General features: G+C 41.0%; 2 protein-coding genes across 4 annotated transcripts; one reads left to right on the top strand and one right to left on the bottom strand.

Moving 5' to 3' along the window:
• Positions 1-35,248: 35,248 nt before the first annotated feature.
• Positions 35,249-85,258, top strand: LOC310878249 (uncharacterized protein). 3 transcript variants are annotated; one of them, XM_083792470.1, is made up of 13 exons: positions 35,249-35,356; positions 35,452-35,828; positions 42,993-43,079; positions 56,762-56,820; positions 62,335-62,513; positions 65,965-66,218; positions 70,575-70,937; positions 71,763-72,041; positions 76,945-77,109; positions 78,606-78,704; positions 80,110-80,247; positions 81,609-81,681; positions 85,011-85,258. In XM_083792470.1, the coding sequence occupies exons 2-13, from the start codon at positions 35,693-35,695 to the stop codon at positions 85,240-85,242; spliced, it is 2,064 nt and encodes a 687-aa protein (XP_083648596.1). In that variant the 5' UTR covers positions 35,249-35,356; positions 35,452-35,692; the 3' UTR covers positions 85,243-85,258. The 3 variants fall into 3 exon arrangements, with proteins under 3 accessions (XP_083648596.1, XP_083648595.1, XP_083648597.1); XM_083792469.1 differs by having other exon boundaries at positions 35,290-35,828; XM_083792471.1 differs by lacking the exons at positions 35,249-35,356; positions 35,452-35,828 and adding an exon at positions 35,926-35,948.
• Positions 85,259-93,942: 8,684 nt separating this feature from the next.
• fam241a (family with sequence similarity 241 member A) lies at positions 93,943-97,234 on the bottom strand. The gene is made up of 2 exons (XM_083792483.1): positions 97,025-97,234; positions 93,943-94,298 (listed from the first exon to the last, which is right to left on the bottom strand). Exons 1-2 carry the CDS (start codon positions 97,136-97,138, stop codon positions 93,954-93,956), a joined length of 459 nt encoding a protein of 152 aa, XP_083648609.1. The 5' UTR covers positions 97,139-97,234; the 3' UTR covers positions 93,943-93,953.
• Positions 97,235-144,179: the final 46,945 nt, after the last annotated feature.

Below are 144,179 nucleotides of genomic sequence, written 5' to 3'. Positions count from 1 at the left end.
CGTACGGTATGGGCTATTGCCCATGGTCAAAAATGGGATAAAAAACTTCAAAAAATAGACGTCTAAAACACGTCTATTTTTAGACGTGTTTTAGACGTCTATTTTTAGACGTTTTATCCCATTTTTAGACGCTCGTCTAATAGCCCATACTGTACGGCATACTATAGCACGCTGTTTTTCATCATTTTTGAGGATTAAAAAAAAAAAAAAAACGATGGGTTATAGCCCATCGTTTTTTTATTTTTTTATTTTTTTTCAAATCCTCAAAAATGATGAAAAACGGCATGCTATAGTATGCCGTACGGTATGGGCTATTGCCCATGGTCAAAAATGGGATAAAAAACGTAAAAAAATAGACGTCTAAAACACGTCTATTTTTAGACGTGTTTTAGACGTGTATTTTTTGACGTTTTTATCTCATTTTTAGACGCTTGTCTAATAGCCCATACTGTACGGCATACTATAGCACGCCGTTTTTCATCATTTTTGGGGATTTGAAAAAAAAGAAGAAAAAAAAACCGATGGGTTATAGCCCATCGTTTTTTGATTTTTTTCAAATACTCAAAAATGATGAAAAACGGCTTGCTATAGTATGCCGTACAGTATGGGCTATAGCCCATGGTCAAAAATGGGATAAAAAACGTCAAAAAATAGACGTCTAAAACACGTCTATTTTTAGACGTGTTTTAGACGTGTATTTTTAGACGTTTTATCCCATTTTTAGACGCTCGTCTAATAGCCCATACTGTACGGCATACTATAGCACGCTGTTTTTCATCATTTTTGAGGATTAAAAAAAAAAAAAAAAACGATGGGTTATAGCCCATCGTTTTTTAAATTTTGTATTTTTTTTCAAATCCTCAAAAATGATGAAAAACGGCATGCTATAGTATGCCGTACGGTATGGGCTATTGCCCATGGTCAAAAATGGGATAAAAAACGTCAAAAAATAGACGTCTAAAACACGTCTATTTTTAGACGTGTTTTAGACGTGTATTTTTAGACGTTTTATCCCATTTTTAGACGCTCGTCTAATAGCCCATACTGTACGGCATACTATAGCACGCTGTTTTTCATCATTTTTGAGGATTAAAAAAAAACAAAAAACGATGGGTTATAGCCCATCGTTTTTTATTTTTTGTATTTTTTTTCAAATCCTCAAAAATGATGAAAAACGGCATGCTATAGTATGCCGTACGGTATGGGCTATTGCCCATGGTCAAAAATGGGATAAAAAACGTCAAAAAATAGACGTCTAAAACACGTCTATTTTTAGACGTGTTTTAGACGTGTATTTTTTGACGTTTTCATCTCATTTCTAGACGCTTGTCTAATAGCCCATACTGTACGGCATACTATAGCACGCTGTTTTTCATCATTTTTGAGGATTTGAAAAAAAAAAAAAAAACGATGGGTTATAGCCCATCGTTTTTAAATTTTTTGATTTTCTTTCAAATCCTCAAAAATGATGAAAAACGGCATGCTATAGTATGCCGTACGGTATGGGCTATTGCCCATGGTCAAAAATGGGATAAAAAACGTCAAAAAATAGACGTCTAAAACACGTCTATTTTTAGACGTGTTTTAGACGTCTATTTTTAGACGTTTTATCCCATTTTTAGACGCTCGTCTAATAGCCCATACTGTACGGCATACTATAGCACGCTGTTTTTCATCATTTTTGAGGATTTAAAAAAAAAAAAAATGATGGGTTATATAGCCCATCGTTTTTTAAATTTTTTATTTTTTTTCAAATCCTCAAAAATGATGAAAAACGGCATGCTATAGTATGCCGTACGGTATGGGCTATTGCCCATGGTCAAAAATGGGATAAAAAACGTCAAAAAATAGACGTCTAAAACACGTCTATTTTTAGACGTGTTTTAGACGTGTATTTTTTGAAGTTTTTATCTCATTTTTAGACGCTCGTCTAATAGCCCATACTGTACGGCATACTATAGCACGCTGTTTTTCATCATTTTTGGGGATTTGAAAAAAAAAAAGAAAAAAAAAACCGATGGGTTATAGCCCATCGTTTTTTTAATTTTTTAGATTTTTTTCAAATCCTCAAAAATGATGAAAAACGGCATGCTATAGTATGCCGTACAGTATGGGCTATAGCCCATGGTCAAAAATGGGATAAAAAACGTCTAAAAATAGACGTCTAAAACACGTCTATTTTTAGACGTGTTTTAGACGACTATTTTTTGACGTTTTTATCCCATTTGTAGACGCTCGTCTAATAGCCCATACTGTACGGCATACTATAGCACGCTGTTTTTCATCATTTTTGGGGATTTGAAAAAAAAGAAGAAAAAAAAACCGATGGGTTATAGCCCATCGTTTTTTGATTTTTTTCAAATACTCAAAAATGATGAAAAACGGCTTGCTATAGTATGCCGTACAGTATGGGCTATAGCCCATGGTCAAAAATGGGATAAAAAACGTCAAAAAATAGACGTCTAAAACACGTCTATTTTTAGACGTGTTTTAGACGTCTATTTTTAGACGTTTTATCCCATTTTTAGACGCTCGTCTAATAGCCCATACTGTACGGCATACTATAGCACGCTGTTTTTCATCATTTTTGAGGATTTGAAAAAAAAAAAAATGATGGGTTATATAGCCCATCGTTTTTTAAATTTTTTATTTTTTTTCAAATCCTCAAAAATGATGAAAAACGGCATGCTATAGTATGCCGTACGGTATGGGCTATTGCCCATGGTCAAAAATGGGATAAAAAACGTCAAAAAATAGACGTCTAAAACACGTCTATTTTTAGACGTGTTTTAGACGTGTATTTTTTGAAGTTTTTATCTCATTTTTAGACGCTCGTCTAATAGCCCATACTGTACGGCATACTATAGCACGCTGTTTTTCATCATTTTTGGGGATTTGAAAAAAAAAAAGAAAAAAAAACCGATGGGTTATAGCCCATCGTTTTTTTAATTTTTTAGATTTTTTTCAAATCCTCAAAAATGATGAAAAACGGCATGCTATAGTATGCCGTACAGTATGGGCTATAGCCCATGGTCAAAAATGGGATAAAAAACGTCTAAAAATAGACGTCTAAAACACGTCTATTTTTAGACGTGTTTTAGACGACTATTTTTTGACGTTTTTATCCCATTTGTAGACGCTCGTCTAATAGCCCATACTGTACGGCATACTATAGCACGCTGTTTTTCATCATTTTTGGGGATTTGAAAAAAAAGAAGAAAAAAAAACCGATGGGTTATAGCCCATCGTTTTTTGATTTTTTTCAAATACTCAAAAATGATGAAAAACGGCTTGCTATAGTATGCCGTACAGTATGGGCTATAGCCCATGGTCAAAAATGGGATAAAAAACGTCAAAAAATAGACGTCTAAAACACGTCTATTTTTAGACGTGTTTTAGACGTCTATTTTTAGACGTTTTATCCCATTTTTAGACGCTCGTCTAATAGCCCATACTGTACGGCATACTATAGCACGCCGTTTTTCATCATTTTTGGGGATTTGAAAAAAAAGAAGAAAAAAAAACCGATGGGTTATAGCCCATCGTTTTTTAATTTTTTTATTTTTTTTCAAATCCTCAAAAATGATGAAAAACGGCATGCTATAGTATGCCGTACGGTATGGGCTATTGCCCATGGTCAAAAATGGGATAAAAAACTTCAAAAAATAGACGTCTAAAACACGTCTATTTTTAGACGTGTTTTAGACGTCTATTTTTAGACGTTTTATCCCATTTTTAGACGCTCGTCTAATAGCCCATACTGTACGGCATACTATAGCACGCTGTTTTTCATCATTTTTGAGGATTAAAAAAAAACAAAAAACGATGGGTTATAGCCCATCGTTTTTTTATTTTTTTATTTTTTTTCAAATCCTCAAAAATGATGAAAAACGGCATGCTATAGTATGCCGTACGGTATGGGCTATTGCCCATGGTCAAAAATGGGATAAAAAACGTAAAAAAATAGACGTCTAAAACACGTCTATTTTTAGACGTGTTTTAGACGTGTATTTTTTGACGTTTTTATCTCATTTTTAGACGCTTGTCTAATAGCCCATACTGTACGGCATACTATAGCACGCCGTTTTTCATCATTTTTGGGGATTTGAAAAAAAAGAAGAAAAAAAAACCGATGGGTTATAGCCCATCGTTTTTTGATTTTTTTCAAATACTCAAAAATGATGAAAAACGGCTTGCTATAGTATGCCGTACAGTATGGGCTATAGCCCATGGTCAAAAATGGGATAAAAAACGTCAAAGAATAGACGTCTAAAACACGTCTATTTTTAGACGTGTTTTAGACGTCTATTTTTAGACGTTTTATCCCATTTTTAGACGCTCGTCTAATAGCCCATACTGTACGGCATACTATAGCACGCTGTTTTTCATCATTTTTGAGGATAAAAAAAAAAAAAAAAAACGATGGGTTATAGCCCATCGTTTTTAAAATTTTGTATTTTTTTTTAAATCCTCAAAAATGATGAAAAACGGCATGCTATAGTATGCCGTACGCCGGTATGGGCTATTGCCCATGGTCAAAAATGGGATAAAAAACGTCAAAAAATAGACGTCTAAAACACGTCTATTTTTAGACGTGTTTTAGACGTGTATTTTTTGACGTTTTCATCTCATTTTTAGACGCTTGTCTGATAGCCCATACTGTACGGCATACTATAGCACGCTGTTTTTCATCATTTTTGAGGATTTGAAAAAAAACGATGGGTTATAGCCCATCGTTTTTAAATTTTTTGATTTTCTTTCAAATCCTCAAAAATGATGAAAAACGGCATGCTATAGTATGCCGTACGGTATGGGCTATTGCCCATGGTCAAAAATGGGATAAAAAACGTCAAAAAATAGACGTCTAAAACACGTCTATTTTTAGACGTGTTTTAGACGTCTATTTTTAGACGTTTTATCCCATTTTTAGACGCTCGTCTAATAGCCCATACTGTACGGCATACTATAGCACGCTGTTTTTCATCATTTTTGAGGATTTAAAAAAAAAAAAAAAAAAAAAAAGATGGGTTATATAGCCCATCGTTTTTTAAATTTTTGATTTTTTTTCAAATCCTCAAAAATGATGAAAAACGGCATGCTATAGTATGCCGTACGGTATGGGCTATTGCCCATGGTCAAAAATGGGATAAAAAACGTCAAAAAATAGACGTCTAAAACACGTCTATTTTTAGACGTGTTTTAGACGTGTATTTTTTGACGTTTTTATCTCATTTTTAGACGCTCGTCTAATAGCCCATACTGTACGGCATACTATAGCACGCTGTTTTTCATCATTTTTGGGGATTTGAAAAAAAAAAAGAAAAAAAAACCGATGGGTTATAGCCCATCGTTTTTTTAATTTTTTAGATTTTTTTCAAATCCTCAAAAATGATGAAAAACGGCATGCTATAGTATGCCGTACAGTATGGGCTATAGCCCATGGTCAAAAATGGGATAAAAAACGTCTAAAAATAGACGTCTAAAACACGTCTAGTTTTAGACGACTATTTTTTGACGTTTTTATCCCATTTGTAGACGCTCGTCTAATAGCCCATACTGTACGGCATACTATAGCACACCGTTTTTCATCATTTTTGGGGATTTGAAAAAAAAGAAGAAAAAAAAACCGATGGGTTATAGCCCATCGTTTTTTGATTTTTTTCAAATACTCAAAAATGATGAAAAACGGCTTGCTATAGTATGCCGTACAGTATGGGCTATAGCCCATGGTCAAAAATGGGATAAAAAACGTCAAAAAATAGACGTCTAAAACACGTCTATTTTTAGACGTGTTTTAGACGTCTATTTTTAGACGTTTTATCCCATTTTTAGACGCTCGTCTAATAGCCCATACTGTACGGCATACTATAGCACGCTGTTTTTCATCATTTTTGAGGATTAAAAAAAAACAAAAAACGATGGGTTATAGCCCATCGTTTTTTAAATTTTTTATTTTTTTTCAAATCCTCAAAAATGATGAAAAACGGCATGCTATAGTATGCCGTACGGTATGGGCTATAGCCCATGGTCAAAAATGGGATAAAAAACGTCTAAAAATAGACGTCTAAAACACGTCTATTTTTAGACGTGTTTTAGACGACTATTTTTTGACGTTTTTATCCCATTTGTAGACGCTCGTCTAATAGCCCATACTGTACGGCATACTATAGCACACCGTTTTTCATCATTTTTGGGGATTTGAAAAAAAAGAAGAAAAAAAAACCGATGGGTTATAGCCCATCGTTTTTTGATTTTTTTCAAATACTCAAAAATGATGAAAAACGGCTTGCTATAGTATGCCGTACAGTATGGGCTATAGCCCATGGTCAAAAATGGGATAAAAAACGTAAAAAAATAGACGTCTAAAACACGTCTATTTTTAGACGTGTTTTAGACGTCTATTTTTAGACGTTTTATCCCATTTTTAGACGCTCGTCTAATAGCCCATACTGTACGGCATACTATAGCACGCTGTTTTTCATCATTTTTGAGGATTAAAAAAAAAAAAAAACGATGGGTTATAGCCCATCGTTTTTTAAATTTTTTATTTTTTTTCAAATCCTCAAAAATGATGAAAAACGGCATGCTATAGTATGCCGTACGGTATGGGCTATAGCCCATGGTCAAAAATGGGATAAAAAACGTCTAAAAATAGACGTCTAAAACACGTCTATTTTTAGACGTGTTTTAGACGACTATTTTTTGACGTTTTTATCCCATTTGTAGACGCTCGTCTAATAGCCCATACTGTACGGCATACTATAGCACACCGTTTTTCATCATTTTTGGGGATTTGAAAAAAAAGAAGAAAAAAAAACCGATGGGTTATAGCCCATCGTTTTTTGATTTTTTTCAAATACTCAAAAATGATGAAAAACGGCTTGCTATAGTATGCCGTACAGTATGGGCTATAGCCCATGGTCAAAAATGGGATAAAAAACGTAAAAAAATAGACGTCTAAAACACGTCTATTTTTAGACGTGTTTTAGACGTCTATTTTTAGACGTTTTATCCCATTTTTAGACGCTCGTCTAATAGCCCATACTGTACGGCATACTATAGCACGCTGTTTTTCATCATTTTTGAGGATAAAAAAAAAAAAAAAAAACGATGGGTTATAGCCCATCGTTTTTAAAATTTTGTATTTTTTTTTAAATCCTCAAAAATGATGAAAAACGGCATGCTATAGTATGCCGTACGCCGGTATGGGCTATTGCCCATGGTCAAAAATGGGATAAAAAACGTCAAAAAATAGACGTCTAAAACACGTCTATTTTTAGACGTGTTTTAGACGTGTATTTTTTGACGTTTTCATCTCATTTTTAGACGCTTGTCTGATAGCCCATACTGTACGGCATACTATAGCACGCTGTTTTTCATCATTTTTGAGGATTTGAAAAAAAACGATGGGTTATAGCCCATCGTTTTTAAATTTTTTGATTTTCTTTCAAATCCTCAAAAATGATGAAAAACGGCATGCTATAGTATGCCGTACGGTATGGGCTATTGCCCATGGTCAAAAATGGGATAAAAAACGTCAAAAAATAGACGTCTAAAACACGTCTATTTTTAGACGTGTTTTAGACGTCTATTTTTAGACGTTTTATCCCATTTTTAGACGCTCGTCTAATAGCCCATACTGTACGGCATACTATAGCACGCTGTTTTTCATCATTTTTGAGGATTTAAAAAAAAAAAAAAAAAAAAAAAGATGGGTTATATAGCCCATCGTTTTTTAAATTTTTGATTTTTTTTCAAATCCTCAAAAATGATGAAAAACGGCATGCTATAGTATGCCGTACGGTATGGGCTATTGCCCATGGTCAAAAATGGGATAAAAAACGTCAAAAAATAGACGTCTAAAACACGTCTATTTTTAGACGTGTTTTAGACGTGTATTTTTTGACGTTTTTATCTCATTTTTAGACGCTCGTCTAATAGCCCATACTGTACGGCATACTATAGCACGCTGTTTTTCATCATTTTTGGGGATTTGAAAAAAAAAAAGAAAAAAAAACCGATGGGTTATAGCCCATCGTTTTTTTAATTTTTTAGATTTTTTTCAAATCCTCAAAAATGATGAAAAACGGCATGCTATAGTATGCCGTACAGTATGGGCTATAGCCCATGGTCAAAAATGGGATAAAAAACGTCTAAAAATAGACGTCTAAAACACGTCTAGTTTTAGACGACTATTTTTTGACGTTTTTATCCCATTTGTAGACGCTCGTCTAATAGCCCATACTGTACGGCATACTATAGCACACCGTTTTTCATCATTTTTGGGGATTTGAAAAAAAAGAAGAAAAAAAAACCGATGGGTTATAGCCCATCGTTTTTTGATTTTTTTCAAATACTCAAAAATGATGAAAAACGGCTTGCTATAGTATGCCGTACAGTATGGGCTATAGCCCATGGTCAAAAATGGGATAAAAAACGTCAAAAAATAGACGTCTAAAACACGTCTATTTTTAGACGTGTTTTAGACGTCTATTTTTAGACGTTTTATCCCATTTTTAGACGCTCGTCTAATAGCCCATACTGTACGGCATACTATAGCACGCTGTTTTTCATCATTTTTGAGGATTAAAAAAAAACAAAAAACGATGGGTTATAGCCCATCGTTTTTTAAATTTTTTATTTTTTTTCAAATCCTCAAAAATGATGAAAAACGGCATGCTATAGTATGCCGTACGGTATGGGCTATAGCCCATGGTCAAAAATGGGATAAAAAACGTCTAAAAATAGACGTCTAAAACACGTCTATTTTTAGACGTGTTTTAGACGACTATTTTTTGACGTTTTTATCCCATTTGTAGACGCTCGTCTAATAGCCCATACTGTACGGCATACTATAGCACACCGTTTTTCATCATTTTTGGGGATTTGAAAAAAAAGAAGAAAAAAAAACCGATGGGTTATAGCCCATCGTTTTTTGATTTTTTTCAAATACTCAAAAATGATGAAAAACGGCTTGCTATAGTATGCCGTACAGTATGGGCTATAGCCCATGGTCAAAAATGGGATAAAAAACGTAAAAAAATAGACGTCTAAAACACGTCTATTTTTAGACGTGTTTTAGACGTCTATTTTTAGACGTTTTATCCCATTTTTAGACGCTCGTCTAATAGCCCATACTGTACGGCATACTATAGCACGCTGTTTTTCATCATTTTTGAGGATTAAAAAAAAAAAAAAACGATGGGTTATAGCCCATCGTTTTTTAAATTTTTTATTTTTTTTCAAATCCTCAAAAATGATGAAAAACGGCATGCTATAGTATGCCGTACGGTATGGGCTATAGCCCATGGTCAAAAATGGGATAAAAAACGTCTAAAAATAGACGTCTAAAACACGTCTATTTTTAGACGTGTTTTAGACGACTATTTTTTGACGTTTTTATCCCATTTGTAGACGCTCGTCTAATAGCCCATACTGTACGGCATACTATAGCACACCGTTTTTCATCATTTTTGGGGATTTGAAAAAAAAGAAGAAAAAAAAACCGATGGGTTATAGCCCATCGTTTTTTGATTTTTTTCAAATACTCAAAAATGATGAAAAACGGCTTGCTATAGTATGCCGTACAGTATGGGCTATAGCCCATGGTCAAAAATGGGATAAAAAACGTAAAAAAATAGACGTCTAAAACACGTCTATTTTTAGACGTGTTTTAGACGTCTATTTTTAGACGTTTTATCCCATTTTTAGACGCTCGTCTAATAGCCCATACTGTACGGCATACTATAGCACGCTGTTTTTCATCATTTTTGAGGATTTGAAAAAAAAAAAAAAAACGATGGGTTATAGCCCATCGTTTTTTAAATTTTTGATTTTCTTTCAAATCCTCAAAAATGATGAAAAACGGCATGCTATAGTATGCCGTACGGTATGGGCTATTGCCCATGGTCAAAAATGGGATAAAAAACGTCAAAAAATAGACGTCTAAAACACGTCTATTTTTAGACGTGTTTTAGACGTCTATTTTTAGACGCTCGTCTAATAGCCCATACTGTACGGCATACTATAGCACGCTGTTTTTCATCATTTTTGAGGATTTGAAAAAATAAAAAAAAACGATGGGTTATAGCCCATCGTTTTTTAAATTTTTGATTTTTTTTCAAATCCTCAAAAATGATGAAAAACGGCATGCTATAGTATGCCGTACGGTATGGGCTATTGCCCATGGTCAAAAATGGGATAAAAAACGTCTAAAAATAGACGTCTAAAACACGTCTATTTTTAGACGTGTTTTAGACGACTATTTTTTGACGTTTTTATCCCATTTGTAGACGCTCGTCTAATAGCCCATACTGTACGGCATACTATAGCACGCCGTTTTTCATCATTTTTGGGGATTTGAAAAAAAAGAAGAAAAAAAAACCGATGGGTTATAGCCCATAGTTTTTTGATTTTTTTCAAATACTCAAAAATGATGAAAAACGGCTTGCTATAGTATGCCGTACAGTATGGGCTATAGCCCATGGTCAAAAATGGGATAAAAAACATCAAAAAATAGACGTCTAAAACACGTCTATTTTTAGACGTGTTTTAGACGTCTATTTTTTGACGTTTTATCCCATTTTTAGACGCTCGTCTAATAGCCCATACTGTACGGCATACTATAGCACGCTGTTTTTCATCATTTTTGAGGATTTAAAAAAACGATGGGTTATAGCCCATCGTTTTTTAAATTTTTTATTTTTTTTCAAATCCTCAAAAATGATGAAAAACGGCATGCTATAGTATGCCGTACGGTATGGGCTATTGCCCATGGTCAAAAATGGGATAAAAAACGTCAAAAAATAGACGTCTAAAACACGTCTATTTTTAGACGTGTTTTAGACGTGTATTTTTTGACGTTTTTATCTCATTTTTAGACGCTCGTCTAATAGCCCATACTGTACGGCATACTATAGCACGCTGTTTTTCATCATTTTTGAGGATTTGAAAAAAAAAAAAAAAAAACGATGGGTTATAGCCCATCGTTTTTTAAATTTTTGATTTTCTTTCAAATCCTCAAAAATGATGAAAAACGGCATGCTATAGTATGCCGTACGGTAAAAAAATGAAAAAAACGATGGGTTATAGCCCATCGTTTTTAGATTTTATTTATTTTTTAATCCTCGTTTTTCATAATTTTTGACCATCCCACTGAGCAATAGCCGGCTATTAGACGTGCATCTAAAAATGGGATAAAGAACGTCGAAAAATAGACGTCTAAAACACGTCTATTTTTTGACGTTTTTTATCCCATTTTTAGACGCTTGTCTAATAGCTCATATCGTACGGCATACTGTAGCACGCAATGGGTTATTGCCCATCGTTTTTTGAATTTTTGAATTTTTTTTTATCCTGGTTTTTCATCATTTTTTACCATCCCACTGAGCAATAGCCGGCTATTAGACGTGCGTCTAAAAATGGGATAAAAAACGTCTAAAAATAGATGTCTAAAAAACGTCTAAAAAAAGATGGATTATAGCCCATCGTTTTTTCATTTTTTTAAAATCCTTAAAAATGATGAAAAACGGCGTGCTATAGTATGCCGTACGGTATGGGCTATAGCCCATGGTCAAAAATGGGATAAAAAACGTCTAAAAATAGACGTCTAAAACACGTCTATTTTTAGACGTGTTTTAGACGTCTATTTTAGACGTTTTTATCCCATTTTTAGACGCTCATCTAATAGCCCATACTGTACGGCATACTATAGCACGCCGTTTTTCAGCATTTTTAAAGATAAAAAAAAAAAAAGATGGGGTATAGCCCACCGTTTTTTCATTTTTTTGATATTTTTCAAATCCTCAAAAATGATGAAAAACGGCATGCTATAGTATGCCGTACAGTATGGGCTATTGCCCATGGTCAAAAATGGGATAAAAAACGTCAAAAAATAGACGTCTAAAACATGTCTATTTTTAGACGTGTTTTAGACGTGTATTTTTGACGTTTTTATCTCATTTTTAGACGCTCGTCTAATAGCCCATACTGTACGGCATACTATAGCACGCTGTTTTTCATCATTTTTGAGGATTTGAAAAAAAAAAAAAGATGGGTTATAGCCCATCGTTTTTTAAATTTTAGATTTTTTTTCAAATCCTCAAAAATGATGAAAAACGGCATGCTATAGTATGCCGTACGGTATGGGCTATTGCCCATGGTCAAAAATGGGATAAAAAACGTCAAAAAATAGACGTCTAAAACACGTCTATTTTTAGACGTGTTTTAGACGTGTATTTTTTGACGTTTTTTTCTCATTTTTAGACGCTCGTCTAATAGCCCATACTGTACGGCATACTATAGCACGCTGTTTTTCATCATTTTTGGGGATTTGAAAAAAAATAAGAAAAAAAAACCGATGGGTTATAGCCCATCGTTTTTTGATTTTTTTCAAATACTCAAAAATGATGAAAAACGGCTTGCTATAGTATGCCGTACAGTATGGGCTATAGCCCATGGTCAAAAATGGGATAAAAAACGTCAAAAAATAGACGTCTAAAACACGTCTATTTTTAGACGTGTTTTAGACGTGTATTTTTTGACGTTTTTATCTCATTTTTAGACGCTCGTCTAATAGCCCATACTGTACGGCATACTATAGCACGCCGTTTTTCATCATTTTTAAGGATTAAAAAAATAAAAAATAAATAAAAAAACGATGGGTTATAGCCCATCGTTTTTTAAATTTTTTATTTTTTTTCAAATCCTCAAAAATGATGAAAAACGGCATGCTATAGTATGCCGTACGGTATGGGCTATTGCCCATGGTCAAAAATGGGATAAAAAACGTCAAAAAATAGACGTCTAAAACACGTCTATTTTTAGACGTGTTTTAGACGTCTATTTTTAGACGTTTTATCCCATTTTTAGACGCTCGTCTAATAGCCCATACTGTACGGCATACTATAGCACGCTGTTTTTCATAATTTTTGAGGATTAAAAAAAAAAAAAAAACGATGGGTTATAGCCCATCGTTTTTTAATTTTTTTATTTTTTTTCAAATCCTCAAAAATGATGAAAAACGGCATGCTATAGTATGCCGTACGGTATGGGCTATTGCCCATGGTCAAAAATGGGATAAAAAACGTCAAAAAATAGACGTCTAAAACACGTCTATTTTTAGACGTGTTTTAGACGTGTATTTTTTGACGTTTTTATCTAATTTTTAGACGCTTGTCTAATAGCCCATACTGTACGGCATACTATAGCACGCTGTTTTTCATCATTTTTGAGGATTTGAAAAAAAAAAAAAAAAACGATGGGTTATAGCCCATCGTTTTTAAAATTTTTGATTTTCTTTCAAATCCTCAAAAATGATGAAAAACGGCATGCTATAGTATGCCGTACGGTATGGGCTATTGCCCATGGTCAAAAATGGGATAAAAAACGTCAAAAAATAGACGTCTAAAACACGTCTATTTTTAGACGTGTTTTAGACGTCTATTTTTAGACGTTTTATCCCATTTTTAGACGCTCGTCTAATAGCCCATACTGTACGGCATACTATAGCATGCTGTTTTTCATCATTTTTGAGGATTTGAAAAAAAAAAAAAAAAAAAAAAAAAAAACGATGGGTTATAGCCCATCGTTTTTTTTATTTTTTAGATTTTTTTCAAATCCTCAAAAATGATGAAAAACGGCATGCTATAGTATGCCGTACAGTATGGGCTATAGCCCATGGTCAAAAATGGGATAAAAAACGTCTAAAAATAGACGTCTAAAACACGTCTATTTTTAGACGTGTTTTAGACGACTATTTTTTGACGTTTTTATCCCATTTGTAGACGCTCGTCTAATAGCCCATACTGTACGGCATACTATAGCACACCGTTTTTCATCATTTTTGGGGATTTGAAAAAAAAGAAGAAAAAAAAACCGATGGGTGGCCCATCGTTTTTTTATTTTTTTATTTTTTTTCAAATCCTCAAAAATGATGAAAAACGGCATGCTATAGTATGCCGTACGGTATGGGCTATTGCCCATGGTCAAAAATGGGATAAAAAACGTCAAAAAATAGACGTCTAAAACACGTCTATTTTTAGACGTGTTTTAGACGTGTATTTTTTGACGTTTTTATCTCATTTTTAGACGCTCGTCTAATAGCCCATACTGTACGGCATACTATAGCACGCTGTTTTTCATCATTTTTGGGGATTTGAAAAAAAAAGAGAAAAAAAAAACCGATGGGTTATAGCCCATCGTTTTTTTTAATTTTTTAGATTTTTTTCAAATCCTCAAAAATGATGAAAAACGGCATGCTATAGTATGCCGTACAGTATGGGCTATAGCCCATGGTCAAAAATGGGATAAAAAACGTCAAAAAATAGACGTCTAAAACACGTCTATTTTTAGACGTGTTTTAGACGTGTATTTTTTGACGTTTTTATCTCATTTTTAGACGCTCGTCTAATAGCCCATACTGTACGGCATACTATAGCACGCTGTTTTTCATCATTTTTGGGGATTTGAAAAGAAAAAAGAAAAAAAAAACCGATGGGTTATAGCCCATCGTTTTTTTAATTTTTTAGATTTTTTTCAAATCCTCAAAAATGATGAAAAACGGCATCCTATAGTATGCCGTACAGTATGGGCTATAGCCCATGGTCAAAAATGGGATAAAAAACGTCTAAAAATAGACGTCTAAAACACGTCTATTTTTAGACGACTATTTTTTGACGTTTTTATCCCATTTGTAGACGCTCGTCTAATAGCCCATACTGTACGGCATACTATAGCACACCGTTTTTCATCATTTTTGGGGATTTGAAAAAAAAGAAGAAAAAAAAACCGATGGGTTATAGCCCATCGTTTTTTGATATTTTTCAAATACTCAAAAATGATGAAAAACGGCTTGCTATAGTATGCCGTACAGTATGGGCTATAGCCCATGGTCAAAAATGGGATAAAAAACGTCTAAAAATAGACGTCTAAAACACGTCTATTTTTAGACGTGTTTTAGACGACTATTTTTTGACGTTTTTATCCCATTTGTAGACGCTCGTCTAATAGCCCATACTGTACGGCATACTATAGCACACCGTTTTTCATCATTTTTGGGGATTTGAAAAAAAAGAAGAAAAAAAAACCGATGGGTTATAGCCCATCGTTTTTTGATTTTTTTCAAATACTCAAAAATGATGAAAAACGGCTTGCTATAGTATGCCGTACAGTATGGGCTATAGCCCATGGTCAAAAATGGGATAAAAAACGTAAAAAAATAGACGTCTAAAACACGTCTATTTTTAGACGTTTTATCCCATTTTTAGACGCTCGTCTAATAGCCCATACTGTACGGCATACTATAGCACGCTGTTTTTCATCATTTTTGAGGATTAAAAAAAAAAAGAAAACGATGGGTTATAGCCCATTGTTTTTTAATTTTTTAATTTTTTTTCAAATCCTCAAAAATGATGAAAAACGGCATGCTATAGTATGCCGTACGGTATGGGCTATTGCCCATGGTCAAAAATGGGATAAAAAACGTCAAAAAATAGACGTCTAAAACACGTCTATTTTTAGACGTGTTTTAGACGTGTATTTTTTGACGTTTTTATCTCATTTTTAGACGCTCGTCTAATAGCCCATACTGTACGGCATACTATAGCACGCTGTTTTTCATCATTTTTGAGGATTTGAAAAAAAAAAAAACGATGGGTTATAGCCCATCGTTTTTTAATTTTTTAATTTTTTTTCAAATCCTCAAAAATGATGAAAAACGGCATGCTATAGTATGCCGTACGGTATGGGCTATTGCCCATGGTCAAAAATGGGATAAAAAACGTCAAAAAATAGACGTCTAAAACACGTCTATTTTTAGACGTGTTTTAGACGACTATTTTTTGACGTTTTTATCCCATTTGTAGACGCTCGTCTAATAGCCCATACTGTACGGCATACTATAGCACGCTGTTTTTCATCATTTTTGGGGATTTGAAAAAAAATAAGAAAAAAAAACCGATGGGTTATAGCCCATCGTTTTTTGATTTTTTTCAAATACTCAAAAATGATGAAAAACGGCTTGCTATAGTATGCCGTACAGTATGGGCTATAGCCCATGGTCAAAAATGGGATAAAAAACGTCAAAAAATAGACGTCTAAAACACGTCTATTTTTAGACGTGTTTTAGACGTGTATTTTTTGACGTTTTTATCTCATTTTTAGACGCTCGTCTAATAGCCCATACTGTACGGCATACTATAGCACGCCGTTTTTCATCATTTTTAAGGATTAAAAAAATAAAAAATAAATAAAAAAACGATGGGTTATAGCCCATCGTTTTTTAAATTTTTTATTTTTTTTCAAATCCTCAAAAATGATGAAAAACGGCATGCTATAGTATGCCGTACGGTATGGGCTATTGCCCATGGTCAAAAATGGGATAAAAAACGTCAAAAAATAGACGTCTAAAACACGTCTATTTTTAGACGTTTTATCCCATTTTTAGACGCTCGTCTAATAGCCCATACTGTACGGCATACTATAGCACGCTGTTTTTCATCATTTTTGAGGATAAAAAAAAAAAAAAAAAAACGATGGGTTATAGCCCATCGTTTTTTTATTTTTTTTCAAATCCTCAAAAATGATGAAAAACGGCATGCTATAGTATGCCGTACGGTATGGGCTATTGCCCATGGTCAAAAATGGGATAAAAAACGTCAAAAAATACACGTCTAAAACACGTCTGCCGTACGGTATGGGCTATTGCCCATGGTCAAAAATGGGATAAAAAACGTCAAAAAATAGACGTCTAAAACACGTCTATTTTTAGACGTGTTTTAGACGTCTATTTTTAGACGTTTTATCCCATTTTTAGACGCTCGTCTAATAGCCCATACTGTACGGCATACTATAGCATGCTGTTTTTCATCATTTTTGAGGATTTAAAAAAAAAAAAAAAAAAAAAAAAAAACGATGGGTTATAGCCCATCGTTTTTTTTATTTTTTAGATTTTTTTCAAATCCTCAAAAATGATGAAAAACGGCATCCTATAGTATGCCGTACAGTATGGGCTATAGCCCATGGTCAAAAATGGGATAAAAAACGTCTAAAAATAGACGTCTAAAACACGTCTATTTTTAGACGACTATTTTTTGACGTTTTTATCCCATTTGTAGACGCTCGTCTAATAGCCCATACTGTACGGCATACTATAGCACACCGTTTTTCATCATTTTTGGGGATTTGAAAAAAATCAAAAAACGATGGGCTATAACCCATGGTTCTTTAGATTTTTTTCAAATCCTCAAAAATGATGAAAAACGGCATGCTATAGTATGCCGTACAGTATGGGCTATAGCCCATGGTCAAAAATGGGATAAAAAACGTCAAAAAATAGACGTCTAAAACACGTCTATTTTTAGACGTGTTTTAGACGTGTATTTTTTGACGTTTTTATCTCATTTTTAGACGCTCGTCTAATAGCCCATACTGTACGGCATACTATAGCACGCTGTTTTTCATCATTTTTGAGGATTTGAAAAAAAAAAAAAGAACCATGGGTTATAGCCCATCGTTTTTTGATTTTTTTCAAATACTCAAAAATGATGAAAAACGGCTTGCTATAGTATGCCGTACAGTATGGGCTATAGCCCATGGTCAAAAATGGGATAAAAAACGTCAAAAAATAGACGTCTAAAACACGTCTATTTTTAGACGTGTTTTAGACGTGTATTTTTTGACGTTTTTATCTCATTTTTAGACGCTCGTCTAATAGCCCATACTGTACGGCATACTATAGCACGCTGTTTTTCATCATTTTTGGGGATTTGAAAAAAAAAGAGAAAAAAAAACCGATGGGTTATAGCCCATCGTTTTTTTTAATTTTTTAGATTTTTTTCAAATCCTCAAAAATGATGAAAAACGGCATGCTATAGTATGCCGTACAGTATGGGCTATAGCCCATGGTCAAAAATGGGATAAAAAACGTCAAAAAATTGACGTCTAAAACACGTCTATTTTTAGACGTGTTTTAGACGTGTATTTTTTGACGTTTTTATCTCATTTTTAGACGCTCGTCTAATAGCCCATACTGTATGGCATACTATAGCACGCTGTTTTTCATCATTTTTGGGGATTTGAAAAGAAAAAAGAAAAAAAAACCGATGGGTTATAGCCCATCGTTTTTTGATTTTTTTCAAATACTCAAAAATGATGAAAAACGGCTTGCTATAGTATGCCGTACAGTATGGGCTATAGCCCATGGTCAAAAATGGGATAAAAAACGTCAAAAAATAGACGTCTAAAACACGTCTATTTTTAGACGTGTTTTAGACGTCTATTTTTAGACGTTTTATCCCATTTTTAGACGCTCGTCTAATAGCCCATACTGTACGGCATACTATAGCACGCTGTTTTTCATCATTTTTGAGGATTAAAAAAAAACAAAAAACGATGGGTTATAGCCCATCGTTTTTTTATTTTTTTATTTTTTTTCAAATCCTCAAAAATGATGAAAAACGTCATGCTATAGTATGCCGTACGGTATGGGCTATTGCCCATGGTCAAAAATGGGATAAAAAACGTCAAAAAATAGACGTCTAAAACACGTCTATTTTTAGACGTGTTTTAGACGTGTATTTTTTGACGTTTTTATCTCATTTTTAGACGCTCGTCTAATAGCCCATACTGTACGGCATACTATAGCACGCTGTTTTTCATCATTTTTGGGGATTTGAAAAAAAAAGAGAAAAAAAAACCGATGGGTTATAGCCCATCGTTTTTTTTAATTTTTTAGATTTTTTTCAAATCCTCAAAAATGATGAAAAACGGCATGCTATAGTATGCCGTACAGTATGGGCTATAGCCCATGGTCAAAAATGGGATAAAAAACGTCAAAAAATTGACGTCTAAAACACGTCTATTTTTAGACGTGTTTTAGACGTGTATTTTTTGACGTTTTTATCTCATTTTTAGACGCTCGTCTAATAGCCCATACTGTATGGCATACTATAGCACGCTGTTTTTCATCATTTTTGGGGATTTGAAAAGAAAAAAGAAAAAAAAACCGATGGGTTATAGCCCATCGTTTTTTGATTTTTTTCAAATACTCAAAAATGATGAAAAACGGCTTGCTATAGTATGCCGTACAGTATGGGCTATAGCCCATGGTCAAAAATGGGATAAAAAACGTCAAAAAATAGACGTCTAAAACACGTCTATTTTTAGACGTGTTTTAGACGTCTATTTTTAGACGTTTTATCCCATTTTTAGACGCTCGTCTAATAGCCCATACTGTACGGCATACTATAGCACGCTGTTTTTCATCATTTTTGAGGATTAAAAAAAAACAAAAAACGATGGGTTATAGCCCATCGTTTTTTTATTTTTTTATTTTTTTTCAAATCCTCAAAAATGATGAAAAACGTCATGCTATAGTATGCCGTACGGTATGGGCTATTGCCCATGGTCAAAAATGGGATAAAAAACGTCAAAAAATAGACGTCTAAAACACGTCTATTTTTAGACGTGTTTTAGACGTGTATTTTTTGACGTTTTTATCTCATTTTTAGACGCTCGTCTAATAGCCCATACTGTACGGCATACTATAGCACGCTGTTTTTCATCATTTTTGGGGATTTGAAAAAAAAAAAGAAAAAAAAAACGATGGGTATAGCCCATCGTTTTTTTTATTTTTTAGATTTTTTTCAAATCCTCAAAAATGATGAAAAACGGCATGCTATAGTATGCCGTACAGTATGGGCTATAGCCCATGGTCAAAAATGGGATAAAAAACGTCAAAAAATAGTCGTCTAAAACACGTCTAAAAATAGACGTGTTTTAGACGTCTATTTTTAGACGTGTTTTAGACGACTATTTTTTGACGTTTTTATCCCATTTGTAGACGCTCGTCTAATAGCCCATACTGTACGGCATACTATAGCACACCGTTTTTCATCATTTTTGGGGATTTGAAAAAAAAAAAGAAAAAAAAAACCGATGGGTATAGCCCATCGTTTTTTTAATTTTTTAGATTTTTTTCAAATCCTCAAAAATGATGAAAAACGGCATGCTATAGTATGCCGTACGGTATGGGCTATTGCCCATGGTCAAAAATGGGATAAAAAACGTCAAAAAATAGACGTCTAAAACACGTCTATTTTTAGACGTGTTTTAGACGTGTATTTTTTGACGTTTTTATCTCATTTTTAGACGCTCGTCTAATAGCCCATACTGTACGGCATACTATAGCACGCTGTTTTTCATCATTTTTGGGGATTTGAAAAAAAAAAAGAAAAAAAAACCGATGGGTATAGCCCATCGTTTTTTTAATTTTTTAGATTTTTTTCAAATCCTCAAAAATGATGAAAAACGGCATGCTATAGTATGCCGTACAGTATGGGCTATAGCCCATGGTCAAAAATGGGATAAAAAACGTCTAAAAATAGACGTCTAAAACACGTCTATTTTTAGACGTGTTTTAGACGTCTATTTTTTGACGTTTTTTATCCCATTTTTGACCATGGGCAATAGCCCATACCGTACGGCATACTATAGCATGACGTTTTTCATCATTTTTGAGGATTTGAAAAAAAATAAAAAAATAAAAAAACGATGGGCTATAACCCATCGTTTTTTGTTTTTTTTTAATCCTCAAAAATGATGAAAAACAGCGTGCTATAGTATGCCGTACAGTATGGGCTATTAGACGAGCGTCTAAAAATGGGATAAAACGTCTAAAAATAGACGTCTAAAACACGTCTAAAAATAGACGTGTTTTAGACGTCTATTTTTTGACGTTTTTTATCCCATTTTTGACCATGGGCTATAGCCCATACTGTACGGCATACTATAGCAAGCCGTTTTTCATCATTTTTGGGGATTTGAAAAAAAAAACGAAAAAAAAACCGATGGGTATAGCCCATCGTTTTTTTAATTTTTTAGATTTTTTTCAAATCCTCAAAAATGATGAAAAACGGCATGCTATAGTATGCCGTACAGTATGGGCTATAGCCCATGGTCAAAAATGGGATAAAAAACGTCTAAAAATAGACGTCTAAAACACGTCTATTTTTAGACGTGTTTTAGACGTCTATTTTTTGACGTTTTTTATCCCATTTTTGACCATGGGCAATAGCCCATACCGTACGGCATACTATAGCATGACGTTTTTCATCATTTTTGAGGATTTGAAAAAAAATAAAAAAATAAAAAAACGATGGGCTATAACCCATCGTTTTTTGTTTTTTTTTAATCCTCAAAAATGATGAAAAACAGCGTGCTATAGTATGCCGTACAGTATGGGCTATTAGACGAGCGTCTAAAAATGGGATAAAACGTCTAAAAATAGACGTCTAAAACACGTCTAAAAATAGACGTGTTTTAGACGTCTATTTTTTGACGTTTTTTATCCCATTTTTGACCATGGGCTATAGCCCATACTGTACGGCATACTATAGCAAGCCGTTTTTCATCATTTTTGGGGATTTGAAAAAAAAAAAGAAAAAAAAACCGATGGGTATAGCCCATCGTTTTTTTAATTTTTTAGATTTTTTTCAAATCCTCAAAAATGATGAAAAACGGCATGCTATAGTATGCCGTACAGTATGGGCTATAGCCCATGGTCAAAAATGGGATAAAAAACGTCTAAAAATAGACGTCTAAAACACGTCTATTTTTAGACGACTATTTTTTGACGTTTTTATCCCATTTGTAGACGCTCGTCTAATAGCCCATACTGTACGGCATACTATAGCACGCTGTTTTTCATCATTTTTGAGGATTTGATAAAAAAACAAAAAACGATGGGTTATAGCCCATCGTTTTTTAAATTTTTGATTTTCTTTCAAATCCTCAAAAATGATGAAAAACGGCATGCTATAGTATGCCGTACGGTATGGGCTATTGCCCATGGTCAAAAATGGGATAAAAAACGTCAAAAAATAGACGTCTAAAACACGTCTATTTTTAGACGTGTTTTAGACGTGTATTTTTTGACGTTTTTATCTCATTTTTAGACGCTCGTCTAATAGCCCATACTGTACGGCATACTATAGCACGCTGTTTTTCATCATTTTTGGGGATTTGAAAAAAAAAAAGAAAAAAAAACCGATGGGTATAGCCCATCGTTTTTTTTAATTTTTTAGATTTTTTTCAAATCCTCAAAAATGATGAAAAACGGCATGCTATAGTATGCCGTACAGTATGGGCTATAGCCCATGGTCAAAAATGGGATAAAAAACGTCTAAAAATAGACGTCTAAAACACGTCTATTTTTAGACGTGTTTTAGACGACTATTTTTTGACGTTTTTATCCCATTTGTAGACGCTCGTCTAATAGCCCATACTGTACGGCATACTATAGCACACCGTTTTTCATCATTTTTGGGGATTTGAAAAAAAAGAAGAAAAAAAAACCGATGGGTTATAGCCCATCGTTTTTAGATTTTTTTCAAATACTCAAAAATGATGAAAAACGGCTTGCTATAGTATGCCGTACAGTATGGGCTATAGCCCATGGTCAAAAATGGGATGAAAAACGTCAAAAAATAGACGTCTAAAACACGTCTATTTTTAGACGTGTTTTAGACGTGTATTTTTTGACGTTTTTATCTCATTTTTAGACGCTCGTCTAATAGCCCATACTGTACGGCATACTATAGCACGCTGTTTTTCATCATTTTTGAGGATTTGAAAAAATTAAAAAAAATAAAATAAAAACGATGGGTTATAGCCCATCGTTTTTTTAATTTTTGATTTTTTTTCAAATCCTCAAAAATGATGAAAAACGGCATGCTATAGTATGCCGTACGGTATGGGCTATTGCCCATGGTCAAAAATGGGATAAAAAACGTCTAAAAATAGACGTCTAAAACACGTCTATTTTTAGACGTGTTTTAGACGACTATTTTTTGACGTTTTTATCCCATTTGTAGACGCTCGTCTAATAGCCCATACTGTACGGCATACTATAGCACGCTGTTTTTCATCATTTTTGAGGATTAAAAAAAAAAAAAAAACGATGGGTTATAGCCCATCGTTTTTTAATTTTTTAATTTTTTTTCAAATCCTCAAAAATGATGAAAAACGGCATGCTATAGTATGCCGTACGGTATGGGCTATTGCCCATGGTCAAAAATGGGATAAAAAACGTCAAAAAATAGACGTCTAAAACACGTCTATTTTTAGACGTGTTTTAGACGTGTATTTTTTGACGTTTTTATCTCATTTTTAGACGCTCGTCTAATAGCCCATACTGTACGGCATACTATAGCACGCTGTTTTTCATCATTTTTGGGGATTTGAAAAAAAATAAGAAAAAAAAACCGATGGGTTATAGCCCATCGTTTTTAGATTTTTTTCAAATACTCAAAAATGATGAAAAACGGCTTGCTATAGTATGCCGTACAGTATGGGCTATAGCCCATGGTCAAAAATGGGATAAAAAACGTCTAAAAATAGACGTCTAAAACACGTCTATTTTTAGACGTGTTTTAGACGACTATTTTTAGACGTTTTTATCCCATTTTTAGACGCTCGTCTAATAGCCCATACTGTACGGCATACTATAGCACGCCGTTTTTCATCATTTTTGAGGATTTGAAAAAAAAACAAAAAAAAAACGATGGGTTATAGCCCATCGTTTTTTTTAATTTTTAGATTTTTTTCAAATCCTCAAAAATGATGAAAAACGGCTTGCTATAGTATGCCGTACAGTATGGGCTATAGCCCATGGTCAAAAATGGGATAAAAAACGTCTAAAAATAGACGTCTAAAACACGTCTATTTTTAGACGTGTTTTAGACGACTATTTTTAGACGTTTTTATCCCATTTTTAGACGCTCGTCTAATAGCCCATACTGTACGGCATACTATAGCACGCCGTTTTTCATCATTTTTGAGGATTTGAAAAAAAAACAAAAAAAAACGATGGCTTATAGCCCATCGTTTTTTTGATTTTTTAGATTTTTTTCAAATCCTCAAAAATGATGAAAAACGGCTTGCTATAGTATGCCGTACAGTATGGGCTATAGCCCATGGTCAAAAATGGGATAAAAAACGTCTAAAAATAGACGTCTAAAACACGTCTATTTTTAGACGTGTTTTAGACGACTATTTTTAGACGTTTTTATCTCATTTTTAGACGCTCGTCTAATAGCCCATACTGTACGGCATACTATAGCACGCTGTTTTTCATCATTTTTGAGGATTTGAAAAAAGAAAAAAAAAACGATGGGTTATAGCCCATCGTTTTTTAAATTTTTGATTTTCTTTCAAATCCTCAAAAATGATGAAAAACGGCATGCTATAGTATGCCGTACGGTATGGGCTATTGCCCATGGTCAAAAATGGGATCAAAAACGTCTAAAAATAGACGTCTAAAACACGTCTATTTTTAGACGTGTTTTAGACGTGTATTTTTTGACGTTTTTATCTCATTTTTAGACGCTCGTCTAATAGCCCATACTGTACGGCATACTATAGCACGCTGTTTTTCATCATTTTTGAGGATTTGAAAAAAAAAAAAAAAACGATGGGTTATAGCCCATCGTTTTTTAAATTTTTGATTTTCTTTCAAATCCTCAAAAATGATGAAAAACGGCATGCTATAGTATGCCGTACGGTATGGGCTATTGCCCATGGTCAAAAATGGGATAAAAAACGTCAAAAAATAGACGTCTAAAACACGTCTATTTTTAGACGTGTTTTAGACGTGTATTTTTTGACGTTTTTATCTCATTTTTAGACGCTCGTCTAATAGCCCATACTGTACGGCATACTATAGCACGCTGTTTTTCATCATTTTTGAGGATTTGAAAAAAAAAAAAAAAACGATGGGTTATAGCCCATCGTTTTTTAAATTTTTGATTTTCTTTCAAATCCTCAAAAATGATGAAAAACGGCATGCTATAGTATGCCGTACGGTATGGGCTATTGCCCATGGTCAAAAATGGGATAAAAAACGTCAAAAAATAGACGTCTAAAACACGTCTATTTTTAGACGTGTTTTAGACGTGTATTTTTTGACGTTTTTATCTCATTTTTAGACGCTCGTCTAATAGCCCATACTGTACGGCATACTATAGCACGCTGTTTTTCATCATTTTTGAGGATTTGGAAAAAAAAAAAAAAACGATGGGTTATAGCCCATCGTTTTTTAAATTTTTGATTTTCTTTCAAATCCTCAAAAATGATGAAAAACGGCTTGCTATAGTATGCCGTACAGTATGGGCTGTAGCCCATGGTCAAAAATGGGATAAAAAAACGTCTAAAAATAGACGTCTAAAACACGTCTATTTTTAGACGTGTTTTAGACGACTATTTCTAGACGTTTTTATCTCATTTTTAGACGCTCGTCTAATAGCCCATACTGTACGGCATACTATAGCACGCTGTTTTTCATCATTTTTGAGGATTTGAAAAAAAAAAAAAAAAAAACGATGGGTTATAGCCCATCGTTTTTAAATTTTTTGATTTTCTTTCAAATCCTCAAAAATGATGAAAAACGGCATGCTATAGTATGCCGTACGGTATGGGCTATTGCCCATGGTCAAAAATGGGATCAAAAACGTCTAAAAATAGACGTCTAAAACACGTCTATTTTTAGACGTGTTTTAGACGTGTATTTTTTGACGTTTTTATCTCATTTTTAGACGCTCGTCTAATAGCCCATACTGTACGGCATACTATAGCACGCTGTTTTTCATCATTTTTGGGGATAAAAAAAAAACAAAAAACGATGGGTTATAGCCCATCGTTTTTTTAATTTTTAATTTTTTTTCAAATCCTCAAAAATGATGAAAAACGGCATGCTATAGTATGCCGTACGGTATGGGCTATTGCCCATGGTCAAAAATGGGATAAAAAACGTCAAAAAATAGACGTCTAAAACACGTCTATTTTTAGACGTGTTTTAGACGTGTATTTTTTGACGTTTTTATCTCATTTTTAGACGCTCGTCTAATAGCCCATACTGTACGGCATACTATAGCACGCTGTTTTTCATCATTTTTGAGGATTTGAAAAAAAAACAAAAAACGATGGGTTATAGCCCATCGTTTTTTAAATTTTTGATTTTCTTTCAAATCCTCAAAAATGATGAAAAACGGCATGCTATAGTATGCCGTACGGTATGGGCTATTGCCCATGGTCAAAAATGGGATAAAAAACGTCTAAAAATAGACGTCTAAAACACGTCTATTTTTAGACGTGTTTTAGACGACTATTTTTTGACGTTTTTATCCCATTTGTAGACGCTCGTCTAATAGCCCATACTGTACGGCATACTATAGCACGCTGTTTTTCATCATTTTTGAGGATTAAAAAAAAAAAAAAAACGATGGGTTATAGCCCATCGTTTTTTAATTTTTTAATTTTTTTTCAAATCCTCAAAAATGATGAAAAACGGCATGCTATAGTATGCCGTACGGTATGGGCTATTGCCCATGGTCAAAAATGGGATAAAAAACGTCAAAAAATAGACGTCTAAAACACGTCTATTTTTAGACGTGTTTTAGACGTGTATTTTTTGACGTTTTTATCTCATTTTTAGACGCTCGTCTAATAGCCCATACTGTACGGCATACTATAGCACGCTGTTTTTCATCATTTTTGGGGATTTGAAAAAAAATAAGAAAAAAAAACCGATGGGTTATAGCCCATCGTTTTTAGATTTTTTTCAAATACTCAAAAATGATGAAAAAAAAAACAAAAAAAAACGATGGGTTATAGCCCATCGTTTTTTTAATTTTTAGATTTTTTTCAAATCCTCAAAAATGATGAAAAACGGCTTGCTATAGTATGCCGTACAGTATGGGCTATAGCCCATGGTCAAAAATGGGATAAAAAACGTCTAAAAATAGACGTCTAAAACACGTCTATTTTTAGACGTGTTTTAGACGACTATTTTTAGACGTTTTTATCTCATTTTTAGACGCTCGTCTAATAGCCCATACTGTACGGCATACTATAGCACGCTGTTTTTCATCATTTTTGGGGATTTGAAAAAAAAGAAGAAAAAAAAACCGATGGGTTATAGCCCATAGTTTTTTGATTTTTTTCAAATACTCAAAAATGATGAAAAACGGCTTGCTATAGTATGCCGTACAGTATGGGCTACTGTATAGCCCATGGTCAAAAATGGGATAAAACACGTCTATTTTTAGACGTGTTTTAGACGTGTATTTTTTGACGTTTTTATCTCATTTTTAGACGCTCGTCTAATAGCCCATACTGTACGGCATACTATAGCACGCCGTTTTTCATAATTTTTGAGGATTTGAAAAAAATGAAAAATTTAAAAAACATTGGGCTATAACCCATCGGGTTTTTTTTCTTCTTTTTTTTCAAATCCCCAAAAATGATGAAAAACAGCGTGCTATAGTATGCCGTACAGTATGGGCTATAGCCCATGGTCAAAAATGGGATAAAAAACGTCTAAAAATAGACGTCTAAAACACGTCTATTTTTAGACGTTTTTATCTCATTTTTAGACGCTCGTCTAATAGCCCATACTGTACGGCATACTATAGCACGCTGTTTTTCATCATTTTTGGGGATTTGAAAAAAAAGAAGAAAAAAAAACCGATGGGTTATAGCCCAATGTTTTTTAAATTTTTCATTTTTTTCAAATCCTCAAAAATGATGAAAAGCGGCGTGCTATAGTATGCCGTACAGTATGGGCTATAGCCCATGGTCAAAAATGGGATAAAAAACGTCTAAAAATAGACGTCTAAAACACGTCTATTTTTAGACGTGTTTTAGACGTGTATTCTTTGACGTTTTTATCTCATTTTTAGACGCTCGTCTAATAGCCCATACTGTACGGCATACTATAGCACGCTGTTTTTCATCATTTTTGAGGATTTGAAAAAAAAAAAAAAAAAAACGATGGCTTATAGCCCATCGTTTTTTTTATTTTTTAGATTTTTTTCAAATCCTCAAAAATGATGAAAAACGGCTTGCTATAGTATGCCGTACAGTATGGGCTATAGCCCATGGTCAAAAATGGGATAAAAAACGTCTAAAAATAGACGTCTAAAACACGTCTATTTTTAGACGTGTTTTAGACGACTATTTTTTAACGTTTTTATCCCATTTGTAGACGCTCGTCTAATAGCCCATACTGTACGGCATACTATAGCACGCTGTTTTTCATCATTTTTGAGGATTTGAAAAAAATGAAAAATTTAAAAAACATTGGGCTATAACCCATCGGGTTTTTTTTTTCTTTTTTTTTTCAAATCCTCAAAAATGATGAAAAACGGCTTGCTATAGTATGCCGTACAGTATGGGCTATAGCCCATGGTCAAAAATGGGATAAAAAACGTCTAAAAATAGACGTCTAAAACACGTCTATTTTTAGACGTGTTTTAGACGTGTATTTTTTGACGTTTTTATCCCATTTTTAGACGCTCGTCTAATCGCCCATACTGTACGGCATACTATAGCACGCCGTTTTTCATCATTTTTGGGGATTTGAAAAAAAAGAAGAAAAAAAAACCGATGGGTTATAGCCCATCGTTTTTTGATTTTTTTCAAATACTCAAAAATGATGAAAAACGGCTTGCTATAGTATGCCGTACAGTATGGGCTACTGTATAGCCCATGGTCAAAAATGGGATAAAACACGTCTAAAAATAGACGTCTAAAACACGTCTATTTTTAGACGTGTTTTAGACGTGTATTTTTTGACGTTTTTATCTCATTTTTAGACGCTCGTCTAATAGCCCATACTGTACGGCATACTATAGCACGCCGTTTTTCATAATTTTTGAGGATTTGAAAAAAATGAAAAATTTAAAAAACATTGGGCTATAACCCATCGGGTTTTTTTTTCCTTTTTTTTCAAATCCTCAAAAATGATGAAAAGCGGCGTGCTATAGTATGCCGTACAGTATGGGCTATAGCCCATGGTCAAAAATGGGATAAAAAACGTCTAAAAATAGACGTCTAAAACACGTCTATTTTTAGACGTGTTTTAGACGTGTATTTTTTGACGTTTTTATCTCATTTTTAGACGCTCGTCTAATAGCCCATACTGTACGGCATACTATAGCACGCTGTTTTTCATCATTTTTGAGGATTTGAAAAAAAAAAAAAAAAAAACGATGGCTTATAGCCCATCGTTTTTTTTTATTTTTTAGATTTTTTTCAAATCCTCAAAAATGATGAAAAACGGCTTGCTATAGTATGCCGTACAGTATGGGCTATAGCCCATGGTCAAAAATGGGATAAAAAACGTCTAAAAATAGACGTCTAAAACACGTCTATTTTTAGACGTGTTTTAGACGACTATTTTTAAACGTTTTTATCCCATTTGTAGACGCTCGTCTAATAGCCCATACTGTACGGCATACTATAGCACGCTGTTTTTCATCATTTTTGAGGATTTGAAAAAAATGAAAAATTTAAAAAACATTGGGCTATAACCCATCGGGTTTTTTTTTTCTTTTTTTTTTTCAAATCCTCAAAAATGATGAAAAACGGCTTGCTATAGTATGCCGTACAGTATGGGCTATAGCCCATGGTCAAAAATGGGATAAAAAACGTCTAAAAATAGACGTCTAAAACACGTCTATTTTTAGACGTGTTTTAGACGTGTATTTTTTGACGTTTTTATCCCATTTTTAGACGCTCGTCTAATCGCCCATACTGTACGGCATACTATAGCACGCCGTTTTTCATCATTTTTGGGGATTTGAAAAAAAAGAAGAAAAAAAAACCGATGGGTTATAGCCCATCGTTTTTTGATTTTTTTCAAATACTCAAAAATGATGAAAAACGGCTTGCTATAAAATGCCGTACAGTATGGGCTACTGTATAGCCCATGGTCAAAAATGGGATAAAACACGTCTAAAAATAGACGTCTAAAACACGTCTATTTTTAGACGTGTTTTAGACGTGTATTTTTTTACGTTTTTATCTCATTTTTAGACGCTCGTCTAATAGCCCATACTGTACGGCATACTATAGCACAAAAAAAAAAAACGATGGGTTATAGCCCATCGTTTTTTTAATTTTTGATTTTTTTTTCAAATCCTCAAAAATGATGAAAAACGGCATGCTATAGTATGCCGTACAGTATGGGCTATAGCCCATGGTCAAAAATGGGATAAAAAACGTTTTTCATCATTTTTGAGGATTTGAAAAAAATCTAAAGAATTCAAAAAACGATTGGTTATAACCCATCGGGTTTTTTTTTCGTTACGTTTTACGTTCTTCCGTTTTTTTTTACGTTTTACGTTTTTACGTTTTTACGTTTTTACGTTTTACGTTTTTACGTTTTACGTTTTACGTTTTACGTTTTTACGTTTTACGTTTTTACGTTTCACTTTTCACTTTTTACGTTTTTCGTCTTCCGTTTTTCCATTTTCTCTATTGTTAGACATTTTTTATCCCATTTTTAGACGCTCGTCTAATAGCCCATATCGTACGGCATACTGTAGCACGCCGTTTTTCATCATTTTTGAGGATTTGAAAAGAATGAAAAAAGATGGGTTATAGCCCATCGTTTTTTGAATTTTTGAAAAAAGAATTATCCTGGTTTTTTATAATTTTTGACCATCCCACTGATCAATAGCCGGCTATTAGACGTGCGTCTAAAAATGGGATAAAAAACGTTGAAAAATAGACGTCAAAAAACGTCAAAAAATAGACGTCTAAAACACGTCTATTTTTAGACGTGTTTTAGACGTCTATTTATAGACTTTTTTTTATCCCATTTTTAGACGCTCGTCTAATAGCCCATATCGTACGGCATACTATAGCACGCCGTTTTTCATCATTTTTGAGGATTTGAAAAAAAAACGATGGGTTATAGCCCATCGTTTTTTTTATTTTTTTATCCTCGTGGCTCCTCCAGGCCGCTGTTGACCAGGACTGTTCGGTACGACCCGTTTAGTTTGGACACCTCTATGGTGTTTTGCTCACTGTCACACCAGTAGAGGTTTCCTCCCACCCAAGCCAGACCCTCTGGTGCACTGAGTGACGTGTGGAGGACCTGTCGATGAGACATACGTTCACTCTGGATACACTCAACCATGTGTTCGGTTTTTAGTGGATTAGACAGAGCTCCGACGGGCTCAGTAACAGGCGGACTTAACACGCATAGACTGAACTAAATGCTCCAATAATCGCTTCTCTTTACGAACTCAAAGCTTTTTATAGGGTTTAATTAGTTCATTATTAAATGTTTCACTCTCCCCCCAACACAAGATGAAACAGTACTCTGCCATGTGGCTTTTGCACACCCTAATAGTCTATTTTCTACACTGCTCTGTCGGTTAGGAGTTTAGCTCTTACTGGAACACTCTAAAACTGCCTTAGATCGTCTGTCTAGGACCATTCAGATCAGATATTACACGAGAGGGTGTGGGTTAACGTGATTATTGCCACGACAGGAACGAGACGAAGTCGAGTTCTGCAAGCATCACTGAATGCCTGGTGGAGACAACAATAATAATTATGCATTATCTGTTTACCTGTTGTGTTTTGTGATTCAGTCTGGAGAGCTGAGGAGACAAATATCAGAATAAATGAGTTCCACTGTAAGTCTGTACTAATACATTCTGCTTGGGTCTAGTTGTGGTTTATCTGTTGCACCAAATGCACTGGAGAAAAGCAGTTCATTTGGCAGCCATGCATTATGCAAGCAAGCGTATAAAGTTCACCTGCTAACGACTAATGACTAATGACTAAAACTAAAAAATTAGCTGCCAAAAACAACAAACACTGACCTGCAGCCACACAGAAGAACAGGAGAAGCAGCGAAGCGGTCTTCATTGTGAAGCCCAGACCAGACGACTACAACTCCCAGCATGCATCGTGACACCCTGTATTTACTGGAGGTTCAGAGACCCTATTGGTTCGTTCAGGTGGGGGGGAGTGACAGATATATTGTTGTATTCCTGTTTCTCATTGGATGGAGGCGTGGAGAGAAGCATGTTTGGAGCCAACCGATTGGATCATTTTGCGGGAGGAACGCACGAATACACACTTTTAGGGGAGGTGTTGTTTCCTATAATAATAATAAAACTTTATTTGTATAGCACCTTTCATGACATGAAATGCAGCTCAAAGTGCTTTACAGAACAATGGAGAATAAAAGAAAAGCAAGGCAACGACATTAAAAAACAAGCAGTAATGCAATACAGTGAAGACATGAATAACAAAAAATAAAAGATCAATTAAAAGCAATGTTGTAGAAGTGGGTCTTGAGCTGTGCTTTAAAAATGTCTACAGAGGCTGCCTGTCGAAGGTACAGTGGGAGTTTGTTCCATGCCGACGGCCTGTAGAAGCAAAAAGCTGCTTCCCCGTATTTTTTAGTTGCCATTTTTTTAGGCAAAGCGAGCAGGCCAGCAGTGGAAGACCTTAGGGGGCTATAAGAGCAGTGGACCCAGCGGACCCCCCCGGGGGTAACAATGGTAACGACATTGGACTTCTAAACAAATGTATTCAAAGCAAAATACTTGTGTTCAAAGTTCACATTTTTGGCTTTTTGTTTTTGCAATTTTTTCAAAAAAGTAAAAAAAATAATAAAAAAAAAACAAATTCAAAGAAAATCTAAAAAAGTTTTTAAAAATGGGGGTAACGACATTGGCTTTCTAAACAAACTTGTTCAACGCAAAATACTTGTGTTCAAGTTAAAAATTTCAAAAAAGCCCAGAAAAGTTTAAAAAAAAAATCAAATGAAGTCAAATAAACGGGGGTAACGACATTGGATTTCTAAACAAAAAAGTAAAAAAGACTATATATATATATATATAGTGGCCCGTCAAAAAAAAATGTTTTCAACATATTATATTCTTCTATACACCTGTTAAGGTTGGACACACTTCCAACACTACTTATAGTTTCCAAAAAAAATCTAACATTTTCAAAAGTTTTCAACATTTTTCAACATTTTAAATGTCAAATGTAAATAAAAAAAGCTGATTTACGATTGTATATCTGTAAAAATATTCTGTTATGAGGGTCTTTGGCATATGTTTTCAAATGGGCGTCTGCAGACTACGATGGACAGTGGCTGTGGTTTAAGATGATATACTCTTTTCACTGTTTTTTAAAAATGTTTTTATTTCGCTTTTAGTGTTTATTTATTTTTTCTCTTATAGTTGTTTGTATTTCGTTGTTGCCTCTGCCCTCCATGTAAAGTAGAAAAGTGCTAAATTAGTTTGAGATATATTAATATTATTATTCAAATCCAAACATTTGTATCAGGTAAATGGTGCATTTATATAGCGCCTTTATCCAAGGCGCTTTACAGAGATTGTGCATTACATTCACCCATTCATACACCGATAGCAGCGGAAACCATGCAAGGCACCAACCTGCAATTAGGGGTTCAGAGTCTTGCTCAAGGACACTCTGGGGGAGACCACAGGGTTCGAACTGGCAACCTTGCGGTTGCCATCCAGACACTCACCACCGGTCTTCAGTTAGAAGATGTTCTTGAACATACATGCCAGGGACCCCCCATAAGAGAATCATTTTACGGTTCTAGCAGTGATTCTCAACCTGTTTAATTTCAAGGACCCCCAGTTTGACATGCGTTAGTCTACGGACCCCGAATTTAATGGCATTTCTATCTCTGGAATTTGTAGCCTACAATCTCAGAGCTACAGACCCATAAGGGTCCATTTGGTTCCAAACTATCATTTAGCTGAGGGACCCCCTGGAACTCCCTCAAGGACCCCTGGGGGTCCCCGGACCCCACTTTGGGAACCACTGCTCTAGGGCTATGGACCTGAAGCTAAGGCTATGTAAACAATTAATATAGGACCTGTGTAATTTTGTAAACGACACACACACACACACACACACACACACACACACACACACACACACACACACACACACACACACACACACACACTATGTAAACACCATTGATTGAAGTATTTATTAACAGTTTGCAGAATTACAGTACATTTCAAGCACAACTCAATACAGAAATCTGTTAACTCAACTGTGAGTGCAGGATTCGTATCGAATAAAACTCAGTCGAGCAGCAGGGACTCGCACATCCTCCGGTGTACAGCGGGGGGCGCTGTTTTCCCCAAAAGCAACTGTCTTTGCAACCGGTCAACACAACAACAAGAAGAAGAAGAGGAGGAGGAGGAGCGGAAGACGGAAGCAGACAGTAGCAGCACAGTAGAAGAAGAACCAGTGTTGCCATCTCGGCTTATTATAAGCGACTTTGGGCTTCTTTATCAATTAAATTCAAAGGATCTTTATTGGCATGAGAAAACCAACGTTTACATTGCCAAAGCAAGTGTCACAAAGACAATACAATAAAAAAAAACTGTTGGAAATTATCTGTAACGTTGCTTGTAAGTATGTAGGTTGCAGGGTTTTTGGGGGCTTGTAATTGTTTCTTATGTGTCTTATTTTGTTTTCTAATGTCGTTTAAACCAGTGATTTACATTTTCAAGTCAAGGAGTCACAAGGACCCCCAGAATGGTCCAACTAAGGAGTCACAACTAAGGACCCCCAGAATGGTCCAACTAAGGAGTCACAAGGACCCCAGAATGGTCCAACTAAGGAGTCAAAAGTACCCCAGAATGGTCCAACTAAGGAGTCACAAGGACCCCAGAATGGTCCAACTAAGGAGTCAAAAGTACCCCAGAATGGTCGTCACAAGGACCCCAGAATGGTCCAACTAAGGAGTCACAATTAAGGACCCCCAGAATGGTCCAACTAAGGCCGGTGATGGGAGATTAATCAGCAAACACATCGTATCGGCCGATTTGAGTTGTTTTTAGATTAATCGGTTCGATTAATCAATCAGACAGATGAATTAATCGGTCCGATTAGGCTAATCGGTCTGTCTTTACAGATAAACATTTAAGCCCAAAGTAGATCTACAAGCTCACACTATTAAAGATAAAGGTATTTAAGTTAAATCTGACTTGCCTAAGCCCTGAAGTGCAGACACCCTGTTACATGTACTTTTTCAGAATGGACAAAAGTATTATAATATTTTCAATACAGAATGAGAGTAAAAATCGGTTATCGGCAATAACAGCACGTAAGTTCAAGTTTATTGGTAATTTAAAATACACACACCTTATACAATGTATTCAGGGTTTTCTTTTTTGGGGCAGAAGCCTCAGCTTATAATGCCAGCCCTTTCAATATTCAAAATAGCTATAAAAAGGAAGAATAAATACAACAAAAACAAAACGGAGAAGGACAACAGAAATTATAATAATAATAATGGTAATGATAATAAGGTAACAGGTTGCTTGCTACTTGTTTTTCTCGCACAGTCTGGCATCCCTGGTATCAGTGAGTACAGCAGAGCAGCAGCAGCAGAAGAAGAAGAAGAAGAAGACAGCCAAGGGGGAAAAAGTGTTGTTGTTGTTTTCGTTGTAGTTTAATTTGAGGAGCCTCGGTAGAAAAGCACACACACCCTGCTGTTACCGGGGTCAGTCTGTTGTTACCGGGGCCAGTCTGTTGTTACCGGGGCCAGTCTGTTGTTACCGGGGCCAGTCTGTTGTATACCGGGGTCAGTCTGTTGTTACCGGGCCCCCCGTGGCGGTCAGTCAGTCTGTTGTTACCGGGCCCCCCGTGGCGGTCAGTCAGTCTGTTGTTACCGGGCCCCCCGTGGCGGTCAGTCAGTCTGTTGTTACCGGGGCCCCCGTGGCGGTCAGTCAGTCTGTTGTTACCGGGCCCCCCGTCCCGTGGCGGTCAGTCAGTCTGTTGTTACCGGGCCCCCCGCGGCCGTCGGTCCGTCCGGTGAGGTCCCGTCAGAATGCACGCCGTGTACGCCGCGGACATCGTGAGCAGAAAGCCCGGCGTCCACCCGGGCTGTGTGGTCCGCCTCAAACAGCTGTGTGTCGACGCGATATGTCGGCACGTCAGCGACATGGAGGTACACACACTGCTGGGTGAGTGCACACACACACACACACACACACACACACACACACACACACACACACACACACACACACACACACACACACACACACACACACACAGCGACATGGAGGTACACACACTGCTGGGTGAGTACACACACACACACACACACACACACACACACACACACACACACACACACACACACACACACACACACATGTTGCAAGTATGTGTATAACAGATACCCAGGATAGATGTGCTGTGCTCAGTGCCTTTAATTATAATAAAGCCGGTAGCATACATAACAGCATTGCAATGTCAACAACAGCTTCATGACTAAGCGAGGTAATAATGCTAGAGAGGTAGTAACATCCGGGAACCACAGGGTGGGGCCGTAGCCTAGCTAGAGCACCCTGTAACATCTCCCTTCCTTTAGTAAAGTAACAATACTGCATCTCAGTATAACACCACAACAACACAGTAACAAATAATAACTTTTCTCTACATACTTATTTTCTTTCCCTTTTTTTTTTTTTTTTTTTTTTTTTTTTTTTTTCACAGCGTTCTTGTCATGTCCCTCTGTACACAGTCCCTGTGTGAGTGACTGACTGTGCGTGTGTGTGTGTGTGTGTGTGTGTGTGTGTGTGCGTGCATGTATGTGTGTGTGTGTGTGTGTGCGTGTGTGTGTGTGTGTGTGTGTGTGTGTGAGAGTCACAGTTCACGTGACCTAAAGGTCAAGTCTATCTGGAGGCCTAATCAGCCTCCCACTCCGGGAGAAGGCCCGGCCCTGCGACTCACCGCACGGTGCGTTCCCAGTCTGCGGGGAAGAAGACGACGGCCTCGGGGCTGATGGCTTTGGAGACTTTGAAGGGCTGCTAACGATCTCTCTGGTGCATCCCCCGCTCGCAGGCTGCTCCAGGGCCACTTCCGGACGAACTGATGGCTGGAGCGCGACCCCCTCCGCTGGTCGGAGATCGATCCTGTTGCGCCGGAATGTGGTCCCCTCCACGTCGACCAGATAGGATCGGAGCCCCAGCTGCTGCAGACACACCCCTCTCCTCCATCTGCCCGTCCTGTCTCCCGGGAGCGGCTTCATCCTCACAGGCTGGCCGACGTTCAGCTCCGGCAGGTCCCTGGCGGATCTGTCATATGACAGCTTCGCTGCTTGATGTTTCACCCTTAGCTTGTCAGTAATCCCTGTGACGACCTGAGGTGTCAGTAGCTGGTCGGCCACAGGGAGAAAGGTTCTCAGTCTCCGTGACATAAGCCGCTGTGCTGGGCTGCTATTCATACCCTCCGTGGGCGTGCTCCTCCAGTGTAAAATGGCCTTCCAGGGGTCCTCCTTGGCACGGTCTGCCTTTCTGCAGAGGCTCTTTACAATCTTTACAGCTGACTCCGCCTTGCCATTGGCCTTCGGGTGTCTCGGCGAGGACATGACATGCTCGAAACCCCACTCCCTCGAAAACGCCCGGAACTCTCCACCGGCAAACTGGCCGCCACCATCAGAAATGGCCCTGTCAGGGACACCATAGCGGGCAAACAGCGCCTTGCACCGGCGGATGGTGGTGTCCGCAGACAGGTCAGGGAGCAGGTCAAACTCCCAAAAGTCAGAATAGTGGTCGACAATGAGCAGGAAGTGCTGTGCTGCATAACTGTACAAGTCCATGCTCACCAGCTGCCATGGACGTGTGGGGAGCGGGTGTGACATCATAGTCTCTTTCTGCTGCTCGTGCGCATATTCATTGCACACAGAGCACTGCTGCACAAAGTCTTTAACCTCCGCTTGCATTCCTGCCCAGTACAGAGTGTCGCGGGCCTGTCTGTAGCATGCCTCGGCCCCGACATGGTTGTAGTGAATCCGTCGTAACATTTCAGGACGCATAGACCTGGGGATGATGATGCGCTGGCTCCTGAAGAGCACGCCGTCTTGCGCACTTATCTCATCCCTAATGCCCCAGTAGTCCCTGACGGCCACAGGGGCCTCCTCCTTGTGTTCTGGCCATCCCTCCAGCACGACTGACTTGAGTGTTTGGAGACACACATCCTCCTCCGTGTGTTTACGAATCTGTGCCAGGCGTTGGCTGCTGACGTTCAGATAATCCGCCTGCTGAATGGTCGCCGTGTCGCTCTGCTCCTGCTGCATGCTGCAGACCATTTGGCGCCGGTACAGCGTGTCAGTCCTCCGTGGTGGGGTGGTGGCCCTGCTGAGTGTGTCACTGATGTACATCTCAGGGCCCGGCTTGTATACCACCACAAGGCAGTAGTTCTGAAGCGTGAGGAGCATGCTCTGAAGGCGCTTCGGCGCACTGAGGAGAGGCTTACTGAAGATCGAGACCAGCGGGCGGTGGTCGGTCTCTGCAGTCACATCGCCCCTCCCATACAGGTAGTAGTGGAAGCGTTGGCAGGCAAACACGATGCTCAGGCATTCTTTTTCAATCTGCGCGTAGTTTTGCTCCGTTTGCGTCAATGCCCGGGAGGCGAACGCGACAGGCTGCCCCTCCTGAAACAGGCAACATCCCAGACCTGCTTGACTGGAGTCACTCTGAATAGTGACCGGCTTGTTGACGTCATAGTATCTGAGGACTGGCACCGCCGTGACCAGTGCCTTGATTTCCTTCATGGCGGTGTCATGCTTCGGCAGCCAGTGCCATGGCACGTCTTTGTCCAGCAGTCTCCTCAGTGGCTCACATACCTCCGACAAGCGAGGCATGAACCTGGACAGATAATTCACAAACCCGACACACCGCTGGACCGCTTTTGCATCTGTAGGATTCGGCATGTCCAAAACCGCTCTGACCTTGTCAGGGTCAGCCTTGAGGCCCTCCGCCGACAGTATGTGGCCGTGGAAGCGGACCTCCTTCACTCGAAACTGCAGCTTTTTCAGGCCCAGCCTCAGCTTCACTTCTCTGCATCGGTCCATCAGAGCGACAAGGTTTGTGTCATGGTCGTCATTGGCCTCATCCTCTGTGTCCCCACAGCCGACTATGAGGATATCATCAGCGATGGGCTCAATGCCCCTCAGGCCAGCCAGCAGTTCATGTTGCTTCCTTTGGTACAGCTCCGGAGCAACTGACACACCGAAAGGGAGTTTCAGCCAACGTTTTCTGCCCCACGGTGTCCAGAATGTCGTCATCAGGCTGCTCTCCTCATCCAAGCGGCACTGCAGAAACGCATCACGTGCATCCACCAGGGTGAATATACGTGCCTTTGGTAGCTTATACAGCACGTCATCCAAGGTGGGCATAATATAATGGGACCGTCTCAAAGCTCGGTTGAGAGGCTTCGGGTCGATGCAGAGTCTCAATTTGTCTGGCTTCTTTACTATGACTAGGTTGCTGATCCAGTCTGTGGGTTGAGTAACTGTGGTCAAGTGCCCATCCTCCTCATAACGATCGAGCTGCGCTTTAACAGCCGCCTTGAGAGCCACTGGAACGTTCCTAGGAGCACACTGCACCGGGGCCACAGTGCTGTCCAGCTCAAAGTGAATGTCACCGGGCAGAGACTCAACAGGGCTATTGAACACGTCGTGGTAGGTGTTAATAAGACGCTCCTTGGTCAGGTCACCCTTCCTGCAGTGCTCCACCTTGTTCAACTCCTCGGGAATGGTGAAACGTATTAGACCAAGTCTCTCACATGTCTCTCCCGAAAGTAAGGGCCTCTGGCCGGTATGCACAATTTCAAAGTCCAGCCTGTGTGTCTTGCCCCTAATAATGCATTGCGTGCTGTACACACCCAACGAGCTCATCCACTCACTGTTGTAGAGTTTCAATCTTGTGAGACTCTTCTGAAGAGGCGTACGAGGCGCCAGCCTCATCTTATCCTTGATGCTCATCACATTGCAAGTGGCTCCAGAGTCGAGCTGGCACCTCTGGGCCCCTCTTTGCAGCGGCAGGTTGACAAACCACTTTTTCCCTTGAGTGTTTACAGCGCCCACGCTCTCCGCTGCATACACATCTCTCTCATCATGGTCACTGCCCTCCCGGTCCTCAGGCCATGGGCCATCCACAGTGTTCAACTGGCGTGCTTGCTGGCCCCTTTTCATGCATACCTTCGCAAAATGGTTGGCAGTGCCACATGAGCGGCATGATTTGCCAAATGCTGGGCACAGGTCTCGCCCCCGTTTGTGCCGTGAGCCACAGTACTTGCAGTCACCTGCGCCTCTCATGCTCTGATGCTGTGCCGATGTGTTGGTGGGCTCAGACGGCCTGCTGGCAGTCCTCCGTTCGTACCGCTGTCCTTGTGTGGCATTAATGCTGTCCCCCGGCCCGGAGCTGCTCAGTGACATGGCTTTTAGCTTGCTGTCCATGACCTCAGATGCACGGCAGATCCTGATGGCATCGTCCAATTTAAGGTCCTTTTCTCTCAGTAAGCGACGTCTTGCACCCTCGTCAGCTATCCCGAGAACAACTTTGTCCTTTATGAGTTCATCCTTAATAGCTCCATATTCACAAGAGGCAGCCTTCTCCCTCAGCCTGGTAACAAAAGAGTCGAAAAGCTCTCCATCCTCTTGTTTAAGTTGGCCAAACACATACCTCTCGAAAGTCACGTTCCTGGCGGGTGTGAAGTATGTCTCCAGTGCCTCCAGTATAGCACCGACAACTTTCTGCTGGTCCGCCGTGAGTCCCAGGTTGTGTGTGTAGACATGGCGGCAGTCGTTCCCCATCAGCCTCCTGAGTGCTGCTGCCTGCACCGGCTCTGCCTTCTCACTGAGGCCGGTCGCAAGCAGGTAGTCCTCAAACTCTGCTCGAAAGCTCACCCAGTTGCTGTGAACATCCCCCGTCATCTTCATGGGCTCCGGAGGCGGTATGCTGGTTGCCATCGTTTCAGCGCGACGCAAATGCTAGCAGGCTAACCGAAGCTGCTAATCCTCACCAAAACAAACAAGCACACGCTGCTTTGGCGACGGACAGAGCGACGTTAACTTCTTATGATCCTATTTCCACTTCTGTCACCATGTTGCAAGTATGTGTATAACAGATACCCAGGATAGATGTGCTGTGCTCAGTGCCTTTAATTATAATAAAGCCGGTAGCATACATAACAGCATTGCAATGTCAACAACAGCTTCATGACTAAGCGAGGTAATAATGCTAGAGAGGTAGTAACATCCGGGAACCACAGGGTGGGGCCGTAGCCTAGCTAGAGCACCCTGTAACAACACACACACACACACACACACACACACACACACACACACACAGCGACATGGGGGCACACACACACACACACACACACACACACACACACACACACAGTGAGTGAGTGGCATGGATGTACACACAGACTGCTGGGTGACTGAGTGACTGTCTGGGACGATACTGTGTTTTATTCGATACGAATGGTGTCTACATTATAGCACCACACTTTATCATGTCTAGGACCCCCGAATTTACACTCATTATTAGCCCGTGGAGGTCCACTCCACGCGGGTCCCTAGCATGGGGGTCCCTGGCATGCAGGTCCATGGGGGTCCCTAGCATGGGGGTCCCTGGCATGCAGGTCCATGGGGGTCCCTAGCATGGGGGTCCCTGGCATGCAGGTCCATGGGGGTCCCTGGGGGTCCCTGGCATGCACTTGCAGGTCCATGGGGGTCCCTGGCATATCTCTTCAGATGGGCCCCATTAGAGAAGGGGTTTACAGTTCTAGCAGTGATTCTTAACCTTTTTAATCTCAAGGACCCCCAGTTTGACATGCATTAGTCTACGGACCCCCATTTAATGGCATTTCTATCTCTCTCTCAATTTATGTTATGAAATCAGTGTTAATTTTACTCTGAGAGTGTACAAATGGAACCAATTGGACCCGTTGGGGTCCATTTGTACACTCTCAGAGTTACAGACCCAACTATTTAGCTGGGGACCCCCTAGCTCTGGTCCATAGCTCTAATGCTCTGGCCCATATAGCTCTAATGCGTTGCATTTAGAGCTATGTTACTCTTGATTTCCGGGGCTCGCATGAATGCAGACCAGCCTCGTCTTTAGCTCACCAAAACAAAGGTGGGTTGTGTGATTAGAAAGCCTACTTTCCTTCACCTTCACCTGGCCACCACACGTATAAACAGTACTTTTTGGCCAAAAGGGGGTTTTGTCAAAGCTGTCACTACGACAGCATCAAGGCCCGCCAAAATACATTTTTACTCGACTAAATCGCATGACACTTAGTCGACTAGAACTAGACTATTAAATTAGAACTAGAACTAAAACATTCCAGGTGACTATTAATATGACTAAAACTAAATTAAGTTTCAGTCCAAAGACTATGGCTAAAAGTAAAATAGAAATGTGCTGCCAAAAACAACACTGCCTCTTTGTACTAACGTTACCCTGGTGTTCTGTGATTCTCCACAGAGCTGCCAACGCCGCTGATTTAGGAGCTTATATCTCTTTCACTTCTAGTGATTTTCTATTTTTCTAGTCGACTTTTCTATAATTTTCTATCATTCTAGTCGACTAGTTGTTTAACTAGGTCTACCTATTGTGTACTTTTTTATTATTTTAATAATATAGTTGTACTAAAACCACAACATGACGATTATAGCTCACTTTCTTGCAACTTTGTTTCTGATGCAAGGAAGCTAAGAGCAGCGCCGAAATAATGGCTGCAGCCGTGTCGTTCAAATTGTTGTCTCTATAACCTGTACTGCAATGAATGTCACAAAAACAAATTCCAATCAACTCTGTTGACATGGCAGTAAAATAATCTTGAATAGCTATAGTCACCAATTATGTACTGTTTACATTGGTGACTAGAAGTATAATCTAGCTGATCTTGAGGCCTACAAAAAAAAAAAAAACGTTTTTTATTATTATTATTTGTATTATCAACTACCAACAAGGTGGACTAGTAGTGGATTTACTAGTGGACTAGTTGAATAGTGGACTAGTTGCTTAACCCATTCTGACCGGGCACCCATTTTGGTGTCAGCATCATGTCATGCTTTAGCTATTGAAAAATAGCAGATCTACAAGCTCATATCGCGCCACCGAGTGGCGCGATATGAGCTTGTAGGTCTGCTATTTTTGAAAAATCGAAGAGCGACTGACATTTTTAGAATCTGATCTCAGGTCAGAATGGGTTCATCAGACCAGTGTGTGTCCGGCGGAAACCTCGTATGAATCTGATCTCAGGTCAGAATGGGTTAAAGCCCTAACTAACTAACGCTAGTGTTCTGTGATCTCTCTCCTCAGAGCTGCCAACCCCACTCATCAAGGAGCTCATACCACATCTAAACATCATTGACCTGGAGAGACTACAGCCAGCCCTAAACCACAGAGGTAACTATAGACTAGAGACTATAGACTACAGCCAGCCCTAAACCACAGAGGTAACTATAGACTAGAGACTACAGCCAGCCCTAAACCACAGAGGTAACTAGAACTGCACTCTGTCGAGTGCATACTTGCACACTAGTAGGCCATAAATGGCCAACTAGTGCGCAAGCAGAGCGCGCATGTAATGTTTTCGCCCAGATTTGATGTTTTTCTGCGTAAGCCTCAAATGTGTGTGTATGTGTATGACTAGCTCTAAATGATGACGTAAGAAATACGTGTATGACTAGCTCTAAATGATGACGTAAGAAATATGGTCATTTCGTCATCATTGGTCCAGCAATACGGGCACAGATTTGATGTTTTTCTGGGGGGGTCCTGAAATGGCGGAACGGCTGTCACGGTTTTTGGACCAAAGTGACCACAGAATACCACTAATCAACTTACAACTACACACTTTATACAGTATACTATATATATACACTATATATATTTCTTACGTCATCATTTAGAGCTAGTCATACACGTATTTCTTACGTCATCATTTAGAGCTAGTCATACATCAAATCTGTACCCATATTGCTGGACCAATGATGACGAAATGACCATATTTCTTACATACACACCACGTACTCTAGTCCCAGCAGATCAGGCACAATTTGGTAAATTATTTTTTTATTGATTATGTATATAGTATACGTATGACTAGCTCTAAATGATGACGTAAGAAATATATATAGTATATATATAGTATACTGTATAAAGTGTGTAGTTGTAAGTTGATTAGTGGTATTCTGTGGTCACTTTGGTCCAAAAACCGTGACAGCCGTTCCGCCATTTCAGGACCCCCCCAGAAAAACATCAAATCTGTGCCCGTATTGCTGGACCAATGATGACGAAATGACCATATTTCTTACGTCATCATTTAGAGCTAGTCATACACGTATTTCTTACGTCATCATTTAGAGCTAGTCATACACATACACACACATTTGAGGCTTACGCAGAAAAACATCAAATCCGTGTCCGTATTGCTGGATCAATGATGACGAAATGACCATATTTCTTACGTCATCATTTAGAGCTAGTCATACATCAAATCTGTGCCCGTATTGCTGGACCAATGATGACGAAATGACCATAGTTCTTACATACACACCACATACTCTGGTCCCAGCAGATCAGGCACAATTTGGTAAATTATTTTTTATTGATTATGTATATAGTATACGTATGACTAGCTCTAAATGATGACGTAAGAAATATATATAGTATATATATAGTATATAGGCATATACTATATATGTTTACATATATACTCTATACTCTATACTGTATAAAGTGTGTAGTTGTAAGTTGATTGGCGGTATTCTGTGGTCACTTTGGTCCAAAAACCGTGACAGCCGTTCCGCCATTTCAGGACCCCCCCAGAAAAACATCAAATCTGTGCCCGTATTGCTGGACCAATGATGACGAAATGACCATAGTTCTTACATACACACCACATACTCTGGTCCCAGCAGATCAGGCACAATTTGGTAAATTATTTTTTATTGATTATGTATATAGTATACGTATGACTAGCTCTAAATGATGACGTAAGAAATATATATAGTATATATATAGTATATAGGCATATACTATATATGTTTACATATATACTCTATACTCTATACTGTATAAAGTGTGTAGTTGTAAGTTGATTGGCGGTATTCTGTGGTCACTTTGGTCCAAAAACCGTGACAGCCGTTCCGCCATTTCAGGACCCCCCCAGAAAAACATCAAATCTGTGCCCGTATTGCTGGACCAATGATGACGAAATGACCATATTTCTTACGTCATCATTTAGAGCTAGTCATACACGTATTTCTTACGTCATCATTTAGAGCTAGTCATACACATACACACACATTTGAGGCTTACGCAGAAAAACATCAAATCTGTGTCCGTATTGCTGGATCAATGATGACGAAATGACCATATTTCTTACGTCATCATTTAGAGCTAGTCATACACGTATTTCTTACGTCATCATTTAGAGCTAGTCATACATCAAATCTGTGCCCGTATTGCTGGACCAATGATGACGAAATGACCATAGTTCTTACATACACACCACATACTCTGGTCCCAGCAGATCAGGCACAATTTGGTAAATTATTTTTTATTGATTATGTATATAGTATACGTATGACTAGCTCTAAATGATGACGTAAGAAATATATATAGTATATATATAGTATATAGGCATATACTATATATGTTTACATATATACTCTATACTCTATACTGTATAAAGTGTGTAGTTGTAAGTTGATTGGCGGTATTCTGTGGTCACTTTGGTCCAAAAACCGTGACAGCCGTTCCGCCATTTCAGGACCCCCCCAGAAAAACATCAAATCTCTGCCCGTATTGCTGGACCAATGATGACGAAATGACCATATTTCTTACGTCATCTAGTCATACACGTATGTGTATGACTAACTCTAAATGATGACGTAAGAAATACGTGTATGACTAGCTCTAAATGATGACGTAAGAAATATGGTCATTTCGTCATCATTGGTCCAGCAATACGGGCACAGATTTGATGTTTTTCTGGGGGGGTCCTGAAATGGCGGAACGGCTGTCACGACAAATGGACCAGGCCGATCACATTACTTGCGCGCTCTGCTTGCGCAAGTAACTATAGACTAGAGACTAGAGACTACAGCCAGCCCTAAACCACAGAGGTAACTATAGACTAGAGACTAGAGACTACAGCCAGCCCTAAACCACAGAGGTAACTATAGACTAGAGACTACAGCCAGCCCTAAACCACAGAGGTAACTATAGACTAGAGACTACAGCCAGCCCTAAACCACAGAGGTAACTATAGACTAGAGACTACAGCCAGCCCTAAACCGCAGAGGTAACTATAGACTAGAGACTACAGCCAGCCCTAAACCACAGAGGTAACTATAGACTAGAGACTAGAGACTACAGCCAGCCCTAAACCACAGAGGTAACTATAGACTAGAGACTAGAGACTACAGCCAGCCCTAAACCACAGAGGTAACTAGAGACTAGAGACTAGAGACTACAGCCAGCCCTAAACCACAGAGGTAACTATAGACTAGAGACTAGAGACTACAGCCAGCCCTAAACCACAGAGGTAACTAGAGACTAGAGACTACAGCCAGCCCTAAACCACAGAGGTAACTATAGACTAGAGACTAGAGACTACAGCCAGCCCTAAACCACAGAGGTAACTATAGACTAGAGACTAGAGACTACAGCCAGCCCTAAACCACAGAGGTAACTAGAGACTAGAGACTACAGCCAGCCCTAAACCACAGAGGTAACTATAGACTAGAGACTAGAGACTACAGCCAGCCCTAAACCACAGAGGTAACTATAGACTAGAGACTAGAGACTACAGCCAGCCCTAAACCACAGAGGTAACTAGAGACTAGAGACTACAGCCAGCCCTAAACCACAGAGGTAACTAGAGACTAGAGACTACAGCCAGCCCTAAACCACAGAGGTAACTAGAGACTAGAGACTACAGCCAGCCCTAAACCACAGAGGTAACTATAGACTAGAGACTAGAGCCAGCCCTAAACCACAGAGGTGACTAGAGACTAGAGACTACAGCCAGCCCTAAACCACAGAGGTAACTATAGACTAGAGACTACAGCCAGCCCTAAACCACAGAGGTAACTATAGACTAGAGACTACAGCCAGCCCTAAACCACAGAGGTAACTATAGACTAGAGACTAGAGACTACAGCCAGCCCTAAACCACAGAGGTAACTATAGACTAGAGACTACAGCCAGCCCTAAACCACAGAGGTAACTATAGACTAGAGACTACAGCCAGCCCTAAACCACAGAGGTAACTATAGACTAGAGACTACAGCCAGCCTTAACACTAGGAAGTCTGAGCAGCCGTTCTGACCGAATTTGAAATTTCAACGTTTATTTTCTTAGCCCATGGAGTCCAGAGAAAGTTCCCCTTGCATGACTTTGTCTAAATATTCGGTTGAAATCATCTCTGTTTTTTTTTCCATTTGAAACATTTTGTAAATATGATTTTAGGCATATATCTCTTACTCAGTCTGACTATAATCGGCCCAATCGACCGCCGTCACCCTTTCTCCCCCTCTCGTCTTTTGTTTGCGCTGCTTGATAATGGTGTTAATGGTGATTCCCCGACATTTACTTTTCACTTGATATCGTTTCGTAGAGAGCGCCTACACAACCGATTTATATACCAAATGAAAGCCCCAATTCCATAGTTTACATGGTATTTTGATTTTTTTTAAATGAGCAAAAAATGAGCGAGTTATGGTGGTTATGGTGGTAGGGGTGGAGAAAAAAAAAGAACACACAAACAGCTGGAGACGGCATTGTTGTTGTTGTTGCTGCATTCCATGTCCAACGAATTAAATCATATACGTTTGGCTGGTTAATTAACTTGGAATTTGTTTATTATTTTGATAAGATAATAGGAATATGAATACAATGATTATTATCATTGTTATTATTATTATTATTATTATTATTATTGCATGCTCGGTTAGACTCGACCCGACATTTACTTTCCATGAAGCGAGAACGCTTGCCGATGCGCGATACAAAATAAAAAGTGTTTGAATAATTCCAACCAGATAGACCTCCCGAACCGCTAAATGTTTTGTCAGTCAAAAGAACAGTTCTTTCTGCAAGCGACGTGGAACTTATGTAGGCATGCTGCTGTGGATTAATTTGTTCTGGCATATAGGCTCAATATCGCCAGCTCTTTGTCAGTCAAAAGAGTTCAGCCTGTCCGTCCTTCTTTATCTGTAAACTTTTTCTCTCTCTCTATTCTATTCTATTTAGTGTGCAAGGCTTACATCCGGTAAGCCACTGTATGCGCTGACTTCCATACACAACACATACACAAACCGTATCCTCTCCTCACCGGATGTTGAATTCACAGTGCTAACGGCCGTATTATGAACGATGTTTATTAATTAAACTGATATAACAACATAACGTGGCTAATAATTGTTTATTTGGAATGTACTTTGGCTGGTAATTTAGGTAAATATAACGCGACTCACTTGTATAAGTAATTTACCGCGGACAGGCCGCATTTAATGCAATACATTGGCTTTAGTAATGTTGTTAGCTTATAATATTAGCAACTGTAAGCTAACGGCTGGAGGACTACGGACAATCCGGTCAATAACATCATTACACTTAAACATTAATACAATTATGTCATGTTTACATGCCTAGTCAAGCAGTCTGTACATCGCGTGGGGTGACATATATTAATTACATCGATAACACACAAGAAAAGACAAGTGATCTTGCTCTTTTGGAAGGAAAAAAATAACAACAAAAGGCAGCAACGTGACACTCTTCCATGGCTATGTTGCAATATAGTACTAACGGGCAACGGCAAAATATATATTTTTCACATGTATTATTAGTTTTATACATTTTAGGAGTGAAAACATGTGTTAAGAAACATATTATGATTTAATTCGTTGGAAATGGGATGCAGGCTTGAACAATGTCTTCTCCAGCTGGAGAGGGACGTGTGGGGGAGAGAGTGGCCAATCAAATCGCACCAAAAACACGGTCCCATTGACCCTTCAGCCGACTGAGTAGTAGTGATTTTTTTTCAGACTTCGTAGTGTTAAACCACAGAGGTAACTATAGACTAGAGACTACAGCCAGCCCTAAACCACAGAGGTAACTATAGACTAGAGACTAGAGACTACAGCCAGCCCTAAACCACAGAGGTAACTATAGACTAGAGACTAGAGACTACAGCCAGCCCTAAACCACAGAGGTAACTATAGACTAGAGACTACAGCCAGCCCTAAACCACAGAGGTAACTATAGACTAGAGACTACAGCCAGCCCTAAACCACAGAGGTAACTATAGACTAGAGACTAGAGACTACAGCCAGCCCTAAACCACAGAGGTAACTATAGACTAGAGACTACAGCCAGCCCTAAACCACAGAGGTAACTAGAGACTAGAGACTAGAGACTACAGCCAGCCCTAAACCACAGAGGTAACTATAGACTAGAGACTACAGCCAGCCCTAAACCACAGAGGTAACTATAGACTAGAGACTACAGCCAGCCCTAAACCACAGAGGTAACTATAGACTATAGACTACAGCCAGCCCTAAACCACAGAGGTAACTATAGACTAGAGACTAGAGACTACAGCCAGCCCTAAACCACAGAGGTAACTATAGACTAGAGACTACAGCCAGCCCTAAACCACAGAGGTAACTATAGACTATAGACTAGAGACTACAGCCAGCCCTAAACCACAGAGGTAACTATAGACTAGAGACTACAGCCAGCCCTAAACCACAGAGGTAACTATAGACTAGAGACTAGAGACTACAGCCAGCCCTAAACCACAGAGGTAACTATAGACTAGAGACTACAGCCAGCCCTAAACCACAGAGGTAACTATAGACTAGAGACTAGAGACTACAGCCAGCCCTAAACCACAGAGGTAACTATAGACTATAGACTAGAGACTACAGCCAGCCCTAAACCACAGAGGTAACTATAGACTATAGACTAGAGACTACAGCCAGCCCTAAACCACAGAGGTAACTATAGACTAGAGACTACAGCCAGCCCTAAACCACAGAGGTAACTATAGACTAGAGACTACAGCCAGCCCTAAACCACAGAGGTAACTATAGACTAGAGACTAGAGACTACAGCCAGCCCTAAACCACAGAGGTAACTATAGACTAGAGACTAGAGCCAGCCCTAAACCACAGAGGTAACTAGAGACTAGAGACTAGAGACTACAGCCAGCCCTAAACCACAGAGGTAACTAGAGACTAGAGACTACAGCCAGCCCTAAACCACAGAGGTAACTATAGACTAGAGACTAGAGACTGCAGCCAGCCCTAAACCACAGAGGTAACTAGAGACTAGAGACTACAGCCAGCCCTAAACCACAGAGGTAACTATAGACTAGAGACTAGAGACTACAGCCAGCCCTAAACCACAGAGGTAACTAGAGACTAGAGACTACAGCCAGCCCTAAACCACAGAGGTAACTATAGACTAGAGACTACAGCCAGCCCTAAGCCACAGAGGTAACTATAGACTAGAGACTACAGCCAGCCCTAAACCACAGAGGTAACTATAGACTAGAGACTACAGCCAACCCTAAACCACAGAGGTAACTATAGACTAGAGACTAGAGACTACAGCCAGCCCTAAACCACAGAGGTAACTATAGACTAGAGACTAGAGCCAGCCCTAAACCACAGAGGTAACTATAGACTAGAGACTACAGCCAGCCCTAAACCACAGAGGTAACTATAGACTAGAGACTACAGCCAGCCCTAAACCACAGAGGTAACTATAGACTAGAGACTACAGCCAGCCCTAAACCACAGAGGTAACTATAGACTAGAGACTAGAGACTACAGCCAGCCCTAAACCACAGAGGTAACTATAGACTAGAGACTAGAGACTAGAGCCAGCCCTAAACCACAGAGGTAACTATAGACTAGAGACTAGAGACTACAGCCAGCCCTAAACCACAGAGGTAACTATAGACTAGAGACTACAGCCAGCCCTAAACCACAGAGGTAACTATAGACTAGAGACTAGAGCCAGCCCTAAACCACAGAGGTAACTATAGACTAGAGACTACAGCCAGCCCTAAACCACAGAGGTAACTATAGACTAGAGACTAGAGACTACAGCCAGCCCTAAACCACAGAGGTAACTATAGACTAGAGACTACAGCCAGCCCTAAACCACAGAGGTAACTATAGACTAGAGACTAGAGCCAGCCCTAAACCACAGAGGTAACTATAGACTAGAGACTACAGCCAGCCCTAAACCACAGAGGTAACTATAGACTAGAGACTAGAGACTACAGCCAGCCCTAAACCACAGATGTAACTATAGACTAGAGACTACAGCCAGCCCTAAACCACAGAGGTAACTATAGACTAGAGACTAGAGACTACAGCCAGCCCTAAACCACAGAGGTAACTATAGACTAGAGACTAGAGCCAGCCCTAAACCACAGAGGTAACTATAGACTAGAGACTACAGCCAGCCCTAAACCACAGAGGTAACTATAGACTAGAGACTAGAGACTGCAGCCAGCCCTAAACCACAGAGGTAACTATAGACTAGAGACTACAGCCAGCCCTAAACCACAGAGGTAACTATAGACTAGAGACTACAGCCAGCCCTAAACCACAGAGGTAACTATAGACTAGAGACTAGAGACTACAGCCAGCCCTAAACCACAGAGGTAACTATAGACTAGAGACTAGAGACTACAGCCAGCCCTAAACCACAGAGGTAACTATAGACTAGAGACTAGAGACTACAGCCAGCCCTAAACCACAGAGGTAACTATAGACTAGAGACTAGAGACTACAGCCAGCCCTAAACCACAGAGGTAACTTTAGACTAGAGACTAGAGACTACAGCCAGCCCTAAACCACAGAGGTAACTATAGACTAGAGACTAGAGACTACAGCCAGCCCTAAACCACAGAGGTAACTATAGACTAGAGACTACAGCCAGCCCTAAACCACAGAGGTAACTATAGACTAGAGACTACAGCCAGCCCTAAACCACAGAGGTAACTATAGACTAGAGACTAGAGACTACAGCCAGCCCTAAACCACAGAGGTAACTATAGACTAGAGACTAGAGACTACAGCCAGCCCTAAACCACAGAGGTAACTATAGACTAGAGACTACAGCCAGCCCTAAACCACAGAGGTAACTATAGACTAGAGACTAGAGACTACAGCCAGCCCTAAACCACAGAGGTACGCAGTGATAAGTAAATAGGTTTTCAATGTAATGAGTCCCGGGATGCAGGGACGGTCTTTTAGAAATGAGTCCCAGGATGCAGCGACGGTCTTTTAGAGATGAGTCCCAGGATGCAGGGACGGTCTTTTAGAAATGAGTCCCAGGATGCAGGGACGGTCTTTTAGAAATGAGTCCCAGGATGCAGGGATGGTCTTTTAGAGATGAGTCCCAGGATGCAGGGATGGTCTTTTAGAGATGAGTCCCAGGATGCAGGGATGGTCTTTTAGAGACGAGTCCCAGGATGCAGGGATGGTCTTTTAGAGATGAGTCCCAGGATGCAGGGATGGTCTTTTAGAGACGAGTCCCAGGATGCAGGGATGGTCTTTTAGAGACGAGTCCCAGGATGCAGGGATGGTCTTTTAGAGACGAGTCCCAGGATGCAGGGATGGTCTTTTAGAGATGAGTCCCAGGATGCAGGGATGGTCTTTTAGAGATGAGTCCCAGGATGCAGGGATGGTCTTTTAGAGACGAGTCCCAGGATGCAGGGATGGTCTTTTAGAGACGAGTCCCAGGATGCAGGGATGGTCTTTTAGAGATGAGTCCCAGGATGCAGGGATGGTCTTTTAGAGATGAGTCCCAGGGGCATTTGATGGGTCCCACTTCAACCACGTTAGGAGTCATTCGATACGAATGGTGTCTACATATAGCACCACACTTTATCATGTCAAGGACCCCTGAATTTACACTAATTAGCCCGTGGAGGTCCACTCCACGCGGGTCCCTTGCATGGGGGTCCCTGGCATGCAGGTCCCTGGGGGTCCCTGGCATATCTCTTCAGATGGGCCCCATTAGAGAAGGTGTTTTCAGCTCTAGCAGTGATTCTTAACCTTTTTAATGTCAAGGACCCCCAGTTTGACATGCATTAGTCTACGGACCCCCATTTAATGGCATTGCTATCTCTGAGACCCCCCAATTTATGTTATAAAACCAATGTTAATTTAACTCGGAGTGTACAAATGGGAGCATTTAACTCCCATTTAGTTTTATATGGTTATAACTAGAGCTAGCAAAATAAACTAGAATAAAAAACCAGTACAGTAGTACAGTAGTGCTGTGGATGCAGAGGTCGTTGTTTTATTGCGTCCCTTAACTATAAACTGCGTTTTGGGAAGCAAAATACACCCTATTTTAATCTCTGGATATGTCCTAGGGACGAGGATAATTTTATAACTGTGGGGTTTCAACCTTTTTAACACATTTAGACCTGAGGGCGATTCTTAATGTCTTCTAAATCCTGGCAGTTTTCTGAAGACCCCCCCCCCCCCCCCATGTTTCTATGTCTGTCGTTCTCAAACATGTTCACGTCATGGACCCCCAAAAATGACATGTAATAGGCCACCGACCCCCATCTGAAAATATGTTGTTCCAGAAACAAAGATTAAAAACGTTCACTGTGAAAGTATATTCATTCAAAGATTTGCGCCACATTTTTCACGACTTTTCAAAAATAGCAGACCTACAAGCTCGTAGCGCGGCACTTGGTGCCGCTCTTTGCAGAGCTTGTAGATCTGCTATTTATCAATAGCTAAAGCATAACATGGTGCTTAAAGGAGAATTCCATGCTAGAAGGCCTTCTTCATCATCATTCTTTTTCGACCGCGGTCGAGATCGTGGATTTCACAATATTACGCCAGACTTCCCGGTCCTTCATTGCCTCCCCCAGTTCCTGCTTACTGATGCATGTGTCCCTATAGCGATGACATCATGTGTCCCTATAGCGATGACATCATGTGTCCCTATAGCGATGACATCATGTGTCCCTATAGCGATGACATGTGTCCCTATAGCGATGACATCAGGGTACGACAGTTTTCTACCTCTGGTCTGCTTTGAGGCAGAACTCCAGAGAAGAAGGGAAGATATAACCTCATTGTCAGCTCTGTAGCAGTGGCCGGCAAACTGTGTTCTTCTGGATCGGACTAGTGAAGAAACACGGGGAAGGATGTCGTGTATTAGATCAGGTGGCTCTTCTCTTCCAAGACAGATTAGAAGGCGGGTGTAAAGGTGCCATCCAACCGATTCTCTAGTTTCTTTGAAAGTGTCCATGTCTCTAGAGTAGAATCGGCTCAAAGGTCGTCCTAAATATATTGTTTCGTCCCCAACAAAGACATCCAGGTGTTACTTTGTGCAAAAGCGCATTATTGGCTATTTCCCCTACCATAAGCGTGCCTTATAAAGCATAAGTGTGCCGCTTGGGATACTATTTATATTATGAAGAGAGGATATATACACAAAAAAAATGAGCGATGGAAATATGCAAATTAGCACCCCAATGCCCCATTCAATTAAATTCATTGAGGGCTTATATTAGGGGAAATAGCCAATAACGCACTTTTGCACAAAATAACACCTGGACCTCTTTGGTGGGGACGTAACAACTACAAATAAAGGTAAGGGGTTCCCGTCCAGAATGGGCTAATATTATTATTATTCCATTATTCGGTATTTGATCCATGGACCGCCATGGAAAACTAAAGAACATTTTGTTATCGTTGGATAAGATTCTTGAGACCTAATGAGAAAAAGCATGCGGTTCTTACGTAACCCCCAGGTTTTCCTCCCTGTTTACACCGACAAGACAACCGCTATTATGGGGTGACGAGCACCCTCGCCCCATCAGGGCAAACCACATCCCGGGACTTAGGTCTGCTGTGAGCATGCACACTAGCATCTGGTGCATTGTGCAGGGTACACTACCATAAACGGCCATTAGGGGGAGCCATAGTACAGTGTAATACAGTGGGGAATAGCTATTGATTCCTTGATTGAATACTTTCTTGGCAGAAATGTAATCAGTAACAGGGTACAGTCAAACACATGTCCAAAGGGATCACTGGGAAAAAAAGGCCTTGCAGTCTTGTTTCCATTCAGGTCCTGGGTAATCAATTCATAATCATGACATGACAAATAACAACAACATTCTAATTATCACAAAAGGTAAAAAAAAAAAAAAAAAGATATGTACAGTGTTACATTCCCTTAGTAGGTCTAGGGGTATTAATAAGAGATGCAACACGGCTGGCACGAGAATTGTGATTTATTCAACGTGATTGTGAAAAGTATATAATAATAAACAATAAAGAATACAACTTGAAGGCAAACGAAAGACAGGATATATGGGGCAACTTAAAATAAACCATCAAAACTATCTTAGCCCTATTCTAAAGTATCACACAACACTCTGACCTAACTCTAACCAATAAATGAAATGAAAAGGGTTACACAAATTCAATCTACCTAAACTGTCTACACTAACTACTGCCCTAACAACGGTTTACAAAAAGTAAGCACCCATACGCCGTATTTATATATATTATATTATATACTATATATCTCTCTCTATATATATATATATATATATATATATATATATATATATAACTATAATATCAGTTGTATCTTTAGCTGGGCTTTTAAGGAGATGGGGGTAGTCACTAGACATAGGGGCAATCTTTTTTTTTAAATTATTATTATTATTTTTAATATAAATACAGTGGAATACCGAGGTATAGGTTATCAATAACCGGCACCGTACCGTACTGTAACATCTCATACCGTGGCATGCCTACTCGGTACTAAACGTTGAGACTCGCTAGAATTACACCGTCATCTTTGTCTCTGTAAACTAAAGACATCCACCGGTGTCAATATGAACAATACTCCCCTCTTTGTCTCTGTAAACTAAAGACATCCACCGGTGTCAATATGAACAATACTCCCCTCTTTGTCTCTGTAAACTAAAGACATCCACCGCTGTCAATATGAACAATACTCCCCTCTTTGTCTCTGTAAGCTAAAGACATCCACCGGTGTCAATATGAACAATACTCCCCTCTTTGTCTCTGTAAGCTAAAGACATCCACCGGTGTCAATATGAACAATACTCCCCTCTTTGTCTCTGTAAACTAAAGACATCCACCGGTGTCAATATGAACAATACTCCCCTCTTTGTCTCTGTAAACTAAAGACATCCACCGCTGTCAATATGAACAATACTCCCCGCTTTGTCTCTGTAAACTAAAGACATCCACCGCTGTCAATATGAACAATACTCCCCTCTTTGTCTCTGTAAGCTAAAGACATCCACCGGTGTCAATATGAACAATACTCCCCTCTTTGTCTCTGTAAACTAAAGACATCCACCGCTGTCAATATGAACAATACTCCCCTCTTTGTCTCTGTAAACTAAAGACATCCACCGCTGTCAATATGAACAATACTCCCCTCTTTGTCTCTGTAAACTAAAGACATCCACCGGTGTCAATATGAACAATACTCCCCTCTTTGTCTCTGTAAACTAAAGACATCCACCGCTGTCAATATGAACAATACTCCCCTCTTTGTCTCTGTAAACTAAAGACATCCACCGCTGTCAATATGAACAATACTCCCCTCTTTGTCTCTGTAAGCTAAAGACATCCACCGGTGTCAATATGAACAAAACTCCCATGTGTTTGTTTTTTCTTTTTTCCCTGCTGTGAGGGAGCTAAGTTGTTTTAAGTTCCCATTCTGGGCGGGAACCCTTTTTGGTGTTTTAAGCAAACGTTATGTTATACTTTAGCTATTGAAAAATAGCAGATCTACAAGCTCATAGCGCGGCACCGGGTGCCGTGCTATGAGCACAGTACAGTAGATCTGCTATTTTTGAAAAATCGTTAAAATGTGGCGCAAATCTTTGAATATATGTTCTTTCAGAGGGAACGTTTTTAACTCAGATCTTTGCTTCTGGGGGGTCCCTGGAACAACGTATTTTCAGATGGGGGTCGCCGGCCAATTACGATTGTGAACGTCTTGGTTTGTCTTCCTGTGGCATCCTGTAGGAATCTCCACCTACTTGGCCTGGGTCACGATCCTGCAGGACGTCTGGGGGCCGCATTACGTAAGTACGTCTGGGGGCCGTACGTCTGGGGGCAGGACGTCTGGGGGCCGCATTACGTAAGTACGTCTGGGGGCCGTACGTCTGGGGGCCGTACGTCTGGGGGCCGCATTACGTAAGTACGTCTGGGGGCCGTACGTCTGGGGGCAGGACGTCTGGGGGCAGGACGTCTGGGGGCAGGACGTCTGGGGGCAGGACGTCTGGGGGCAGGATGTCTGGGGGCCGCATTACGTAAGTACGTCTGGGGGCCGCATTACGTAAGTACGTCTGGGGGCCGCATTACGTAAGTACGTCTGGGGGCCGCATTACGTAAGTACGTCTGGGGGCCGCATTACGTAAGTATCCTGCTCTATCTAGCAGAACAACACAGTCCATCTGCAAGGCTGTGATCTTTATGTAATCTACTATTTTCACCCATATTTCAAACCGATTGTGAATAATGGACGTGTGTCGAACGTTTGAACATATTTTAGTTACTTTGTTTATTTTGACGGGACAGAGATGATTAACAATAAAAATACATTACAAGACAACAGAGCGTACTGTTTTAGGGGTAAAGTGTCTGGACAGTAATGTTGCCAGTTCGAACCCTGTGGGCTCCCCCGGAGTTAGTGTCAAAGTGTCCTTGAGCAAGACACTGAACCCCTGATTGCTCCTGATGTGCTGGTTGGTGCCTTGCATGGTTTCCACCGCCATCGGTGTGTGAATGGGTGAATGTGATGGGTGAATGTAATGCACAATCTATGTAAAGGGCCTTGGATAAAGGCGCTATATAAATGCACCATTTACCACCGAAATGGTGGTTAGTAAAAACAGATGTGTTTGGGTGAGAGGTGAGTCTCTTACCACCGCGGCTCAGTGACGTCATGTTGTAGTTTTAGTAAAAACAGAGAGATGTGTTTGGGGTGAGCGGTGAGTCTCTTATCACCGCGGCTCAGTGACGTCATGTTGTAGTTTTAGTAAAAACAGAGAGATGTGTTTGGGGTGAGAGGTGAGTCTCTTACCACCGCGGCTCAGTGACGTCATGTTGTAGTTTTAGTAAAAACAGAGAGATGTGTTTGGGGTGAGAGGTGAGTCTCTTACCACCGCGGCTCAGTGACATCATGTTGTAGTTTTAGTAAAAACAGAGAGATGTGTTTGGGGTGAGAGGTGAGTCTCTTACCACCGCGGCTCAGTGACGTCATGTTGTAGTTTTAGTAAAAACAGAGAGATGTGTTTGGGTGAGTCTCTTACCACCGCGGCTCAGTGACGTCATGTTGTAGTTTTAGTAAAAACAGAGAGGTGTGTTTGGGTGAGTCTCTTATCACCGCGGCTCAGTGACGTCATGTTGTAGTTTTAGTAAAAACAGAGGTGTGTTTGGGTGAGCGCCGAGCGGTGAGTCTCTTACCGTCCTGTGTCCCCCCTCTCCCCCAGGCCGTAGACATGTCCTAAGGTGTCCTGTGTCCCCCCTCTCCCCCAGGCCGTAGACATGTCCTAAGGTGTCCTGTGTCCCCCCAGGCCGTAGACATGTCCTAAGGTGTCCTGTGTCCTCTCCCCCAGGCTGTAGACATGTCCTAAGGTGTCCTGTGTCCCTCTCCCCCCCAGGCTGTAGACATGTCCTAAGGTGTCCTGTGTCCCCCCTGTCCCCCAGGCCGTAGACATGTCCTAAGGTGTCCTGTGTCCCCCCTGTCCCCCAGGCTGTAGACATGTCCTAAGGTGTCCTGTGTCCCTCTCCCCCCCAGGCTGTAGACATGTCCTAAGGTGTCCTGTGTCCTCTCCCCCCCAGGCCGTAGACATGTCCTAAGGTGTCCTGTGTCCCCCCTGTCCCCCCCAGGCTGTAGACATGTCCTAAGGTGTCCTGTGTCCCTCTCCCCCCCAGGCTGTAGACATGTCCTAAGGTGTCCTGTGTCCCTCTCCCCCCCAGGCTGTAGACATGTCCTAAGGTGTCCTGTGTCCTCTCCCCCCCAGGCCGTAGACATGTCCTAAGGTGTCCTGTGTCCCCCCTGTCCCCCCCAGGCTGTAGACATGTCCTAAGGTGTCCTGTGTCCCCCCTGTCCCCCCCAGGCCGTAGACATGTCCTAAGGTGTCCTGTGTCCCTCTCCCCCCCAGGCTGTAGACATGTCCTAAGGTGTCCTGTGTCCCTCCTGTCCCCCAGGCTGTAGACATGTCCTAAGGTGTCCTGTGTCCCTCTCCCCCCCAGGCTGTAGACATGTCCTAAGGTGTCCTGTGTCCCTCTCCCCCAGGCCGTAGACATGTCCTAAGGTGTCCTGTGTCCCTCTCCCCCCCAGGCTGTAGACATGTCCTAAGGTGTCCTGTGTCCCCCCTGTCCCCCAGGCCGTAGACATGTCCTAAGGTGTCCTGTGTCCCTCCTCTCCCCCCCAGGCTGTAGACATGTCCTAAGGTGTCCTGTGTCCCTCCTCTCCCCCCCAGGCTGTAGACATGTCCTAAGGTGTCCTGTGTCCCCCCTGTCCTCCAGGCCGTAGACATGTCCTAAGGTGTCCTGTGTCCCCCCTGTCCCCCAGGCTGTAGACATGTCCTAAGGTGTCCTGTGTCCCTCTCCCCCCCAGGCCGTAGACATGTCCTAAGGTGTCCTGTGTCCCCCCTCTCCCCCAGGCCGTAGACATGTCCTAAGGTGTCCTGTGTCCCTCCTGTCCCCCAGGCTGTAGACATGTCCTAAGGTGTCCTGTGTCCTCTCCCCCAGGCTGTAGACATGTCCTAAGGTGTCCTGTGTCCCTCTCCCCCCCAGGCTGTAGACATGTCCTAAGGTGTCCTGTGTCCCTCCTCTCCCCCCCAGGCTGTAGACATGTCCTAAGGTGTCCTGTGTCCCTCCTCTCCCCCCCAGGCCGTAGACATGTCCTAAGGTGTCCTGTGTCCTCTCTCCCCCAGGCTGTAGACATGTCCTAAGGTGTCCTGTGTCCTCTCCCCCAGGCTGTAGACATGTCCTAAGGTGTCCTGTGTCCTCTCCCCCAGGCTGTAGACATGTCCTAAGGTGTCCTGTGTCCCTCTCCCCCCCAGGCTGTAGACATGTCCTAAGGTGTCCTGTGTCCCCCCTGTCCCCCAGGCTGTAGACATGTCCTAAGGTGTCCTGTGTCCCTCCTGTGTCCCAGGCTGTAGACATGTCCTAAGGTGTCCTGTGTCCCCCCTGTCCCCCAGGCTGTAGACATGTCCTAAGGTGTCCTGTGTCCCTCCTCCCCCCCAGGCCGTAGACATGTCCTAAGGTGTCCTGTGTCCCTCCTGTCCCCCCCAGGCTGTAGACATGTCTTAAGGTGTCCTGTGTCCCTCTCCCCCCCAGGCCGTAGACATGTCCTAAGGTGTCCTGTGTCCCCCCTGTCCCCCAGGCTGTAGACATGTCCTAAGGTGTCCTGTGTCCCCCCAGGCTGTAGACATGTCCTAAGGTGTCCTGTGTCCCCCCTGTCCCCCAGGCCGTAGACATGTCCTAAGGTGTCCTGTGTCCCCCCTGTCCCCCCCAGGCCGTAGACATGTCCTAAGGTGTCCTGTGTCCCCCCTGTCCCCCAGGCTGTAGACATGTCCTAAGGTGTCCTGTGTCCTCTCCCCCCCAGGCTGTAGACATGTCCTAAGGTGTCCTGTGTCCCTCTCCCCCAGGCTGTAGACATGTCCTAAGGTGTCCTGTCCCTCTCCCCCCCAGGCCGTAGACATGTCCTAAGGTGTCCTGTGTCCCTCTCCCCCCCAGGCTGTAGACATGTCCTAAGGTGTCCTGTGTCCCTCTCCCCCCCAGGCTGTAGACATGTCCTAAGGTGTCCTGTGTCCTCTCCCCCCCAGGCCGTAGACATGTCCTAAGGTGTCCTGTGTCCCCCCTGTCCCCCAGGCCGTAGACATGTCCTAAGGTGTCCTGTGTCCCTCTCCCCCCCAGGCTGTAGACATGTCCTAAGGTGTCCTGTGACCCCCTGTCCCCCAGGCTGTAGACATGTCCTAAGGTGTCCTGTGTCCCTCCCCCCCCCAGGCCGTAGACATGTCCTAAGGTGTCCTGTGTCCCTCTCCCCCCCAGGCTGTAGACATGTCCTAAGGTGTCCTGTGTCCCCCCTGTCCCCCAGGCCGTAGACATGTCCTAAGGTGTCCTGTGTCCCCCCTGTCCCCCAGGCTGTAGACATGTCCTAAGGTGTCCTGTGTCCCCCCTGTCCCCCAGGCCGTAGACATGTCCTAAGGTGTCCTGTGTCCCTCTCCCCCCCAGGCTGTAGACATGTCCTAAGGTGTCCTGTGTCCCCCCTGTCCCCCAGGCCGTAGACATGTCCTAAGGTGTCCTGTGTCCCCCCTGTCCCCCAGGCTGTAGACATGTCCTAAGGTGTCCTGTGTCCCCCCTGTCCCCCAGGCCGTAGACATGTCCTAAGGTGTCCTGTGTCCCCCCTGTCCCCCAGGCCGTAGACATGTCCTAAGGTGTCCTGTGTCCCTCTCCCCCCCAGGCTGTAGACATGTCCTAAGGTGTCCTGTGTCCCCCCTGTCCCCCAGGCCGTAGACATGTCCTAAGGTGTCCTGTGTCCCTCTCCCCCCCAGGCCGTAGACATGTCCTAAGGTGTCCTGTGTCCCTCTCCCCCCCAGGCCGTAGACATGTCCTAAGGTGTCCTGTGTCCCCCCTGTCCCCCCCAGGCCGTAGACATGTCCTAAGGTGTCCTGTGTCCCCCCTGTCCCCCAGGCTGTAGACATGTCCTAAGGTGTCCTGTGTCCCCCCTGTCCCCCAGGCTGTAGACATGTCCTAAGGTGTCCTGTGTCCCCCCTGTCCCCCCCAGGCCCTAGACATGTCCTAAGGTGTCCTGTGTCCCCCCTGTCCCCCCCAGGCCGTAGACATGTCCTAAGGTGTCCTGTGTCCCCCCAGGCTGTAGACATGTCCTAAGGTGTCCTGTGTCCCCCCTGTCCCCCCCAGGCCGTAGACATGTCCTAAGGTGTCCTGTGTCCCCCCAGGCTGTAGACATGTCCTAAGGTGTCCTGTGTCCTCCCCCCCCAGGCCGTAGACATGTCCTAAGGTGTCCTGTGTCCCTCCTCCCCCCCAGGCCGTAGACATGTCCTAAGGTGTCCTGTGTCCCCCCTCTCCCCCAGGCTGTAGACATGTCCTAAGGTGTCCTGTGTCCCCCCTGTCCCCCAGGCCGTAGACATGTCCTAAGGTGTCCTGTGTCCTCTCCCCCAGGCTGTAGACATGTCCTAAGGTGTCCTGTGTCCCCCCCTGTCCCCCCCAGGCCGTAGACATGTCCTAAGGTGTCCTGTGTCCCCCCTGTCCCCCCCAGGCTGTAGACATGTCCTAAGGTGTCCTGTGTCCCCCCTGTCCCCCAGGCTGTAGACATGTCCTAAGGTGTCCTGTGTCCCTCTCCCCCCCCAGGCCGTAGACATGTCCTAAGGTGTCCTGTGTCCTCTCCCCCAGGCTGTAGACATGTCCTAAGGTGTCCTGTGTCCTCTCCCCCAGGCCGTAGACATGTCCTAAGGTGTCCTGTGTCCCCCCTCTCCCCCAGGCCGTAGACATGTGTCCTGTGTCCCCCCTGTCCTCCAGGCTGTAGACATGTCCTAAGGTGTCCTGTGTCCTCTCCCCCCCAGGCCGTAGACATCCACTCGGAGGAGGAGTGCAAAGAGGAGGCCATGGACAAACTGTTCCGCCTGGTGTTCTACGGCTTCAAGAACAAAGGCATCATCAAACACTTCCCCAACGCCGACATCAGCTCCCTGTTCCTCGTCATGGCCAAATATCTCAAGTGCTTCCACGTCCGACCAGCCAGGTATGCTTATCCCATTCTGACCTGAGATCAGATTCTAAAAATGTCTATTACATCCTGACAGTTACATTTTTAACCCATTCTGACCTGAGATCAGATTCTAAAAGTGTCTTCGATTTTTCAAAAATAGCAGACCTACAAGCTCGTATCGCGCCACTCGGTGGCGCGATATGAGCTTGTAGATCTGCTATTTTTCAATAGCTAAAGCACGACATGATGCCGACACCAAAATGGGTGCCCGGTCAGAATGGGTTACGCAGGTCACATGGGCTCACACGGGGGGGGGGTCATCCCTATGTTCTGCCGGCCGGGTACTAATTATCGTTAGCCTATATTACTATATTAACTATATTACTAGTGATGCACCGAATATTCGGCCGCAGAACATATTCGGCAGAAAATGGCTAAAATAAAATTGCATTTTCGGCCTATTCGGTTTCGGCCCCGAATAGGCAGAAAATATATCACAGAATAGTGTATGCAATTAATGCATTCAAAAGAGCTGAATACATGTTTTATGGACCCATAATAGTGATTATTATTTAAGTGAGGTTTTGCCATAACCATTTATTTTGCCATAAACCAGGTAGCTTTAAGGTACGGCCATGACAGCAATGGTAGGAAAAAAGATATATAATATGAATCATATTCGGATATTCGGTTTTCGGCCAACTGTTTCCTATATTCGGTATTCGGTTTCGGCCAAGAATTTCCCTTTTCGGTGCATCCCTAGATATTACTGTTTACTTCATTGGCCCGTTTGACTGTCAAGGGTTCAGCCTCCAGGAAGAAACCCTAAATACAAAGTTAATACACCATTGCACATAAAACAACTCCAGGGTGTCTAATGAAGTACTGTCACCTCATATACACATGAAAAACTGGAAAAAGTACAGTAGAAAACCTAGAGCTTGTAGGTCTGCCAACATTTTTTAAATAAAATATTGGCTTCTGGGGGGGTCCCTGGAACTACATATTTTGAGATGGGGGGTCCGTGGCCCAATGGAGATAATTCTGGGGGTCCTTGACATGAAAAATGTCAAGAATGGGAGAATTCCATGCTAGAAAGCTTTCTTCCCTTTATTTGTAGTTGTTACGTCCCCACCAGAGAGGTCCAGGTGTTATTTGTAGTTGTTACGTCCCCACCAAAGAGGTCCAGGTGTTATTTGTAGTTGTTACGTCCCCACCAAAGAGGTCCAGGTGTTATTTGTAGTTGTTACGTCCCCACCAAAGAGGTCCAGGTGTTATTTGTAGTTGTTACGTCCCCACCAAAGAGGTCCAGGTGTTATTTGTAGTTGTTACGTCCCCACCAAAGAGGTCCAGGTGTTATTTGTAGTTGTTACGTCCCCACCAAAGAGGTCCAGGTGTTATTTGTAGTTGTTACGTCCCCACCAAAGAGGTCCAGGTGTTATTTGTAGTTGTTACGTCCCCACCAAAGAGGTCCAGGTGTTATTTGTAGTTGTTACGTCCCCACCAAAAAGGTCCAGGTGTTATTTGTAGTTGTTACGTCCCCACCAAAGAGGTCCAGGTGTTATTTGTAGTTGTTACGTCCCCACCAAAAAGGTCCAGGTGTTATTTGTAGTTGTTACGTCCCCACCAAAGAGGTCCAGGTGTTATTTGTAGTTGTTACGTCCCCACCAAAAAGGTCCAGGTGTTATTTGTAGTTGTTACGTCCCCACCAAAGAGGTCCAGGTGTTATTTGTAGTTGTTACGTCCCCACCAAAGAGGTCCAGGTGTTATTTGTAGTTGTTACGTCCCCACCAAAGAGGTCCAGGTGTTATTTGTAGTTGTTACGTCCCCACCAAAAAGGTCCATGTGTTATTTGTAGTTGTTACGTCCCCACCAAAGAGGTCCAGGTGTTATTTGTAGTTGTTACGTCCCCACCAAAGAGGTCCAGGTGTTATTTGTAGTTGTTACGTCCCCACCAAAGAGGTCCAGGTGTTATTTGTAGTTGTTACGTCCCCACCAAAAAGGTCCAGGTGTTATTTGTAGTTGTTACGTCCCCACCAAAGAGGTCCAGGTGTTATTTGTAGTTGTTACGTCCCCACCAAAAAGGTCCAGGTGTTATTTGTAGTTGTTACGTCCCCACCAAAGAGGTCCAGGTGTTATTTGTAGTTGTTACGTCCCCACCAAAGAGGTCCAGGTGTTATTTGTAGTTGTTACGTCCCCACCAAAGAGGTCCAGGTGTTATTTGTAGTTGTTACGTCCCCACCAAAGAGGTCCAGGTGTTATTTTGTGCAAAAGCTCCTTATTGGCTATTTCCCCTACCATAAGCCCTAAATGAATTGCATTGATGTGTTGTGCTAATTCACTTATTTCCATCGCTCAAAATTATTATTTCTTTGTATATATCCTCTCTTCATAATGTAAATAATATCCCAAGCGGCACACTTTACTACTTATTTAGATGGAAATAAGCGAATTAGCACAACACAACACAACTACAAAGAAAGGTAAGAAAGCCTTCTAGCATGGAATACTCCTTTAAGACAAAAATTAGGATTTAGAATCCTTTTCTTTTATCGACCTCAGTCCAAAAGGGGTTCGTGACCCGTCCTGAACGGGTCTCTTTCTCCCGGTGTCCAGGTGGCTGTGCAGCCTGGCCACAGAGCAGAAGGCTAACAGGTCTCTTTCTCCCGGTGTCCAGGTGGCTGTGCAGCCTGGCCACAGAGCAGAAGGCTCTAACGGGTCTCTTTCTCCTGGTGTCCAGGTGGCTGTGCAGCCTGGCCACAGAGCAGAAGGCTAACGGGTCTCTTTCTCCCGGTGTCCAGGTGGCTGTGCAGCCTGGCCACAGAGCAGAAGGCTCTAACGGGTCTCTTTCTCCCGGTGTCCAGGTGGCTGTGCAGCCTGGCCACAGAGCAGAAGGCTCTAACGGGTCTCTTTCTCCCGGTGTCCAGGTGGCTGTGCAGCCTGGCCACAGAGCAGAAGGCTCTAACGGGTCTCTTTCTCCCGGTGTCCAGGTGGCTGTGCAGCCTGGCCACAGAGCAGAAGGCTCTAACGGGTCTCTTTCTCCCGGTGTCCAGGTGGCTGTGCAGCCTGGCCACAGAGCAGAAGGCTCTAACGGGTCTCTTTCTCCCGGTGTCCAGGTGGCTGTGCAGCCTGGCCACAGAGCAGAAGGCTAACAGGTCTCTTTCTCCCGGTGTCCAGGTGGCTGTGCAGCCTGGCCACAGAGCAGAAGGCTAACTGGTCTCTTTCTCCCGGTATCCAGGTGGCTGTGCAGCCTGGCCACAGAGCAGAAGGCTAACTGGTCTCTTTCTCCCGGTATCCAGGTGGCTGTGCAGCCTGGCCACAGAGCAGAAGGCTAACGGGTCTCTTTCTCCCGGTGTCCAGGTGGCTGTGCAGCCTGGCCACAGAGCAGAAGGCTCTAACGGGTCTCTTTCTCCCGGTGTCCAGGTGGCTGTGCAGCCTGGCCACAGAGCACAAGGCTAACGGGTCTCTTTCTCCCGGTGTCCAGGTGGCTGTGCAGCCTGGCCACAGAGCAGAAGGCCCTGCTGGGCGTGTTGGAGCGCACCGTGCGCCGCGTGGAGGTGAAGCAGCCGCTCAACGCCTCCAAGCGCCTCTCCAAGTACGTCCTGTACGTCCTGCACCGCCTGCTGGACCACGGCGCCGCCACGGAGCTGGCCCTGCACAACCAGGAGCCCGCCGTGGTGCACTGGGTCCTCACGGCCCGCGGGAACAAGCTGCACATCATCTGCACCGCGCACGGGGGTGAGTGGAACTATACAGACACTATATCAGGGGCCGGGGTGAGTGGAACTATACAGACATACTGTACACCAGGGGCCGGGGTGAGTGGAACTATACATACATACACCAAGGGGCCGGGGTGAGTGGAACTATACAGACATACACCAGGGGGCCGGGGTGAGTGGAACTGTACATACATACACCAAGGGGCCGGGGTGAGTGGAACTATACAGACATACTGTACACCAAGGGGCCGGGGTGAGTGGAACTATACAGACATACACCAGGGGGCCGGGGTGAGTGGAACTATACAGACACTACACCAAGGGAAGGGGTGAGTGGAACTATACAGACATACACCAGGGGAAGGGGGTGAATGGAACTATACAGACATACACCAAGGGAAGGGGGTGAGTGGAACTATACAGACATACACCAGGGGCCGGGGTGAGTGGAACTATATATACACTACACCTAGGGGCCGGGGTGAGTGGAACTATACATGTATACATAGTTCAGCAGGGAGACGGCAACAGGAAAGAAGCTGTTCCTGAGCCTACTAGTACGGGAGCCAATAGTTCTGTAGCGCCTCCCAGAAGGGAGAAGAGTCTGTGGTTTGGATAACGTCAGTCTTATCCAAATACCCAATCTTTCTGTACTGTATTCCTCATACTAAGCATTTAAAGTATGAGCTATATAACGTACAGCAGCCTTGTGTTCATACAACAGAAAGATTGGGTAAGACGTTATAGTGAGCGACGTTATGTGTATTTTTCAGGACCTTTCGCTGCTTTTACATTCAGTTTCTCTCCAAAGTTGAATGTTGCCTCTACTGTTGGAGCAGCCATAAACTACACACTACACAGGTTCATCTCGATGTTCTGGAGCATCTTTGTAATGTTAGTGTTAGTAAAAAGCAGGTAAAAGATTAACGTTTGAGGCAGACTAACATCAGTCACTCTGCCGTTCACTGTAGTGGAAGAGGGTTTAAACCGCAGATATGTCGTCTCCACTTACAGGAAATGCGTTGCCTGCGACCACGAGACCCGTTTCTGAATCGGTCTATATGTAATTGTCACTGCCGGGCCAGATGTCATCTCTGGCTGGCAGTTCTGGCCCAACACTGAAGTGGGACATTAATTTACAACAAAAACATTATCTGCCCGTTTGTGAACTGAAGCTAATGACCAAAGATGTTCGTTGACTGCTTTTCTTTTCCACAGGCGAGACCTAAACTGAAACGTTAATTTAGATTACTCAAATATGACTAAAGCTAAATAAACAATACAAAATACGGGGAAGCAGCTTTTTTGCTTCTAAGGGCCGACTGCGTGGAACAAGCTCCCACTGTACCTTCGTCAGGCAGCCTCTGTAGACATTTTTAAAGCACAGCTCAAGACCTACTTCTACACTCTTGCTTTTAATTGATCTTTTAATCACTGTATTGAATTACTGCTATGTTTATTTTTTATGTTTTATTATTTTATACCTTGCTTTTCTTTTCTGTCTTGAACCGTTGCTCTGTAAAGCACTTTGAGCTGCATTTCATGTCATGAAAGGTGCTATATTATTATTAAGTACAAATATAATTTATGAAAATGTGGGGATTATCTGACGAGGTACCATTTGAGGCAATTTATTTTTGCCAACGGCTGATTCGGTCTGGTTTATTAACCAGGCTACCATTTGAGTGGACAAAACCTTACATTATACTAAATTACACTCAATTGTTTATAGGGTCAATATATGTAATATAACCCTTTCCACAGGAGTATCTTTTTATATTTTTCCAAAAAGAATGCAAACAGCCAATAGTATAATATTACAAAGTGACCCCCCTCACTGACATGAAATAATTGAGCACCACTGATATATAAACTTTAGCTCTGGTCCATAGCCTTCTACTGCTTCAGTATAAGGCTATGGGACGATCAGACCAGCCTCTCCTCTTTAGCGTAAATAAAAAGAACGTTTTTGCTACTCGCCAAAACAAAGCCGGGTTGTGTCATTAGAAAGCCTACTTTCCTTAGTGGACGCACTCTGAGCCCCCCCACGTATAAACGGTACTTTTTGGCCAGAAAGGGATTTTCTTTCACCGGAGGAAACATATTCTCTATGAGGCAATTTGAAGAACGACTGACATAGAAACATAGCTTTTTCAGAAAACTGTCAGGATGTAGAAGACATTTTTTAGAATCTGATCTCAGGACAGAATGGAAAACTGTCAGGATGTAGAAGACATTTTTTAGAATCTGATCTCAGGTCAGAATGGAAAACTGTCAGGATGTAGAAGACATTTTTTTAGAATCTGATCTCAGGTCAGAATGAAAACTGTCAGGATGTAGAAGACATTTTTTAGAATCTGATCTCGGGTCAGAATTGAAAACTGTCAGGATGTACAAGACATTTTTTTTAATCTGATCTCGGGTCAGAATGGAAAACTGTCAGGATGTAGAAGACATTTTTTTAGAATCTGATCTCAGGTCAGAATGGAAAACTGTCAGGATGTAGAAGACATTCGTAGAATCTGATCTCAGGTCAGAATGAAAACTGTCAGGATGTAGAAGACATTTTATAGAATCTGATCTCAGGTCAGAATGGAAAACAGTCAGGATGTAGAAGACATTTTTTAGAATCTGATCTCAGGTCAGAATGGAAAACTGTCAGGATGTAGAAGACATTTTTTTAGAATCTGATCTCAGGTCAGAATGGAAAACTGTCAGGATGTAGAAGACATTTTTTAGAATCTGATCTCAGGTCAGAATGAAAACTGTCAGGATGTAGAAGACATGTTTAGAATCTGATCTCAGGTCAGAATGAAAACTGTCAGGATGTAGAAGACATTTATAGAATCTGATCTCAGGTCAGAATGGAAAACTGTCAGGATGTAGAAGACATTTTTTTAGAATCTGATCTCAGGTCAGAATGAAAACTGTCAGGATGTAGAAGACATGTTTAGAATCTGATCTCAGGTCAGAATAAAAACTGTCAGGATGTAGAAGACATGTTTAGAATCTGATCTCAGGTCAGAATGAAAACTGTCAGGATGTAGAAGACATTTTATAGAATCTGATCTCGGGTCAGAATGAAAACTGTCAGGATGTAGAAGAATTTTTTTTAGAATCTGATCTCAGGTCAGAATGGAAAACTGTCAGGATGTAGAAGACATTTTATAGAATCTGATCTCAGGTCAGAATGGAAAACTGTCAGGATGTAGAAGACATTTTATAGAATCTGATCTCAGGTCAGAATGGAAAACTGTCGGGATGTAGAAGACATGTTTAGAATCTGATCTCAGGTCAGAATGGAAAACAGTCAGGATGTAGAAGACATTCGTAGAATCTGATCTCAGGTCAGAATGGAAAACTGTCAGGATGTAGAAGACATTTTTTTAGAATCTGATCTCAGGTCAGAATGGAAAACTGTCAGGATGTAGAAGACATTTTATAGAATCTGATCTCAGGTCAGAATGGAAAACTGTCGGGATGTAGAAGACATGTTTAGAATCTGATCTCAGGTCAGAATGGAAAACAGTCAGGATGTAGAAGACATTCGTAGAATCTGATCTCAGGTCAGAATGGAAAACTGTCAGGATGTAGAAGACATTTTTTTAGAATCTGATCTCAGGTCAGAATGGAAAACTGTCGGGATGTAGAAGACATGTTTAGAATCTGATCTCAGGTCAGAATGGAAAACAGTCAGGATGTAGAAGACATTCGTAGAATCTGATCTCAGGTCAGAATGGAAAACTGTCAGGATGTAGAAGACATTTTTTTAGAATCTGATCTCAGGTCAGAATGGAAAACTGTCAGGATGTAGAAGACATGTTTAGAATCTGATCTCAGGTCAGAATGGAAAACTGTCAGGATGTAGAAGACATTTATATAATCTGATCTCAGGTCAGAATGGAAAACTGTCAGGATGTAGAAGACATTTTTTTAGAATCTGATCTCAGGTCAGAATGGAAAACTGTCAGGATGTAGAAGACATGTTTAGAATCTGATCTCAGGTCAGAATGGAAAACTGTCAGGATGTAGAAGACATTTTATAGAATCTGATCTCAGGTCAGAATGGAAAACTGTCAGGATGTAGAAGACATTTATTAGAATCTGATCTCAGGTCAGAATGGAAAACTGTCAGGATGTACAAGACATGTTTAGAATCTGATCTCAGGTCAGAATGGAAAACTGTCAGGATGTAGAAGACATTTTATAGAATCTGATCTCAGGTCAGAATGGAAAACTGTCAGGATGTAGAAGACATGTTTAGAATCTGATCTCAGGTCAGAATGGAAAACTGTCAGGATGTAGAAGACATGTTTAGAATCTGATCTCAGGTCAGAACGGGTTTAATGAATAGTTTCCCGGTGGTCCTTAGGCGAGTCCGGCCCGGAGCAGCCCGAGGCGGCGTCACAGGAGGCGGAGAACGTGGTCCCCCGTAAACGGTCCCGGCTGTCGGCCGCCCAGAAGGCCCCCCACCACCACCACCCCCCCCACCGCCACCACGACGACAGGACCGACGACAAGGAGCGCCGCCAGCAGACCGCCACCACCACCACGCCCCCCTCCTCCCCCTCCCCCCCGGGGGGCTCGGGCGGCGGCGGCCCGGCGAAGACCTCGTGTCCTCGCGGGAACATCCGCTCGCTGACGGTGACGGAGTGCGGCCACGGCGTCATCGACGTGCTGTCGCCGCTGCTGCCCACCTGGCTCTGCCTGAGGTCGCTCAGCCTGCACGGCCTCTGTGAGTCCCTGACCTATGACCTCCTGACCCCTGACCCCTCTGCCTGAGGTCGCTCAGCCTGCACGTCCAATAGGTGCTGCCGGACTATCCAAAAGACCTGCGCACGTTTTCGGCTGCGCGCAGCTTAAAAACCGGGTTTTTAGACAGCTGGTGGATGGAAAAAAAAGCTCCACTTCCGCGGACGACTTGCGCGGAGGAGAGCGCTTCCAGGAATCTGGCCGTCGCACAAGTCGTCCGCGGAAGTGGAGCTTTTTTTCCTATCCACCAGCTGTCTAAAAACCCGTTTTTTAAGGTGCGCGCAGCCGACAACGTGCGCAGGTTTTTTGATAGTCTGGCAGCACAGTCTGTGAGTCCTGACCCCTGACCCCTAACCCTCTGCCTGAGGTCCCTCAGCCTGCACGGCCTCTGTGAGTGACCCCTGACCTATGACCCTCTGAGTGGTCAGTGGTGTGTTCACGTTGTCCCCGACTCTGAAATGTTGTGTGCTTGTAGATCTGTGTTTAAAGTGTTTTAAATAGTATTTTCAGCAAGTGTAAAATCACTCATTACGACGGGATCAAGGCCCGCCTTAACACATGTTAGTCGACCGAATCAACTGTAGATTTAGTCCAGTAAAAATCTGATGATATTTAGTCGACTAAAAGCTAGACTGAGAACACTGAGACATTCCGGGTGACTAAATGAAAACTATGCAAGAGACTAATGACTAAAACTAAAATCTATACATTTGCTGCCAAAAACAACTCTGTGTGTGTGTGCGTGCGTGTGTGTGTGCGTGTGCGTGTGCGTGTGTGTGCGTGTGTGCGCGTGCGTGCCATCCCCCAGCCATCCCCAACAGCGAGGAGCTGTCCACCCTGGCCTCCTGCCTCCGCCAGCTGTGCTCTGCGCGGGGCAGCGTCCTGTCCGAGCTGAGCGTGGGGCTGGTGACGGACGCCGCCTTCGTGGCCGTCCTCCTGGAGGCGTGTCCCACGCTCACCTCCCTGGCGGTGGAGCTGCACCCCATGACGCCCCCCCACCCGCGCCCCGACCAGCCCCACCCCCCGCCGCCCCCCCTCCACGCCAGGCCGCGGAGGCAGTGCGCCTCCAGGAGCCGGCGAGACACAGGTAGGGATGGAACCCATACCTGGTAGGGACGGAACCCATACCTGGTAGGGATGGAGCTCCAAAACCCATACCTGGTAGGGATGGAGCTCCAAAACCCATACCTGGTAGGGACAGAGTTTTCTGTGTGGATGTCTGGGGCTGTCGAGGCCAGAAAGTAGTTTTCTGTGTGGATGTCTGGGCTGTCGAGGCCAGAAAGTAGTTTTCTGTGTGGATGTCTGGGGCTGTCGAGGCCAGAAAGTAGTTTTCTGTGTGGATGTCTGGGGCTGTCGAGGCCAGACAGTAGTTTTCTGTGTGGATGTCTGGGGCTGTCGAGGCCAGAAAGTAGTTTTCTGTGTGGATGTCTGGGCTGTAAAGTAGTTTTCTGTGTGGATGTCTGGGGCTGTCGAGGCCAGAAAGTAGTTTTCTGTGTGGATGTCTGGGGCTGTCGAGGCCAGAAAGTAGTTTTCTGTGTGGATGTCTGGGGCTGTCGAGGCCAGAAAGTAGTTTTCTGTGTGGATGTCTGGGGCTGTCGAGGCCAGAAAGTAGTTTTCTGTGTGGATGTCTGGGGCTGTCGAGGCCAGAAAGTAGTTTTCTGTGTGGATGTCTGGGGCTGTCGAGGCCAGAAAGTAGTTTTCTGTGTGGATGTCTGGGGCTGTCGAGGCCAGAAAGTAGTTTTCTGTGTGGATGTCTGGGGCTGTCGAGGCTAGAAAGTAGTTTTCTGTGTGGATGTCTGGGGCTGTCGAGGCCAGAAAATAGTTTTCTGTGTGGATGTCTGGGGCTGTCGAGGCCAGAAAGTAGTTTTCTGTGTGGATGTCTGGGGCTGTCGAGGCCAGAAAGTAGTTTTCTGTGTGGATGTATGGGGCTGTCGAGGCTAGAAAGTAGTTTTCTGTGTGGATGTCTGGGGCTGTCGAGGCCAGAAAGTAGTTTTCTGTGTGGATGTATGGGGCTGTCGAGGCCAGAAAGTAGTTTTCTGTGTGGATGTCTGGGGCTGTCGAGGCCAGAAAGTAGTTTTCTGTGTGGATGTATGGGCTGTCGAGGCTAGAAAGTAGTTTTCTGTGTGGATGTCTGGGGCTGTCGAGGCTAGAAAGTAGTTTTCTGTGTGGATGTCTGGGGCTGTCGAGGCCAGAAAGTAGTTTTCTGTGTGGATGTCTGGGGCTGTCGAGGCCATAAAGTAGTTTTCTGTGTGGATGTCTGGGGCTGTCGAGGCCAGAAAGTAGTTTTTTGTGTGGATGTCTGGGCTGTCGAGGCCAGAAAGTAGTTTTTTGCCCCTCAGTAAAGCTTCCCCGCATAACTTCCTGGTTTGATGATGATGTCACGCGCATACCCTCTAGGTTTTCAATGTAATGAGTCCCAGGATGCAGGGATGGTCTTTTAGAAATGAGTCCCAGGATGCAGGGATGGTCTTTTTAGAAATGAGTCCCAGGATGCAGGGATGGTCTTTTAGAGATGAGTCCCAGGATGCAGGGATGGTCTTTTAGAAATGAGTCCCAGGATGCAGGGATGGTCTTTTAGAAATGAGTCCCAGGATGCAGGGACGGTCTTTTAGAAATGAGTCCCAGGATGCAGGGATGGTCTTTTAGAAATGAGTCCCAGGGACATTTGATGAGTCCCACTTCAACCACGTTAGGAGTCATATTTTGCCTTTTTTCTTTTTTACAAATTGCAGCATTTAACTCCCATTTCATTTTATATGGTTATAATGTGGTTATATTCATGTAGAAAACAGAAGAAGAAATCCATCCATCCATCTTCAACCGCTTATCCGTAGCTTATGGAACTCCCTAGATGCTTCACTTAAATCCTCATTATCCTTGCCAATATTAAAAAAAAACATCTAAAGAAATATCTTATTTCTTCCTCTCTGTGTTTTACTTTGATGCGTTATATTTTCTTTTGTGTGTTTGTTGTTGTTGTATTGTTTATTTCCGTTTTTTGTGCAGTCTGTGTGGTTTTATTTCTTTACTGCACAGCTGCCCCCCTTTGCCAACTTGAAGACTTTTTTACTGTTCTTTATGGACTTTTAATCTGTTTAAACCAATGACCTCTTCCTACAGGAAAGGATTCCAAATAAGCCAGCTGGCTTCTTCCCTTCCTTGCATTGTATTTTTGTTCTTTGATGTGTCATTGTCTATTTTTTGTACTACATGCTAAATAAATCCGTTTCCGCCCCCCCCCCCACAGAGCTGTGTCTGGAGCGTCTCTCGGTGAAGGTGTCCTCGGTGGAGACGGACGTGGCCGTGTCGAGGCTAGAAAGTAGTTTTCTGTGTGGATGTCTGGGGCTGTCGAGGCCAGAAAGTAGTTTTCTGTGTGGATGTCTGGGGCTGTCGAGGCCAGAAAGTAGTTTTCTGTGTGGTTGTCTGGGGCTGTCGAGGCCAGAAAGTAGTTTTCTGTGTGGATGTCTGGGGCTGTCGAGAACAGAAAGTAGTTTTCTGTGTGGATGTATGGGGCTGTCGAGGCCAGAAAGTAGTTTTCTGTGTGGATGTATGGGGCTGTCGAGGCCAGAAAGTAGTTTTCTGTGTGGATGTCTGGGGCTGTCGAGAACAGAAAGTAGTTTTCTGTGTGGATGTATGGGGCTGTCGAGGCCAGAAAGTAGTTTTCTGTGTGGATGTCTGGGGCTGTCGAGGCCAGAAAGTAGTTTTCTGTGTGGATGTATGGGGCTGTCGAGGCCAGAAAGTAGTTTTCTGTGTGGATGTATGGGGCTGTCGAGGCCAGAAAGTAGTTTTCTGTGTGGATGTCTGGGCTGTCGAGGCCAGAAAGTAGTTTTCTGTGTGGATGTATGGGGCTGTCGAGGCTAGAAAGTAGTTTTCTGTGTGGATGTCTGGGGCTGTCGAGGCTAGAAAGTAGTTTTCTGTGTGGATGTCTGGGGCTGTCGAGGCCAGAAAGTAGTTTTCTGTGTGGATGTCTGGGGCTGTCGAGGCTAGAAAGTAGTTTTCTGTGTGGATGTCTGGGGCTGTCGAGGCCAGAAAGTAGTTTTCTGTGTGGATGTCTGGGGCTGTCGAGGCTAGAAAGTAGTTTTCTGTGTGGATGTCTGGGGCTGTCGAGGCTAGAAAGTAGTTTTCTGTGTGGATGTCTGGGGCTGTCGAGGCCAGAAAATAGTTTTCTGTGTGGATGTCTGGGGCTGTCGAGGCCAGAAAGTAGTTTTCTGTGTGGATGTCTGGGGCTGTCGAGACCAGAAAGTAGTTTTCTGTGTGGATGTCTGGGGCTGTCGAGACCAGAAAGTAGTTTTCTGTGTGGATGTCTGGGGCTGTCGAGGCTAGAAAGTAGTTTTCTGTGTGGATGTCTGGGGCTGTCGAGGCTAGAAAGTAGTTTTCTGTGTGGATGTCTGGGGCTGTCGAGGCCAGAAAGTAGTTTTCTGTGTGGATGTCTGGGGCTGTCGAGGCCAGAAAGTAGTTTTCTGTGTGGATGTCTGGGGCTGTCGAGGCCAGAAAGTAGTTTTCTGTGTGGATGTATGGGCTGTCGAGGCTAGAAAGTAGTTTTCTGTGTGGATGTCTGGGGCTGTCGAGGCTAGAAAGTAGTTTTCTGTGTGGATGTCTGGGGCTGTCGAGGCCAGAAAGTAGTTTTCTGTGTGGATGTCTGGGCTGTCGAGGTACAGAAAGTAGTTTTCTGTGTGGATGTCTGGGGCTGTCGAGGCCAGAAAGTAGTTTTCTGTGTGGATGTCTGGGGCTGTCGAGGCCAGAAAGTAGTTTTCTGTGTGGATGTCTGGGGCTGTCGAGGCCAGAAAGTAGTTTTCTGTGTGGATGTCTGGGGCTGTCGAGGCCAGAAAGTAGTTTTCTGTGTGGATGTCTGGGCTGTCGAGGCCAGAAAGTAGTTTTCTGTGTGGATGTATGGGGCTGTCGAGGCCATAAAGTAGTTTTCTGTGTGGATGTCTGGGGCTGTCGAGGCCAGAAAGTAGTTTTCTGTGTGGATGTCTGGGCTGTCGAGGCCAGAAAGTAGTTTTTTGCCCCTCAGTAAAGCTTCCCCGCATAACTTCCTGGTTTGATGATGATGTCACGCGCATACCCTCTAGGTTTTCAATGTAATGAGTCCCAGGATGCAGGGATGGTCTTTTAGAAATGAGTCCCAGGATGCAGGGATGGTCTTTTTAGAAATGAGTCCCAGGATGCAGGGATGGTCTTTTAGAGATGAGTCCCAGGATGCAGGGATGGTCTTTTAGAAATGAGTCCCAGGATGCAGGGATGGTCTTTTAGAAATGAGTCCCAGGATGCAGGGATGGTCTTTTAGAAATGAGTCCCAGGATGCAGGGATGGTCTTTTAGAAATGAGTCCCAGGGACATTTGATGAGTCCCACTTCAACCACGTTAGGAGTCATATTTTGCCTTTTTTCTTTTTTACAAATGGCAGCATTTAACTCCCATTTCATTTTATATGGTTATAATGTGGTTATATTCATGTAGAAAACAGAAGAAGAAATCCATCCATCCATCTTCAACCGCTTATCCGTAGCTTATGGAACTCCCTAGATGCTTCACTTAAATCCTCATTATCCTTGCCAATATTAAAAAAAAACATCTAAAGAAATATCTTATTTCTTCCTCTCTGTGTTTTACTTTGATGCGTTATATTTTCTTTTGTGTGTTTGTTGTTGTTGTATTGTTTATTTCCGTTTTTTGTGCAGTCTGTGTGGTTTTATTTCTTTACTGCACAGCTGCCCCCCTTTGCCAACTTGAAGACTTTTTTACTGTTCTTTATGGACTTTTAATCTGTTTAAACCAATGACCTCTTCCTACAGGAAAGGATTCCAAATAAGCCCGCTGGCTTCTTCCCTTCCTTGCATTGTATTTTTGTTCTTTGATGTGTTATTGTCTATTTTTTGTACTACATGCTAAATAAATCCGTTTCCGCCCCCCCCCCCCCCCACAGAGCTGCGTCTGGAGCGTCTCTCGGTGAAGGTGTCCTAAATCCTTATCCGTTTCCCCCCCCACAGAGCTGCGTCTGGAGCGTCTCTCGGTGAAGGTGTCCTCGGTGGAGACGGACGTGGCCGTGGTGACGTCCGTCCTGAAGAGATGTCCTCACCTCACGTCTCTGCACGTCCGCGGCCTGAGACCGCCGGCGGGGTCCTCACACCGCCAGCTCCTAGTCTGCGTCACAGGTACCCCCTAACCCCTAACCCCTAACCCTAACCCTAACCCCTAACCCCTAACCCTAACCCCTAACCCCTAACCCTAACCCCTAACCCTAACCCCTAACCCTAACCCTAACCCTCACACCGCCAGCTCCTAGTCTGCGTCACAGGTACCCTCTAACCCCTAACCCCTAAGCCCTAACCCTAACCCCTAACCCTCACACCGCCAGCTCCTAGTCTGCGTCACAGGTACCCCCTAACCCCTAACCCCTAACCCACAGGTACGATACTCTGCGTCACAGGTACCCTCTAACCCCTAACCCTAACCCTAACCCTCACACCGCCAGCTCCTAGTCTGCGTCACAGGTACCCTCTAACCCTAACCCTAACCCACAGGTACGATACTCTGCGTCACAGGTACCCTCTAACCCCTAACCCTAACCCTAACCCTCACACCGCCAGCTCCTAGTCTGCGTCACAGGTACCCTCTAACCCTAACCCTAACCCACAGGTACGATACTCTGCGTCACAGGTACCCTCTAAGCCCTAACCCTAACCCACAGGTACGATACTCTGCGTCACAGGTACCCCCTAAGCCCTAACCCTAACCCACAGGTACGATACTCTGCGTCACAGGTACCCTCTAACCCCTAACCCCTAACCCCTAAACCCTAACCCACAGGTACGATACTCTGCGTCACAGGTACCATTTCAGCCCACCGAATCAACAGTTGATTCAGTCGACTAAAATGTATTTTGTCAGGCATTGATGCCGTCGTAAGGACTGTTTTTACACTTGGTGAAAATAGCCGATCTACAGGTTGACGAAATTGTCAGTTTATTTAGTCTTAGTTTTAGTCATCATATCTTAGTTTCCATTTAGTTTTTGTCAGTGGAAAAAGTTAGTCGACGAACATTTTTCGCCTTCGTTTTTGTCGACGAAAACAACACTGTCAGTGCCAGGCTCACTGACTTTTTTCCCGGTCACGTGATCCCAACGCGTGACGTAGTCGTGTAAGGGAGATAATGGATTAAAAAGACATGTTTTATCAGGCCCAAATGGGCCAACAGGCGGGGCAGATTGGGTTGAGAAGGCATTGGTAGAATGGGCCCCAGGTCCTGATGTGTTAACCCATTCTGGGCGTTGAACCCCTTTTGGTGTTTGAAGCATCGTGTTATACTTTACCTAATGGCTAATAAAAAATAGCAGATCTACAAGCTCATAGCACGGCACCGAGTGCCGCGCTATGAGCTTGTAGCGTAGGTCTGCTATTTGTGAAAGATCTTGAAAATGTGGCGCAAATCTTTGAATATATATTCTTTCAGAGCGAACAGAAACAACATATTTTCAGATGGGTGTCGGCGGGCCAATTAAATCTGTTTTTGGGGTCCTTGACATTTTATACGTCAGGCCTAAATGTGTTGAGTAATGTGTGTTTGTGTCGGTGGATTGACTCCCGACAGTCACCGGTTGGTCGTGTCAACGTCACTTAAACACACCGCGTGTGATCCTTTCTGTTTAGAGTCCAACAGACGCTTGAGGAATCTGCACTTGGAGGACGTGAACCTGGACGACTGTCTGCCCGACCTCCTCAAGGTGGTGACCACCTGTCCGTTAGAAGGTAACTAGCTACATCTAGCTACATCTAGCTACATCTAGCTGCTTCAGCCACATCCGGGATAACATCCGGTCCGTCGGTAAAAGTGCCCCCCACTGCTATAAATCGCTTGGGCGCTATTTACGATTTACAATTTATCAGACGCTCTTAATCCAGAGCGACTTACATTAACCCATTGATGCCTGAGGCCGAATCTGGGAACGCCTTCTAGGGCCTGACCTAAGGTTTCTGATTTTTAAAAAAATAGTTATGTTGCTACATGTATAGCAATAGCTGATGAGACACAGAGAGCGCGCGCCGGCATCAAGGGTAGAACAACGTATACGTTGCACCAGGCGTCAATGGGTTAAGCAAGAACAAAAAAGCATGGCAATACATCACATATATTATAAAGTATTTATCATGAAACATGCGTAAGCTAAGAACGTAACAGTGGAATAAAGTGGCTAAAAACTACTTTCTGGCCTTGACGGCCCAGACATCCACACAGAAAAGTCCTATCTGATTGCATTAAACGACGTTAACACATTTAGTACCGGAAGTGCCTTCAAAATAAAGGCTATAGAGTGCCAGAGTTGTCTGATCGCTTTTACTTTGAAAGCCATGAAACAACTTGCCTAAAAAAGTTGACTTTACAAAGGGACCTCACATCCCCGATCATCTTAATATATTGTTTTACGCTCCAAAAAGCGTTCATATTTTGCGGGAGAGACGGATGATGAGCAGAAATGAAGCGCCAGCATATCGCTCCATTCATCACCACGGAGAGCGCCCTGGATTAGGAGATACGAGTCATTCTTTCCGCCGCGTAACATGGGAGTCAATGACAAGCTAATAGTTGCACAGAGCGTTAGCATACGGCAAGCGAAAAGCGAAATGCCAAAGAAAAAAATAGGAAGAATTCTGAATATTCTTATCTCGCCCTGCGTCGCTGGGACGTCGCTAGGACGTCCTCACACGTCAATAGTACTAATATTTCGGGATCCTTATGACGTTCTCAGACGACCTATGTATAGAATCTGTTAAACAATGTTAAGCTCACTTTGCATGTTGCTTTGCCACTCGATGTGCCATTCACTTTAAGCATGCGCAGACCCTCTATAGGACATTCCAAGTTTGACATGCATTAGGCTACCCCCGGTTTATATATTGTAAAATCAATGTTGATGTAACTCTGAGAGTGTACGAATGGAACTGGAATTGTTTCCATTCGTACACGAACTTATGTCTGTTATTGTTATTGCTTGTTTTTTTTGTTTTTTTCCACTTCTAGGTTTAATTATAACAATATTAACCTTGTTAAATGGTGTGTGTGTGTGTGTGTGTGTGTGTGTGTGTGTCTGTGTCTGTGTCTGTGTCTGTGTCTGTGTCTGTGTCTGTGCGTGTGTGCGTGCGTGCCACTCTCCAGAGCTGAAGCTGAGGGACTGTCGTCTTCTGGATAAGTTCTCTGGGAGGAAGAACAAGGAGAAGGCCTTACGTCAGCTGGTGGAGTGTGTGAAGACGGCCTCGTCACTGCATTCACTGAGCCTGTGTCAGAACCGTCTAGGTCCGTATGGTCACTGCATTCACTGAGCCTGTGTCAGAACCGTCACCCTTTTCACCTTTAGCTAAGCCCCGCCCTCTCCCACTTAGACATTTTCCAGTCGGGCTCATTCATTACAATTTACAATTTAGGCATTTAGCAGACGCTCTTAATCCAGAGCGACTTACAATAATCAAGAACAAAAGCATGGGAATACATCACAAAAGCATTTATCATAAAACATGCGTAAGCTACGAAAGTAACAGTGGAATATCTATATTATGAGACTATACATATAAACTATATATATATATATATACTACTATGCTATACATATGTACTATGGCGTGCTATGACTATATACAATGCAATTATAGTGCCGTCTACATAACATGCTATAAGTCTGTATCAGATGCTATCTAAGGGGGTAGGGTAAGTGCTATGGGCCATGATGGAGTCTGAAAAGGTGGGTTTTCAGACTACGGCGAAAATGGGAAGTGCATTCCACAGTTTTGGAGCCAGAAGGGAGTTTGGGACGTGTGGAGCGTTGTCCCGGCGTTTTTAGTGAGGGTACTTCCAGCTTCCAATGTAAATATCATGGATTTTACACTTTAAATACTGGTTCATTTTTGGAACCAGACTTTTAAAATCTCTTCCAACTCCGTCAACAAGGCCTGCCGTATGCACTGGAAAAATATGAGCGTGACATTTATTTTTTAAAACAATGTTTTATCATTATAGGAAAAAAATGTCAATTTGAAGCTATGATTCAGAAATTTGTTTTAGAATTGGCCTCGGGTGTAAAGGGGATATAGAAATAGATGAAAATAACTGTATTTTGTATATGGAATTAAGCATTATGTTATACTTTAGCTATTGAAAAATAGCAGATCTACAAGCTTGAGTACCAAGTGCCGCGCCGTGAGCTTGTAGGTCTGCTATTTTTGAAGAATTGCGAAAATGTGGTACAAATTCTTTCAGAGCCTCCCTGAAGGTGATTTATATCCCGACAATGACCACCTAGCCAGATATTATCGCGCTTATTACATAAAATAGTACATTGACCCAAAACGCAAGTGGCTGCGTCTGGCCAGCTGCAGGGCTGCAACACTGTGGGAAAACAAGGAAGTGAGTTGATCAATGACATTGTGTGTCACTAGTGTGTGTGTGTGTGTTTACATGGCTGTCATGTTGGAAACAGCAGTAAAGCGGGGGGGCGCAGCTGGTGCTCAGAGGGTCTGAATTAGGCAGAGGTCTGTTATACAGCGGAGTGGTCATTATGATGAGAACGCACCTAAATGAGTTAAGCGATTGACCAATCGGAAATCAAAAAGCATTCAACCAAGCCATGTAATGAATGAAAATAAGTGCCTTGTGTTTTGCAGCCAAGAATGTGTCCACCCTGGCAGAGCTGTTCAGCGGAGCCTCACAGAGCAATGTGACCTCGCTGGACATCAGGCAAGTTCTATACCAGGGGTGGGCAACTTTGACCATGCAGAGGACCACTATATAGTTCCACACTCACTCCAGAGGGCCACTATATAGTTCCACACTCACCCCAGAGGGCCACTATATAGTTCCACACTCACTCCAGAGGGCCACTATATAGTTCCACACTCACCCCAGAGGACCACTATATAGTTCCACACTCACTCCAGAGGGCCACTATATAGTTCCACACTCACTCCAGAGGGCCACTATATAGTTCCACACTCACTTCAGAGGGCCACTATATAGTTCCACACTCACTCCAGAGGGCCACTATAGTTCCACACTCACTCCAGAGGGCCACTATATAGTTCCACACTCACTCCAGAGGGCCACTATAGTTCCACACTCACTCCAGAGGGCCACTATAGTTCCACACTCACTCCAAAGGGCTACTATTTGACTACTGCAATGCGCTCTTTTCAGGACTGCCTAATAAGAAAACAACTGACAGATTACAACGTGTACAAAATGCAGCAGCTAGAGTTTTAACTAGAACTAAGATGAGAGAACATATTACTCCAGTTTTGGCATCACTGCACTGGCTTCCTGTTGTTTTTAGGTCTTAATGGTCTCGCACCTTCCTACCTACATGACTGCCTGCCTAAATATGTCCCAAACCGGCCCCTAAGGTCTTCCACTGCTGGCCTGCTCGCTCTGCCTAAAACAATGGCAACTAAAAAATACGGGGAAGCAGCTTTTTGCTTCTACGGGCCGTCGGCATGGAACAAGCTCCCACTGTACCTTCGTCAGGCAGCCTCTGTAGACATTTTTAAAGCTCAGCTCAAGACCCACCTCTACAACATAGCTTTTAAGTGTTTTTTTTGTTTTTTGTTTTTTTACTATTTTTAAATGTCGTTGCCTTATTTTATCTGTTCTTATCTTTGTACCACTGCCTTCTCCGGATTTGACACTGCGTTATTGTCCTATTGTTTTAACTGCTTGCCTGTTTTAATGCTGTTTTATTTTGCTTTTGTTTTTATTATCTTCTCTGCTCTGTAAAGCACTTTGAGCTACATTTATGTATGAAAGGTGCTATATAAATAAAGTTTATTATTATTATTATTATTATTATTATTATTATTACTATATAGTTCCACACTCACTCCAGAGGGCCTCTATAGTTCCACACTCACTCCAGAGGGCCTCTATAGTTCCACACTCACTCCATAGGGCCACTATAGTTCCACACTCACCCCAGAGGACCACTATATAGTTCCACACTCACTCCAGAGGGCCTCTATAGTTCCACACTCACTCCAGAGGGCCACTATAGTTCCACACTCACTCCAGAGGGCCACTATAGTTCCACACTCACTCCAGAGGGCCACTATAGTTCCACACTCACTCCAGAGGGCCACTATAGTTCCACACTCACTCCAGAGGGCCACTATATAGTTCCACACTCACTCCAGAGGGCCACTATAGTTCCACACTCACTCCAGAGGGCCACTATAGTTCCACACTCACTCCATAGGGCCACTATAGTTCCACACTCACTCCAGAGGGCCACTATAGTTCCACACTCACTCCAGAGGGCCACTATAGTTCCACACTCACTCCAGAGGGCCACTATAGTTCCACACTCACTCCAGAGGGCCACTATAGTTCCACACTCACTCCAGAGGGCCACTATAGTTCCACACTCACTCCAGAGGGCCACTATAGTTCCACACTCACTCCAGAGGGCCACTATAGTTCCACACTCACTCCAGAGGGCCACTATAGTTCCACACTCACTCCAGAGGGCCACTATAGTTCCACACTCACTCCATAGGGCCACTATAGTTCCACACTCACTCCAGAGGGCCACTATAGTTCCACACTCACTCCATAGGGCCACTATAGTTCCACACTCACTCCAGAGGGCCACTATAGTTCCACACTCACTCCAGAGGGCCACTATAGTTCCACACTCACTCCAGAGGGCCACTATAGTTCCACACTCACTCCAGAGGGCCACTATAGTTCCACACTCACTCCAGAGGGCCACTATAGTTCCACACTCACTCCATAGGGCCACTATAGTTCCACACTCACTCCATAGGGCCACTATAGTTCCACACTCACTCCAGAGGGCCACTATAGTTCCACACTCACTCCATAGGGCCACTATAGTTCCACACTCACTCCAGAGGGCCTCTATAGTTCCACACTCACTCCAGAGGGCCTCTATAGTTCCACACTCACTCCAGAGGGCCACTATAGTTCCACACTCACTCCAGAGGGCCTCTATAGTTCCACACTCACTCCAGAGGGCCACTATAGTTCCACACTCACTCCAGAGGGCCACTATAGTTCCACACTCACTCCAGAGGGCCACTATAGTTCCACACTCACTCCAGAGGGCCACTATAGTTCCACACTCACTCCATAGGGCCACTATAGTTCCACACTCACTCCATAGGGCCACTATAGTTCCACACTCACTCCAGAGGGCCACTATAGTTCCACACTCACTCCATAGGGCCACTATAGTTCCACACTCACTCCAGAGGGCCTCTATAGTTCCACACTCACTCCAGAGGGCCACTATAGTTCCACACTCACTCCAGAGGGCCACTATAGTTCCACACTCACTCCAGAGGGCCACTATAGTTCCACACTCACTCCAGAGGGCCACTATAGTTCCACACTCACTCCAGAGGGCCACTATAGTTCCACACTCACTCCAGAGGGCCACTATAGTTCCACACTCACTCCAGAGGGCCACTATAGTTCCACACTCACTCCAGAGGGCCACTATAGTTCCACACTCACTCCAGAGGGCCACTATAGTTCCACACTCACTCCAGAGGGCCACTATAGTTCCACACTCACTCCAGAGGGCCACTATAGTTCCACACTCACTCCAGAGGGCCACTATAGTTCCACACTCACTCCAGAGGGCCACTATAGTTCCACACTCACTCCAGAGGGCCACTATAGTTCCACACTCACTCCAGAGGGGCCACTATAGTTCCACACTCACTCCAGAGGGCCACTATAGTTCCACACTCACTCCAGAGGGCCACTATATAGTTCCACACTCACTCCAGAGTAATCCCCGATTACAGGGGATTAAACGATTACGTCAATTACGTCAACAGCCATAAGGCGGTTAAGTGAAGGTGGGGGCTGCCAGTTTCCCACCCCTGTTCTATACGCTCGGTGTTCACGGTACAACTTGGATTGGTCATTTTGACGGCAATCAAGTGCTCCCCTTCCCCAGTTCAGCCATGGCGCTGCGGGAACCAATGGACAGACGGGAAACTTGAATGATTTTCTTCTTCTTCTTCTTCTTGTTTCTCCCCCCTCAGCTCCACCAGCATCCAGGCGGCCGACCTGATGGACCTGGCGCGGCGCCTGGAGCAGAGCCCCCCCGCCCGGCGCGTGACCCTCGACCTCCGGCGGAACCCCTGGGACCGCGCCCACCGCCAGTGGAACGTGGCGCTGGCCGTGCTCCACGCCCACTGCGACTTCCTCATGGACTCCTACCGCTCCACGCCCGACATGATGGCGCTCACCTGCCGGCCGGGCGTCTTCGACTGACGACGTGAGGGCGTGTCCCTGGAACTACAACGGGGGGGGGGGGGGGGGGCGCCCCTGGAACTACAACGGGGGGGGGGGGGGGGGCGTCCCTGGAACTACAGATGGGGGGCGGGGGGGGGGGGGGAGGCGGCCAATTACATATCGTCTCTGGGGGTCCTTGACATGAAAACGTTTGAGAGCGACTTGATATAGAAACGGGTATTTCTGAAAACTGCCTTTTGAGGGCATTTTTTCTTTGTTTTGACGTCAGGCCTTAATGCGTTAAGAAGACCTGGAGATCAGATTCTACTGAATGGCTCCTAAAAATCAGGACAGTTTTTGGTGTTTTAAACATTATGTTATAATTTAGCTATTGAAAAATAGCAGCTTGTAGGTCTGCTATTTTTTGAAAAATCGAAGAACGACTGACATAGAAACATAGCTTTTTCAGAAAACTGTCAGGATGTAGAAGACATTTATAGAATCTGATCTCAGGTCAGAATGGGTTTAAAAAAACTAAAACAATGTTTCTGTGTCATTGGCTCTCAGACTGTCGTCATGTCAAGGACCCCCAAAGTGATCTGTGATTGGCTGCCGACCTCCATCTCAAAATATGTTGTTCCAGGGACCCCCCCCCCCCCCCCCCCCCAGAAGCAAAGTTAAAAACGTTCACTGGGAAAGACTATGTCATGTATTCAATGATTTTGCGCCACAAGGAAAACGGGGCTTTTCAGAGTAAAATCTCCCATATCTTCTCTAGCGCCTTTTATTTTGAAGAAAGTCCCTGGCACTCATTGTGTTAAAACCATAGACTGTAAAAAAAAATATGGACAAAGCGTTCTCCGGGTCTGATATGGACGTAAGATGAAGCCTGTCAGTCCTTGAACTGTAAATCGCCATCTTTCTAGATCCGTTTGGGCCCAGCTGGCCCATTGGCTGGCCCAGACAACGAGGCGGGACTTCCCCCCTTCTTCTCCGTTGGTTTTTATTTTGACTAGAGTGGGAGGGGAATCCTGATCATAGACTGTAATGGTAGCCACGCCCCTCAGAACATACACAACTTTATGGTAATTATTTTAATAAATGGGACCATCATTAAATATATAAAAATAAATAAAATAATAATAAATAATAATATTATGACATTAGAAATGAGACTTTAAACTAGTGACTGGAAGCAGATTATTAAGTATTCATGATCATGTTTATTAAGGTCTAGGTGAAGTTGGGCCCAAATACAACACCTCATGTTTCTATAGTCAGTTGTTCTCAAACATTGTCATGTCAAGGACCCCCGAAGATATATGAAAATGTTGTTTCAAGGACCCCCCCCCCACCCCACCCAGAAGCAAAGATTTGATTTAAAAACGTTGCTCAATATACTGTATATTCAAAGGTTTGGGCCACATTTTCTTGATTTGTCTACAAGCTCGTAGCGCGGCACTCGGTCGCGTCATTTTCAAATGATTGGAATCGGATGGGGACATCCCCTAGTATCAGTATTATTGATTACATTATTTATATCCATATCATATCATGTCAGACTGGATATTGTCTGTGATTTGGGATATTATACTATTGTGATGATATATGATCAGATTCTACAAAATGTCAGAAAACAGAAGCAAAGATTTGAGTTAAAAACGTTTGCACTGAAAGAATATATATTCAAAGATTTGCACTACATTTTCACAGGTTTTTTCAAAAATAGCAGATCTGTACTATTATGAGCTTGTAGATCTGCTATTTTTCAACAGCTAATAATAATAATAATCATGTTTAACCCATTCTGACCGGGCACCCATTTTGGTGTCGGCATCATGTTATGCTTTAGCTATTTAAAAATAGCAGATCTACAAGCTCATATCGCGCCACCGAGTGGCGCGATACGAGCTTGTAGGTCTGCTATTTTTGAAAAATCGAAGAGGGACTGACATTTCTAGAATCTGATCTCAGGTCAGAATGGGTTAATCAGACCCAGTGTTTGTCCGGCGGAAACCTCGTATGAATCTGATCTCGGGTCAGAATGGGTTAAAACACCAAAAGGGGTTCCTGTCCTGAACTGGATTAAGCACACACACACACACACACACACACACACACATAAATGTAAATGATTTTGGGGTCTCAACCTTGAATGTCCAAAACACTTACTTACTACATGACATGGGGGCAAAAGAACCTTTGTTCCTTCCTTTTGTCACAAGCTCTTTAATGGTTCAATAATATCATGGAACACTTAACCACTATCACCTTTATTTTATTTTATTTTGCAGAAATGGCCGATTTACAAGCTCACAATGTGCCATTAAATACGACGATACAAGGTTTCTACCCAACATCAGCGATATAGGGTTAATTTATTTATTATCTTAATTTATTGTTTTAGTACCAGAGGGAGCTGTGGGCTATAGTTCCACACATTGGAACTATCCCATTGAGACAAAGTGGGGTGCTATGGGCTATAGTTCCAAACATTGGAACTATCCCATTGAGACAAAGCGGGGTGCTATGGGCTATAGTTCCAAACATTAGGAACTATCCCATTGAGACAAAGCGGGGTGCTATGGACTATAGTTCCAAACACTAGGAACTATCCCATTGAGACAAAGCGGGGTGCTATGGACTATAGTTCCAAACACTAGGAACTATCCCATTGAGACAAAGTGGGGTGCTATTGTGCTATAGTTCCAAACATTGGAACTATCCTATTGAGACAAAGCGGGGTGCTATGGACTATAGTTCCAAACACTAGGAACTATCCCATTGAGACAAAGCGGGGTGCTATGGACTATAGTTCCAAACACTAGGAACTATCCCATTGAGACAAAGTGGGGTGCTATTGTGCTATAGTTCCAAACATTGGAACTATCCCATTGAGACAAAGCGGGGTGCTATGGTGCTATAGTTCCAAACATTGGAACTATCCCATTGAGACAAAGCGGGTGCTATGGTGCTATAGTTCCAAACATTGGAACTATCCCATTGAGACAAAGCGGGGTGCTATGGTGCTATAGTTCCAAACATTGGAACTATCCCATTGAGACAAAGCGGGGTGCTATGGTGCTATAGTTCCAAACATTGGAACTATCCCATTGAGATAGAATGAGCACATTCGCACCCCCTCCTCCCCCTTCTGAAAGTGACGATGGCTGCCCCTTAAGGGGATTGTGACATTAAAAATAAATGTTTTTATTTTCTTTTTTTCCCCTTCTTTTTCCACATGGGGACGATTATACTGCAATTATACTCGAGGGATGATATAATAATTGTGACAGACGCACGTAGCACGCTACTGTCAGCGAGGTGTGGCACAGCAGAGGTTTATGAAAATAAATGCGTTCTGGCTGAGTGGCAGATTATTGTCTCCATAATAACAGCACACTTCAGGTTGCATTGAAGCTCGTGAGCTTGTAGATCAGTTGGCAATAAGTATGTGTGGATTCCAGAGTAAAGAACCTCTGACTTTTATGGAGTACTGGCTAAGAGTGGTACGGCTGAAGGGAGGATGAATATTGTCAGATTGTCTAGTATATATATATATTTTTTATCCCACGATTTTGTAACCCATTTTTCACCCCTGTGTCAATCGTCTAATGTGATCCTGGACTCTACACACCCTCCACCAACCTAGTCCCCATATATGGGGGACAAGGGGAGACCAACCTAGTCCCCATATATGGGGGACAAGGGGAGAGCAACGGACTTGAACTCATGCTTCCTTCATGCCTGAGTGTCCAAGTTGCTCCTTTACACCTGACAGGGGGGAGTTTCCCTGGTTGGACGTAGCGCGTGGAAGGAACACGTTATTCCAACCAGTTCCTTTCCCCTCCATCAGGCGCCCCGGCTGGCCAGGGGGAGGCAGTTTAGTGACCAGGATTCAGATGGTCTAGTATTATTATCATGAACTTGAGAGTTGGTCTTAAAATATTCTTTGAGGGGTGTAGGAATTAAGCATATTTGGAAGCTAAGTGCATTTATAGATGAAAGATAGGATGTCATAGATAGACAATACATTTAGATCTTTAAACAGGAGCAGATGGAGCCAAATAGAAGAGGTAGCTATTATTACACATTTGTAAGTGTAAGATCAGCCACCAAACACATTTCGACTAAATCAACTGTAGATATATTTAGTTGACTAAAATCTTATATTTAGTAAACTAGATTTAACACTGAAACATTCCCGGTGACTTAAAATGTGTCGAACTCAATTCAAGAAACTGAAAAATGTAAATTTGCTGTCAAAATCACCGACGCCTAGAACAGTCCTAATGCTATTTTATAAGGAAGACAACAGGCAGAAGTCAGATAAGACCTTTATTGATCCTGAGGTGCTTAACAGAACAAAGCTGATTTTTTTAAATACAAAATATATATATTTTAAATAATGTATTCAAACATGGGAGAAATTATGCAGCATTACATCATTTCATTGGTAAGAGTGAGTCAACAGTGATTTGCCATTATAGAATAGAATCTTTTTTGTACATACATTCATACATACATTACATACATGATTGTATATGACAATGTCAAACCTATAGGCTTTGATTTAGAACGCAACCAGGTATAATCAGCCACAATAGAGCACCGAAGTCTGACGTCAATATCGGTAGATATTGAAAAATAAACATGTCACCCCGGCCGCTTCACTCATATGGATATGAAGATCAACTGACTGAGAGAAAACGCTGATGTTACTGCTACTGAATTAGTTACATTTCTGCCCCCCTCTGGCCACATTTGGGAACAACACTATTTTAAAAATGTGACATCCGATAATTCACTCTCCTGTTGTTTGCTTCTCTTAACCCAGATTCTACAAAATGTCTTCTAAATCATGAGCGTTTTCTGAAAAACCCTCATTCAGTGGTTGTCAAGGACCCCCAGAATGATGTGCGTTTGGCCGCCGACCCCCATCTGGAAATATGTCGTCTGATAAATCACGTCATAAAAGATGTATAATAATACACATTGGTAGCGATGTTGGAAGATGATAACCGGCGCCCCTCACTTCACACGGGTGTGATTTGTTTGTTTGTTAAACGTTAAACGTCTCTCTCCAGCTCTTTAATGAATAATTTGGTCATTGAAATAAAATAAAAAGGTTGATTGTGGACACAATTTACATTTCAGATGGATCCACCGGTCATATGGATGCACATTTAGACATGTTGCAAACATACTGCACTGTAGCCAGGGTTTCAGCCCCTGCCCCTTGTACCCGTCTGTAAAACAACTGCCCCTTTTACCCGTCTGTAAAACAACTGCCCCTTGTACCCGTCTGTAAAACAACTGCCCTTCTACCCGTCTGTAAAACAACTGCCCTCTCCTCTCCAGACCAACAAATGCAGCGTTTACTACATGGTGAAAGAAATGCAAATGCCTCTCCTCTCCTCTCCATGCTGGAAGGAAGGCAGCCTTCAGGAGAATTGCAAGTCTCCTGAACTTGAACAAAGTATTTTTGTTTATAAATCCATGTCGTTACACACCTGCATCTCCACTAGGTAAAGAGTGCTGGGTTTGGGCCCCGAAAAGAGCAGATCTACAAGCTCTCACGTTGTAGATCTGCTATTTTTGCTATTTATTTTGTCCAAAAGTGCCCCTGCCACTCTAACACTATCTGCATGTCCCTGACTGTAGCGATTGCCCGCCATGACTGCTATGTGTGTGTGTGTGTGTATATATATACAGTATATATATATATATATATATATATATATACACATATACACACACTGTGTGTTCTATCTTTAGATGTGACTTTTTCTCCTCGCTCCCTAATGGATTCAAGTAAAATAAGGCCGTCATGACGTGAAGGGGGTTGTTGTTAATGTTATCGGATCTGGGATCTGTGGAATCCACAGATCTGGGATCTGTGGAATCCAGGGAAGGATCAGCCCCGCCACACACACACACACTACAAGCGCTGTGTTTCATGAACAAGTATAGCGACGCGACATGTAGAATTACGAGGATGTCGTCTTGGTATTAAAGCCAAACCAGTTACTGAAAAGTGCAGATTCTTATGGGATGATAATCTGAGATAATCAGGATTTCATGGAAGATCGAACATGCATTCTTTGCATGACATGCTTCCATGTGAAGACATGATATGACCCACTTCTGTAGAATAACTTCTGTAGAACCCATGACATGCTTCCATGTGAAGACATGATGTGACCCACTTCTGTAGAAAAACTTCTGTAGAGTCCAAGCCACTGAAATCAGTCTGCCCTCCCCTCTCTCTCTCTCTCTCTTTTTTCTCTTCTTTATGACAACAACAAACGATGGAGGACGTTGTTGCACAAAAGACAATAATTATCCAAACCCACTCGTTAGTCGTTACACGCGTGTTGTGACAAATGAAGTTCGTTTAGGCCTGTTCCCACGGAAAAGACTTCCTTCCGCGAGCTCACGATCAGTTCAGACTCACGAGTCCACTACAGGCTCACGATCAGTTCTGACTCAAGAGTCCACTGCAGGCTCACGATCAGTTCTGACTCAAGAGTCCACTACAGGCTCACGATCAGGCATTAACCCATTCTGACCTGAGATCAGATTCTATAAATGTCTTCTACATCCTGACAGTTTTCTGAAAAAGCTATGTTTCTATGTCAGTGGTTCTTCGTTTTTTTCAAAAAACAGCAGACCTACAAGTTCTATGAGCTTGTAGATCTGCTATTTTTCAATAGCTAAAGCATAACATAATGCTAACACCAAAATGGGTTGCCTGTAGTTTGGTTTTAGGGCTGTGCATTGTGGACAAAAATATAATATTGCAATATTGAAATTCCCCCCCAAAAAAATCTTCTTCACACACAGCTCTATAGAGGCTGACATCATGCTGTGATGCGACACGTGAGCTTGTAGATTAGCAAAAAGAAAATAGCCCATTTTTAATAAAAGTATAAAATTGTGCTTAGAAATAAATAAAAAACGCTCATGCCATTATTATTACCATAGCCGGAATCTCACGTTTTATAGCATATTATCGAGATTATATCCACTAAAAGAATAATACAAAATAAATAACTTAAATCCAGTGATGATAGAGCACATGTTGATAGCTGTTTTTGGCAGCAATCTTTTATTTTAGTTTTAGTCATAGTCTCTCGAATAGTTTTAATTTAGTTTTAGTCACCTGGAATGTTTTAGTGTTAGTCTAGTTTTAGTCGACTACATGTCATAAGATATGACATGTGTTTTGGCGGACCAAAACACATGTTGTTAGGAAGGGGACTAGTGGACAAGAGATCCAGTACAAGACATTTAACACTTGGTTGCATGCTGAAAATAGCAGATCTACAAGCTCACATAGCAAGTGTAAAATCCGTCATTACGACGGCATCAAGGCCCGCCAAAAATACATGTTAGTCGACTAAATCAACCGTAGATTTAGTCACAAAAGCCACGCGGCTCTACGAGCTCAAGCTTCCCCACATGGTGTAATAAAGCCTCTATTCTCGGTAGAACTACTCAGTAGAACTACTCGGTAGAACTACTCGGTAGAACTACTCGGTAGAACTACTGCTACTTAGTTGACCCGGGTGTCCCCCAGGGCTCTTAGACGAGGGAGCCACGCCCCCACGTGTCAATCGGATGTCCGTGAAGGAGAGTTCCAGTGACGTCGCTCCCGGTAAACACAGCACTGGGAAAATGACCACTTTTCCAATACGCGCCGAGGCGGAAAAACATTCGAAATCGGATTTCGCTGCCGTCGCGATACCATGCGCTAGACTTTGAATTAAACACATAAATTAATTAGATTCTCGAATGCCTGATCTGAATAGAAGAAAAAAAAGGAAAAACTTGAGTTGAAAGAAACAAAGTGGTGTGATATTTCTCTTATAGTACCAGAGATGAGCCAAGGGGAGAATTCTAAATTAAAACCTCAAGCCCCCCCCCCTCCCCCTCAGCAGCCTTGTCCATTTCGCCTCGCGGTATAAACATCGGCATCGGGGATGGTCGATATTTCTCAAGGTTATCGTGCGAGAGAGGCTAAAGCGTTATTCATAGTCTGGATTTAATCGGTGGTGAGGTGACCACCGCAACTATACAACATGACGTCACTGAGCCGCGGTGAAGAGCAAAGGAGCGGTGGTCACCTCACCTCCGGAGCGGTGGTCAGCTCACCACCGGAGCGGTGGTCAGCTCACCACCGGAGCGGTGGTCACCTCCTCACCACCGGAGCGGTGGTCACCTCACCACCGGAGCGGTGGTCACCTCCTCACCACCGGAGCGGTGGTCACCTCACCACCGGAGCGGTGGTCACCTCCTCACCACCGGAGCGGTGGGGTGGTCACCTCACCACCGGAGTGGTGGTCACCTCACCACCGGAGCGGTGGTCACCTCACCACCGGAGCGGTGGTCAGCTCACCACCGGAACGGTGGTCAGCTCACCACCGGAACGGTGGTCAGCTCACCACCGGAACGGTGGTCAGCTCACCACCGGAACGGTGGTCAGCTCACCACCGGAGCGGTGGTCACCTCACCACCGAAGATCCAGACTATGAATGAGCCTTAAGTTTGAAGACATTCCAGGGTTGCGGTGGGTGTTTGACAGAAGACGACCGGTCGTCCCCACCACCACCAGAACCTCTACTCCTTCTGTATATAGATGATGATGATGCAGAGCGTCCCCCCCAGCCCCAGACCCAGACCCAGACTACTCCTTCTGGATGTAGATGATGATGATGCAGAGCGTCCCCCCCAGCCCCAGACCCAGACTACTCCTTCTGGATGTAGATGATGATGATGCAGAGCGTCCCCACCAGCCCCAGCGCCTGCACGCCCAGGAACCAGAGCAGCAGCCAGAAGAAGACGATGACCACGGGCTCCACGATCTTCTCCCCGAAGTACATCTGGGAGAAGCCGGCGCGGCGCAGCGCCTTGTTGAGCGTGCCGAACAGCGTGCCCATGCGCTGCACGTCGTCCAGCCGCTGCACCCGCGTGGTGGGGTCGTCCAGGTAGGGCCAGCGGGCCGTGGGGTCAGCGGGGTCAGAGGAGGGAGGGGCCGCCGGGGGGGGAAGCTGCCGGGGGGCGTGGCTGCTGCTGCTACCGCTGGAGGCGTCCTGTTGGACGAGGAGACAGACATTACATCAGTGGATCCCAAACAGGGACCCCCAAATCAACAAAACCGCCCCAAAATCCCAAAACGCCCCCTAAGGACATTGCTGGTCTGCTCGCTTTGCCTAAAAAAAGGCAACTAAAAAATACGGGGAAGCAGCTTTTTGCTTCTACGGGCCGTCGGCATGGAACAAGCTCCCACTGTACCTTCGTCAGGCAGCCTCTGTAGTTTAATAAACTCCCACTGTACCTTCGACAGGCAGCCTCTGTAGTTTAACAAACTCCCACTGTACCTTCGACAGGCAGCCTCTGTAGTTTAACAAACTCCCACTGTACCTTCGACAGGCAGCCTCTGTAGTTTAACAAACTCCCACTGTACCTTCGACAGGCAGCCTCTGTAGTTTAATAAACTCCCACTGTACCTTCGACAGGCAGCCTCTGTAGTTTAACAAACTCCCACTGTACCTTCGTCAGGCAGCCTCTGTAGTTTAACAAACTCCCACTGTACCTTCATCAGGCAGCCTCTGTAGTTTAACAAACTCCCACTGTACCTTCGACAGGCAGCCTCTGTAGTTTAACAAACTCCCACTGTACCTTCATCAGGCAGCCTCTGTAGTTTAACAAACTCCCACTGTACCTTCATCAGGCAGCCTCTATAGACATTTTTAAAGCACAGCTCAAGACCCACTTCTACAACATTGCTTGTAGAACTACGAGCTTGTAGGTCTGCTATTTTTGAAAAATCGAAGGACCACTGACATAGAAACATAGCTTTTTTTTCCAGAAAACTGTCATTTTCAAACAGACATTTTTAGAATCTGATCTCAGGTCAGAATGGGTTAATGAACTTTGAATCTAATCAATGACCTCTTCCATACAGGGGAGGATTCCTGGCTTCTTCCTTTCCTTGCGTTGTATTTGTGTTGTTTGATATGTATTGTCTATTGTTTTATACTATGTGCTAATTAAATAAACCTAAAACAACGTCCATGTTTGGGGAAAGACTAAACAGCGTAGAGCACTGCATGGTTCCCAAACGTTTTCATGTCAAGAACCCCCACATTGACTCATCAGCCCCCATTAGAAAATATAGGCCACCGACCGACCCCCCAATTTCAAGGACCCCCCAGTTTGACATGCATTAGTCTACGGACCCCCCCATTTAATGGCATTTATATCTCTGGGACCCCCAATTTATATCGTAAAATCAATGTTAATTGTACTCTGAGAGTGTACAAATGGAACCAAATGGACCCATGGACAGGTTGAAAGTGCATACTGTCATTTCTACTACTAACTTCCGGCAGCTAGAATCATTTACCAAACCAAACCAAATGATAGAAGGTATTGACTAAAGCAGTGTTGTTTTTGTCGACTAAAACTAAGACGAAAAATGTTCGTCGACTACCTTTTTTCACTGAGGAAAACTAAATGGAAACTAAATCAAAACTAAGCTGTGATGACTAGACTAAATATTCTGACAATTTCGTCAACAAATAAAAACTAGACTAAAATGTTAGGAAGGGAAAATGCAACCATTTTACAATTGGTTCCATGCTGAAAATAGCCGATCTACAAGTTCACAACGCGTCGCACTGCGACGCGTTGTGAGCTTGTAGATCGGCATCAAGACAAAAACCAGGGTGAAGTTGCGTCATGACTCTCGTATGAATACGAGAGTCATGTTTACAGGGCTAGTACAAAATGGACCCTTATGGGTCTGTAACTCTGAGAGTGTACAAAATGGACCCTTATGGGTCTGTGACTCTGAGAGTGTACAAAATGGACCCTTATGGGTCTGTAACTCTGAGAGTGTACAAAATGGACCCTTATGGGTCTGTAACTCTGAGAGTGTACAAAATGGACCCTTATGGGTCTGTAACTCTGAGAGTGTACAAAATGGACCCTTATGGGTCTGTAACTCTGAGAGTGTACAAAATGGACCCTTATGGGTCTGTAACTTTGAGAGTGTACAAATGGAACCAAATGGACCCTTATGGGTCTGTAACTCTGAGAGTGTACAAATGGAACCAAATCCAATTGTACACAATAAAGTATGTTAATAAAGTATGCAATCAAATCAATCTAAACTTGTTCATGTCAAGGACCCCCCCCCCCACATTGACACTAATTAGCCCACGGACCCCCCATTTGAAAAGATATGCCAGGGACCCCCTAATTAGAGACGATGTTTAGTTTACAGCTCTAGCAAAACCAGTTTAATTTCAAGGACCCCCAGTTTGACATAACCAGACGGGGCAGCAGAGAGTACACAGGGTCCCCCACCCCCCCCCCCCCCCCCCCTTAGGGTCCATTTGGTTCCATCTGTACACTCTCAGAGTTACAGACCCATTAGGGTCCATTTGGTTCCAAACTATCATTGATTGATTGATTGATTGAAATATGTATTAACAGTTTGCAGAATTACAGTACATTTCAAGCACAAACTCAGTACAAAGACTGTTAACTGTGAGTGGACGACACCATTAAGCGTTACACTTGTTTACAACAGGGTCCACATTGTTCAATTCATCAAAGCATTTAGCTGAGGGAACCCCTGGAACTCCCTCAAGGACCCCTGGGGGTCCCCGGACCCCACGTTGGGAACCAGTGACTGGCCAACGACGCGGAAACGACGCGAGATGTCCTCTCTCTGACACACTGACAGCCGTGTGTTTACGTACAGAGTACAGTACAGAGTACAGTACAGTACAGTACAGTACTAGTCTACCTGCTGCGGTGCGGAGGTCCGTGCGACGCCTTCATCAAACTGTTCAGAACGACCGTTTTGATGATGATGATGAAGGTGATGATGATGATGGGGATGGGCCACCGTGGCGGACATGATGTTGTTGTTGTTGTTGTTGTTGTTGTTGTTGTAACGTAAACAAAGCCGGACGGGACGGTAGAGGGGGGGTGAACTTTCCTCCTCTGGGTCCAAATCAAAATAATCCTCTCAACTGACTTCTTTACTTCCCGGTCTGTCCCGTGTCACGTGACTCACTGACTGTGACGACACGACTGGTTGGTTATTATGGCCTGCTACGTCACACAATACAATACAATATATAAATAAATAATAATAATAATAATAATTTACAATTGTATTATAATTAATACATTAATAATACTGTATAATTAATTAATTATATATTGTATATAATATACAATATATAAATAAATAATAATAATATGCAATTGTATTATAATTAATACATTAATAATAATATATCATTAATTAATTAATTAATTAATTAATTATATATTGTATATAATATACAATAATATAATGTAAAAAAATAAAAAGAATATCTACAAGCTTTCTTTTGATTGATTGATTGAAATATGTATTAACAGTTTGCAGAATTACAGTACATTTCAAGCACAAACTCAATACAAAGACTGTTAACTGTGAGTGGACGACCCAATTAAGCATTACACTTGTTTACAACAGGGTCCACCTTGTTGTAAATATAAGCTCACAAAAGTGAGGTAACGGTTGGGTGTTGTAGGGCAGGCAGAGATGGGCGTGTATGTATTTGAAATACATGTATTTTAAAATACAGAAAATAATATGTATTTTCTGGTTTTTTTTAAATAGGCTACCACAAAAAAAATGAAAATTATTTTAAAATACAAGAAAAAGTATGTTAAATACATGTATTTCAAATCCATGCATGAATAGGATAAAACTGGCATACCTACTGTATATAATATCCCAGAGAGAGATGGAGACGCACATACTGTCTGAACAAACACTTGGTTTCATTTCAAGGCACACTATTTGTTCCTGTTCCTAATTTATGTAAACGACATGACATCAGCTTGTGACTGCAACTTGTTCCTGTTCGCAGATGACTCAGCACTGCTGGTCTCGGACAGGAACAAACTGCAGGTTGAAAAGGCCCTCAGCTCTGACCTCGGTAGAATCTGCACCTGGCTCGCTGATAACAAACTATCCTTACACCTGGGAAAAACTGAATCCATTCTCTTTTTATCAAATAGTAATCTCAGCAAGGCAGATGGCTTCTTGGTTAGAGTGGGTGACAATATTATCACACAAAAAGATTAAATTACCTACCTAGGTTCCATCCTGGAGGCTAATCTCTTTCTGGTGATAAAATGGCCACCAACGTAATCAAAAAAGTCAACCAAAGAACAAGATTCCTTTACAGGATCTCCTCACTGGTCAACAAAAACACCTTGAAGACCTTAACAGGAGCCCTCGTACAAGGTTTCTTTGACTATGCATGCACCTCTTGGTACCACAGCACCTCAAAGGCCCTTAAAACAAGGCTCCAGACCTCCCAAAACAAACTGGTCAGGCTCCTACTTGGCCTCACCCCCCGAACCCACCTCACCCCTGCCCACTTTGACAGGCTGGAATGGGTCTGGTCCACAAGATTCGATACACCACCAAGATACCCATGTATACCTGTCTAAATACTTCCTTAATGTTAACGAAGTCCACACCCACAACACCAGAGGGAGTGCAACGAACCATGTAGGCCTACAACCCAGATTCGGCACAAACAAGGGACTAAATTATTTTGGCTCCTATGCCACCAAAATGTGGAACGCCCTACCAACAGTCATTAAGACATGTGAGTCCCTTGACTCCTTCAAAGGGCACCTATTATTTTCCCTTTTTACCTCCTTTATGATGAATTCATGTTCTCTTTTTGTTTTACTGTGTGTGTGTCTATTTGTACGTCTCTAAATGTTTTGATGAATTGAACAAGTTGGACCGTCTTGTAAACAAGTGTAATGCTTTACTCACAGTTAACAGTCTTTGTATTGAGATGTGCTTGAAATGTACTGTAATTCTACAAACTGTTATTAAATATTTCAATCAATCAATCAATCAATCAATCAATCAATCAATCAATCAATCATTTATTTGGCTTTTGAGCCACGGACCACCATTTGATGACATTTAGCCTCTCAGACCCAAAACTAAAGAATATTTTGTTGTCATTGGATAAGATTCCATGCTTTTGGCAAATGTTTATCAAAATAACAATCCTTCTACATTCTCTAATTGTGTAGACTGAAAAATGAAGTAGGCCTAATGCAGATGAGATGTTTAACAGTAATGTGACTGTTGAGAGCGTAACATGGTTTCATTGTACGCTCTCAAGAGTTAAAAATCTATAAGGACCCCTGGGGGTCCCAGGACCACATGGGGAGCATCTGGAACCCCCTCAAGGACCCCTAGCTGGTTGAAATCCACTGCTCTATGACAATAAGCAATACCTAGAGGCTAGAGCTATTTATGTAACGTGAAATCACTTCAAGTAGTTAATGCTACCAGTGGCCAGCAGAGGGCAGTGCAGTCCTGTTGTGAGAGTTCCCAAACTTTTTCATGTCAAGGACCCCCAGAATGATTAGCCCCGCGGACCCCCATTTGACAGAATATATGACAGAGACCCCCATAAGAGAAGATTTTGATGGCTCTAGCAGTGATTCTCAACCTGTTTAACCCGTTTAATTTCCAGTTTGACATGCATTAGTCTACGGACCCCCCCCCCCCCCCCCCCCCCCATTTAATGTAATTTCTATCTCTGAGACAACCCGATTTATATTGCAAAAAAAAAATCTATGTTAATTTAACTCTGAGAGTGTACAAATGGAACCTAATGGACCCATTCGTGTGTGTGTGTGTGTGTGTGTGTGTGTGTGTGTGTGTGTGTGTGTGTGTGTGTGTGTGTGTGTGTGTGTGTGTGTGTGTGTGTGTGTGTGTGTGTGTGTGTGTTGCTGTATTGTTGTATTGTACTTTCTGCTTTGGCAATGTAAACGTATGTTTTCTCATGCCAATAAAGCCCTTTGAATTGAATTGTGTGTGTGTGTGTGTGTGTGTGTGTGTGTGTGTGTGTGTGTGTGTGTGTGTGTGTGTGTGTGTGTGTGTGTGTGTGTGTGTGTGTGTGTGTGTGTGTGTGTGTGTGTGTGTGTGTGTGTGTGTGTGCGCGCGCGCGTGCGTGCATGTGCATTGTGCATGCGTGTAACTCCACCCAGGTGCAGCGTGTGTCCGTGATGATCCAATAACTCTGACCAATGACGGACGGACTTTCATGTGACGTAGAGGGTTTAAATAGGGACACGGAAATGCACCCAGAGCATGTTTGGGCTGAGCTGCAGCAAGGTATGTTTGTTTGTTTGATAAAACACACGGTTTGATCCACCTTTAGACACGGCTATAGTTTAAACATTATTGTTTTTATAGTACTGTTTATTGTTTATTGTGGCAGAAAAGGGACAACAATGTGTTGAATATTTGTTATTGAGAAGGAAGGAAACAAACAAAGTGTTCTAAACAGACAGCGGTGGAAAGTAAATGATTACGTTTTAATACTGACGTATAGTGTGGAAATTATACTCCATTATTTGGAAACTTTGAACTACTAGCTGTATACTTTTGTAGATTTGCATTATTATTTAAAACCTACTAGCCTACATGTTTTATTTTACCACTGCAGACATGCATTTGAAAATGGCTGATCTACAAGCACATAATCGTGCACAATACAATGCTACTCATTGTGACCTTGTAGATCTATTTTCAAATTCGTTTGAAACATTTCAAATGGGACACTCTGCATAATAATTTTGATGCCAATACCTCTTTACTTTTACTCAAGTTGTATAATTAATATAATATAATTTTGAAGATCTTCTCCCTTTTTATTTTAACTGCTTTATTTCACTTTAAAAAAACACTCATTATCTACTCTGGCTTATGTGAACACCCCAGACAGTTTTTTTTTTAAGTTGCTTGATTCAGTAATTGGCTATTTGATATAAAGTTTAGCTGCCCCCCCCCCGCCCCTTCCTACACAAACCCATTGTAACTTCAAAATCCTTTTTTTACCATGATTGATTCATCAAACAAATACCCAGCCTTTTCTCTGACTGTTATGTTTTGCCTCAGACCTTGACTGTGACAATCCTATATGGGCTAGGAGGTTTCTAAAAATCAGATTCTAAAAATGTCTTATCAGTCAGTTGCTCTTCGATTTTTCAAAAATAGCAGACCTACAAGCTCGTAGCGTGCCACTCGGTGGCGCGCTATGAGCTTGTAGATCTATTTTTCAATAGCTAAAGCATAACATAATGCTAACACCAAAATGGGTTCCCGCCCAGAATGGGTTAAAAACTGTCTGTGTTCACATAAGCCTGAGTAGACAATAAAATGACAGTTTTTGAAAGTGAAATATCCCTTCAATATTGTATGAATTCGACACTGTATAAAATCTGGATAAAGAGTAATGTTGGTTTCTATGTCTGTCTTGCAGGTTAATCATGTGACCTTGGATGCAGTCATCAGGAGATGGCTGGTATTGGTGATAGAGTGTCTACTCGGCTGGGCTGAAACGAATAACGGTGTCAACGAACGCTCCCTGAGATTACGAGGCGTACGGTGCTCGGGACGTATTGTGCCATACAACCTACGCGGCTCTATTAATACCGGCTATCTTCAACCGAGCGACGGAAGGCCCCCCACGGTACGTACCTGGATTACATGTGGCTGTAGTAGAAACTAGGGCTGTGTCACCATTACAACATGCACATGCATGGCTTTTAGGCTTCATAATCTCTTTAGCATGAGGCAGATATGACTAATTATATACACTAGCCCTTACCCCGAGATATTGCCGCAGTGGGTACTGCGCGCTGGGTGCGTTTTCACATTTTTAATTCACTAATAAATTCATTATTAATTTATAATTTGTTAAATTGGGAAAAGGGCTTCGTTAAGACCTCCATATTATTATGGCCAATGCCTGTGTGACAAGTGAGAGCGATTGGTGAGGAGATACGGCGGTGTTTCTGACAGACACATTCAGACATTGACTGAATTATTGTATGATTATATGATTTTCCAAAAATAAATTAAAGGGACACTTCACCCCTTTTGCAACCAGATTTGAATGATGTTTCCTGGGGGTTTTATGTGGGTAATGTGCCCATGATGTCATGGACACTGGGCTCTCTTCCTTCCCAGACTACAATTCCCATAGTGTGTGTGTGTGTGTGTGTGTGTGTGTGTTGGCTATACTAAATTATCTAAAGACATAAACCCCAGGAAAGTGCTTCTTGTCTCCCCAACAGCATCAAAATAAGAGCTGGTTGCAAAAGGGGTGAAGTGTCTCAATTGACCTTGTTCAGACCGCGGCCATCTTCCCAGCAAGGTGCTACCTAGGTGAAACTTCCCATAGACAGACATCCCATTCATCCAAACAGAAAAGTCCTCTCTGATCGTATTAAACTACATCAAACTCACCAGCATTGCAGCTGTACGGAAAGCTTGAATTATCCTTTCTCTCTGCAAAGTGTTTGTTTCATAAAAATCCACCGTAGACATGTTATGAACTACTTACTGTCAAGAAATGTGTTTTTTTTTGTTAGTGTTAGAGTTTGGAAGCACTCGTTGAATATCACTCAACGTCCCAGGCGTACCACCTGTTTTGACTGTGCACATCATGCAGGAGGCAGCTGGAGGTTGCTTTACTGATAACGAGCGCTTCCAAACTTCTGATACTTAGAAAATAATCATATGGAAGTAGCTCATAACATGTCTACGGTGGATTTGTACGAAACAAACACTTTGCAGATATAGAGGATAATTCAAGCTTTTTGTACAGCTGCAATGCTGAGTTTGACTTTGTTTAATGCAATTGGATAGGACTTTTTCTGTTTGGATGACTGGGCTGTCAATGGGAAGTTGCACCTACTTGGCACCTTGCTGGAAAGATGGCCGAGGTCTGAATATAGTCAAATTATCCGATGTACAAGCTAAAAACTCGAGAGGGTTAGATCTGCTATTTTTCCATCTATGTTTTTAATGTTTGAGAATACCTTGCCTTTAAAGGCTTATAATTCAGAGTATACAAATTGAACCACTGATCTGTAACTCTGTGTACAATTGGAACAAAGTTACAGGTCCATTTGGTGTCACAATTAAATGAAAATTGTCCCCTTTTTTTTTTAAGGGACATTGACTGCAATTTCTTCCAGCAGTGAATAGTATTTTTAGTAGATGACCATAGCACAATTTGAAATGTGCGCGCTATGGCCAGAGTGTGTTTGACTGGATTGCTGAATTCCTATAATGCTTTAGTGCACTTTCCCTCCTTGTGGAGGCTGCATGGAGGTGTGAATTTGTAGTCCAGGAAGGAAGTGAGACCACATTTTCATGGCATGTTTTTGGTCATGAACATGGCATGACAAAGAAACTTAATGCACATATATACAAACCCCAGGAAAGTGTCTTGTGTCCTAAACATTAAAATAAGCTCTGGTTGCCAAAGGGGTGTAGTGGCCCTTCGTTAATCACAATTTGACACTTTTAATACAGTAAAATAATGGTGACACAGCCCTGTCAGTGACTGTTATTAATACAGTAAAATAATGGTGACACAGCCCTGTCAGTGACTGTTATTAATACAGTAAAATAATGGTGACACAGCCCTGTCAGTGACTGTTATGACTTCCAAAATGTCATCCTGTAGGCCGACAACTAAATTTGTTTATCTTTTTCCCCTGTCATTTCAGAACGTGAAGCTGACAGTTTGTACCCCAATACCGATGTCTTCCTCTGCTGCTGCTGCTTGCTGTTAACTGAAGGTTAGTATTTAACCTTTTGATTCCTGCTGCTTGTGTAAGTGGGCTACATGCTACCATACCATATGTTGTAATTCGCTCCATGTATCGTTTCACACCATTTGTGTGTGTGTGTGTGTGTGTGTGTGTGTATATAATGCCTAGGACCCTAGGCATTATACACACATTATACATACACTTCACTTTCATCTTTTCTTTGCTTATAATAAAGTTGTCCATTTCAGTTGTCTGAGTTTTTTATCGCATTTTGCTTTATATTTTTTTTTATAAGTAATTTCTTTCTTCTTGCCTATCTATTGCCCTAGTTCTTCACTAGTGGACTGTGTGTGATTTATGTCTGTATCATTATGGTAGCATGTAGCCTGCTCAACACTTTACTAGGGGTGTAACCATATAGTAACTGCATCGAAACCTTTAATTTCGAGAATCTAAGCATATCTACAGTAAATGAAAACAGCAAAACAATGACTATATATTGTTTTGCACTGGAAATGATCGGTATCGAATCGTTTTGCTATTGCTAGTATTGTATCAATACTACATTTTTTTGTGGTATTACTTGATTTAAAAAGAAAATCTATATTTTAAATAGTTACTGTATCGTGATTCGTATCGCTGTTACAATGTATCGTTACACCCCTACTGTTTACAGCCTTCTGTGCTGTAGATCTGTCCAAACTAACAGGAACAAAATGATGGCCGATGTGTCATTTTGTTCCTTGGTTAGTGTGTGTTTTGTTTAGTGCTGATATTGAAGGTAAGTGGTCGTAGTTTATTATCTTTGGCTGTCGGGCAGAAACCTTGTATCTCCATATAGTTCACCCTTTTGTAAATTAACTTCCTTACTTGGTCGTGCTACAGTGTCAAACACTAAAGTAGCAAAAATGGCCGATCTACAAGCTCACGATGTAAAGATAATCCATTATTGAATATTTTGTTTAATATTAATTAATAATAAATATCATTGGATCACAGGTCCTTTTTTTTTGTCCAGAAAAGTAACTATTTTGGTCGTACAAGGTTTCTACCCGACCTTCATCTTTTCTCTCCACTATTCTTTGCTTTAATAAAGTCATTTGTTTTTGTGGTCTGAGTTTTTATTTTATTCGCATTTTATAAGTAATTTCTTTCTTCTTGCCTTTCTATCACTAGTTCTTCACTAGTGTATGTGGTGCGTGATTCGGGTCGCGTCTCGCGTACAGTTTCTTAATTGATTTGATTGGAACTGTATCGTTTTACATTTCGTCATCCCATCAGTTCACATCACATATGAACACAGGCCGGTATGTGATGTGCATTTATGTGATTTTATTTTGGTGATTATTTCACAGCAATTGCGGATAGCTCGCCGTTCACCTCGGTCTGCCTCATTTTATTTAGGTGAGGTACAGAACGGGAAATGATGTCGGCGCATCATTCACGCCATATGAAATTTGTTTATTGCTGTTGTGTTCTGTTGTCATCCATAGTGTTGTGTACTAATGTTCATAGTGTTGTATGTTGTGTACTAATGTTCATAGTGTTGCTGTATTGTATACCTGTGCCCCTGTATACAAATACAGGGGCACAAAGAACATTAAGCAAATAAGAATGCTGCTACCTTTGCATAATTTGTATAATTCATGTCAATCGTCCACAAATGGCATGAATTCTTTCTCTCTCTCATTCACTTATTTCTGTGAATGTTATTTTAAAATTGATATGTAGGAAACATGGGACAACTGGCTGGAAAATACTCGTGCCACGAAAACCTAATGACGACTACTTGGGCAGAGACCAAGAAAATCTATTAATTTTATTGTTTATGTTCATAAAGCGCTCTAAGTGCTCAAAGTCAACAGTGCAGCAGCAAACGTCTCTAGGTCATAAGACCATTGTCGGTGCTATATCATCAGATCTAATTTGTGTAAAGCTTCGTCACGTCATCCCCACATCACATAATGCACGCAGGGTAGGTTAGGGTTAGGTATGTGATGTGGATTGATGTGATGTATGTCTTTTTATAATGTGCGAGTGAAGCTTCATTGCGTCTTTACACATACCATATGAACACAGGCCCAATATGTGATGTGTATTGATGCGATTTATGCTTCTATTTGCAGTTAAAACTTAATAATTCACGCCGGTCAGTAGGCGAGGCACTGACGATGGGCCGATGACCCAAACGTTTTCTGCTGCACTTTTCACTTTTAGCACTTTGCAGCACTTTATGAGCATGAACAAATAACATTAATATATTTTCTTAGTTGCCGTCTAGGAGTTTTCCTTAAGGTATTTGTGGAGTGAGTCTTCCAGTTTTCAACAACGGTCTCATGGTAATGAATTAAAAAAAACACACAAAACAAGGCACAGGCATGGCGCTTCTGGTTTACTGGAATGGGGTTCGATTCCCTGCTGCGCTCTAATCATTGTGTTTTGGCATTTACAAACTTTTTCGAATTGTAGGTGCCCTTTGAGAGCGGTTTTGAAGGAGTCAAGGGATTCACATGTCTTATTTCATTTATTTGACAGGGACAATGCACATTAATCATGTCAGTTTTCACATCAATGTAAATGGGCCAGAGTTAGCCGAAGCTAAATTTCATCTGTAGTCCCTGCAGGGCAGGCTCTTAAAGTGAATGATAAAAGAGACAGTGTAGGTCGCCTGCACTCAACACCATGCGTTGATGCTATGTGTGCATAATGTGCAGGCACCCAACACTACGTCCATACAAAAACACAGTACAATACAGATAAAAGAGTCAAAGTGTGGGGCGCCCGCACTCAACACCATGCGTTGATGCCATGTGTGCATAATGTGCAGGCACCCAACACCATGAGTCCATGACCATACACGATACAATACAGATCAACATGGTACAGGGGACAGAACAACTGCAAAGTGAAGTGAGAAATTACACCGAATACTAATTGGTGCTGATAGTTACTCATGATTACAGATTTGAATTGTTTTAAGGTTGAATTTGAAGGTCAGATAGTTGGAAGTCTCTCTTTCTTCTGTGGGGAGACTGTTCCAGTGATGGGAGGCTCTGACAGACTGTTCCAGTGATGGGAGGCTCTGACAGACTGTTCCAGTGATGGGAGGCTCTGACAGACTGTTCCAGTGATGGGAGGCTCTGACAGAGACTGTTCCAGTGATGGGAGGCTCTGACAGAGACTGTTCCAGTGATGGGAGGCTCTGACAGAGACTGTTCCAGTGATGGGAGGCTCTGACAGACTGTTCCAGTGATGGGAGGCTCTGACAGAGACTGTTCCAGTGATGGGAGGCTCTGACAGACTGTTCCAGTGATGGGAGGCTCTAACAGAGAAGACTGTTTTACCAAACACACTACGTCTGGTTGGCACTTCAGTCCCCTCTGGTAGTTGCCCTTGTTGCTCCGTCACCACTGTCCGTTCGATCTATGAACTGGTTCAGTGGTGGAGGTGCAAGTCCATTTAGGATCTTAAAAATGAGACCAGCATCTGCAAAGTGTTTGAAGCTGTTAAAATTAAATGACTTTGTACAAAATGTACTTTTGAACTAGGTGGTAACGGATGGGCTTTTGGTCAAGTTAATGTCTGCTTGTACAGTGATTCTATGGGTTTTAAAGTTGTCTGATTTGTCTGACCAGGTTGTGAAACAGTACGACTTAATGACTGTTGGTAGGGCGTTCCACATTTTGGTGGCATAGGAGCGAAAATAATTTAGTCCCTTTGTGCCGAATCTGGGTTGTACATGGTTTGTTGGACTTTGTTTACATTAAGGAAGTATTTAGACAGGTACATGGGTATCTTAGTGAAGTATTTAGACAGGTACATGGGTATCTTAGTGAAATATTTAGACAGGTACATGGGTATCTTGGTGGTGTGTCGAATCTTGTGGACCAGACCCATTGCAAGATGCTGTACTGTCGTCGACCCTAAGCCATTCCAGCCTGCCAAAGTGGGCAGGGGTGAGGTGGGGGTCATAACTTAACCTATGAAGAATTGTTCACACTTTTAGAACATGCATGTGGTCATGAGGATTATATCAATCATTGGATGCCCCAAAAATTACCTTTTGTAGATCTATTTTATTTACTAGTAGTATGCTGGTGAATGATACGATTTAGGCATTCAGCAGACTCTCTTAATCCAGAGCATGCTTACTTTAAGCAATATCGAAGCATGGCATTGCATCACAAAGTAGTAACGGTGGAATATTTATATAATGAAACTATACATATAAACTATGCTATACTATAAAGTGCTAGGACTACATAAAATGCAATTCTAGTGCCGTCTACCTAACATGCTCTAAGTCGACAAAGTGCTCTCTAAGGGGCTATGATTGTATTTTAGTGTCGTGCCACCTCGCTGTGGTAGTGTGGGGTCACAAGCCTACAGTCACTGATGGGACTGCGTCTTTCAAAAAGGTTTTGTATTCACGGAAAAGCGAAAGGCTATAGTCCATGGTCTCGGACGCGCTGCGGTCCACCTCCCATTATACAGGCTGATTAAAAAGCTGAATAACTCGATCTATATACGGAGGTGGTTTGGATAAAATGCGCAATGTTCGGAGGTCTTTGCTGATTTATCCGGTGGTTTAGATGGAAACATTGGCGCTTTCTAGAGCAAGGATGGCTTCATTTTAGCTTGCTAGCAAACACTGTTTATGTAGCATTAAAGATGGACGGCCAAAACAGGATGTGGGTCCAGCATGTGCAGCATTGAAATGGCCTCGGCAGTCTGAGGTTGGCTGTGTGTCCAGCAGGTGGCAGTATATGGGTTAATTACAGCCTTACTGGGGCCTCTACGGTGTTAATTACAAGCACTACTGGGAGACAAACACAACAAAGGTGAGGGGTTGGGTGGAGGGGTCCCCTTACTCACTTTTTCCTTTGCTGGGTGACCGAGTACTGATGACTAGCTACAGGCTTTGTCGTAGAGAGGTTTTTAATGGTCCTAAATGTGCAGAGCGTGTCAGCCCCACAGACCGAAGCCGGGAGAAGGTTCCACAGCGGAGGTGCCTGGGACCTAAACGCCCTGCCTCCTATTGTAACTTTTGATATTTCTGCGACAGTAAGCATTGTTGCATTCTGTGAACGCACTCGTGTTCTGTTCAGGATTGTAGGGATCGATGCGTTCTCTGAGATATTGTGATGCCTGCAGGCCGTTGAGAGCTTTGTATGTTAGGAGGAGGATTTAGAACTGTATTTAACCAGGAGCCAGTGATGGTTCTGATCACATGGTTCTGTATTTAACCAGGAGCCAGTGATGGTTCTGATCACATGGTTCTGTATTTAACCAGGAGCCAGTGATGGTTCTGATCACATGGTTCTGTATTTAACCAGGAGCCAGTGATGGTTCTGATCACATGGTTCTGTATTTAACCAGGAGCCAGTGATGGTTCTGATCACATGGTTCTGTATTTAACCAGGAGCCAGTGATGGCTCTGATCACATGGTTCTGTATTTAACCAGGAGCCAGTGATGGTTCTGATCACATGGTTCTGTATTTAACCAGGAGCCAGTGATGGTTCTGATCACATGGTTCTGTATTTAACCAGGAGCCAGTGATGGTTCTGATCACATGGTTCTGTATTTAACCAGGAGCCAGTGATGGTTCTGATCACATGGTTCTGTATTTAACCAGGAGCCAGTGATGGTTCTGATCACATGGTTCTGTATTTAACCAGGAGCCAGTGATGGTTCTGATCACATGGTTCTGTATTTAACCAGGAGCCAGTGATGGTTCTGATCACATGGTTCTGTATTTAACCAGGAGCCAGTGATGGCTCTGATCACATGGTTCTGTATTTAACCAGGAGCCAGTGATGGTTCTGATCACATGGTTCTGTATTTAACCAGGAGCCAGTGATGGTTCTGATCACATGGTTCTCTAGTGTGGGGTTTCCTCAGCGTTGCTACAGAGGAGTTCCAAATCTTTTTTTCATTTAGTATTCATTCATTCGTTCATATCGTTAATGTAATAAATAAATCCATCCATTCATCCATCTTCATTTATGTATTTATTTATTACATTAACGACATCAACCCTAGAATCACTATTCTGACGGTTAGCAAAACAAATCAGATCTACAAGCTCACAAGCTAATGATTTTGGAGGTTTTGAAAATAGATGAAATCATGAAAAAAACGACATACTATAGATGGCCCATGTTTTCAGACCGCATGCCGTTTTTCATGATTTTGCAGGATTTGAGGAAAAAGTTGAAAATAATTGACCTGTAAATTACAACAACACAAACTAAGGCACTGGTGTGGTACTCCTGGTTTACCAGAACGGGGTTCAAGTCCCTGCAGTGCTCTGCTCAATTTGTTGTATCGTTTATTTAAAATTTCTGCTCATTGTGTTGCCTTTTCATAGATGATAACCCCAGGTTCCCTACTGTGTTTGAACTCCCTACAGTTTGGTTACCAAGTCTATTTATTACTCATGATTTATGTTCACTCCGAGACCATGGACTATATATAGCCTTTCGCTTTTCCCCGATTTCCCCTTTTTTTCAAATCCTCAAAAATGATGAAAAACGGCGTGCTATAGTATGCCGTACGGTAGGGGCTATAGCCCATGTTCAAAAATGATGAAAAACGAGGTTATTTCTTTTATTTAAAAAAACGATGGGCTATAACCCATGTTTTTTTAAATTTAATTTTTTTTTCAAATCCAAAAAAATGATGAAAAACGGCGTGCTATAGTATGACGTACGGTAGGGGCGCCCATGTTCAAAAATGATGAAAAACGAGGTTAAAAAAATTCAACATTTCAAAAAACGATGGGCTATAACCCATTTTTTTTGAAAATTTGATTTTTTTTCAAATCCTGAAAAATGATGAAAAACGGCGTGCTATAGTATGCCCTACGGTAGGGGCTATAGCCCATGTTCAAAAATGAAGAAAAACGAGGTTAATTTCTTTTTCAAAATTTCAAAAAACGATGGGCTATAAAACCATGTTTTTTGAAATTTTGAATTTTTTTCAAATCCTAAAAAATGATGAAAAGCGTGCTATAGTATGCCGTACAGTATGGGCTATAGCCCATGGTCAAAAATGGGATAAAAAACGTCTAAAAATAGACGTCTAAAACACGTCTATTTTTAGACGTGTTTTAGACGTCTATTTTTAGACATTTTTATTCCATTTTTAGACGCTCGTCTAATAGCCCATACTGTACGGCACGCCGTTTTTCATCATTTTTGAGGTTTTGAAAAAAATGAAAAAAAAAAAAAGTAACCTCGTTTTTCATCATTTTTGACCATGGGCTATAGCCCATACCATACGGCATATTATAGCACGCAGTTTTTCATCATTTTTGAGGTTTTGAAAAAAATGAAAAAAAAAAAAACATGGGTTATAGTCCATCGTTAAAAAAAAATAAATAAAAAAAAGTAACCTCGTTTTTCATCATTTTTGACCATGGGCTATAGCCCATACCATACGGCATATTATAGCACGCCGTTTTTCATCATTTTTGAGGTTTTGAAAAAAATGAAAAAAAAAAAAAACATGGGTTAAGGTCCATCGTTTTTTGAAAAAAAAAAAAAAAAAAGTAACCTCGTTTTTCATCATTTTTGACCATGGGCTATAGCCCATACCATACGGCATATTATAGCACGCCGTTTTTCATCATTTTTGAGGTTTTGAAAAAAATGAAAGAAAAAAAAACATGGGTTATAGTCCATCGTTTAAAAAAAAAAAAAAAAAAAAAGTAACCTCGTTTTTCATCATTTTTGACCATGGGCTATAGCCCATACCATACGGCATATTATAGCACGCCGTTTTTCATCATTTTTGAGGTTTTGAAAAAAATGAAAAAAAAAAAAAACATGGGTTATAGTCCATCGTTTTTTGAAAAAAAAAAAAAAAAAAGGTAACCTCGTTTTTCATCATTTTTGACCATGGGCTATAGCCCATACCATACGGCATATTATAGCACGCCGTTTTTCATCATTTTTGAGGTTTTGAAAAAAATGAAAAAAAAAAAAACATGGGTTATAGTCCATCGTTTTTTGAAAAAAAAAAAAAAAAAAGGTAACCTCGTTTTTCATCATTTTTGACCATGGGCTATAGCCCATACCATACGGCATATTATAGCACGCCGTTTTTCATCATTTTTGAGGTTTTGAAAAAAATGAAAAAAAAAAAAACATGGGTTATAGTCCATCGTTAAAAAAAAAAAAAAAAAAAAAAGTAACCTCGTTTTTCATCATTTTTGACCATGGGCTATAGCCCATACCATACGGCATATTATAGCACGCCGTTTTTCATCATTTTTGAGGTTTTGAAAAAAATGAAAAAGAAAAAAACATGGGTTATAGTCCATCGTTTTTTGAAAAAAAAAAAAAAAAAAGTAACCTCGTTTTTCATCATTTTTGACCATGGGCTATAGCCCATACCATACGGCATATTATAGCACGCCGTTTTTCATCATTTTTTAGGTTTTGAAAAAAATGAAAAAGAAAAAAACATGGGTTATAGTCCATCGTTTTTTGAAAAAAAAAAAAAAAAAAGTAACCTCGTTTTTCATCATTTTTGACCATGGGCTATAGCCCATACCATACGGCATATTATAGCACGCCGTTTTTCATCATTTTTGAGGTTTTGAAAAAAATGGGAAAAAAAAAACATGGGTTATAGTCCATCGTTTAAAAAAAAAAAAAAAAAAGGTAACCTCGTTTTTCATCATTTTTGACCATGGGCTATAGCCCATACCATACGGCATATTATAGCACGCCGTTTTTCATCATTTTTGAGGTTTTGAAAAAAAAAAAAAAAAAAAAAAACATGGGTTATAGTCCATCGTTTTTTGAAAAAAAAAAAAAAAAAAGGTAACCTCGTTTTTCATCATTTTTGACCATGGGCTATAGCCCATACCATACGGCATATTATAGCACGCCGTTTTTCATCGTTTTTGAGGTTTTGAAAAAAATGAAAAAAAAAAAACATGGGTTATAGTCCATCGTTTTTTGAAAAAAAAAAAAAAAAAAGTAACCTCGTTTTTCATCATTTTTGACCATGGGCTATAGCCCATACCATACGGCATATTATAGCACGCCGTTTTTCATCATTTTTGAGGTTTTGAAAAAAATGAAAAAAAAAAAAACATGGGTTATAATCCATCGTTTAAAAAAAAAAAAAAAAAAAAAAGTAACCTCGTTTTTCATCATTTTTGACCATGGGCTATAGCCCATACCATACGGCATATTATAGCACGCCGTTTTTCATCATTTTTGAGGTTTTGAAAAAAATGAAAAAAAAAAAAAACATGGGTTAAGGTCCATCGTTTTTTGAAAAAAAAAAAAAAAAAGTAACCTCGTTTTTCATCATTTTTGACCATGGGCTATAGCCCATACCATACGGCATATTATAGCACGCCGTTTTTCATCATTTTTGAGGTTTTGAAAAAAATGAAAGAAAAAAAAACATGGGTTATAGTCCATCGTTTAAAAAAAAAAAAAAAAAAAAAGTAACCTCGTTTTTCATCATTTTTGACCATGGGCTATAGCCCATACCATACGGCATATTATAGCACGCAGTTTTTCATCATTTTTGAGGTTTTGAAAAAAATGAAAAAAAAAAAAAACATGGGTTATAGTCCATCGTTTTTTGAAAAAAAAAAAAAAAAAGTAACCTCGTTTTTCATCATTTTTGACCATGGGCTATAGCCCATACCATACGGCATATTATAGCACGCCGTTTTTCATCATTTTTGAGGTTTTGAAAAAAATGAAAAAAAAAAAAAACATGGGTTATAGTCCATCGTTTTTTGAAAAAAAAAAAAAAAAAAGTAACCTCGTTTTTCATCATTTTTGACCATGGGCTATAGCCCATACCATACGGCATATTATAGCACGCCGTTTTTCATCATTTTTGAGGTTTTGAAAAAAATGAAAAAAAAAAAAAAACATGGGTTATAGTCCATCGTTTTTTGAAAAAAAAAAAAAAAAAAGTAACCTCGTTTTTCATCATTTTTGACCATGGGCTATAGCCCATACCATACGGCATATTATAGCACGCCGTTTTTCATCATTTTTGAGGTTTTGAAAAAAATGAAAAAAAAAAAAAAAACATGGGTTATAGTCCATCGTTTAAAAAAAAAATAAAATAAAAAATAACCTCGTTTTTCATCATTTTTGACCATGGGCTATAGCCCATACCATACGGCATATTATAGCACGCCGTTTTTCATCATTTTTGAGGTTTTGAAAAAAATGAAAAAAAAAAAAAAACATGGGTTATAGTCCATCGTTTTAAAAAAAAAAAAAAAAAAAGTAACCTCGTTTTTCATCATTTTTGACCATGGGCTATAGCCCATACCATACGGCATATTATAGCACTAGCACGCCGTTTTTCATCATTTTTGAGGTTTTGAAAAAAATGAAAAAAAAAAAAAACATGGGTTATAGTCCATCGTTTTTTGAAAAAAAAAAAAAAAAAAGTAACCTCGTTTTTCATCATTTTTGACCATGGGCTATAGCCCATACCATACGGCATATTATAGCACGCCGTTTTTCATCATTTTTGAGGTTTTGAAAAAAATGAAAAAAAAAAAACATGGGTTATAGTCCATCGTTTTTTGAAAAAAAAAAAAAAAAAAGGTAACCTCGTTTTTCATCATTTTTGACCATGGGCTATAGCCCATACCATACGGCATATTATAGCACGCCGTTTTTCATCATTTTTGAGGTTTTGAAAAAAAAGAAAAAAAAAAAAAACATGGGTTATAGTCCATCGTTTAAAAAAAAAAAAAAAAAAAAAGTAACCTCGTTTTTCATCATTTTTGACCATGGGCTATAGCCCATACCATACGGCATATTATAGCACGCCGTTTTTCATCATTTTTGAGGTTTTGAAAAAAAAGAAAAAAAAAAAACATGGGTTATAGTCCATCGTTTTTTGAAAAAAAAAAAAAAAAAAGTAACCTCGTTTTTCATCATTTTTGACCATGGGCTATAGCCCATACCATACGGCATATTATAGCACGCCGTTTTTCATCATTTTTGAGGTTTTGAAAAAAAAAACAAAAAAAAAACATGGGTTATAGTCCATCGTTTTTTGAAAAAAAAAAAAAAAAGTAACCTCGTTTTTCATCATTTTTGACCATGGGCTATAGCCCATACCATACGGCATATTATAGCACGCCGTTTTTCATCATTTTTGAGGTTTTGAAAAAAATGAAAAAAAAAAAAAACATGGGTTATAGTCCATCGTTTTTTGAAAAAAAAAAAAAAAAAAGTAACCTCGTTTTTCATCATTTTTGACCATGGGCTATAGCCCATACCATACGGCATATTATAGCACGCCGTTTTTCATCATTTTTGAGGTTTTGAAAAAAAAACAAAAAAAAAAACATGGGTTATAGTCCATCGTTTTTTGAAAAAAAAAAAAAAAAAGGAACCTCGTTTTTCATCATTTTTGACCATGGGCTATAGCCCATACCATACGGCATATTATAGCACGCCGTTTTTCATCATTTTTGAGGTTTTGAAAAAAATGAAAAAAAAAAAAAACATGGGTTATAGTCCATCGTTTTTTGAAAAAAAAAAAAAAAAAGTAACCTCGTTTTTCATCATTTTTGACCATGGGCTATAGCCCATACCATACGGCATATTATAGCACGCCGTTTTTCATCATTTTTGAGGTTTTGAAAAAAATGAAAAAAAAAAAAACATGGGTTATAGTCCATCGTTTTTTGAAAAAAAAAAAAAAAAAAGGTAACCTCGTTTTTCATCATTTTTGACCATGGGCTATAGCCCATACCATACGGCATATTATAGCACGCCGTTTTTCATCATTTTTGAGGTTTTGAAAAAAATGAAAAAAAAAACAAACATGGGTTATAGTCCATCGTTTTTTGAAAAAAAAAAAAAAAAAAGTAACCTCGTTTTTCATCATTTTTGACCATGGGCTATAGCCCATACCATACGGCATATTATAGCACGCCGTTTTTCATCATTTTTGAGGTTTTGAAAAAAATGAAAAAAAAAAAAAAACATGGGTTATAGTCCATCGTTTTTTGAAAAAAAAAAAAAAAAAAGTAACCTCGTTTTTCATCATTTTTGACCATGGGCCCATACCATACGGCATATTATAGCACGCCGTTTTTCATCATTTTTGAGGTTTTGAAAAAAATGAAAAAAAAAAAAAAACATGGGTTATAGTCCATCGTTAAAAAAAAAAAAAAAAAAAAAAGTAACCTCGTTTTTCATCATTTTTGACCATGGGCTATAGCCCATACCATACGGCATATTATAGCACGCCGTTTTTCATCATTTTTGAGGTTTTGAAAAAAAAAAAAAAAAAAAACATGGGTTATAGTCCATCGTTTTTTGAAAAAAAAAAAAAAAAAGTAACCTCGTTTTTCATCATTTTTGACCATGGGCTATAGCCCATACCATACGGCATATTATAGCACGCCGTTTTTCATCATTTTTGAGGTTTTGAAAAAAATGAAAAAAAAAAAAAACATGGGTTATAGTCCATCGTTTTTTGAAAATAAAAATAAAAAAAGTAACCTCGTTTTTCATCATTTTTGACCATGGGCTATAGCCCATACCATACGGCATATTATAGCACGCCGTTTTTCATCATTTTTGAGGTTTTGAAAAAAAAAAAAAAAAAAGAAACATGGGTTATAGTCCATCGTTTTTTGAAAAAAAAAAAAAAAAAGGTAACCTCGTTTTTCATCATTTTTGACCATGGGCTATAGCCCATACCATACGGCATATTATAGCACGCCGTTTTTCATCATTTTTGAGGTTTTGAAAAAAATGAAAAAAAAAAAAAACATGGGTTATAGTCCATCGTTTTTTGAAAAAAAAAAAAAAAAAAGTAACCTCGTTTTTCATCATTTTTGACCATGGGCTATAGCCCATACCATACGGCATATTATAGCACGCCGTTTTTCATCATTTTTGAGGTTTTGAAAAAAATGAAAAAAGAAAAAAAACATGGGTTATAGTCCATCGTTTTTTGAAAAAAAAAAAAAAAAAAGTAACCTCGTTTTTCATCATTTTTGACCATGGGCTATAGCCCATACCATACGGCATATTATAGCACGCCGTTTTTCATCATTTTTGAGGTTTTGAAAAAAATGAAAAAAAAAAAAAACATGGGTTATAGTCCATCGTTTTTTGAAAAAAAAAAAAAAAAAGTAACCACGTTTTTCATCATTTTTGACCATGGGCTATAGCCCATACCATACGGCATATTATAGCACGCCGTTTTTCATCATTTTTGAGGTTTTGAAAAAAATGAAAAAAAAAAAAAACATGGGTTATAGTCCATCGTTTTTTGAAAAAAAAAAAAAAAAAGTAACCTCGTTTTTCATCATTTTTGACCATGGGCTATAGCCCATACCATACGGCATATTATAGCACGCCGTTTTTCATCATTTTTGAGGTTTTGAAAAAAATGAAAAAAAAAAAAACATGGGTTATAGTCCATCGTTTTAAAAAATAAAAAATAAAATAAGGTAACCTCGTTTTTCATCATTTTTGACCATGGGCTATAGCCCATACCATACGGCATATTATAGCACGCCGTTTTTCATCATTTTTGAGGTTTTGAAAAAAATGAAAAAAAAAAAAACATGGGTTATAGTCCATCGTTTTTTGAAAAAAAAAAAGTAACCTCGTTTTTCATCATTTTTGACCATGGGCTATAGCCCATACCATACGGCATATTATAGCACGCCGTTTTTCATCATTTTTGAGGTTTTGAAAAAAATGAAAAAAAAAAAAACATGGGTTATAGTCCATCGTTTTTTGAAAAAAAAAAAAAGAAAAGTAACCTCGTTTTTCATCATTTTTGACCATGGGCTATAGCCCATACCATACGGCATATTATAGCACGCCGTTTTTCATCATTTTTGAGGTTTTGAAAAAAATGAAAAAAAAACAAAACATGGGTTATAGTCCATCGTTTTTTGAAAAAAGAAAAAAAAAAAGTAACCTCGTTTTTCATCATTTTTGACCATGGGCTATAGCCCATACCATACGGCATATTATAGCACGCCGTTTTTCATCATTTTTGAGGTTTTGAAAAAAATGAAAAAAAAAAAAACATGGGTTATAGTCCATCGTTTAAAAAAAAAAAAAAAAAAAAAGTAACCTCGTTTTTCATCATTTTTGACCATGGGCTATAGCCCATACCATACGGCATATTATAGCACGCCGTTTTTCATCATTTTTGAGGTTTTGAAAAAATGAAAAAAAAAGAAACATGGGTTATAGTCCATCGTTTTTTGAAAAAAAAAAAAAAAAAGTAACCTCGTTTTTCATCATTTTTGACCATGGGCTATAGCCCATACCATACGGCATATTATAGCACGCCGTTTTTCATCATTTTTGAGGTTTTGAAAAAAATTAAAAAAAAAAAAAACATGGGTTATAGTCCATCGTTTTTTGAAAAAAAAAAAAAAAAAGTAACCTCGTTTTTCATCATTTTTGACCATGGGCTATAGCCCATACCATACGGCATATTATAGCACGCCGTTTTTCATCATTTTTGAGGTTTTGAAAAAAATGAAAAAAAAAAAAAACATGGGTTATAGTCCATCGTTTTTTGAAAAAAAAAAAAAAAAAAGTAACCTCGTTTTTCATCATTTTTGACCATGGGCTATAGCCCATACCATACGGCATATTATAGCACGCAGTTTTTCATCATTTTTGAGGTTTTGAAAAAAATGAAAAAAAAAAAACATGGGTTATAGTCCATCGTTTTTTGAAAAAAAAAAAAAAAAGGTAACCTCGTTTTTCATCATTTTTGACCATGGGCTATAGCCCATACCATACGGCATATTATAGCACGCCGTTTTTCATCATTTTTGAGGTTTTGAAAAAAATGAAAAAAAAAAAAAAACATGGGTTATAGTCCATCGTTTTTTGAAAAAAAAAAAAAAAAAGTAACCTCGTTTTTCATCATTTTTGACCATGGGCTATAGCCCATACCATACGGCATATTATAGCACGCCGTTTTTCATCATTTTTGAGGTTTTGAAAAAAATGAAAAAAAAAAAAAACATGGGTTATAGTCCATCGTTTTTTGAAAAAAAAAAAAAAAAAAGTAACCTCGTTTTTCATCATTTTTGACCATGGGCTATAGCCCATACCATACGGCATATTATAGCACGCCGTTTTTCATCATTTTTGAGGTTTTGAAAAAAATGAAAAAAAAAAAAACATGGGTTATAGTCCATCGTTTTTTGAAAAAAAAAAAAAAAAAGTAACCTCGTTTTTCATCATTTTTGACCATGGGCTATAGCCCATACCATACGGCATATTATAGCACGCCGTTTTTCATCATTTTTGAGGTTTTGAAAAAAAAAAAAAAAAAAAAAACATGGGTTATAGTCCATCGTTTTTTGAAAAAAAAAAAAAAAAAGTAACCTCGTTTTTCATCATTTTTGACCATGGGCTATAGCCCATACCATACGGCATATTATAGCACGCCGTTTTTCATCATTTTTGAGGTTTTGAAAAAAATGAAAAAAAAAAAAAACATGGGTTATAGTCCATCGTTTTTTGAAAAAAAAAAAAAAAAAGTAACCTCGTTTTTCATCATTTTTGACCATGGGCTATAGCCCATACCATACGGCATATTATAGCACGCCGTTTTTCATCATTTTTGAGGTTTTGAAAAAAATGAAAAAAAAAAAACATGGGTTATAGTCCATCGTTTTTTGAAAAAAAAAAAAAAAAAGGTAACCTCGTTTTTCATCATTTTTGACCATGGGCTATAGCCCATACCATACGGCATATTATAGCACGCCGTTTTTCATCATTTTTGAGGTTTTGAAAAAAATGAAAAAAAAAAAAAACATGGGTTATAGTCCATCGTTTTTTGAAAAAAAAAAAAAAAAAGTAACCTCGTTTTTCATCATTTTTGACCATGGGCTATAGCCCATACCATACGGCATATTATAGCACGCCGTTTTTCATCATTTTTGAGGTTTTGAAAAAAATTAAAAAAAAAAAAAACATGGGTTATAGTCCATCGTTTTTTGAAAAAAAAAAAAAAAAAAGTAACCTCGTTTTTCATCATTTTTGACCATGGGCTATAGCCCATACCATACGGCATATTATAGCACGCCGTTTTTCATCATTTTTGAGGTTTTGAAAAAAATGAAAAAAAAAAAAAACATGGGTTATAGTCCATCGTTTTTTGAAAAAAAGAAAAAAAAAAAGTAACCTCGTTTTTCATCATTTTTGACCATGGGCTATAGCCCATACCATACGGCATATTATAGCACGCCGTTTTTCATCATTTTTGAGGTTTTGAAAAAAATGAAAAAAAAAAAAACATGGGTTATAGTCCATCGTTTAAAAAAAAAAAAAAAAAAAAAGTAACCTCGTTTTTCATCATTTTTGACCATGGGCTATAGCCCATACCATACGGCATATTATAGCACGCCGTTTTTCATCATTTTTGAGGTTTTGAAAAAAATGAAAAAAAAAAAAAACATGGGTTATAGTCCATCGTTTTTTGAAAAAAAAAAAAAAAAAGTAACCTCGTTTTTCATCATTTTTGACCATGGGCTATAGCCCATACCATACGGCATATTATAGCACGCCGTTTTTCATCATTTTTGAGGTTTTGAAAAAAATGAAAAAAAAAAAAAAACATGGGTTATAGTCCATCGTTAAAAAAAAAAGAAAAAAAAAAAAGTAACCTCGTTTTTCATCATTTTTGACCATGGGCTATAGCCCATACCATACGGCATATTATAGCACGCCGTTTTTCATCATTTTTGAGGTTTTGAAAAAAATGAAAAAAAAAAAACATGGGTTATAATCCATCGTTTTTTGAAAAAAAAAAAAAAAAAAGTAACCTCGTTTTTCATCATTTTTGACCATGGGCTATAGCCCATACCATACGGCATATTATAGCACGCCGTTTTTCATCATTTTTGAGGTTTTGAAAAAAATGAAAAAAAAAAAAAAACATGGGTTATAGTCCATCGTTAAAAAAAAAAAAAAAAAGAAAAAGTAACCTCGTTTTTCATCATTTTTGACCATGGGCTATAGCCCATACCATACGGCATATTATAGCACGCCGTTTTTCATCATTTTTGAGGTTTTGAAAAAAAAGAAAAAAAAAAAACATGGGTTATAGTCCATCGTTTTTTGAAAAAAAAAAAAAAAAAAGTAACCTCGTTTTTCATCATTTTTGACCATGGGCTATAGCCCATACCATACGGCATATTATAGCACGCCGTTTTTCATCATTTTTGAGGTTTTGAAAAAAATGAAAAAAAAAAAAACATGGGTTATAGTCCATCGTTTTTTGAAAAAAAAAAAAAAAAAAGTAACCTCGTTTTTCATCATTTTTGACCATGGGCTATAGCCCATACCATACGGCATATTATAGCACGCCGTTTTTCATCATTTTTGAGGTTTTGAAAAAAATGAAAAAAAAAAAAAACATGGGTTATAGTCCATCGTCTTTTGAAAAAAAAAAAAAAAAAAGTAACCTCGTTTTTCATCATTTTTGACCATGGGCTATAGCCCATACCATACGGCATATTATAGCACGCCGTTTTTCATCATTTTTGAGGTTTTGAAAAAAATGAAAAAAAAAAAACATGGGTTATAGTCCATCGTTTAAAAAAAAAAAAAAAAAAAAAGGTAACCTCGTTTTTCATCATTTTTGACCATGGGCTATAGCCCATACCATACGGCATATTATAGCACGCCGTTTTTCATCATTTTTGAGGTTTTGAAAAAAATGAAAAAAAAAAAAAACATGGGTTATAGTCCATCGTTTTTTGAAAAAAAAAAAAAAAAAAGTAACCTCGTTTTTCATCATTTTGACCATGGGCTATAGCCCATACCATACGGCATATTATAGCACGCCGTTTTTCATCATTTTTGAGGTTTTGAAAAAAATGAAAAAAAAAAAAAAACATGGGTTATAGTCCATCGTTTTTTGAAAAAAAAAAAAAAAAAAGTAACCTCGTTTTTCATCATTTTTGACCATGGGCCCATACCATACGGCATATTATAGCATGCCGTTTTTCATCATTTTTGAGGTTTTGAAAAAAATGAAAAAAAAAAAAAAACATGGGTTATAGTCCATCGTTAAAAAAAAAAAAAAAAAAAAAAGTAACCTCGTTTTTCATCATTTTTGACCATGGGCTATAGCCCATACCATACGGCATATTATAGCACGCCGTTTTTCATCATTTTTGAGGTTTTGAAAAAAAAAAAAAAAGAAAACATGGGTTATAGTCCATCGTTTTTTGAAAAAAAAAAAAAAAAAAGTAACCTCGTTTTTCATCATTTTTGACCATGGGCTATAGCCCATACCATACGGCATATTATAGCACGCCGTTTTTCATCATTTTTGAGGTTTTGAAAAAAATGAAAAAAAAAAAACATGGGTTATAGTCCATCGTTTTTTGAAAAAGAAAAAAAAAAAAGGTAACCTCGTTTTTCATCATTTTTGACCATGGGCTATAGCCCATACCATACGGCATATTATAGCACGCCGTTTTTCATCATTTTTGAGGTTTTGAAAAAAATGAAAAAAAAAAAAAACATGGGTTATAGTCCATCGTTTTTTGTAAAAAAAAAAAAAAAAAGTAACCTCGTTTTTCATCATTTTTGACCATGGGCTATAGCCCATACCATACGGCATATTATAGCACGCCGTTTTTCATCATTTTTGAGGTTTTGAAAAAAATGAAAAAAAAAAAAAACATGGGTTATAGTCCATCGTTTTTTGAAAAAAAAAAAAAAAAAAGTAACCTCGTTTTTCATCATTTTTGACCATGGGCTATAGCCCATACCATACGGCATATTATAGCACGCCGTTTTTCATCATTTTTGAGGTTTTGAAAAAAATGAAAAAAAAAAAAAACATGGGTTATAGTCCATCGTTTTTTGAAAAAAAAAAAAAAAAAAGTAACCTCGTTTTTCATCATTTTTGACCATGGGCTATAGCCCATACCATACGGCATATTATAGCACGCCGTTTTTCATCATTTTTGAGGTTTTGAAAAAAATGAAAAAAAAAAAAAACATGGGTTATAGTCCATCGTTTTTAAAAAAAAAAAAAAAAAAAAGTAACCTCGTTTTTCATCATTTTTGACCATGGGCTATAGCCCATACCATACGGCATATTATAGCACGCCGTTTTTCATCATTTTTGAGGTTTTGAAAAAAATGAAAAAAAAAAAAAAACATGGGTTATAGTCCATCGTTAAAAAAAAAAAAAAAAAAAAAAAGTAACCTCGTTTTTCATCATTTTTGACCATGGGCTATAGCCCATACCATACGGCATATTATAGCACGCCGTTTTTCATCATTTTTGAGGTTTTGAAAAAAATGAAAAAAAAAAAAAACATGGGTTATAATCCATCGTTTTTTGAAAAAAAAAAAAAAAAAAGTAACCTCGTTTTTCATCATTTTTGACCATGGGCTATAGCCCATACCATACGGCATATTATAGCACGCCGTTTTTCATCATTTTTGAGGTTTTGAAAAAAATGAAAAAAAAAAAAAAACATGGGTTATAGTCCATCGTTAAAAAAAAAAAAAAAAAAAAAAGTAACCTCGTTTTTCATCATTTTTGACCATGGGCTATAGCCCATACCATACGGCATATTATAGCACGCCGTTTTTCATCATTTTTGAGGTTTTGAAAAAAAAAACAAAAAAAAAACATGGGTTATAGTCCATCGTTTTTTGAAAAAAAAAAAAAAAAAAGTAACCTCGTTTTTCATCATTTTTGACCATGGGCTATAGCCCATACCATACGGCATATTATAGCACGCCGTTTTTCATCATTTTTGAGGTTTTGAAAAAAAAAAAAAAAAAAAAAACATGGGTTATAGTCCATCGTTTTTTGAAAAAAAGTAACCTCGTTTTTCATCATTTTTGACCATGGGCTATAGCCCATACCATACGGCATATTATAGCACGCCGTTTTTCATCATTTTTGAGGTTTTGAAAAAAATGAAAAAAAAAAAAAACATGGGTTATAGTCCATCGTTTTTTGAAAAAAGAAAAAAAAAGGTAACCTCGTTTTCCATCATTTTTGACCATGGGCTATAGCCCATACCATACGGCATATTATAGCACGCCGTTTTTCATCATTTTTGAGGTTTTGAAAAAAATGAAAAAGAAAAAAAAACATGGGTTATAGTCCATCGTTTTTTGAAAAAAAATAAAAAAAAGTAACCTCGTTTTTCATCATTTTTGACCATGGGCTATATAGCCCATACCATACGGCATATTATAGCACGCCGTTTTTCATCATTTTTGAGGTTTTGAAAAAAAAAACAAAAAAAAAGAACATGGGTTATAGTCCATCGTTTTTTGAAAAAAAAAAAAGAAAAAGGTAACCTCGTTTTTCATCATTTTTGACCATGGGCTATAGCCCATACCATACGGCATATTATAGCACGCCGTTTTTCATCATTTTTGAGGTTTTGAAAAAAATGAAAAAACAAAAAAAACATGGGTTATAGTCCATCGTTTTTTGAAAAAAAAAAAAAAAAAGGTAACCTCGTTTTTCATCATTTTTGACCATGGGCTATAGCCCATACCATACGGCATATTATAGCACGCCGTTTTTCATCATTTTTGAGGTTTTGAAAAAAATGAAAAAAAAAAAAACATGGGTTATAGTCCATCGTTTTTTGAAAAAAGAAAAAAAAAAAGTAACCTCGTTTTTCATCATTTTTGACCATGGGCCATTTTCATTTTTTTCAAAACCTCAAAAATGATGAAAAACGGCGTGCTATAATATGCCGTATGGTATGGGCTATAGCCCATGGTCAAAAATGATGAAAAACGAGGTTACTTTTTTTTTTTTTTTTTTTCAAAAAACGATGGACTATAACCCATGTTTTTTTTTTTTTTCATTTTTTTCAAAACCTCAAAAATGATGAAAAACGGCGTGCTATAATATGCCGTATGGTATGGGCTATAGCCCATGGTCAAAAATGATGAAAAACGAGGTTACTTTTTTTTTTATTTTTTTCAAAAAACGATGGACTATAACCCATGTTTTTTTTTTTTTTTTTTTTTTCAAAACCTCAAAAATGATGAAAAACGGCGTGCTATAATATGCCGTATGGTATGGGCTATAGCCCATGGTCAAAAATGATGAAAAACGAGGTTACTTTTTTTTTTTTTTTTTTTCAAAAAACGATGGACTATAACCCATGTTTTTTTTTCCATTTTTTTCAAAACCTCAAAAATGATGAAAAACGGCGTGCTATAATATGCCGTATGGTATGGGCTATAGCCCATGGTCAAAAATGATGAAAAACGAGGTTACTTTTTTTTTTTTTTTTTTCATTTTTTTCAAAACCTCAAAAATGATGAAAAACGGCGTGCTATAATATGCCGTATGGTATGGGCTATAGCCCATGGTCAAAAATGATGAAAAACGAGGTTACTTTTTTTTTTTTTTTTTTCAAAAAACGATGGACTATAACCCATGTTTTTTTTTTTTTTCATTTTTTTCAAAACCTCAAAAATGATGAAAAACGGCGTGCTATAATATGCCGTATGGTATGGGCTATAGCCCATGGTCAAAAATGATGAAAAACGAGGTTACTTTTTTTTTTTTTTTTTTTTCAAAAAACGATGGACTATAACCCATGTTTTTTTTTTTTTTTTTTTTTCAAAACCTCAAAAATGATGAAAAACGGCGTGCTATAATATGCCGTATGGTATGGGCTATAGCCCATGGTCAAAAATGATGAAAAACGAGGTTACTTTTTTTTTTTTTTTTTTTCAAAAAACGATGGACTATAACCCATGTTTTTTTTTCCATTTTTTTCAAAACCTCAAAAATGATGAAAAACGGCGTGCTATAATATGCCGTATGGTATGGGCTATAGCCCATGGTCAAAAATGATGAAAAACGAGGTTACTTTTTTTTTTTTTCAAAAAACGATGGACTATAACCCATGTTTTTTTTTTTTTTTTTTTTTTCAAAACCTCAAAAATGATGAAAAACGGCGTGCTATAATATGCCGTATGGTATGGGCTATAGCCCATGGTCAAAAATGATGAAAAACGAGGTTACCTTTTTTTTTTTTTTTTTCAAAAAACGATGGACTATAACCCATGTTTTTTTTTTTTTTCATTTTTTTCAAAACCTCAAAAATGATGAAAAACGGCGTGCTGTAATATGCCGTATGGTATGGGCTATAGCCCATGGTCAAAAATGATGAAAAACGAGGTTACTTTTTTTTTTTTTTTTTTCAAAAAACGATGGACTATAACCCATGTTTTTTTTTTTTTTCATTTTTTTCAAAACCTCAAAAATGATGAAAAACGGCGTGCTATAATATGCCGTATGGTATGGGCTATAGCCCATGGTCAAAAATGATGAAAAACGAGGTTACTTTTTTTTTTTTTTTTTTCAAAAAACGATGGACTATAACCCATGTTTTTTTTTTTTTTCATTTTTTTCAAAACCTCAAAAATGATGAAAAACGGCGTGCTATAATATGCCGTATGGTATGGGCTATAGCCCATGGTCAAAAATGATGAAAAACGAGGTTACTTTTTTTATTTATTTTTTTCAAAAAACGATGGACTATAACCCATGTTTTTTTTTTTTTTCATTTTTTTCAAAACCTCAAAAATGATGAAAAACGGCGTGCTATAATATGCCGTATGGTATGGGCTATAGCCCATGGTCAAAAATGATGAAAAACGAGGTTACTTTTTTTTTTTTTTTTTTCATTTTTTTCAAAACCTCAAAAATGATGAAAAACGGCGTGCTATAATATGCCGTATGGTATGGGCTATAGCCCATGGTCAAAAATGATGAAAAACGAGGTTACTTTTTTTTTTTTTTTTTTTCAAAAAACGATGGACTATAACCCATGTTTTTTTTTTTTTTCATTTTTTTCAAAACCTCAAAAATGATGAAAAACGGCGTGCTATAATATGCCGTATGGTATGGGCTATAGCCCATGGTCAAAAATGATGAAAAACGAGGTTACTTTTTTTTTTTTTTTTTTCAAAAAACGATGGACTATAACCCATGTTTTTTTTTTTTTTCATTTTTTTCAAAACCTCAAAAATGATGAAAAACGGCGTGCTATAATATGCCGTATGGTATGGGCTATAGCCCATGGTCAAAAATGATGAAAAACGAGGTTACTTTTTTTTTTTTTTTTTTCATTTTTTTCAAAACCTCAAAAATGATGAAAAACGGCGTGCTATAATATGCCGTATGGTATGGGCTATAGCCCATGGTCAAAAATGATGAAAAACGAGGTTACTTTTTTTTTTTTTTTTTTTTTTTAAACGATGGACTATAACCCATGTTTTTTTCTTTTTCTTTTTTTTCAAAACCTAAAAAATTATGAAAAACGGCGTGCTATAATATGCCGTATGGTATGGGCTATAGCCCATGGTCAAAAATGATGAAAAACGAGGTTAATTTTTTTTTTTTTTTTTTCAAAAAACGATGGACTATAACCCATGTTTTTTTCTTTTTCATTTTTTTCAAAACCTAAAAAATGATGAAAAACGGCGTGCTATAATATGCCGTATGGTATGGGCTATAGCCCATGGTCAAAAATGATGAAAAACGAGGTTACTTTCTTTTTTTTTTTTTTTTTTAAACGATGGACTATAACCCATGTTTTTTTTCTTTTTCATTTTTTTCAAAACCTCAAAAATGATGAAAAACGGCGTGCTATAATATGCCGTATGGTATGGGCTATAGCCCATGGTCAAAAATGATGAAAAACGAGGTTACTTTTTTTTTTTTTTTTAAACCTCAAAAATGATGAAAAACGGCGTGCTATAATATGCCGTATGGTATGGGCTATAGCCCATGGTCAAAAATGATGAAAAACGAGGTTACTTTTTTTTTTTTTTTTTAATCAAAAAACGATGGACTATAACCCATGTTTTTTTCTTTTTCATTTTTTTCAAAACCTAAAAAATGATGAAAAACGGCGTGCTATAATATGCCGTATGGTATGGGCTATAGCCCATGGTCAAAAATGATGAAAAACGAGGTTACTTTTTTTTTTTTTTTTTTCAAAAAACGATGGACTATAACCCATGTTTTTTTTCTTTTTCATTTTTTTCAAAACCTCAAAAATGATGAAAAACGGCGTGCTATAATATGCCGTATGGTATGGGCTATAGCCCATGGTCAAAAATGATGAAAAACGAGGTTACTTTTTTTTTTTTTTTTTCAAAAAACGATGGACTATAACCCATGTTTTTTTTTTTTTTCATTTTTTTCAAAACCTCAAAAATGATGAAAAACGGCGTGCTATAATATGCCGTATGGTATGGGCTATAGCCCATGGTCAAAAATGATGAAAAACGAGGTTACTTTCTTTTTTTTTTTTTTCAAAAAACGATGGACTATAACCCATGTTTTTTTTTTTTTTTTTTTTTTTCAAAACCTCAAAAATGATGAAAAACGGCGTGCTATAATATGCCGTATGGTATGGGCTATAGCCCATGGTCAAAAATGATGAAAAACGAGGTTATTTTATTTATTTTTTATTTTTTAAACGATGGACTATAACCCATGTTTTTTTCTTTTTCATTTTTTTCAAAACCTAAAAAATGATGAAAAACGGCGTGCTATAATATGCCGTATGGTATGGGCTATAGCCCATGGTCAAAAATGATGAAAAACGAGGTTACTTTTTTTTTTTTTTTTTTCAAAAAACGATGGACTATAACCCATGTTTTTTTTTTTTTTCATTTTTTTCAAAACCTCAAAAACGGCGTGCTATAATATGCCGTATGGTATGGGCTATGGCCCATGGTCAAAAATGATGAAAAACGAGGTTACCTTTTTTTTCTTTTTTTTTCAAAAAACGATGGACTATAACCCATGTTTTTTTTTTTTTTCATTTTTTTCAAAACCTCAAAAATGATGAAAAACGGCGTGCTATAATATGCCGTATGGTATGGGCTATAGCCCATGGTCAAAAATGATGAAAAACGAGGTTACTTTTTTTTTTTTTTTTTTTTTTTAACGATGGACTATAACCCATGTTTTTTTCTTTTTCATTTTTTTCAAAACCTAAAAAATGATGAAAAACGGCGTGCTATAATATGCCGTATGGTATGGGCTATAGCCCATGGTCAAAAATGATGAAAAACGAGGTTACTTTTTTTTTTTTTTTTTTCAAAAAACGATGGACTATAACCCATGTTTTTTTTCTTTTTCATTTTTTTCAAAACCTCAAAAATGATGAAAAACGGCGTGCTATAATATGCCGTATGGTATGGGCTATAGCCCATGGTCAAAAATGATGAAAAACGAGGTTACTTTTTTTTTTTTTTTTTCAAAAAACGATGGACTATAACCCATGTTTTTTTCTTTTTCATTTTTTTCAAAACCTCAAAAATGATGAAAAACGGCGTGCTATAATATGCCGTATGGTATGGGCTATAGCCCATGGTCAAAAATGATGAAAAACGAGGTTACTTTTTTTTTTTTTTTTTCAAAAAACGATGGACTATAACCCATGTTTTTTTCTTTTTCATTTTTTTCAAAACCTAAAAAATGATGAAAAACGGCGTGCTATAATATGTCGTATGGTATGGGCTATAGCCCATGGTCAAAAATGATGAAAAACGAGGTTACTTTTTTTTTTTTTTTTTCAAAAAACGATGGACTATAACCCATGTTTTTTTTTTTTTTTCATTGTTTTCAAAACCTCAAAAATGATGAAAAACGGCGTGCTATAATATGCCGTATGGTATGGGCTATAGCCCATGGTCAAAAATGATGAAAAACGAGGTTACTTTTTTTTTTCTTTTTTTTCAAAAAACGATGGACTATAACCCATGTTTTTTTTTTTTTTCATTTTTTTCAAAACCTCAAAAATGATGAAAAACGGCGTGCTATAATATGCCGTATGGTATGGGCTATAGCCCATGGTCAAAAATGATGAAAAACGAGGTTATTTTATTTATTATTTTTTTTTTAAACGATGGACTATAACCCATGTTTTTTTCTTTTTCATTTTTTTCAAAACCTAAAAAATGATGAAAAACGGCGTGCTATAATATGCCGTATGGTATGGGCTATAGCCCATGGTCAAAAATGATGAAAAACGAGGTTACTTTTTTTCTTTTTTTTAAAAAAAACGATGGACTATAACCTATGTTTTTTTTTTTTTTCATTTTTTTCAAAACCTCAAAAATGATGAAAAACGGCGTGCTATAATATGCCGTATGGTATGGGCTATAGCCCATGGTCAAAAATGATGAAAAACGAGGTTACCTTTTTTTTCTTTTTTTTCAAAAAACGATGGACTATAACCCATGTTTTGTTTTTTTTTCATTTTTTTCAAAACCTCAAAAATGATGAAAAACGGCGTGCTATAATATGCCGTATGGTATGGGCTATAGCCCATGGTCAAAAATGATGAAAAACGAGGTTACTTTTTTTTTTTTTTTTTCAAAAAACGATGGACTATAACCCATGTTTTTTTCTTTTTCATTTTTTTCAAAACCTCAAAAATGATGAAAAACGGCGTGCTATAATATGCCGTATGGTATGGGCTATAGCCCATGGTCAAAAATGATGAAAAACGAGGTTACTTTTTTTTTTTTTTTTTTCAAAAAACGATGGACTATAACCCATGTTTTTTTCTTTTTCATTTTTTTCAAAACCTAAAAAATGATGAAAAACGGCGTGCTATAATATGTCGTATGGTATGGGCTATAGCCCATGGTCAAAAATGATGAAAAACGAGGTTACTTTTTTTTTTTTTTTTTCAAAAAACGATGGACTATAACCCATGTTTTTTTTTTTTTTTCATTGTTTTCAAAACCTCAAAAATGATGAAAAACGGCGTGCTATAATATGCCGTATGGTATGGGCTATAGCCCATGGTCAAAAATGATGAAAAACGAGGTTACTTTTTTTTTTCTTTTTTTTCAAAAAACGATGGACTATAACCCATGTTTTTTTTTTTTTTCATTTTTTTCAAAACCTCAAAAATGATGAAAAACGGCGTGCTATAATATGCCGTATGGTATGGGCTATAGCCCATGGTCAAAAATGATGAAAAACGAGGTTACTTTCTTTTTTTTTTTTTCAAAAAACGATGGACTATAACCCATGTTTTTTTTTTTTTTTTTTTTTTTCAAAACCTCAAAAATGATGAAAAACGGCGTGCTATAATATGCCGTATGGTATGGGCTATAGCCCATGGTCAAAAATGATGAAAAACGAGGTTACTTTTTTTTTTTTTTTTTTTTTTAAACGATGGACTATAACCCATGTTTTTTTCTTTTTCTTTTTTTTCAAAACCTAAAAAATGATGAAAAACGGCGTGCTATAATATGCCGTATGGTATGGGCTATAGCCCATGGTCAAAAATGATGAAAAACGAGGTTACCTTTTTTTTTTTCTTTTTAAAAAAACGATGGACTATAACCCATGTTTTTTTTTTTTTTCATTTTTTTCAAAACCTCAAAAATGATGAAAAACGGCGTGCTATAATATGCCGTATGGTATGGGCTATAGCCCATGGTCAAAAATGATGAAAAACGAGGTTACCTTTTTTTATTTTTTTTTTCAAAAAACGATGGACTATAACCCATGTTTTTTTTTTTTTTTCATTTTTTTCAAAACCTCAAAAATGATGAAAAACGGCGTGCTATAATATGCCGTATGGTATGGGCTATAGCCCATGGTCAAAAATGATGAAAAACGAGGTTACTTTTTTTTTTTTTTTTTTTTTTTAAACGATGGACTATAACCCATGTTTTTTTCTTTTTCATTTTTTTCAAAACCTAAAAAATGATGAAAAACGGCGTGCTATAATATGCCGTATGGTATGGGCTATAGCCCATGGTCAAAAATGATGAAAAACGAGGTTACCTTTTTTTTTTTTTTTTTCAAAAAACGATGGACTATAACCCATGTTTTTTTCTTTTTCTTTTTTTTCAAAACCTAAAAAATGATGAAAAACGGCGTGCTATAATATGCCGTATGGTATGGGCTATAGCCCATGGTCAAAAATGATGAAAAACGAGGTTACCTTTTTTTTTTTTTTTTCAAAAAACGATGGACTATAACCCATGTTTTTTTTTTTTTTCATTTTTTTCAAAACCTCAAAAATGATGAAAAACGGCGTGCTATAATATGCCGTATGGTATGGGCTATAGCCCATGGTCAAAAATGATGAAAAACGAGGTTACCTTTTTTTATTTTTTTTTTCAAAAAACGATGGACTATAACCCATGTTTTTTTTTTTTTTTCATTTTTTTCAAAACCTCAAAAATGATGAAAAACGGCGTGCTATAATATGCCGTATGGTATGGGCTATAGCCCATGGTCAAAAATGATGAAAAACGAGGTTACTTTTTTTTTTTTTTTTTTTTTTAAACGATGGACTATAACCCATGTTTTTTTCTTTTTCATTTTTTTCAAAACCTAAAAAATGATGAAAAACGGCGTGCTATAATATGCCGTATGGTATGGGCTATAGCCCATGGTCAAAAATGATGAAAAACGAGGTTACCTTTTTTTTTTTTTTTTTCAAAAAACGATGGACTATAACCCATGTTTTTTTTTTTTTTTTTTTTTTTTTCAAAACCTCAAAAATGATGAAAAACGGCGTGCTATAATATGCCGTATGGTATGGGCTATAGCCCATGGTCAAAAATGATGAAAAACGAGGTTACTTTTTTTTTCTTTTTTTTTCAAAAAACGATGGACTATAACCCATGTTTTTTTTTTTTCATTTTTTTCAAAACCTAAAAAATGATGAAAAACGGCGTGCTATAATATGCCGTATGGTATGGGCTATAGCCCATGGTCAAAAATGATGAAAAACGAGGTTACTTTTTTTTTTTTTTTTTTCAAAAAACGATGGACTATAACCCATGTTTTTTTTTTTCCATTTTTTTCAAAACCTCAAAAATGATGAAAAACGGCGTGCTATAATATGCCGTATGGTATGGGCTATAGCCCATGGTCAAAAATGATGAAAAACGAGGTTACTTTTTTTTTTTTTTTTTTTTTTAACGATGGACTATAACCCATGTTTTTTTTTTTTTCATTTTTTTCAAAACCTCAAAAATGATGAAAAACTGCGTGCTATAATATGCCGTATGGTATGGGCTATAGCCCATGGTCAAAAATGATGAAAAACGAGGTTACTTTTTTTTTTTTTTTTTTTAACGATGGACTATAACCCATGTTTTTTTTTTTTTAAATTTTTTTCAAAACCTCAAAAATGATGAAAAACGGCGTGCTATAATATGCCGTATGGTATGGGCTATAGCCCATGGTCAAAAATGATGAAAAACGAGGTTACTTTTTTTTTTTTTTTTTTCAAAAAACGATGGACTATAACCCATGTTTTTTTCTTTTTCATTTTTTTCAAAACCTAAAAAATGATGAAAAACGGCGTGCTATAATATGCCGTATGGTATGGGCTATAGCCCATGGTCAAAAATTATGAAAAACGAGGTTACTTTTTTTTTTTTTTTTTTCAAAAAACGATGGACTATAACCCATGTTTTTTTTTTTTTTCATTTTTTTCAAAACCTCAAAAATGATGAAAAACGGCGTGCTATAATATGCCGTATGGTATGGGCTATAGCCCATGGTCAAAAATGATGAAAAACGAGGTTACTTTTTTTTTTTTTTTTTCAAAAAACGATGGACTATAACCCATGTTTTTTTTTTTCAAAACCTCAAAAATGATGAAAAACGGCGTGCTATAATATGCCGTATGGTATGGGCTATAGCCCATGTTAAAAAATGATGAAAAACGAGGTTACTTTTCTTTTTCTTTTTTTTTTTTTAACGATGGAATATAACCCATGTTTTTTTCTTTTTCATTTTTTTCAAAACCTAAAAAATGATGAAAAACGGCGTGCTATAATATGCCGTATGGTATGGGCTATAGCCCATGGTCAAAAATGATAAAAAACCGAGGTTACTTTTTTTTTTTCTTTCTTTTTTTTAAACGATGGACTATAACCCATGTTTTTTTTTTTTTTTTTTTTTTTCAAAACCTCCTAAATGATGAAAAACTGCGTGCTATAATATGCCGTATGGTATGGGCTATAGCCCATGGTCAAAAATGATGAAAAACGAGGTTACCTTTTTTTTTTTTTTTTCAAAAAACGATGGACTATAACCCATGTTTTTTTTTTTTTTTTTTTTTTTTAACCTCAAAAATGATGAAAAACGGCGTGCTATAATATGCCGTATGGTATGGGCTATAGCCCATGGTCAAAAATGATGAAAAACGAGGTTACTTTTTTTTTTTTTTTTTTCAAAAAACGATGGACTATAACCCATGTTTTTTTTTTTTTCATTTTTTTCAAAACCTCAAAAATGATGAAAAACGGCGTGCTATAATATGCCGTATGGTATGGGCTATAGCCCATGGTCAAAAATGATGAAAAACGAGGTTACTTTTTTTTTTAACGTCATGCCCAGGACGAAAAGATATAGAGAACACCAACATGACAAATAACAGCAGGAAGGCATTATAAATGACCTTCATGAGACTAGTAAATGACCTTGACCAGTATAAATGACCTTCATAAGACTAGTAAATGATCTTCACCAGTATAAATGACCTTGACCAGTATGCAGTCCGTGACCATGGACTATAGCCTTTTGCTTTTCCTTGGTTTTCGCCTTTTTTTAAATCCTCAACAATGATGAAGAATCGCGCACTATAGCGCGCCGCTCAATGACCTCTGAGACCATGGACCAATGAATGAAATACAACACATTGAGCAGGGCACTGCAGGGAGTTGAACCCCGTTCCGGTAAACCAGAAGTCCGACACCAGTGCCTTAGTTTTTGTGTTGTTGTTCATTTAAAGGTCCAGGTGTGCATACGCATGTGCGCCTGTGCGTGTGTACGTGCATGTGTGCATGTGTGTGTGCACGCTTCAATGACCACTGTTGGACCCAATGGCGATCAAGGACCTCAGGGAGCCACCCAAAATTCACAACGGTCACAGCGAACTCTATTGCATCACAACTGGTGGCCAACAGTCATAACCAACAACACCGCCGACCCACAGGAGAATACCATCGCACAGTGGTATCAGACCAACCACAATCAGCCAGCCCTCAAACCAAACCCTTCGACCTAGAAGAACTCGAAACTGCAATGGGAAAGTTGAAACCCGGAAAAGCAGCAGGGATTGATGACATACTGGCAGAAATTATACAGCACCTGGAACCTAATGCAAAGACCTGGCTCGTGGGGATGCTGAACACATGCATGGCACAGAAAACCATCCCTTCTGTCTGGAGAAAGGCCAAAGTGGTTGCAATCCCCAAACCTGGCAAAGACCCATCATCCTCAAAGAGCTACCGACCCATTTCCCTTCTCTGCATCACCTACAAGAGAGGCTGCTACTCCAACGCCTCATGCCACTCATAGACACCAAGCTGACTAAAGACCAAGCTGGTTTCCGTCCCGGCCTGTGCTGGACAGAGCTCAACCTCACCCAACACATTGAGGATGGGTTTGAGGGAAAACAAATAACTGGAGCAGAAACTGGAGGGCGAAGCAAGCACGCAGGCAGCTAGTGCCTGCCTGCCTTCCTCATGTGGAAGCTGCATAGTTGACTTTGTGTGTTTCTTTCTTTTTCTGTCTGTCTTTCTTAGGATGAAGATCAAGGTAGACGCCGTTGGAAGGCTCAACACAAGCCGATGCCCCTAGAGATCCATCCCAAAGCTTCCCTCAGGGAGCTCAGCAAGCCAGCTAGCCAGCAAGCCCGCCCAGTCAGCCAACGCAGCCAGCCAGCTCCGCCAGTCAGCCAGTGTAGAAAGTCAGGCTGACAAGCTAGAGCATATCAGCTCTTGCAGTCCGCCATTGCAGCCATACCAGCCTTGCTCAGTCAGCTCAGCCAGGCCTCTCTCGAGGCCTGGCTCTCTGTCTGCCTGGCCCGGTCTGCCCTGCCCTGCAGCAACAGAACCAGCCTTGCTAGCAAGCCAGCCAGCTCAGAATACGAGCTCAGCAAGCCAGCGCAGCTGGCAAGCACGCAGTTAGTCTAAACCAGTTTCAGACCGGCAGGCCAAGCAGACAGACAGGAAGACCGAGGCGCCTAGGCAGGCAGACAGGCCAGGAAGGCAACAAAGTGCAGGCAGGGGGACTATCCGGCCTAAGGCTGCGCTGCAAGGGTTGGAGCCTGGCCAGCTCCTGCTGGTCTGGGCTGAGTGGCTGTGGCTGCACAGTAAGGCTGCGGTAACCTAGTCTGGGCTTGCTGCTGCACTGGCTTGCTCAGCTCGCATTCTGAGCTGGCTGGCTTGCCAGAAAGGCTGGTTCTGTTGCTGCAAGGCAGGGCGGGGCAGACCGGGCCAGGCAGACAGAGAGCCAGGCCTCGAGAGAGGCCTGGCTGAGCTGACTGAGCAAGGCTGGTATGGCTGCAATGGCTGACTGCAAGGGCTGATATGCTCTGGCTTGGCAGCCAGACTTTCTACACTGGCTGACTGGCGGAGCTGACTGGCTACGTTGGCTGACTGGGCAGGCTTGCTGGCTAGCTGGCTTGCTGGGCTCCCTGAGGGAAGCTTTGGGATGGATCTCTAGGGGCATCGGCTTGTGTTGAGCCTTCCAACGGCGTCTACCTTGATCTCCGTCCTAAGAAAGAAAGACAGAAAAAGAAAGACACACACAAACCCAACTATGCAGGTTTGAGGGAAAACAAATAACTGGAGGAGCATTCAGAGATCTCTCTGCTGCCTACGACACTGTCCAACACCGCACAATGGTCAGCACAAGCCTCCTCAACAACAGGCGCTTCTATGTCCAGTTAAATGACCAGAGGAGTAAATAGAAAGCCCAAAAAGAACGGCCTCCCACAAGGTAGCGTGCTCGCCCCCCTCCTTTTCAATATCTACACAAACGTCCAGCCACTACCCAAAGTAGTAGTACTGGAATGAAATGATAGAGAACACCTCACACACACATAGTTTCCTTTCGTGGCTGTTTACATTCGAGGGTCGCCGGTCCTCTCGAACGGAACAGTTTACCGTCATGCCCAGGACGAAAAGATATAGAGAACACCAACATGACAAATAACAGCAGGAAGGCATTATAAATTACCTTCATGAGACTAGTAAATGAACTTGACCAGTATAAATTACCTTCATGAGACTAGTAAATGACCTTGACCAGTATAAATGACCTTCATAAGACTAGTAAATGATCTTCACCAGTATAAATGACCTTGACCAGTATGCAGTCCGTGACCATGGACTATAGCCTTTTGCTTTTCCTTGATTTTCGCCTTTTTTTAAATCCTCAACAATGATGAAGAATCGCGCACTATAGCGCGCCGCTCAATGACCTCTGAGACCATGGACCAATGAATGAAATACAACACATTGAGCAGGGCACTGCAGGGAGTTGAACCCCGTTCCGGTAAACCAGAAGTCCGACACCAGTGCCTTAGTTTTTGTGTTGTTGTTCATTTAAAGGTCCAGGTGTGCATACGCATGTGCGCCTGTGCGTGTGTAGGTGCATGTGTGTGTGCACGCTTCAATGACCACTGTTGGACCCAATGGCAATCAAGGACCTCAGGGAGCCACCCAAAATTCACAACGGTCACAGCGAACTCTGTTGCATCACAACTGGTGGCCAACAGTCATAACCAACAACACCGCCGACCCACAGGAGAATACCATCGCACAGTGGTATCAGACCAACCACAATCAGCCAGCCCTCAAACCAAACCCTTCGACCTAGAAGAACTCGAAACTGCAATGGGAAAGTTGAAACCCGGAAAAGCAGCAGGGATTGATGACATACTGGCAGAAAGTATACAGCACCTGGAACCTAACGCAAAGACCTGGCTCGTGGGGATGCTGAACACATGCATGGCACAGAAAACCATCCCTTCTGTCTGGAGAAAGGCCAAAGTGGTTGCAATCCCCAAACCTGGCAAAGACCCATCATCCTCAAAGAGCTACCGACCCATTTCCCTTCTCTGCATCACCTACAAGAGAGGCTGCTACTCCAACGCCTCATGCCACTCATAGACACCAAGCTGACTAAAGACCAAGCTGGTTTCCGTCCCGGCCTGTGCTGGACAGAGCTCAACCTCACCCAACACATTGAGGATGGGTTTGAGGGAAAACAAATAACTGGAGCAGAAACTGGAGGGCGAAGCAAGCACGCAGGCAGCTAGTGCCTGCCTGCCTTCCTCATGTGGAAGCTGCATAGTTGACTTTATGTGTTTCTTTCTTTTTCTGTCTGTCTTTCTTAGGATGAAGATCAAGGTAGACGCCGTTGGAAGGCTCAACACAAGCCGATGCCCCTAGAGATCCATCCCAAAGCTTCCCTCAGGGAGCTCAGCAAGCCAGCTAGCCAGCAAGCCCGCCCAGTCAGCCAACGCAGCCAGCCAGCTCCGCCAGTCAGCCAGTGTAGAAAGTCAGGCTGACAAGCCAGAGCATATCAGCTCTTGCAGTCCGCCATTGCAGCCATACCAGCCTTGCTCAGTCAGCTCAGCCAGGCCTCTCTCGAGGCCTGGCTCTCTGTCTGCCTGGCCCGGTCTGCCCTGCCCTGCCTTGCAGCAACAGAACCAGCCTTGCTAGCAAGCCAGCCAGCTCAGAATACGAGCTCAGCAAGCCAGCGCAGCTGGCAAGCACGCAGTTAGTCTAAACCAGTTTCAGACCGGCAGGCCAAGCAGACAGACAGGAAGACCGAGGCGCCTAGGCAGGCAGACAGGCCAGGAAGGCAACAAAGTGCAGGCAGGGGGACTATCCGGCCTAAGGCTGCGCTGCAAGGGTTGGAGCCTGGCCAGCTCCTGCTGGTCTGGGCTGAGTGGCTGTGGCTGCACAGTAAGGCTGCGGTAACCTAGTCTGGGCTTGCTGCTGCACTGGCTTGCTCAGCTCGCATTCTGAGCTGGCTGGCTTGCCAGAAAGGCTGGTTCTGTTGCTGCAAGGCAGGGCGGGGCAGACCGGGCCAGGCAGACAGAGAGCCAGGCCTCGAGAGAGGCCTGGCTGAGCTGACTGAGCAAGGCTGGTATGGCTGCAATGGCTGACTGCAAGGGCTGATATGCTCTGGCTTGGCAGCCTGACTTTCTACACTGGCTGACTGGCGGAGCTGACTGGCTACGTTGGCTGACTGGGCAGGCTTGCTGGCTAGCTGGCTTGCTGGGCTCCCTGAGGGAAGCTTTGGGATGGTTCTCTAGGGGCATCGGCTTGTGTTGAGCCTTCCAACGGTGTCTACCTTGATCTCCGTCCTAAGAAAGAAAGACAGAAAAAGAAAGACACACACAAACCCAACTATGCAGGTTTGAGGGAAAACAAATAACTGGAGCAGCATTCAGAGATCTCTCTGCTGCCTACGACACTGTCCAACACCGCACAATGGTCAGCACAAGCCTCCTCAACAACAGGCGCTTCTATGTCCAGTTAAATGACCAGAGGAGTAAATAGAAAGCCCAAAAAGAACGGCCTCCCACAAGGTAGCGTGCTCGCCCCCCTCCTTTTCAATATCTACACAAACGTCCAGCCACTACCCAAAGTAGTAGTACTGGAATGAAATGATAGAGAACACCTCACACACACATAGTTTCCTTTCGTGGCTGTTTACATTCGAGGGTCGCCGGTCCTCTCGAACGGAACAGTTTACCGTCATGCCCAGGACGAAAAGATATAGAGAACACCAACATGACAAATAACAGCAGGAAGGCATTATAAATTACCTTCATGAGACTAGTAAATGAACTTGACCAGTATAAATTACCTTCATGAGACTAGTAAATGACCTTGACCAGTATAAATGACCTTCATAAGACTAGTAAATGATCTTCACCAGTATAAATGACCTTGACCAGTATGCAGTCCGTGACCATGGACTATAGCCTTTTGCTTTTCCTTGATTTTCGCCTTTTTTTAAATCCTCAACAATGATGAAGAATCGCGCACTATAGCACGCCGCTCAATGACCTCTGAGACCATGGACCAATGAATGAAATACAACACATTGAGCAGGGCACTGCAGGGAGTTGAACCCCGTTCCGGTAAACCAGAAGTCCGACACCAGTGCCTTAGTTTTTGTGTTGTTGTTCATTTAAAGGTCCAGGTGTGCATACGCATGTGCGCCTGTGCGTGTGTAGGTGCATGTGTGTGTGCACGCTTCAATGACCACTGTTGGACCCAATGGCGATCAAGGACCTCAGGGAGCCACCCAAAATTCACAACGGTCACAGCGAACTCTGTTGCATCACAACTGGTGGCCAACAGTCATAACCAACAACACCGCCGACCCACAGGAGAATACCATCGCACAGTGGTATCAGACCAACCACAATCAGCCAGCCCTCAAACCAAACCCTTCGACCTAGAAGAACTCGAAACTGCAATGGGAAAGTTGAAACCCGGAAAAGCAGCAGGGATTGATGACATACTGGCAGAAAGTATACAGCACCTGGAACCTAACGCAAAGACCTGGCTCGTGGGGATGCTGAACACATGCATGGCACAGAAAACCATCCCTTCTGTCTGGAGAAAGGCCAAAGTGGTTGCAATCCCCAAACCTGGCAAAGACCCATCATCCTCAAAGAGCTACCGACCCATTTCCCTTCTCTGCATCACCTACAAGAGAGGCTGCTACTCCAACGCCTCATGCCACTCATAGACACCAAGCTGACTAAAGACCAAGCTGGTTTCCGTCCCGGCCTGTGCTGGACAGAGCTCAACCTCACCCAACACATTGAGGATGGGTTTGAGGGAAAACAAATAACTGGAGCAGAAACTGGAGGGCGAAGCAAGCACGCAGGCAGCTAGTGCCTGCCTGCCTTCCTCATGTGGAAGCTGCATAGTTGACTTTGTGTGTTTCTTTCTTTTTCTGTCTGTCTTTCTTAGGATGAAGATCAAGGTAGACGCCGTTGGAAGGCTCAACACAAGCCGATGCCCCTAGAGATCCATCCCAAAGCTTCCCTCAGGGAGCTCAGCAAGCCAGCTAGCCAGCAAGCCCGCCCAGTCAGCCAACGCAGCCAGCCAGCTCCGCCAGTCAGCCAGTGTAGAAAGTCAGGCTGACAAGCCAGAGCATATCAGCTCTTGCAGTCCGCCATTGCAGCCATACCAGCCTTGCTCAGTCAGCTCAGCCAGGCCTCTCTCGAGGCCTGGCTCTCTGTCTGCCTGGCCCGGTCTGCCCTGCCCTGCAGCAACAGAACCAGCCTTGCTAGCAAGCCAGCCAGCTCAGAATACGAGCTCAGCAAGCCAGCGCAGCTGGCAAGCACGCAGTTAGTCTAAACCAGTTTCAGACCGGCAGGCCAAGCAGACAGACAGGAAGACCGAGGCGCCTAGGCAGGCAGACAGGCCAGGAAGGCAACAAAGTGCAGGCAGGGGGACTATCCGGCCTAAGGCTGCGCTGCAAGGGTTGGAGCCTGGCCAGCTCCTGCTGGTCTGGGCTGAGTGGCTGTGGCTGCACAGTAAGGCTGCGGTAACCTAGTCTGGGCTTGCTGCTGCACTGGCTTGCTCAGCTCGCATTCTGAGCTGGCTGGCTTGCCAGAAAGGCTGGTTCTGTTGCTGCAAGGCAGGGCGGGGCAGACCGGGCCAGGCAGACAGAGAGCCAGGCCTCGAGAGAGGCCTGGCTGAGCTGACTGAGCAAGGCTGGTATGGCTGCAATGGCTGACTGCAAGGGCTGATATGCTCTGGCTTGGCAGCCTGACTTTCTACACTGGCTGACTGGCGGAGCTGACTGGCTACGTTGGCTGACTGGGCAGGCTTGCTGGCTAGCTGGCTTGCTGGGCTCCCTGAGGGAAGCTTTGGGATGGATCTCTAGGGGCATCGGCTTGTGTTGAGCCTTCCAACGGCGTCTACCTTGATCTCCGTCCTAAGAAAGAAAGACAGAAAAAGAAAGACACACACAAACCCAACTATGCAGGTTTGAGGGAAAACAAATAACTGGAGCAGCATTCAGAGATCTCTCTGCTGCCTACGACACTGTCCAACACCGCACAATGGTCAGCACAAGCCTCCTCAACAACAGGCGCTTCTATGTCCAGTTAAATGACCAGAGGAGTAAATAGAAAGCCCAAAAAGAACGGCCTCCCACAAGGTAGCGTGCTCGCCCCCCTCCTTTTCAATATCTACACAAACGTCCAGCCACTACCCAAAGTAGTAGTACTGGAATGAAATGATAGAGAACACCTCACACACACATAGTTTCCTTTCGTGGCTGTTTACATTCGAGGGTCGCCGGTCCTCTCGAACGGAACAGTTTAACGTCATGCCCAGGACGAAAAGATATAGAGAACACCAACATGACAAATAACAGCAGGAAGGCATTATAAATTACCTTCATGAGACTAGTAAATGACCTTGACCAGTATAAATTACCTTCATGAGACTAGTAAATGACCTTGACCAGTATAAATGACCTTCATAAGACTAGTAAATGATCTTCACCAGTATAAATGACCTTGACCAGTATGCAGTCCGTGACCATGGACTATAGCCTTTTGCTTTTCCTTGATTTTCGCCTTTTTTTAAATCCTCAACAATGATGAAGAATCGCGCACTATAGCGCGCCGCTCAATGACCTCTGAGACCATGGACCAATGAATGAAATACAACACATTGAGCAGGGCACTGCAGGGAGTTGAACCCCGTTCCGGTAAACCAGAAGTCCGACACCAGTGCCTTAGTTTTTGTGTTGTTGTTCATTTAAAGGTCCAGGTGTGCATACGCATGTGCGCCTGTGCGTGTGTAGGTGCATGTGTGCATGTGTGTGTGCACGCTTCAATGACCACTGTTGGACCCAATGGCAATCAAGGACCTCAGGGAGCCACCCAAAATTCACAACGGTCACAGCGAACTCTGTTGCATCACAACTGGTGGCCAACAGTCATAACCAACAACACCGCCGACCCACAGGAGAATACCATCGCACAGTGGTATCAGACCAACCACAATCAGCCAGCCCTCAAACCAAACCCTTCGACCTAGAAGAACTCGAAACTGCAATGGGAAAGTTGAAACCCGGAAAAGCAGCAGGGATTGATGACATACTGGCAGAAATTATACAGCACCTGGAACCTAACGCAAAGACCTGGCTCGTGGGGATGCTGAACACATGCATGGCACAGAAAACCATCCCTTCTGTCTGGAGAAAGGCCAAAGTGGTTGCAATCCCCAAACCTGGCAAAGACCCATCATCCTCAAAGAGCTACCGACCCATTTCCCTTCTCTGCATCACCTACAAGAGAGGCTGCTACTCCAACGCCTCATGCCACTCATAGACACCAAGCTGACTAAAGACCAAGCTGGTTTCCGTCCCGGCCTGTGCTGGACAGAGCTCAACCTCACCCAACACATTGAGGATGGGTTTGAGGGAAAACAAATAACTGGAGCAGAAACTGGAGGGCGAAGCAAGCACGCAGGCAGCTAGTGCCTGCCTGCCTTCCTCATGTGGAAGCTGCATAGTTGACTTTGTGTGTTTCTTTCTTTTTCTGTCTGTCTTTCTTAGGATGAAGATCAAGGTAGACGCCGTTGGAAGGCTCAACACAAGCCGATGCCCCTAGAGATCCATCCCAAAGCTTCCCTCAGGGAGCTCAGCAAGCCAGCTAGCCAGCAAGCCCGCCCAGTCAGCCAACGCAGCCAGCCAGCTCCGCCAGTCAGCCAGTGTAGAAAGTCAGGCTGACAAGCCAGAGCATATCAGCTCTTGCAGTCCGCCATTGCAGCCATACCAGCCTTGCTCAGTCAGCTCAGCCAGGCCTCTCTCGAGGCCTGGCTCTCTGTCTGCCTGGCCCGGTCTGCCCTGCCCTGCAGCAACAGAACCAGCCTTGCTAGCAAGCCAGCCAGCTCAGAATACGAGCTCAGCAAGCCAGCGCAGCTGGCAAGCACGCAGTTAGTCTAAACCAGTTTCAGACCGGCAGGCCAAGCAGACAGACAGGAAGACCGAGGCGCCTAGGCAGGCAGACAGGCCAGGAAGGCAACAAAGTGCAGGCAGGGGGACTATCCGGCCTAAGGCTGCGCTGCAAGGGTTGGAGCCTGGCCAGCTCCTGCTGGTCTGGGCTGAGTGGCTGTGGCTGCACAGTAAGGCTGCGGTAACCTAGTCTGGGCTTGCTGCTGCACTGGCTTGCTCAGCTCGCATTCTGAGCTGGCTGGCTTGCCAGAAAGGCTGGTTCTGTTGCTGCAAGGCAGGGCGGGGCAGACCGGGCCAGGCAGACAGAGAGCCAGGCCTCGAGAGAGGCCTGGCTGAGCTGACTGAGCAAGGCTGGTATGGCTGCAATGGCTGACTGCAAGGGCTGATATGCTCTGGCTTGGCAGCCTGACTTTCTACACTGGCTGACTGGCGGAGCTGACTGGCTACGTTGGCTGA

Source organism: Protomyctophum parallelum (genome assembly GCF_964188405.1).
Source record: "Protomyctophum parallelum genome assembly, chromosome: 20".
Lineage (NCBI taxonomy): Eukaryota > Metazoa > Chordata > Actinopteri > Myctophiformes > Myctophidae > Protomyctophum > Protomyctophum parallelum.
The sequence above is the reverse complement of the archived record's forward strand: the minus strand, read 5'-3'. Positions and strand labels throughout refer to the sequence as shown.

Excerpts from the sequence above, each read along its gene's own strand:
- LOC310878249 (XM_083792470.1), top strand. The coding sequence starts at position 35,693 with ATGCACGCCGTGTACGCCGCGGACATCGTGAGCAGAAAGCCCGGCGTC. Across the intron at positions 35,829-42,992 it reads GGAGGTACACACACTGCTGG|AGCTGCCAACCCCACTCATC; the intron begins GTGAGTGCACAC and ends CTCTCTCCTCAG. Across the intron at positions 56,821-62,334 it reads ACGTCTGGGGGCCGCATTAC|GCCGTAGACATCCACTCGGA; the intron begins GTAAGTACGTCT and ends TCTCCCCCCCAG.
- fam241a (XM_083792483.1), bottom strand. The coding sequence starts at position 97,138 with ATGTCCGCCACGGTGGCCCATCCCCATCATCATCATCACCTTCATCAT. Across the intron at positions 94,299-97,024 it reads GGACCTCCGCACCGCAGCAG|GACGCCTCCAGCGGTAGCAG; the intron begins GTAGACTAGTAC and ends CTCGTCCAACAG.